At 43.8% G+C, this 141,316-nt stretch overlaps 6 protein-coding genes across 28 annotated transcripts; 4 read left to right on the forward strand and 2 right to left on the reverse strand.

Annotated features, from left to right (window-relative positions):
- The first annotated feature begins 17,720 nt into the window (after positions 1–17,720).
- On the forward strand, positions 17,721–54,838 carry TRIM67 (tripartite motif containing 67). 16 transcript variants are annotated; one of them, XM_051616185.1, is made up of 12 exons: positions 17,721–17,850; positions 17,926–18,620; positions 25,321–25,416; positions 29,339–29,461; positions 30,728–30,838; positions 33,101–33,254; positions 39,423–39,580; positions 42,530–42,863; positions 43,408–43,434; positions 43,739–44,042; positions 49,643–49,805; positions 51,267–54,838. In XM_051616185.1, exons 1-12 carry the CDS (start codon positions 17,721–17,723, stop codon positions 51,330–51,332), a joined length of 2,361 nt encoding a protein of 786 aa, XP_051472145.1. In that variant the 3' UTR covers positions 51,333–54,838. The 16 variants fall into 16 exon arrangements, with proteins under 16 accessions (XP_051472145.1, XP_051472155.1, XP_051472147.1 ...); XM_051616195.1 differs by lacking the exon at positions 43,408–43,434 and adding an exon at positions 43,686–43,706 and having other exon boundaries at positions 42,530–42,668; XM_051616187.1 differs by lacking the exon at positions 43,408–43,434 and having other exon boundaries at positions 42,530–42,845; positions 43,736–44,042.
- A 4,360-nt stretch (positions 54,839–59,198) lies between these two features.
- C3H1orf131 (chromosome 3 C1orf131 homolog) lies at positions 59,199–68,326 on the reverse strand. Its single transcript, XM_051616205.1, has 7 exons — positions 68,226–68,326; positions 67,755–68,083; positions 65,136–65,192; positions 64,056–64,151; positions 63,307–63,393; positions 62,260–62,309; positions 59,199–59,538 (listed from the first exon to the last, which is right to left on the reverse strand). The coding sequence occupies exons 1-7, from the start codon at positions 68,275–68,277 to the stop codon at positions 59,409–59,411; spliced, it is 801 nt and encodes a 266-aa protein (XP_051472165.1). The 5' UTR covers positions 68,278–68,326; the 3' UTR covers positions 59,199–59,408.
- Positions 68,326–92,205, forward strand: GNPAT (glyceronephosphate O-acyltransferase). Of its 2 annotated transcripts, none has more exons than XM_051616202.1 (16): positions 68,326–68,529; positions 71,912–72,103; positions 73,905–74,081; positions 74,909–75,038; positions 79,735–79,862; positions 80,307–80,382; positions 80,951–81,102; positions 81,193–81,323; positions 82,002–82,225; positions 84,596–84,841; positions 85,533–85,612; positions 88,977–89,117; positions 90,025–90,124; positions 90,219–90,312; positions 91,216–91,277; positions 91,591–92,205. In XM_051616202.1, the coding sequence occupies exons 1-16, from the start codon at positions 68,341–68,343 to the stop codon at positions 91,632–91,634; spliced, it is 2,166 nt and encodes a 721-aa protein (XP_051472162.1). In that variant the 5' UTR covers positions 68,326–68,340; the 3' UTR covers positions 91,635–92,205. The 2 variants fall into 2 exon arrangements, with proteins under 2 accessions (XP_051472162.1, XP_051472164.1); XM_051616204.1 differs by having other exon boundaries at positions 68,401–68,529; positions 71,915–72,103.
- Positions 92,206–92,476: 271 nt separating this feature from the next.
- On the forward strand, positions 92,477–97,972 carry PDCD2 (programmed cell death 2). Of its 2 annotated transcripts, none has more exons than XM_051616155.1 (6): positions 92,477–92,810; positions 92,890–93,126; positions 94,048–94,233; positions 95,298–95,413; positions 96,674–96,790; positions 97,561–97,972. In XM_051616155.1, exons 1-6 carry the CDS (start codon positions 92,510–92,512, stop codon positions 97,720–97,722), a joined length of 1,119 nt encoding a protein of 372 aa, XP_051472115.1. In that variant the 5' UTR covers positions 92,477–92,509; the 3' UTR covers positions 97,723–97,972. The 2 variants fall into 2 exon arrangements, with proteins under 2 accessions (XP_051472115.1, XP_051472116.1); XM_051616156.1 differs by having other exon boundaries at positions 94,096–94,233.
- A 1,887-nt stretch (positions 97,973–99,859) lies between these two features.
- On the reverse strand, positions 99,860–110,239 carry TBP (TATA-box binding protein). Of its 6 annotated transcripts, none has more exons than XM_051616162.1 (8): positions 109,923–110,239; positions 107,651–107,889; positions 106,658–106,989; positions 105,248–105,335; positions 103,179–103,270; positions 101,828–101,995; positions 101,428–101,522; positions 99,860–100,533 (listed from the first exon to the last, which is right to left on the reverse strand). In XM_051616162.1, the coding sequence occupies exons 2-8, from the start codon at positions 107,702–107,704 to the stop codon at positions 100,454–100,456; spliced, it is 909 nt and encodes a 302-aa protein (XP_051472122.1). In that variant the 5' UTR covers positions 107,705–107,889; positions 109,923–110,239; the 3' UTR covers positions 99,860–100,453. The 6 variants fall into 6 exon arrangements, with proteins under 6 accessions (XP_051472122.1, XP_051472120.1, XP_051472118.1 ...); XM_051616160.1 differs by lacking the exon at positions 109,923–110,239 and adding an exon at positions 109,498–109,583; XM_051616158.1 differs by lacking the exon at positions 109,923–110,239 and adding an exon at positions 108,801–109,147.
- Positions 110,240–110,576: 337 nt separating this feature from the next.
- PSMB1 (proteasome 20S subunit beta 1) lies at positions 110,577–116,238 on the forward strand. The gene is made up of 6 exons (XM_051616164.1): positions 110,577–110,734; positions 111,731–111,838; positions 112,875–112,956; positions 113,387–113,516; positions 115,101–115,207; positions 115,949–116,238. The coding sequence occupies exons 1-6, from the start codon at positions 110,634–110,636 to the stop codon at positions 116,132–116,134; spliced, it is 714 nt and encodes a 237-aa protein (XP_051472124.1). The 5' UTR covers positions 110,577–110,633; the 3' UTR covers positions 116,135–116,238.
- Positions 116,239–141,316: the final 25,078 nt, after the last annotated feature.

Raw genomic sequence — 141,316 nt, forward strand, 5'->3', positions numbered from 1 at the left:
TTAAAAAACTGTGGTAGGGTAAACCCAATGTAATTTATAGAAGGCCATAAGCTCCTACAGTGTGATAAATAAGATTTGGAGTGCAAAGTATACAGGCTTGGAGTTCAGCTTTCCATTTTGCACAGTTACTTTTCAGAGTGCAATTGCTTTTTAATTAATTATGAGTTTTCAGAACTTTTTTGAATATTGATGACCTGAAATGACTTTAAGTTATCTCACAATTCTTGTCAATTTTCCACTGTAAGCAAAAAACAAGAAGTTCTTTTATGTTTCAATGACTATGAAAATTTTTAGAAGCGAATCAACATAAATCTGTCAGTGCCCTGAAATCAGGTTACTTGCTTCCTCAGGCAGTTGCTCTTTTGATGAAGCCGTTTATGTTTACCAACTTTATTCTTGCCAAGTCATTCTTTGCTCTGATATTGCTTTGAGACAGAGAGAGAGGTAAGATGATAATTTTAGATCACTTGGTGAACTGTTATAGATCAGAAGATAAACAAGTAATGACTTGCTCATATAGCACTGAATCAGTGCAGTGGGGGTGTTGGGGGTTTCTTGTTCACCTCTGAAAGAAACAAGGGTAGATTGAGCTGGAAATTATTGGTCGCACAGGTCATTGTGACCAACCACTTCTCCCTGCTCTTAAAAAGCAATTGGATACCTGTAGTGTCTGAATGTTGAGTGTTTCAGAAAAGAGATGATGAACAAACTTGCTGCCACCCTTTATCTAGGGGAGCTAGGTCCTTAGAGCAGTGCTGACTTACCAAATAGAGCTAGGAGGTGCCTAATAGTCACGTAAACAAGGATCAAGAAAGACAGTGTTATTTAATACTAGCCTGTGGGAAAAGGACATTGTCAGATAGTTTTATCACAGAAAACAAAGGGAATTTGAAGAAGGATTTCATTAAACTAAATATAATAGATAGGAATGTTTTATCACATTTCACAAATATCCTTTTGTGTGTGTGTGTGTGTGATTTACAGATGCTGCTTCCCTTACTGGCAGTGATATGAGACAACCTGAAGGACTGCAGGTGACTGTGTCCTGGACTGTAGGCATCTGATAACATCACTGTTTCACTGCCAAGCTCCCAAGCTGTGCAGGTTAATGTGCCTTTTGTCTTGTCCTGATTGGTTTTCATCCAATTGCTCTTTCTTGCTGATACAGTCCAGTGTACTTCAGCCTTTCTCAGTTTTAACCTTCAGTGCTTCTCAAGTTTTCACTTCCCCTCTTTTTTTCCCCCCTTTTTTTTCTTTTTCTTATTTTTATTTTTCTCTACCCCTCCCATAACAATGTCTTTACCATTGCAGACTGAAAAACCCAGTTTAATTTAATAATTCCTTTTCCTCAAAACTTCTCCTGTAAGTGTTAAGTGCACTTCCACATCCATTTGAACAAACCTCAGCATGTATCAGGACTACAGCTCAACTGTAAGCTTGTATAATGCACTTCTCTAAATCAACTTGAGCAGATGGGAAGGAAAATAGCTTGAGCTCACAAAGTGCAGCTTCCCCTGGGCACTTCTCAGATGGCAGTGGAAGTGCAGCCTGGCAATGCCCTACTGTCTTAATTTTGTCCTCTCAGATGACAGAGGCAGCCTAGCCTGAACAAAGGATTATTCCCCTCTGGCTCTTCCTCTCCTCCCAGTTTACAGAACCATTCAACTACATACTTTTAAACGTTGCTCGTATGGTGATTTTTCCTCAATCATCGTGCATTGCTTCATTTCTACTGGTATTTAGGCAAAAATAAAATAATGCATAAATAACAAATTATACACTCAAGTGAAATACAGATAATCATGTAGGTTAGAAGATGGCTAGAAATAGTGGTATTTTGTTTGCTCACCAAGTAGACAGTCTGCAGCTATAAGAAGAAATCAGACCTTGCCAGTTTATTAAAAACTCATGATCACAACTGGTTAATTTATCAAAGACAGAAGGAAGGGAACACTAACAAGTGTGCCTAAATGCATGACTTAATCCAACTCCACTGAAATCACTGAAGTCATACTGGCATAAATTTGTGTATGGCTGGCATCATCTGTTCTCTGCTGTAGAAGCAAATGGTAATATACAAACAGTGGAAAAAATAAAGTTTAAGCTGAGTGTTACAATGGACCTTTGGAGAAAACAAGCTACATTTTAAGAGTTGAAACAGACTCCATCAGTTTTGAGCAAAAGCTTCTTAATGCAAAATTAATTGCATACATGAATGTCAGTGGGGGTGCCATGTGTTTTAAAGTCCCAAGTCAGCCAGTCAGTGAAGGAGGGACACATCCATGATCTGGCTTGAGATGCTGCTTGTTCAGGCTGCCTCATGCTAAAAGCAGGGAGAGCTCAAGTCTGTTTAGCACCCTTGCCCCAGAGCGAGCCATGGCTGTACTTAAGAACCATCCCGAAGGGCCCTGAGAACATCACACTTTTCTCCTGACCTTGTTCTAATAAAAGAGCAGCAGTGCCTGCCCTCTTTTTCTTCATGTGCTTCATCGAAAGATTCAGTTCATTTCCAACCTGCTTTCCTCGTATAATTTATTGATGTCACTGGTAGGGAAATTGCTAACTACTTTAAGCTTTTATGATTTTCAAAAAGACTACGGCCCTCTGTGCAAGGATATTCCCTTATGTATGTCCTCTGCAACTTAAATGATGCTAGACCTAGTTTAGGAGGTTGGTAATATGGGCCAAAGTACTGATAAAGCTACAGAAGGTTTAGGGTGTCAAATACTTTATAGTCTAGAGACAAACACTGACTATTAGAGAGCCTGGGGCAGCAGGGTGCTGAGACAGATTTAGACCTTTCTAAGCCAACTTGGTCCTGATTGCCTATTTATGCGACAATTGGATTAACTTTGAATTTCCAGGCTATAATACCTCCCCATCCCGTTTTTCCTGTGAAGTTTCCTAATGTTTTATACCACTCAGCTCTGTATCACTCTTGCATCTCAACCTGTGTATTTCCTTCACATTTCTGAAACTCCTTTAAATGAGTCATTCAGTAACATTTTGCTGCGCTTCCTTGTCTTGCAAAGGTTGAATATATTTATCCCTATATTTTTGAAGCTCCAGTGTAATGTGAAGCCCCAGGGGAGCCCTTCTGGCTTTTATTTTCTCTGCAGGAGTCCGTGCTGAGTTTATCGTCCCTGCAGGATGCCATGTGAACAGCAGAGTTCATGATTGACACGGGAGGCTCCAAAGGGCTATCGCTATCAGTGCAGGCAGGGCCGATGCATATTTCATCACTTTGGCAGGGGTTTCTACAGGTCTTGTGATCTTCGCAGGGATCCTTATGGGAAATTCAATGAGGAGAGGCTCAGGAGAGGTTGGAAGACAAGAAACACAGAGGCAGCTTTGAGGTGACTGTGTTGGTGGTGGAAAAGAGAGATAATGACATTGAAAAAGAAGCAGTGAAATAAGAAGGTAAGGAGAGAAGAAGAGCCTCTTGTGCTATTAAGTTTTCTGCAGGGAATAAGGAGACAGGTTCAAAGATCATTGAGGCTTTGGCTCATGGGGAGGAATAAGCAAATGTGAAGTGTGCATTTGAGGGATATCGCCCCAGCGTTAGGGCGAGGTGTTTAACCAGAGAGACAATAAAGAAAAAGATAGAAAGAAACGTGGCAAAGGGAAAGAAAAGTTTGTTGGAAACAGTGCTGAGAAAAATAACACCCTTAAAGCAGTTATTAAAATGGTCAGCAACACAGAAAGAAGAAGCCAAAGGAAGGGGGAAATGAGAAAACCAAGAACTGCTATGCTGAAATGCCTGAGGGGAGAGTGGGCTCCTATTCCCCCATTTCTTCTCAAATTTCTGTTAATGTACCTAGTGAAGAGTTCCTGTTTTTCCATTCCAGTCTCTCTGCACATTTTCATTTAACTTTCTTTTGCTTAACCATATATATGTGACTTACAGATGGAGTTACCCCATTTTGCATCACCCCTGAGAGTTTTCAGAGAAGGTACAACCTGAGCAGAACACAGCAGTCAAAACTACCTGATAGTTTGCAGTGTGAGCAATCTGATGGGCAATAACTGGTGGTTGTTTCTGACCCCCATTTCTTAAGAATTGCAGGAGTTTCTTGTTTACTTCTGAATATACTTCAAGGTTTGATTTTTGACTGCTAAAGAGTCAATTCCCACATTGGGTGCTTACAAGCCATGTGTCTAGGTCTAATGTGCCAGCTATGCAACATGCCCAGTGAGGACTCTGCTGTACCTAGTCTGGCAAGGACTGTGGAGTGGCTTTCAGGGAAAGGTTACAATTTCATTTTTTTCCCCAGGTCATTGTCTGCAGGAATATGGAAGGATTGGAAAGATGGGAGATGTGTTTATTTTGGGAAATACTGTCTCTTCTTCTGTGTCTGAGAGAGAACAATTTGTCAGTGTGTTATTGTTAAACTATATACGTGCTCTCTGGAGTCTTGTACACAACACACTATCTGTCTGTAAGGGGAGTACACAGGTACATGCTGGCACAAAGGCAGGATCTGTAACGAGCTCAGCTCTTCATTGACAAGGAAAGTGGAAGTGGCATTTGCACAGGACTTTGCAGCAGCTTCTCACACAATATTACACAGACTGAGAAAAAAAACCAACAAAACAGCCCCTGAAGAAAGAGAGAAGACGAGTTCCTCAGGGGTTACTGTGTGATGAGACTTCAGGAGCAGTGTGCTGCATCGGTAGCCAGCGTCCCGAGAGCAGTAACAGTCCTCTTCCTCAAGGCACTGCTGTCACAAACAGGCAGCCTGGCTCTGTAAAACTCAGGGGAGAGAGAGAGTTGAAGGCAAACCCTGACATTTGGAAATTAGTCAGCCACTCTGTCTCATTCCTGGTTGCCTGCCTGCCTGCCTGCCTGGCAGCGGAGCAAGCTAGTGAAAATGTTCTTCTGATCACAGAAGGTTTGGAAGCAAACTGGCAGATCAACAACCAGAGCATGTGTCAGCATTACCTTCAATCAAAATGCTTCACTAAAGGATTCACTTCAGTAGCACTAAAAATAAAGGTTTGGCTTAACATTTTGTCCCTTTTGTCCTTGTCTTGTTTCTTTCCCTGGAGGAACCTCACATACACCACAGTGACAAGAAGGCAGTTTCAAACAAGCTTCTCACAAATGAGCCACACTTCTCTCCTGTCTTCCCCCAGTTCAGTTGCATCCCACACTTCTCCAAGGCACCCAAATTATGTTTAGGATAAATCAATTCCAATCCCAAAATCTGTTTTATGTCCTTATATAGCCCAAACATGAACTTGAGGCTCTTTCTTCTCCAAGTCATTGCCCATCTCAATGGCAAATGCTGCCTTTGCAGAAATTCTCACTCCAGTTAATCACCTTTCTCTTCTCGCTCCCTGTCCCACCGTTTTCTCTCTGCTCTTCTACATGGGGCTCAGGCCCTTATCATCAACTCAGTCTCCTTCCTCCTTCCCCGTGGAGGTCACAAGTGCTCCGGGTGGAGGAAGTTGATGCTGTGAGATGAGGAAGGGTCGAGAAGCAAGGAACCCTTGCAAACGTGAGCTAGAGAAGGCTCCTCTCAGCTCTCTGCTTGCTCTCAGATGTGCTTCTTGTCAGTTTTGCAGCTCTTGGAAAAGCAGCCAGAAGGGTTTGGGTGTTTTTTCAATTTGTCAGGAACCAGACAGCCATGCAGGGCAGAGGGGTGTGAAGCTACAGATTAAGACAAAACTAAATATCTCAAGTCACTAGAAAAAAGTCGCACAAAGCCAGAGACTGTGCGAAACAGAGACTTCAGACAGCTTTGCTCTATGGTAGCCTTCACCATGTTGGAAAATAGGGGGGTTTGCCATTGTTGTAAAAGAAGTGTTGGGCTTTGACAAACACATCTTTCAACTGCTTGTTTCTTCTTCCTCTGACAGAGCTCTTTCAATAATTAAAATAAATTCTCCTTGGGACCTGAAATTCTGTACTGAAATAATTAAGATCTGAGATTATTCCCCTAAACTCTTAGACAGTGTGACATCAATGATGTCTGTCAGCAGGACTTACCTCTGCCATAGCAGCAGGAGCATTGGCTCAGTGGTGGCCTGCAAACACAGGAGAAGCAACACGGGTAGGGAGACAATACTTTTTATCAGACCAAATGATAGACCTGAATAAAGGCCTTTGTATCAAAAGTTACCCATTTTCTCCGTTTTCTGCTGGCCTAATAAAAGACAGGATTTCCTCCTGCTAGCCTTGTGTTGCTTACATTACCTGTGCTTTGATCAGGGTCTGCAGTTCACTTCAAACACTTCCCCAGGACATTTGCTTGTTTTAATCACCACTGGCTGTCTCTTTTGCTATCAAAGGAGCTCCCTTTGCTAGCTTTTGATATGGGGAATGCATCACCCTGTAATCAAAGTGATGTTTAACTCGTCCCTGAGCGTCTGGAAAGAAACCTTGAAGAGCAGTTACTGGCTAAATGTAAAATCCATATTTATTAACAGCTGTGCAGGCTGAGAGGGATGTGTGTGTGTGTATATACATATACATAGCTCAAATATACATATACATCGCTCAAATGTGAAGGCAGCTTCTTTTTTATATTGCAGATTCAAGGCGTACTAGCTTTACTTTTTAAATAGAGTTATAAAATTTAAAAAAAAAATGCACAGGAAAAATACTTTTAATTTCTTACTACATAATACCATTCAACTGAGTTTCTTAGAACATTATAAAACCACACTTAATTCTTACAGCAATCTTGTGATTATCATTGTAATTGCTAGGACTGGACAATTTGAAATTGTAAATATTAAAGTGGAAGAAGCAAGTGGAAGGTGAGTGTCTCTCTGGTCTCACTGGGGGCACTTCGGCAGCCTTGTCCAGAATTCCTGCAGACCTGACTCACCCCTGACTCCCATCCATATTCTCTGGGTTGTGATGGAGCTTCAGAAAAGCAGGCTGAAATCACTTGGAGCTGATCAACAGGTATGTCATGTATATATAATCACACAGAACAGGTTTACATGCATGAAAAAAAAAAATCTACTACTATTTTGAGACCTCTTTTGCCTCAAAGAATGACCTCACTGATGATGTCACTACATGTGGATAATAACATAGGCCATCCTGGGTATCACCCATGTTTTAGCTTAGAATGTTGTCCTGTCTTTTGCTTGAGCAGGTGATGTTTGTCGGTGGCAGTTGCACATTAGATTGAAATATTGGTATTTATGGCTTTTGCTGAATAAATGGTTGAACAAACCACTCTACTCAACAAGCTACAAAGGGAGCCATCTGGGATAAGCAAAATTTCTGAGCAGACAAGGAGGACCAGGGGAATGCACTTCTGCAGGCAGGAGGTAATAGCTGGGACCAGTGCCCCCCGGGCCAGGGCTGGACACTCTCCATGGGCTGCAAAGCCATGTGGCTCTTCCTGGACTCATGCCTGGGACCGGCACCACGGAGAGCCTACACTCTCATTAAACCCCTGGGCAAGATGATGAGGACAGGAGAGACGAAGGGCCCTCCAGACAAGGATGCTTGTCCTATTTCAGTGTATTTATAGTGTATCCTTTCTTTGTTCTGCTTCGTGTCCTTGAGGGATGAGGGTCAATTAAGTCTGAATGTCAGAGCTAGCATTGCTACCCACAGTCATTGTAAGCACCAGAACGGCTGTCAGCAAGGCCAGAAATAACCTGTCACCCAGAAGCAGGCAGGACAGGGAGTGGAGTGGGGATCTGCTGTACAAGCTGGTGTTTTGCCAAAAGAATGATGCCCCCTTCTCCTCTGGCATTTGTGTCTGTAGTACCTCTGCAGGCCCTTGCCAGGGGTGCTGCTCTCACTTCAGTGAAGTCCCCAAAAACAGCACTGGCCTCATCCAGCTGGACCTGGGCGAAGGGTAGGTGTCTGCTCTGACCTCACCAGGTGCCTGGAGTGGCACAGGCGGGTGGGAAGTGGCTGGTCCCTGTGGATGGAGGTGCTGTGGCGAGAGGAGCCACGCTCTCGGGGTGAAATAAATCCTGTTCTCCACCTCCTGCTTGCAGAGCTGCACTGTGTGCAGATCACAAATGGAGTTTTACCAAATCAGAAAAAAAAAAAAAGCAACAGCCTAGCAGTGTTCAAATTGGAGACTTTCAAATTATTAGGAACAAATACAAACCACCATGCTCTCTGCTCTCTTTTGTGGTGCAGCTAAATGAGTCACTGCAACCATTGTTGTGCTCCACTGATTTTTTGATACTCAGCGACTACTGTGGTGGTTCAGCAGCAAAGAGGCTAAACTATTTTTTCCTAGCTGAAAAACAATGAAAGAAAATTTAAAGATCAGGATTAGAAAGGGACCAATGACACTGGTGGCACAGGAGAGAAACAAGGAACACATGGAAGTCTGGCAGTCTAGAAAGGTTAGGCTGCAGACAGAAACCGTGAGAAGGGACCAAGGGGTCACCATCCTATTAGGAGATCAAGGGAAGGCAAGTTATGAAGCCAAGTGGAATGATTTAAAAAATAAGCTAGTGAGATGGAGAGATGAAGGCAGCACAGCATACTACCAAGGGAGAGTTGGCCTGGTTTGGCACAAAGGAGTTTGGTAGGACTGATATAATCTAAATCCTTCCATTAACTTAACAACCACAGAAGATGCCAGCACGTGTTTTGAAGATCAGCGATTTCTGCTTGTGATTAAAACTAGTTGAATCTTAGGGGCAGTATCTCAGGTTCAAAGAAATTAAAAATGAATGGTTGGCCAAATCCTTGCTGCTCTGCTTCTGCAGGCTGGACAGCTGATGTCCATCAGTGCCAGCAGGTAAGGGAGCACCCATGCACAGCCAAGAGCTCCAGTCCCTGCAGGCACCGCTCCTGCTTGGGGCTGCCCCTCAAGAAACCCACGTGCACTCACCCATGGGAGCACAGCCTCGCATGCGCTGATGCAGAGCATATACAGCTGCCTGCAAAACTAAGGGAATTATTTTAGTTCCTACAGCTGCCTTAAACTATTTTTCCTCTTCCTCAAATTCTCCTTAGCATTTTTGTCCCCCATCTGTTTTGTTGCACTCCTACTTTGTAGTCTCCCCTCATTACCCATTACTGGCTGCTGTCAAAGACAAAGTGGACCACGTTCATCATTAGGCTGGTATGATACGGCTTTTTTTTTTTTTTTATGTTCTTCCTTAGGTAATTGCTTGCTAAAAATTAAACCATTTAGTAAAAGGACAAATTAAATAATCAGCTGGGGTTCTTTTTTTCCTCAGGTAACATAAGAGCATGTATGTTACATTCCGTTTGAACTAAGGCTACTATCATACACACACTGCTGAAACTGTTACATTTCATAAAGTAGCCTTATTATTTTCTGCATATTTTTCTTTGTGTGTGGAGTTTTTTCTTTCTATTAAATTGCATATCCATGGAGGATTTGGGGGCACTCAGCCAGTCAATCCAATTTGGAGTTGGATGGTGGTTGTAGGGGACTAAGTCCCTTATCTGTCCCCTTCAGCTGTTTTACTTCTCTGTTATTGATGGAAACATAAAATTAAAAGTGGAATCAACTCAGAGGCAAGAGCCCAGCAAGAGACTTAGGAGAGAAAAGGTGAGGGGGGAGACTGACTAATCTCTCTGCAGCTGGGGTAATAGGCTGACAGATTCAGTTTTAAACATGCATGCAGTTGATTGGGTATTTCACAAACATTGCCATTTTGCTTATCTTTATGGGTATCAAAGCAAGTATAAGAAGAAAATTGAAATCAGATTGGTAATGGTTTGGGGTTTTTTTGGAGAAGCTGTATTTATGGAATTCTGGTTTCCCACGTGGTGTGTACTGGGCAATGACAAGGCTCAATGAATGAACAGGAGCCCTGAAAGTGGATTAGCCATTCCTACAGGACAACAGCAGAAGCATAAAGAGGAGCCAGCCAGTCAATATACTTGATTCCATGCATACTTCATGTTACATACATACTACAGTGAAAGCAGCTCATGTTATGGAAATCAGTGGCTATAACGGTGCAAAACTGATGTAACTAAGAATTTGAAGCTGATGGACCAGACTGTCTGGAGTGCTTTGTGGGATTCATAGTTGTCTTTGTACCTTCTGACTCTGGACCACAGAGGGCCTTGCATTTCTTCTAGGTTGGTACTTCCTAGTAGGCTAAATGGTGACAGCTTCCCATATCCCTCAATGACATAGATAGCTGGAGGTGCACTGAAGTCAGGTGATGCTGCTTTCCTCATGCAAACCTCCCTGCTGTGCCTCTGTGTGGGGGCTGGCCTTAGGCAATGCACACTGATGAATAACAGCTCTTATGTGAGGTGTTTTCCCTAGGGAGGATCCTCTGCCTCTTGTGTCACAGTGATGTGGAAAACAAAACCTTATGGTCAGCACTGTAGCCCATTAGCTGGCTGGTCCTTCCCTTGCAGAGAGAGCAGGAGAAGGGTGATCCTTTAGTACCTGAGGGATAGGCAGGCAAATTTTCCATCTCTTGAATGAAGGTTTCTTGCCACAGCCAATAGAGAGGACTGAAAGGATAAACCCCACCTCACAGTGTATGAACGATGTTCACCAGATCGCTTCCCTCTTGCCCGTAAGGGAGACAAAGGCACACTTGGGGCTGGGCTCAGTGTGAGGTGGGGAACAAGAAGAGGACTGGAAGGAGGAGGTGTCTGTCTGTGAGACCAGTGGTGGGAGAAGGGGCAGAAAGGTTGTGATGGGTGTCAGGAGGGAAGGGTGAAGGAGCAAGGGAGTTTCTCTGCAACAAGAAAGAAATAAAGTTAAGAACAGTGAGGGAAAATAACACAAGGAAGAGGGAGGCAGAATCTGTACTTATTTAAGAATATTAAGACACTATCATAGATGAAAGGAAAACATAGCAAAGGAAAATAAGGAACAAAGGCAGAAACAAGTTGTTTTTCAAATCAGAATGTGTAATGCTAAACAAAGCAATAAAATACATTGCTGGTGCAAGTGTGATTGATTCAGCTGACTTCTATTTCCTCCCTCCTACTGGGCAGCTGCTCAGTAGGATAGTAGAGAGGGATATAAAACTCAGGTAAGTGAGGTGGTGTGTTGATGAAAAAATGTATATAAAGCTTGACATCTTCTGGACTTGCCTCCCCACTTGATTGATGCTGATGTCTCAGGCCACAGATGTTGCTCTTTGGATCTGATATGAATTCTCAGTGGCACTGCAAGGGACTCCCCAGGCCTCTCCTTGGTTAGGCCTGTGCATCTCTGAATCTGCTGATGCTGAAAACTAACTGTCGAGGGCTGGATTCATTCTTCTGGCTGTGTGAAAGCTACCATGAGTTCAGGAGAGGCAATGAGAATGGGCACGTAGGGGTGGTGGCAGAAAGGACTTCCCTTTACACAGATTTATGCCAGATTACAGTGCTTGTCTCATTGACAACTGGCAGGACACGGGTCCCCACGCTCATAAGAGGCCTCTCCTGTCTTGATTGTCTGGTGTGTTATAATGTAGGAGTTCTTGTTTACTTAACAGTAACCAAGCTAAGAAGAGGAGGGGAAGCCCAAGGCAGCTTCTTTTTCTGCAGCCTGTCAATCCAGGCCTCACTCACAATTGTAATCTCCTACGTTTCTCTCCAGTAATCCTGCTTTCTCAGCTCCTACTCCTGGTTTATCCATCCAGCTTGCAAGTCTTCTCCTGATTTTCAATGCTCCTGGACAACAGTGTAATAAATAGAAGCGCCTTTGGTCAAACCCACTAGAATTCCATGTAAATTCTGCCCTGGCAGCTAGAGCCCAGGTGAGTTTCACAGGTATCCCAGTCTTCCTGGGATACAAATACATGTTCAGGGCACAGTTTCTGGAGACCTTGTGGGAAGTTCTAATCTTAAACTACTTGAAAAATAGAAAAGCAAAGCCCATCTCTTGGGCTATTTATAGATCCTTTATGGCTTGGGGAAATTTTCTCCCTAGCTGTCTTTTGCTAAAAAACAATAGCACTTTTTATCTTATGTATATTGAAGCTGTAGAAAAGCTACTTATGCCTCCCTTCTAGATAAAAGTCCTTTCTCAGTGAGTCAAAATGGATCAGCTCCTTAAACGAGGTCACAGAATACTGCCTGCCCTTTCAGGGACAAAATTTTCACTATCCCCTTTATGTATGTGTTTTATTTACACATGGAAAGATTGCCACATGGTGGCAATTTACCTGCAGTTTCCTGATGTGTATATACAAATGCCTAGCCCAGCCCAGCTTCTTCTCCAACTGTTTTCTTTCAGCCCATCCTGTGCTCTTAGGAAATGCTGGCACTTCAATGTTAAGATTATTCGTTCTTGTGTTTTTGTTGGGGGTGTCTGATACTTTTCTCTCTTCCTTCCCTCCCTCCAACACTTCAGATGCCATTCCTTATTCCTACGTCCTTCTAATTTTCTGGCCAAAAGAGAATATTGGGACAAGTCTGGATTTTATATAAAGCTTGGCTAGTTTCTTAAAAAGCAAAACAAGCTTATTTCCTTTATAGACACAAGTGGGTTGACCATGGGGACAGCTGGGGAGAGCAGGGAACCATGGCAGGATCGTACAGAGGACAAAGACGGGCTGGAAGTCTGTGCAGCTTCCTACGACCCTCTCCTCAAATGGGGACAGGGAGCAACATAAGGAGCCATAACCCAATCTCTGCCATAGTATCACTGAAACCAAATCAGCTCTGTGAGAAGTTTATACGCTTACTTTTAAAAAGGGCAGAAAACACAACAAGAGTTCTACAGTAATTGTACTTTGAAGATGCTGCCCATGATCCCATCACCAATGGTGTTCTGAAGTAAGCCCAAAGCAAGGCACAATTTCCTGTTCTCCTTTACATGCAGCTGCTCAGGGTCCATCACTTCTGTCCTCTTGCCTCTCAAAACAGCAAGCACCGTCTGAGGATGCTGCCTGCAGGCTGAACTGCAGCAGTGTAAGAAAGGCTCTCCCTCTATTGCAGGAACAGTGACAAAGAGAGAGCTTCTCACACAGCAGAAATGCAACAATGTCCCTGGAGTAATTCCAGAAGCTTGCAGGCCAAGGTATTTTTACAACATCACAGAAACATGAGATCTTGTTTTTCAAGAGTCCTGATTGTAGGTTAGTCCCTTTTGTGCATTCTTTGTACTTTCTTCTCAAAACAAATTTGTTAGGATGTGTTGAAAGCAACTTGTTACTGGAATTTGTCCTTGCCAGCCTACCACTTGTTATTGGCATATATGTTTAAAGCAGTATTTTCCTCTGTACCTAATTTCATTCATAGATTGCTGAAATAGATGTAGAGGTGTGAGTAGCTGCCAAGCAATGTTTACAATCAAGCATCATTTTTTGCCATTTAACCATCATAACAAGCAGATAGTCTGAATAAAATTCCATTGTATAGAATTGTCCTCTGTTGTGAATTATATTTTTAATGGCAGATTTACTGCTCTGACAGAGAAAATTCAATATGTAGCTGCACTTCTGTTACAGATACAGTCTTCTGCTAGCCAACAGATAAGCTTTTTATCAGCAGCCATGCTTCTGTGGCACTCCTCTGGGCTCCTGCCAAGCTCTGCCTTCAAGACCCTTTCATGAACAGATCAATGTGCAAACATTTGAAAAACCTAAATAACATAATAGATACTTGAATACATGCTCAAAAAAACTCAACCCATAGTGAAGCTGATTTCAAAACCATCCCTCCTACGTAATGTACCTAATGCAAATGTATGAAAGTAAGGAAAGAGGGGAAAGGGGTAGGACACAGCTACCATTTCCAAAGCTGCCTGGCCCCACAGACTGTATGCATCAGCTTTTCCTCTAAGCCACGGAGGAAGCCTCCCCTCCCGTGCCTCTTTGCCACATCACTCCTCAAACAGAACATGCAACATCAGCATCAGCTGCAGCTAGTAATGTTGTGAAGAAGGGTCTGGGTAAAGAACATGATGGAGAACAAGCAGAGAGGGGAGACTGCAGTGCAGTGTCTTGTTTCTTATCTGTAAGAGCAATGCCAAGGTGTGATGTAAGTGTATGTAGCAAACCACACAGCCACTGGCTAGTACTCCAACCTAAAATTCAGAGATGACCAGCCACTGCAGCTGTGCTGTCCGCAGCGGTTGTGGAGGGCATCCTCTGCTGATAATCATGCATTTATAACAAGGCACTGAGACTCTTCACCTTACGCTGCCACACAAGCTGCTGGCATTTGTCCAGGTGCATCTTGTGAACCCTCTGTCCTTCTTTTTGTAATGGAATAAGCACTGGTGGAGATAAGTTCCCCTTTTTTCTCTTACCCTTCAAACCACAGGATGTGTGCTTGGATTGATGCCAGCTAGCAGGAGCAATGCTGGAATACTGGAAAGAAAAGGTTCCCCATGGGGAAACAGCAGTGGTAAAAGAAGAAAAATGAAGAAAGTGAAGTGACCTTGGTGGACAGCTATTGAAGGAAAAAAATAGAAAATAAAAGGAGGGAAAACTATTTGGAAAGGCATTAATGTGTGAAGCCAATATAAAATGTAAAAGTACAGGAAAAGAAATGGGAAAACAATTTTTAAAAGGAGCAATAAACAGAAGGAAAAGGCATAAGCAATAGAACAAGAGAGGCAAAAAGATGAATCAAATCTCTCTCCTCACTGAGGGGCTGTTCTGCAACCTGCCTTATCTTTTTTTGATACAAATTTATAAATAAACTTCATTAGCTTTTTTCCTGTCAGGGGGATATAAAAGATGCTAATAAGTTTTTATAGAGGGTAAATAGTTTAAGGGGATGATGCTAGTGATACTGAATATTAAAATAAAGATCAAAGCCACGACTGCCAGAATAGGGTTTCTAGGTTATCCATACACCACCACAGCTCTAACAGATTAAAGACTCATTCAAACATAAAAAGAGGAAAAATCACAGGGATCACCTCCACTACAAAAATGGCTGGATTACAAAACATAGTAAAGGCCTGATTCTATCAGGCTCAGACTGAACAGTGCTTTCTGAATAGCTCCATGAAAAACAGTGAGATCAATCCATTCTTCAACAAGGGTAAGAGTGTCCAAAGTCAACCTGCTCAAGCTCGGTGGCATTTTTCAATGCTTAAATCAGTTTCTGTTTCCTCTGGAGCAGTAAGGATAACAGACGTGTTTTGACTGTTCACCTCTCTCATCTTCATTAGACTTACAGTTATATACATAAATATTTGTCATAAGGAGGAAAATCTGGGCTCTGCAACCTAAACCCATCAGAGAACGGAGTATTTTTACAGTAGGTGCTAGTTCCACCAGCAGTCTCCGGTGCCATGGGGATGAAGGTGTCTGTATTTAAACTCTACAATCCCTTGGAAACAAGAGCTGTTCTGGGATCAGCAGGAGATGTAAACAGGCACACTGGATCACAAAGCTCTCCCTGCTCTCAGAGCCATAGCTCTCCTGGGCATAAACATTTCAAACAAACTTCTAACATGGGTGAAAACAAGACCCTGAATGAAGTAAAATTCACACTGCAGTACAGAGAAGACCAGATCGACAGATCTGCATTTCAGATGTCACCTACTGTGGTGATACGCTTGAGGCCATATCAGGTTTGTGGGGAAGAGGAGTAAAGTCCAGTTTGAAAGAGAGTGGCTGTACATCAGAGATGGTTTTCTTGGCATGTTCCTGTGTAGTCAAGCACAAACAATTATCAGGATTTTACATAAACTCTAGAGTAGTGTTCAAAATGGAAATTCAGTTTATTAGGTCTCTAGAAGTTGTAAGCCATAGCTAAAAACCAGCTATCTAAAAGGGAGCTGGTCAGGTTTGGTGTTGGTACATTTGTATTTCCACCACTTCTTGTCTGGTATGTCCAAGTTCTGCTCAGATGTCTCAGACCTGATGCTACCTACCATTATACACATTGTGATTATTGGCACTTTACACACAGGACTAGTAAAGAAAGCAAGCAAAAGTCCAGGAAAAAGGTACCATGCTGTCCTAAGTATCTTCAGTATTATGGCTTCCGACATAAACTTGAAATTTGTGACTTGGATTCACCTATTGGTCTGCAGGAAATCTTTAGCACACATCCACTCCCACTGCTGACAGATGGCAGAGCAGAGAACACAGACTATGAAAATAATAGCATTTCACCCACAGCTTTTTCTTGTGATGTAGTAGCATAAGGTAGCTGTAAAAGCAGTGGTGTTTCAGAGCATTTCTTGCACTGCTGAGGTTTCTGGCTGGAGCCAGCCCAAACAGTGAGGCTAGAAATTCTCAATCTCAGCTCAGAGGTCACATGAAAGAAAAAGACATCCAGCCAGCAAACAGGCAGGTTTATGTGGGTCAGGGCTGTTTCTTTTATATGCCAGAGGACAAACTTGCCCCTTTCCACCTTGAACTGGGGAACCACAAAGCTTTAAAAGCCCTTGGGATTTTTTCCCCTTCAGCTTGACATGAGAATGGCTAGGCAAGATACATGAAGGAAAATGGCAGAGAGGTAAGACTGAAAAAACTGGAACCTTTAATATATTCCTGCTCTCTGCCCCCATTTCTCCTTTTCTATGCATCAAGAGTTTTAATAATCTGGCAAAAGGAAAACCTGAAACTAGAAAATCCTTTCCTGCCCAGTGTCACAACACGTTCATCATGTACTAAGGAACGTTATGTTAAGGGGCAATGCATTTAATATGTTCTCTCTTTTTTCATTTGACATTTAAAAATGCATTTTAAAAATAGCTGCTCTGAAACAACCAGCCCGCATTTTAAAACAAATCAAAAATCAGGATCTGCTTACGGAACTGAGGTTAATAGAGAAGTGGCTTTTAAACAAGATCGATTAAACCAACCAACAACCAACCAACCAAAAAACAACGAGAACAACCCCAACCCTAAAAGCATCGCTCCTACGTGTGATCTCTTCACTATGAAAATCAACCACTCTTACATCCACGTTAGGCATATGTAAACACAACAGATGGAGGGTTCCCCACTGCTGGTTTCTTTCTTCTAAGGATCGCTGTTTTCAGTTCATAAACTCCCAGCTGCCATCCCTGATGTACCGAGGCAGCCCGCCCGGGCCGGGGCTGCCGGGCGGCGCTGCACGTCGCGCCCCGCGCCCTGCTCTTCCCTCCCTTCCAGCCACAGCGCTGGTACCGGGGATGCGCGCTTCTCGTTTAACCCCTCCGTCATCCTCCCCTCTAGCAGCACAGTGCCTGACATTTTGAGCATCTGGGTTGCGTCCCGGCATGGTGAGATCTGTACGAAGGAGCGGCACACACTTAGTTTGTTGGCAAGCGTCCTCCTTTCTCCTTTCCTCGGGGAGGGATAACGAAACCCCGCCTGCCTTCAAGCCGCTACCCAAACGTTATTCAAACACATAAAGACACCGCTGCATACAGACCCTTTAAATAAAAAAAAAACACACCACGCTGTTTTCGCCGTCCCCAGCCGTAGAGAGAGCGATCACTTATTTGCTGGAAAGGGCTCTTCCCGCCCCTTCCTACTCCTGCCCTCCCTCCTCCCCCGCCCTCCCTTCCCCATATATTACTACTCTATGCCACCGACGCTCCAGCAGCCCCGCCGCGCCCCCGGCCCCCGCCACGGCCGGGAGGCAGCCTCGCCCTCGCCCCGCGCCGGGCGGCCCCCGCGGCCCCGCCGCACGGAGCTGTCTGCGCCCGCGGGTGCTGAACCGCCCGGCGCGGAGCCGCCCGGAGCCGGAGCCCTCCGGGCCTCACCCCGGCGCCCGCAGGCCAGGTAGGCGGCGGAGGGCGCGGCGGGGGATGGGGGGAACCGGCGGCGGTGACCCCGCGCCGCCCGCCTGAGCCCGCCCGCTCCCCGCACACAAAGCCGCCGCCGCGGCCATGGAAGAGGAGCTGAAGTGCCCGGTGTGCGGCTCGCTCTTCCGGGAGCCCATCATCCTGCCCTGTTCGCACAATGTCTGCCTGCCCTGCGCTCGCACCATCGCCGTCCAGACCCCGGAGAGCGAGCAGCACCTGCCGCCCTTGCTGCACCCGCGGGGCCCCGCAGCGCCCGCCGCCGCGCCGGGGCCGGGAGGGGCCGCCGGCTCGGACTCGGAGTGCGCGGCGGGCGGCGGCGGGGACCACGCGGACAAGCTGAGCCTGCACAGCGAGACCGACAGCGGCTACGGCTCCTACACCCCCAGCCTCAAGTCCCCCAACGGCGTGCGGGTGCTGCCGCTGGTGCCGGCGCCCCCGGGGGGAGCGGCGGCGGCTCCCCGGGGCGCCGGCCCCGCCAGCTCCTCCCTCACCTGCCCGCAGTGCCACCGGAGCGCCTCCCTGGACCAGCGCGGCCTCCGCGGCTTCCAGCGCAACCGGCTGCTGGAGGCCATCGTGCAGCGCTACCAGCAGGGCCGCGCCGCCGCCGCCGCCGCCAAGTGCCAGCTCTGCGACCGCAGCCCGCCCGAGCCGGCCGCCGTGCTGTGCGAGCAGTGCGAGGTGCTCTACTGCTCCGCCTGCCAACTCCGCTGCCACCCGGCCCGCGGGCCCTTCGCCAAGCACCGCCTGGCCCCGCCGCCCGGACACCCGGGCGCCCCCGGCGGCGGCGGCGGCGACGGCGGCGGCGGCGGCGGGAAGGGGGCGGGCGGCGGCCGCAAGCTGCCGACCTGCGCTGAGCACGACCTGGAGAACTACAGCATGTACTGCGTGAGCTGCCGCAGCCCCGTCTGCTACCAGTGCCTGGAGGAGGGCAGGCACGGCAAGCACGACGTGAAGGCCCTGGGCGCCATGTGGAAGCAGCACAAGGTGAGTCCCGTCAGCCGGCCTGGAGGAGCAGCCAGACGCGCTGCGCTCTGGCTGGTCTGTCCCGGCGCCCGGACAGCGGGTTGGAGTTTGTGGGACATAAGGCTGCTTCACATCCATCATCCTCCCAGACTTTTTTCCCCTTGGCATGCTGATCTTGGGGCTCCTGTCCTTCCTGACTGCCCTACTCAGGGCTAGAAAACCCACGGGCACCCTCCCCGCTCCTGCTGGCCTTGAGATGAAGCAAAGCCTTTGGCCAGGCCTCAGGCAGCCGCCTGGGTTTAGGGAGCCCATCTCACTAACTTGTTTGCTTCACACAGGGTCCTTGGCCATCTTCTCCTCTCACAGGCGCCAGCAGTGCCTTTGAGGAGACTGGATGGTCATTCCTTCCCTTCCTCACCTCCCTTTCACCTGAGACTCCATGAACACAACCATTTCCCGCACACGTCAATGCGGGAGAGCGGCCCAGATCATCCAAATGTTTTAGACAAGAAAGCATACTAAGGAGGATCATGGAATAGCGTGTTGTCTCCTGTGCCTCAAAGAGGTTTCCCATCCCACTCAGTTCCCAAAAAGGCCAGGAGAAATGTATAAGGAATGTGTAAGGAATGTTCATAAGGAATGTGCTTGAGGAATGGCTTGGAGGGGCCTTCATAACACAAAAATGAGTACAGGATTGTAGGATGGATGGGGTCTGGGGATGAGTAAAGTTTTTGTTACTCACATAATGTCATGACCTGATGCATGCTTCTCTGCAAGTGATGCTCCTTAGCCCTCCCTGGAGCCCCCATGGGAAGACATCAGAGCCAGCCGCTTTACCACACAAGGGGTTTGCCACAGTCTAGTGGAGCTGCTAGGTCACTTGGCCATGCTCTCCTTGTTACAAATAAGACTTCTCAGCCATTGAAATAAAGAGCAAGACATTACCTTCTAAGTTGAAAGAGTGTGGGATGTTACCTCTTTCTTGCAAAGAAGAGTGGACTTTGGAAAAATTATTAGTTAGTACATATGAACGTACAGAAGGGACTTTAATACCTGAGTGCTAAGAGCAGTCCTTTTGAGCTTCCCACTGTGCTGAGGGAAAGGACTTCCGGAGCAGCTGTTCAAAGAGCACTTGGCCAGCTCTGCTAGATGCAGAATTCCATTCTCACTTTCTGCTGCAGTTAGCAGTAACAGAAGCACAGAAAGAGCCTTTTAGACACTGCAAGACAGGACAAAACCAAGACTGGTCTCATCATCCTTCAGCAGTGGAGTGGTTTAGTGCAAGCTGAGCTAAGACATTTGGCAAGGCAAAAAATGTATTTTTTATTTTAAGATTAAAAAAACATGCCCCTTGGGATGATCTTTAGGGCTTGTCCGTCTGAGGAAAACTTCTTCAGTACGTGTTTCAGTTTGAATGCTCTGCCAGAGGCTCAGCCATCTCCTCCTTAACATGATGGGCATTTGGACAGAGGAGTTCTCTTGGCCCAGAAGGAGCAGGCTACAAATTTGCAGCTATTTCTACTTCTGCCAGTGGAAGAATCCACTTCTGAGCAGTATTATTTTAATTAGCAGGGACCAAGTTCACTGTTCAAGTGTAGTTGATGTTTTGGTGGGTGTGAGAGACCCACTTGTGCTGAATTACCTTGAGTTAAAACTGTTTGATGCATTTTTGAACAAAGTGACAAAGTCCGCTGTGCTCAAAGTTAAGAGACACTGATTTTTTCTCTTTCCTCCTGTCAGATATTGTCAAAAGAATGAACAGCACTCTGCTGGCTTGTATTTTTATTGTTTGTTTTTTTTCTGGGACTAAGGTATCACAGAATGAGATTTTTTTCTTGATTTACAGACTCAATCAATGTGAAAATTCTAGCAAAAAAAAAATGCTCAGTATTATCTAATTTGCCACTTCTAAAATTGTGCTCTTATCAGTATTGTTTTTCCCAGAACAATGCACTTGGCAGAAGATAAATATAATGGAACCATATAGCCAGACAGCCTAAATCATCAGTTCGCTTTCCTTCAGATAAATTGTTTTGGAATTAGATACTTCTGCTTAGAAATAGTTCTCAGAGACAGCAATTTCTACAAGTGTATTACTTGTAGTTACTTTGGCCAAACCATAAATCACTTACATTGAGTGGTATGCCAAACATAATTCAAGTTTTATGTGTTCTCTCCAGATGCTCCAGGCATCGCTGTAAGGGCTTGTCCGTAATGGTTCTTAGCCCAGTAAATCTGACAGACTGACAGTTGTTCATCATCAGCTGATAAGCACCTGCTTATCCCCTTGTAAGGCCCGTGGCTGGTGTTCTTCACCTAAGAGGGTTTGCCAGAAGCATTTCCTCACCTCTCAGGATACAGTTTCATCCCACAGCAGCAAACTTCAGACATTTTTTCTAGTGAGTGTAGAAGAGCTTTTCCAGAGGCCCTACCCACCTTCAGCTTCAGGATCCATTTCCTTTCCACTTTTTTATTAGCCTTTTGTTCAAACTGTTTGAGTTCTGCTTTGTCTGGGTCTTGTAGAGTAACCTAGTGGCAAGTAAGAGTGTATAACCTTGTCTGTTCAGTGCTGCAGACTGTGCAATGAAAGGTGCATTTACCCCCAGCTGTACCAGTGGTCTGAAAGCTGTACTAGGCTGGTTGGCCCCTGTTAATGGTGCAGGTTCCCATTCTGCTGCTGCATGTAACTTCTCCTAAGGAGAATTTAAAACTGCTGTGAAATAACCTCAGGGCCCCAGTGACGTAAATCTGTGGAAATACACTGACTTAGCTGGACTTCATTATGTTCACTTGTGTGAAAAGTGCATCTGGGCAGTTTAGAGTTAAGTAAAACTCTCTAAGTCTTTTGCGAAAGTTAAGTCCTTTAATGTCTTCATAGTAAGAACAGTGACCCTGTTGACAGGTTTAAGTTGGTAGCCCTTTGACCTGCCAATATGAGGAATGATGATGGTAGACACATTTCAGCGCCGCCCATTCTAAATGGTTAAATATATATATATATATATATTTATGTATATATACACTGAAACACTGGAAAAATCCACAGCTGGATAGCTCTGTGAAGGGCAGGCAGGCAGCTGAAGGCAAGTGTAGGAGTCCAAATGCCTGGTTTTATTTGCTGGCCTGAAAGAGTTGTGTTCCCAAAATCACATGGGCTAGTTCAGAATTCAGTGGCGGGGCAAGCTTATCTAATCAATAGTTAATCTGCTGCTAAAGAGAGATGGAGGGAAAACAAGTTAAATGAGCATGAACTGTTAGTTGAAAAAGGATGTGGGCATTATCTGGTTCATTTTCTAAAATCAAAGGAAGCATCAGTCTTCCATGCTCATCTGGGTTTAATTACTTACCCTTGTTATCTCTCTGTTTCTGTATGTGATAGAAGAGAAACTTGGTAGCCATCTCCAGCATCCACATGGTTGGTTGCAAGACCAGGTATTAAAGTAAAGGTAACACCAGGTAGTAAAACCATTTGTAAAGAGTTACTAACTGTTGCAGTCAATGGAGCTTGTAACGTTTCAGTTTAGCTTCCACTAAATATTTCTGCTGCAAGAAAGATTGCTCTGAGAGTACAGGGCATTTTTAATGCCTTGGTTGCTTTACTGAGGGCTTAGTCATAGAATCATACAATCATAGAATTATTCAGGTTGGAAAAGACCCTTGGGTTCACTGAGTCCAACCATCATCCCTACCCTGCAAAGTTCTCCCCTAAACCATATCCACCAACACCACATCCAAACGACCCTTAAACACATCCGGGGATGGTGACTCAACCACCTCCCTGGGCAGCCTATTCCAGTGTCTAACCACTCTTTCTGTGAAAAAATTTTCCTAATGTCCAGTCTAAACCTACCCTGTTGCAGTTTGAAGCCATTACCTCTTGTTTTGTCTTGTTCCCTCAGTTCCCTGTGAGAAGAGACCAGCACTAAACTCTCTACAATGACCTTTCAGGTAGTTGTAGAGACTGATGAGGTCTCCCCTCAGCCTCCTCTTCCTCAAACTAAACATTCCCAGCTCTTTCAAGCATTCTTCATAAGATTTATTCTCTAGCTTTGATGCCCTCCTGTGTACTCGCTCCAGCACCTCGATATCTCTCTTGAATTGAGGTGCCCAAAACTGGACGCAGTAGTCCGACTGTGTGGCCTCATCAGTGCTGAGTACAGGGGGACAATCACCTCTTTACTGCTGCTGGTCACACTATTTCCAATACAGGCCAGGATGCCATTGGCTTTCTTGGCCACCTGAGCACACTGCTGCCTATTTGATGTTAAGGGAAGTGCGTGACTAAAGTCCACTGCTTTGTAAGGTATCTTGTACCAATACTTGGAAAAGCAAGGCTTTTATCTCTAATTGGGTTACACAAATGGAGATCTGTTTTTCTCAACTTCATGCTGCAGTTGTGGTAATGCAACCACAGGTTCTAATGAACACAACAATTTGCTTACAAGCCCTTTGAGCAATGACATTGGTTTCTATTGCAGCTCTTTGTGACAGGGAGCGTGCTGGGAGCCCCAAGTGAGGGTGCTAATTGCCATTGGTACATAGGCTGGTTACAATTCCTCTGTGGTGATTCAGTTTTCTACGACTGCTGTGATGCCCACATACAGCTTTTGTCTCTTCTTATTTGGTGAAGTGCACTTTGAGGTAATTTGAGAGCTACGGCAGGTTTTGGAAAAGTGGAAGTTTTACTTTTGTTGGGACCGACTGTTGGGTTTGTTTTGAAAGAAAGGAGCCCTTGAGTCCCTGGGAAAATTTGTTTGGACCAGCCAATGGCAGAGCATACCATGCTTTTGCCGCCTCTTTCTTTCTTGCTTCCTCCCCAGACATTTCCACTGTGTCCTGTGTCACCTTGACAAATGAAAGGCTCAGATGTGCCTTGTGGATGCAGCAGAAAGTACAGTCAAAAAGGGTGGGCTTTAAGCTCTGTCAAGCATGATGAGCGTGCAAAGAGCTGATCTGAAGTCCTGATGGTCTGATCTGGCAAAAATAGGGACCCTTTTGGGCACCTAGAGCTTGCTGTTATGACCTCAGGTAGTGTTGATATCAAACATCATCACTTTAAATTTTTGTGCAATAAAAAGAGTTTGTGTAGGAGAACTGTAAATATTCAACTGTTGAGAAATATGCACAGTAATGTGTCTTCCCATTACATTTGTTACAAATAAGTTGAGGTAAAGTGTAATTTATCTTCAAATTTAGCACTAATGTAATATCTGCAACTGGGCTAAAAGTAAAATGTTTGTGTGAATACGAGTAAAAAAAATGTAGGTTTTCTTCTTTCTCTATAATTCTGTCCCAGCTCAGGAGGTTAGGCAGTGCCTCTGCCTACAGGAGGTTGCCTGCCTCAGAGTTGGACTGTGAAGTGCCCACAAGCTCATTACCACCCTGCATGAATGAGCAAACACAAGGGGAAGTTGAGAAGGAGACATTCAGGCAGGAGATAAGCTCAAAATTTTGGCAGCCTGAAGAAGGGAACTCCCTCCTTTAGGGGATGGAGTAATTTACTTCCATTCAGGAGCAAGAGAGAAGCAGATAGTGAGTGGTGACTTACTGATTTCAATTAGGTCTCCTTTTAGAGGCACCTAACTTTTGTGCCTTCATACGTACAAAGCCTCTAAAGGCACACTCTAGTCCTAATGAAACAAGAGACAGCAGCCTTTTCAAACCTTGACATTGGCAAAGATACTTCATCTTTCATTTCCTGATGTCAGTTGTCACATCTATTTTGTGAGGATAATTAACTGGGCATTAGTAATGTTGTAGTTGTGACTCCATCTGCCTGAGGGGTAGACCCATTAAGAGATTGTGTGACCTGCAGGACACTCATTGTGGGACCATTCTGGTCACTGTGCTTCATGTCTGCCAGGAGGGGTAATGCTGGAGGTGGGCTTGCCATGGGCTGACACACAGAGCAATATGGTTTCTGTAATCCTAGATGGGCTTCCAGGGAAACTGCACTGCTGCTGCTCCGGTCAGACCATGGTGGTTCTTGATCTGCTGGACGCAGAACTGCTGGTTTTTTCCCATCCTGGAAGTCCATCAAGAAGCTTCTGGTTCAGTTTAGACATCTCAGGAGACAGCTGAGAAAAAGGGAAGTTAGGTCTTCATTGTAGACTAACAAAAGATACATTCCATACATCTCACCAGTCAAAAGTCAGAGGAAGGGCTTTTCCCAGTTTTTCCAGAAATATTCACCCGTTTGTTTGGATGGAGCATGGGAAACTGGACCCCAAAGGGGTATTTCTATGAAGTCTGAAAATGCAGATTTGTCTTTGAAGTGTATCTCAGGTTTGGTAGGATCTATCACATTTGTGAGGAATTCAGGCTTTGATGAAAAAAAAAAAAGTGTCACTTTGGGGAAAGCACTTGTGGGTTTTTCAGCATAACAGATGCTACTGTGTAAGTGTAAGACTGTTACCTCCTTATATATGTGGGTAGCTGTCTTACAAGAAGATATTTTGACTTACCAAGTCACTGCAGTAAGTGGAATGTGCAGACACAATACTTTACTGCCCCCACATGCATATTTCACCTTTATTAAATCTTATTACAATTAAAATTTGAACTATTCTTTTCTCGCACAAACACTCTGTGCATGTAAGAATACATACAACAGAAAGTAAACCTTTTAGCACATTATTAATCATCAAAACCAATTATTAGTATGAAACATTTGCATTTTATAACTAATTTCTACTTCCCCCCCCTTTTTTTTTTCTTGCAGGCACAGCTATCTCAGGCTTTAAATGGCATTTCAGATAAAGCAAAGGAAGCTAAAGAATTTCTGGTTCAGCTGAAAAATTTGTTGCAGCAGATCCAGGTAACTGTAGAATATTAGCTGTTTTGATAATACAGTAATCAATAGAACTGAGTGAATAATTCATGTGATGACTTTATCCCCCGTGCTATTCTTAACTTTCCTGGAATCATCTAACCTTTCTTGAATGGATTTGCTAGGCAAAATTACTCATCAGATAATGCCTGAAAGCCCCTCTTAGCGTCTACATTGTTTGCTGTTTATTGCAAGAAGCTGATATTCAATACCAGACATCTGAGCTGTGTTGATTAGCATTGATTGGATCCCTTGGTCATGCTTCTGAGCTCCTTCCTGACTGCAGTTGCTTAAATTGGACATTTAGGATAAGTTCTCATTTTAACACATTCAAAATTTATTACTTGTTTTTCATCTTACATTTTCTAAAAATGTACTTGTTTCTGGACAAAATCCAGTCAACCTGTTTATTAGAGTATTTGCAGGAAATTAAAAAAAAAAAAAAAAAAAAAAGAGAAGGAGAAACAAACACAGCTGAATCAGTGTCATCATTTGAAGCAGAAGATACTTTCATGCTTAAAATTGCCCAGCTTTAATATTCAGAAATGGGCTCACAATGAGTGCAGTGATTGAGGGCACAAACCCCAAACATAACAGTTCCCCTTTTCAAGCAAATTTAGACTTGTCAGTGCTCGAGATCAAATGATCCTCAAGGTCCTTCTCACCCTGCAGAGTATGGCTGGAAATGTGCAGCTGTAGTTTGGGCTTCACAGCATGCAGGGGAGAACACTTGTTATCCACAGTAGAGGTACTCTGTGGCAGTGGGTTTTCTGTGGGATATACATTATCTGCTGTGCTGTTTGCTCATCTTTCATCAGCAAGCAAATGCTGTTCCTGTTACTAACATAAAGCCATAGCAGAAGTTAGAAAATCTGTATTTAGTTTAGAATTTAATCATGAAGATTCCACTTAATGCTCCAGATGATGAATTTGTACCCCAAATGCTGCTCCAGTTCTCAGACTGCCACAGGGCAGTGTAGCTACCCACCCCCACAGTCTTCCATTGCCACCTGATGAAGGGAACAAAAAAGACTGGGAAACTGGTAAAAATAAATGCATATCTAACTGAAAGAAACCAGTGTGAAGCCAGTGACTGGCACCTGTCACATGTTGTGTTTTATACACAGTGTGAGGTTTCTCTCTGCTGACTTACCTATTTAAAAGTTATGTAGCTCATCTAACCTAGTCCCTTAGTCTTGTATTGCCCAAGGAGGACGGGCAACTCTAGAGAGCAGTTCTTCCTATAGGTATGAAGAGCTGTTTTAGGATGGGCCAATCCATAATCAATCACCAATCTTTTCTTGAGTCATCTAGCTCCAGGAAAAATGTATTTTTCCTTCCTGAAACCTAAAGGTGGCCCATTACAACTATTTATGACTATGCTGAAAAACCTTTAATATGTTTCAATAAAATCACTACCAAATTGCTCTGCTTTAGGGAGCTGCTACAATTAGATCAAAAGACCAAGGCATTTCTTTGATGGTGCTCGTGGCTTAAAATGCTAGAGGAGAGCTCAAAAGAGGAAATTGTATCCAGCAGTCACTCTCTAACATTTAGGCATGTCTGGCCACAAAGCCGAATCTGAGCCTCGTATGTTGAGCCAGTTCCAGCATGAGTCTGAGGACATCAAATTTCAGTAACACAAAACAGCAGGACTAACCAGCTGCATATGTATTTCTAAATAAAACAGGGCTAGGCCTCAGCTCTCAGACAATCACCCACACAGATTAACCCTTAATGAGGTGTCTGGAATTATTTTCTCCTGTGACAAATTGCATTTTTCCAGGTGATGCTCAAGCAGCATTTGGAGGTAGCACATACCAGGGAATAGCCCTGGTAGGCAGGTTTGGTACAGCCACACCATTTGAGGGGAAAGGGCTCACCAGCTGATCTGTGCCTTTTGGCACCTGAATTAAAAAAAAACAGTTCTTGGACTTTTATTTGGGTGGGAACAGATGTAGCCTTCATGTGTAGATTTATACCCAGAACCATGTATCTCAGAACAGGTTATTTTTATTAAAAGCCTTATGATGGCTACCACTCGCACATACAGACATTTGCCCCTTAGCAAAAATGTCTTTAAAATGTACGTTTCCACAAAGGAGTGAGCAGTATGTACATTTCATTATCCTGTCTCAATGCACAACAGAGCAGTCACAACCATCTGCACTCTTTACCTCCTCTCTGAGTTTTGCCAGAGCTACCAGGAGCTGTGCTTTTTATCTTGCCTTGGGCACTCTGCAAATTCATAATCTACTTTTCTTTTCCCTGCTTTGCAGATCTCTAGTTTCCCCCTCTTTTTTTCCTTCCCTTCTCCTTTCTGAGGTCACTTTTAAATCTCTTGGTCTCTGCTTTTTATAAATTTTCTGTTCCTTCTTGCCTTGTTGCTTCCTTGTTGCTGTCATTAGCTGATTTTCACATTTTCCCATCTGCTGTAACAATTTAATCCTTTCTCACTTGGAAGAGGCATATCGCCAAACACCCCATTTGATGTGTGAACAGAAAATGAGGAGAGAAATTATGCACTACAGGCGTTGACTGATTCAGGCTCTTTACACAAGCCAGCACTTCAAGAGTAACCGGATGGAAACGGGCTTAATGGGGAGTGGGGTGTGATAGAAGCCGAGGAGGGAGAGATGCAAACAGGAGGAGTCCAAGACAAACCTGCAAACAGGAACTGAGCTGTCTGGTGTCTCTCCTCCCACCCATCTTGCTGGCAGGTCTAGGGCTGTGGCAGGGGTCTCTTGGAGAAAGGTGACCCCCTCATCTGGAGAATGGGATGCATGGGTCGCATGGGAGGGGAGGGAATACAGTGCTGAAAATTTTGCTCTCAAAATAATGGAGAGAAAGCAATTAACAGAAAATAAGAGAAAAGCACAACCAAAAGAGCTAAGAAATAATAATGAGTTAGGGGCATGTGAGGGCTTTCCATAGACATGCTTCTCCTTCAGCACATGTTTAAAAGCTCATAAATGTAATCTTCTTTTTGTCCTACTGGGTTTTTGGGAGGAAAGCTGGTAGCACAACTTTCTCCTTCTAGTCTCAGGAGCAGAGCAAGCAAAGGAGAGCCTTCTTCTGAACGGGTGCTACAGCATCACTTCCACAGCCAGAGAAAGCCATCCCCAGGAGGAGGGGCAGCTCAGGACCTTGTAATACCATCTGCTCAGATTTCTCCGGCTGCAGTGGAATTCTGCTGTTGCAGGGATTGTTCCCCATGGATAGGACAGGGATTTGTGATACCCAAGCCTTGTGCAGGGCGCAGTGGAGACAAGTATTTTATACGTCAGTTGCTGGCCTCTGCCTGGCAGAGACTTTTACCATGATGGGAATAAAAGACTGTCCTGGTTTTGGGTTTTTTTTGTTTGTCTGGGTTTTTTTAAGCTAATAAAGTGCATTTCTCCACTGCCAAGTGCTAGTTATTAAAAACAAAATAAATTACTTAAAGCAATACACAAAATCCCAGGGCTTTGTACTTGATTAATTTCCTTGTAATAAGCCTGTAGACCAGATTCTGGTCCATAATTCTCTTCTAATTGCCACGGTGTAGAGCCAGTGATTTCAAAGTCACTACAGTGGGATAATTAAAACAGAATGGGTCAGAATCCTCTTATGTATATATATGCATTGTGTACATTAGGTTTAGCTTTTACATTGCATTATACTACATCTATTGTCTAGAAAGTGCCAGTAAATCAAGGTTTTAAATAAACCCATTTGTGGTGTAGCATCTTACTGTTTCATTTTATAGCATGCAGCTATTACTGGTACAGCTATAATAAAATGAGAAGGGCAGCAGAAGTGCCAAGGTCTTGAAAGAAAATACTTTCTGAATGGAAAAACAGGTGAGAATGAGCAATAGTGTAACCTGTAAAATACACTTTCTTTTATGAGTATTGTTGCCATCTTCTAGGAGAATGGGTTGGATTATGAAGCCTGTCTTGTCGCTCAGTGTGATGCCTTGGTTGATGCATTAACGCGACAGAAAGCGAAACTGCTCACAAAGGTGACCAAAGAACGTGAGCACAAGCTGAAGGTGAGCACAACTCTCATCAGCTGAGCACAGCTGCTGATACCTGATGTTAATGTGCATTTTTAAGCCCCTAGCTCTTTACACCATGAAAATTCCTAGTGAACAAGTCCTAATGTCCTTCAGCAAGTTCCAGTTCAGCAGTTTGGTAGAACTGTGCTTGTATCCTTAAAATGAGACATATTCTTCAGCAGTTTGTTGAATCAGGCCATCAGTCTTTATTTATCTGATAGTCTGGGACTGTCTTTTGAGAGGTACTTATCAGTGAAATAGATCTATGTGTGGTTTGGATTCCAGGATCTTCTGTCCAAGTCAAATGTTGGGATTTTGGTGTCTCTTCAAACCTTCAAAATTCAGGCAAACCACCTCCAGACATCCATGTGCCATTCAAAAGATATTAAAGAAATACAGCAAAGAGGGGTGGGGAAGAGAAAGCTAGACATGGTGGAACAAAGTGGCAGTTGAGAAATGTTAGGCACATTTCTTGAAATGTTGAACTACAGGTGTGATTTTGGGGTATTATAGTGCAAGTAACATTAAGACAGAAGGAAAATTTGAAGTGAAATACCTAATATGGCAAACAATGAATAAAATCTACCTGAGATCAGCATTTAAAACTCCCCCTGCTTAACAAGAACCAACACTTAGGACTTAGTACTAACAGCACAGCTAATCGTGCAGTTTATTCCTGTTAGGCTGTTGTGCCTCAGGAGTTGTGGTATCACAGTGCTATTAGGCATTGCCTACAGCCATGTGGCAGCAGAATCAAGTCCAAAATCTGGAGAAATGAGATATGGTGCTTTTCTTTCTTAATCCTAGCAATGTGTTCTTAAGCAGAGTAGGCTCAATGTTGAATTGTGGAGAAAATGATAGAAACCTCTCCTGCAGTTTTCTTCTGTAATATTTGCCTTTTAAGGCAAGAATTTTTTTAAAATCTCAGATTTTAATGAAAGTGTGATTGTAAATGTGAGTACTGTAGATGCAGAAACATGTTCTGTGCTTTTTCTGCCCTTAGGAAGCCTGACCTTTGAGCAATTATCTGCTCTGGAAATTGAGATTCCCTGTGCACCACATTTTGCCAAGCTAATTATCGGTATTTACAATATAGAGCAAGTGAGTGTAGCTGATGGAGATATGGCAGTGGCCATATGGCAGCTAAATTAAACACAGCTTTAACACACTCTTCCATTTGTTGTCTCTTCTGAAATAGTCTTTTACAATTCACTGTAAGCTGAGGCAGTCATCAGAACTGAACTGATGCTTGTTTTCCAGGTTGTTTGGGACCAGATAAATCACTGTACACTGAAGCTACGCCAGTCAACAGGGCTTATGGAGTACTGCTTAGAAGTTATCAAAGAAAACGATCCCTCTGGATTTTTGCAGGTATTTTTATTTCTGATGTATGGGGTGGGGGAGAACCCAAGACATTAAAATTAAATTAAGTTAAAAATGGGTGGCTTTAATAATTAGCCTCTTCCATGTCTGAGGCAGGTTCACCTTGACTCCTGGTAGTACTTTCTAAAAGCTCAGATAGTCTGGTGTATGTCTGAGTGAAAGGTTGCTTTCAAACAGCTGCAGTCTGACTGAGGTTTGGAGTTAGTGGTCACACCACTTCCCTGGCTGCTGACGTCTTTGCCAGCCTTTTCTTCTGGGATGAAAGAGTGATGCTACACAGCTAATGATAACTTTCTGCAGAATATTATTTCATTCTCATGTGAGAAACCCATCACAGGACCTCACAGAGCTCTCTGATCAATTTGTAAAGGTCTGTCTCAGCAGAGTTGTACTTTTCCCCTTTTTGCTTCACTTCTTTGCTTTACTCATTCCCATGTGCAAGAGTTCTTTCAACATCTCACGTGGGAGGAACACCAGCTTTAAGGGCTTGCTTGTAGCTTCGCTGCACTGGGGTTGTTTCACCTCACAGGGCTATAAGATGGGTCTTGTAGCTGGAGGACCCAGGTACTCCTCTTTGCAAAATACAGCCTAGCCCACAATTGCCTTAATGTCCAGGATATTGTTTCTTATGTGCAAACAATTGAAAATGTCTATTGATGAGATAAAAAAGAACAGTTTTATTATCCAATTAATTATTTTGCCCAGCTCTATTATTTTCATTGTTTTTATTATTATTTTTATTGTTATTATTATTATTAATCATATTATTTTTATTATTTTTCATTCATTCTATGATTCTGTGATTATTTTATTTTGCCCTATTAGTTTTGTGGCCTTACTCATTGCCTAAGAAGAAAGGCACATCAAACAAAATGACCTGCACGTGTCTGTCAGCTGAACAGGGTACTCTGCACACATGAATGCCTGAGTGTGAGTGGGCTGTCACAGCATCCCTAAAAACCAGGATAAGAATTCACCAATTTACAAGTATTAGCATTCGAGATTGATTGTTACTATCATGTCTTGTCTCAAGCAAGAGTGAGGAATGTGTGGTGTGTATCAATCTCAAGGCTACACAGATTTTAGCAGGCAGTTGGTTGGATACTACTGGACAAATTAAGCCTTTAGGTGTTATCTACATGCTCATAGAGACATGCTTAATTTTAGCTTACTTGTCCTGTAAACTTTGTGGCTTCATTCTTTGCAGTCACCTTTTGTAAAAGTTGTGTTCTTACCTTCTCTTGTTTTATCTAATGATGTTTTCAAGGCAACCAGCAAACGCTGAGGTACCGCATTACTTAGATCAAGTACTCCTGCAGGCAGGACACTGAAACACAGCCAAGGGATCCAGCATCCCAGTAGGTGTCTTCAAGGTTGTTGGAAGGCTATGAGATGCTCCTCCACTTACTGCACAGACTGTTGGTGCAGGAGCTCAGACAGGAGTGTCTTCCAGTAGCAGTAATGAGGAAAGGTATTTGAACAACTACAATAAAGAGTTGACTCTTTCTGACCTATCTAGAAGAAAATTCTGCTCCCTGTAACTCGTGAGAAACTCACTGGGAGAGGCTCCAGATACTCAAATGACAGTTTCACAGAACTCAAGGACAGTTGAGTTAATTGATTTCTGCAGAGCCAGGATTTCACTTCCAGAAGAGTCTGCTACAGTCATCTCAGTCTGACTTTTGGCCTAACTGTGGGCTGAGCTGGAGCAAAGCTTTAAAAATTAAATTCCATTTTGATGTAATGATAGAAAATCCATCACATTCTTGGGAAATCTATTTGACAACTTAGCACTCTCACTGTGAGAAATATACATCTCCCTTCCCATTTCCTTTTTTTATTCCTTTCTGCTTTCATCCACTGAATCATCTCTGCTAATGGAGAGATCCTCTAACATTTAAGCCTCTCCTTGTGCAACTGCGTTTTAAACAGGAGAACAAAACTAGACTGTGCAGATCAGAAAACAGAGTGCAGAAGTGTATCTGGCATTCAGAAGCCTGATACCTAACATACTCTTAACGGACTTTCTAAGTGCAATTTTTACTTTCCTACTCTAAGATGAGATTTTTTTGTTGAAAAGGTGAGCCAAAAGGATGAAGTATAAATGGACCTCACCCCAAAGCAACCAGACCCCATCTCAGCTGTTGTGCTGTCCTATTCCTGCTTTCTTTGTGCTGTATCTCACAGGCATTCTGTTGTTTTAAATGTGTGCATCTGCCATTTCATCATAAGCCTGATATTCTCTTTCAGATTTCAGATGCTTTAATCAAGCGTGTTCAGGTATCTCAGGAGCAGTGGGTGAAAGGAGCCTTGGAGCCAAAAGTGTCTGCTGAGTTTGACTTGACTCTGGATAGTGAACCTCTACTGCAGTCAATTCATCAGCTGGATTTTATTCAGATGAAATGTAGGGGTGAGCTTTTATGATTTTCTTGTTTCTGGTTTTCATGCATGTGTTAAAACAGTGCTGGGAGGGACGGGGGCATGGAGAGAGGAAAGAGGAAAGTGTTGAAATTGCTGAATAGTTTTAAAAGGTTTTCAAGCAAATTTAGGTTGCTGGGTCTTTCCTGGACCTTACCTCACGTGCAGTGAGCTGGATGAGCTGAGACAGAGATATCAAGTGCTGTTAAAGACTTGAAGAGATTAATTCTTCAGAGTAGGGCTGTAGGGCTGACAGTTAAAAAGACATTAGCTGCATGAAACTTTATGCCATTTTACAGCATTCCTGGATTTGACATGGTTAATTCAAAATACCAGTTACCCCAATCTTGTCAGGAACAGCTGAAGTAGTAAATAAATATTCCTCCCTTCCCATATTTACTTGAACAAGGAGAAAAAAAACCCAACCCTTTGACTTATATCTGGACTGTGCTGTGAACAGTGGCCAGCTTAAAAATCATGAGACAGAGGTTCACAAGGGGGTGGTAGATCCGTGGCTATACCTTTCCTTGATTCCAAGTATCTGAATAATTCCAAGAGACACATTAAAGGGAAAAGTGGTTTTAAAAAGTGTTTAAAAATGGGAGCTGATGAACAATAGATGCTATTGGCAAAAAAAGAGAAAAAAAAAAAAGAAAAAAGAAAAAAAAAAAAAGAATTGACATCATGTACTTGTAATGAACTTGGTTTATATGGAGCAGGATGAGAACTGCATCAGAATTAGGTAGATCCATAGACCCACTGTACTTGCAGGCCATTGTAGTCCCTGGGAATGATGCCATTAACTTCCCTCCATGGTGATTCAAGCCTTAATTATACATATGGTTGCAGGGCAGAGGCTGCCAGAAGTCAGTGAATGAGTTAAGGATGATCATGCCTTGATGCCGGATGTGCTTTTTTTGACTCAAAGCAAGTCTAAAGATTTCAGTTCCATTTCTCTCTTCCCTCTGGGCCTAATTCTGAACCTAAGAGACCAAACATGAAGTAATTAGATTGGATAATTTGGCAGATAAAGATGTGGAGAAACAATGAATTAACAGTTAGAGGCTGAAACCTGCTCACCAGCAATGGTTTGCATCTTGGCATAAATAGGCTGTGTTAAATTTACTCAAAAACCACCTGTGAAATACTGACAGCCAGGAAAGTGGAGTCAAGAGAGAAAGAGTATCACTGATAAAACTTCTCTGAATACTGTCTGCACCTGTCTTTTAAAATCAATTTATATTTAATGTGGGCCATATGTATTGTGAAATATATTTAATACTAATCTTCCACCACTTTCTTTCCCAAACATATAAAGCATTTAGTTAAACTATCCACTTGGATTGCTAATTAACCACAGGTCACTTAAGGTGAAAGCAGCTTAGATATTTGGCTTTTGGACATTCATCTGGCTTTAAGCTTGAAGATTTATGAGACTTTGACTGAGCCAGATTCACTGGAGCTTTATGAAAGATTGGGCTGTTTGCTGTGCTCTCATTTATCCTACAGTGACAGGGGAGATCTGATTCTGAGCTAGTCACAGTCTGAGAAGCAGAGAAGAAGACAGGACTTTTTCTGCCCCAACCTGCGCAAAGTTTACAAACACTCTTGGGCTTTGCTGCCCAGAAGCACCTTACAGATAGCCCTGAGGAAAGACTTTTCCGTGAGCTGTCTTGGCCTTGGCCAGGGACTATCCATTGCACATCCCATCAGCTTGGTTAGCACAACTGGCATAACCATGTACTTTTTTTTTTTTTTTTTTTAATTTTACCTCTATGACCTCAACCAGCTCTGCATTATCTTCTCTTGCATACCAGTCTTGCATCTAGAAATGCAGGTACCACAGAGTAAGCAACTCAGCTTTTCAGTAGTGAGCACCTGGACTTACTGGGAACACCACTTTGCTGGGGAGAAGCTGGTGTTGCAGGACTATGTTTTGCTATTTATCACTGTCAGGACTTGTATATTTCAATGTGTTTCTTCACATCTGCTCCTCTTTCTCCAATCCTACCTATCCCAGCACACCAAGAAGTCATCAGTCTTTACCAAACGTTGTTGAGGCAAGTGTTATTAAGCCACTGTACTGCTTGATCTGACAAGAGCAAATGCATTAAAGACATTGGAGATGGTTTGTAAAGGGAGTTTTGGGGAAATCTAGGAGAACAGGACCAGCATGGCTTTTCCAACTGCAAGTTGTGTTGTTGTAAAAGCTTTGCAATGTAAAGTCTGTACTATTGTCATCAATGCTTAGTGCATGACTGAATTTTATTTTTTTTTCCAAACTCTGGCCTCATTCAACCTCAGTGAGCTTGCATGGGTCATTTAGAGTGAAAGCACGCTTGTAAGCAAACATTGATTCACTGTGGTAGACAAAGAAGAATGAAAATGGGAACAAATCACATTACATTTGCTTTGGTGACTTGTACATGTGCCTTACTGGTGGGCTCTCTATATCTAAAGCTCATCTCAATAAAGATCAGAGGGTGATTCTGCTTTTTACAGAGAGAAAAATCAATTTGGTGACAAATTAAATGTGCCGAAATGTGATAGATGTACAAGTAATGCTTAAGCAGTTATGTTGGCCAGAGGGTCTCACTGATAGCCCTTTAGCAAGTGTCCCATGCTCCCCAGGCTAGCTGACCTGCTGAGACACACACAGCTCTATTAATTGCTGGCATTTTGAGCTTTCCCAGATCCCTTTCCTCTGTCCGTGGTTTCTTCTCTGTATTGCTTTTTCTGAGTGCTCTGGCACAGAATTCCTGTCCTCTTTGAGAACTGGCTCCATGTGTACATCACATTTCCTCAGTTTGAGCTATGGGCACAGGCAAGTATGTGCTCCAGGTTTGTTTTGTTCAAATAGCTGGAACTGTCATGAAATCTTGGTTTGTTGTGAAATGCAGACTAGGTATAAAATAGGAAAAAATATGGCTACTCTCTACTTTTCTGTACCACCTCTGCATACTCACTTATATGCCCTTTCTCCTTTCAGGAGCAACTCCCTCCCTCTTCTGCAAACCAGTTTCCTGCCTCAGATCTTCTCTCCAGCCATAAGCTGCACAGCTCTGATAATGAAAGAGCAACTGTTTTATCCTAGACTTTATTCCTGGTTCTGTCTGCTGTGTGTCATGGACCCAGGTCTTTGCCTGTGGTCTTTCCTTCTCTCTCCGTAACATTGGTTCTAGGGCAGTTGCTGCTGTGGTGACTGTTTATTTTACAGGGCCACAGTGCAGTTTTGGAGGACATCAAAGTTGTCATGTTTCTGAAGGTCCCTTTCTTTCACTGTGTTTAGTCCTTTAAAAATTAATCCGGGAAGGTGGAGGGCATTGTTGCACAACTTGCTTGTCAAGAGGACAGATGACAGACAACATCTTAGAGCAGCTCTATTCTACTCTGAGACATCAGCTGTGAGACACATTGAAAAATGTGCTTTTGAAACTGCTGAGTTGCCATGAGACATAAGTATTATATATCTTAGCTAAGTGTGACTTGCATGAAGCACTTTTGAAATAGCAGGACATCATTCAAACTCATTAATAGGTCTTACTAGTGCAGTGTCATTTCTCCCTTTTTTATTTTTAATCTTTTCCTTCAAAAACTCTCCAGAGGACTTCAATTTGAACAAGAAGTGGGACAGTAATTTAATCTCAGAGACTCTTTTTTTTCTTGACACTTAGCCTATATTTTTCTTTTCTTAGTTCTGTCCTACTGCTCTTCACTATGAAGTACATCCCAGTGTCCCAATTATTCAACTCCTTTTGCACTTACTTACGACTTTTGCCACAAGTGTTCACCTTTTCTCCTCCCAGAGGGAATGTGAGATCAAGGCAAATCTCTGCCCATCCACGTCCAGGGGAGGACGCAGGAGTGCAGGTGCAGTGAGCATCATCCAGTAAAGCTGTCCAGATGCTTGGTGGGAGCTTCTTACCCCTCCTTCAGCTACTGCATTATGGGGACAGTCCCTCAAAGCCTCCCGTCAGTGTTCCTAGGAGATTTTTGCAGGGGGTTGGAGGGGTTAGTGCTTTATTGAGAGATGAGAGGGTGTTGTCTGTTTTGCACTCTTTAAATGTCAGGAATTAGGTTTTCATCCAGTTTGGCCAGGGGGAGTCTCAGAATTGGGGAGGACCCAGGGAATGTCTCCTGAGAGGGTTAAACATTTAGCTAAAATGGCAGGAGTGTGGACGGCCCTGTCTTCTCCAGGCTCATCTCGCTGGAAATACACAGGCTAACAAACAGAAAACCCTAGCTTAAAATGGTTCACTTAAAAAACCCCTATTACTTCTGAATTTCTTGTTTTCAGGTTTTTGACTCTTGTAATGTCACATTTCTGTTATTTCTCCAGACACCGTGTCTCCTGGAGAAAAGTCTGAACTTCCCATGTGAAAAAACAAGCGGGTTTTTATTTATGACACCCTTTGAATCATCCTTAAATATCAAGGAATAGGAAGAGGTTTTGGGTTTTTTTTTTTTGTCTTTTCATATAAAAATGTTCAAGAGCTAATTTATAAAGCTCTTTTGTTTCAGACCACAGTCATTCTGCTGGGCTACCAACCATCTGCATTCACTGTGATGATGGGTGGTGCTAGCAGAACGCCACGGTAGTTTCTGCACTGTTTATCACGAGTATGATGTTGACTTTTGTGTCACTTCCAAAGTGGGGGTGAAGCCTTAGCCCCATTGCACAATAGCATCAATTTTCCCACAGACTGCTTGGTACACAGCACGTGAACAGTCCTCTTTTATCTGGAGAGGTAAAATAGGACAAAAGGAACAGCTCAAGGGCTTAGCTCTCAGACAGAGAGAGGAAAATAAACTAGAGGCTCAAAGGAGAGTAGATAAAAGAAGAGCAGACTGACATTGTTAAGAACTAAGTCGATGAGCACTCAGAGCACTCAGCTCTTTGCAAGACATGGTCAAGTTCTGCAGAAATTATCCTGAATGGTGAAATTCAGCCTTGAGCAGAAGACCAGGCAGGGTCTATGCATCACTCATATCCCACTTAGCCTGTGCTGTTTCAGTGGTGCATAAGGCACATGTCAGGTGTCTCCAGAAGACCCAGTTTTCACTTTATAATTTCCAGCAAAGGGTGCATGGTGAGAGTTAGTTGTGTTTAGCAGAGACGGTGTGTGGAATCCTCTTTCCCTGAATGTTTTGCAGAATCATAGAATGGGTTGGATTGGAAGGGGCCTTTACTGGTCATCTAGTCCACCACCCTTCAGTGGGTGGGGACATCTTCAACTAAATTAGGTTGCTCAGAGTCCTATCCAGTCTGACCTTGAATGCTTCCTGGGATGTTTATTTCTATTTTTAAGATGCTGGTCTGGTCAACAGCGTCTTGGTGTTTCTCCTGGGCAAATCACTAAAAAGGCATGTTGGTAGATAACTTTGCACCCATGATTTCTGAGAGGAGAGGGCAACAAGCAATTTCCTGTGGTACAGAAGTTCCTTTTGCTACCCAAAACAAGGGATTTAGATGAAATTTGCAAATGGAACAGTTTTCTCCAACAGTTTATTTAAAGTGTGGCTTCCATAAAGATAACATATCCAAGGCAGTTTTGATGAAAAACTGGGGAGGTGGGTGGGGATGTGTGTGGCAGAGTAGATGAAAAAAACCCTAAACTGTTGTGAAGAATCGTTTTGCTGCTGTTGGTGGAGTTCAGGCTCTGTCTTGCCACCATACTGGGAGAAATGGCTGGTCTGCTAGCTAATAGCCCAACTCTTCTTTAATGAGCTGAGCTTCCTGGCAGCACTGTCTCTCCCATGTCACCCCGTGGCCTGAGATACCTGCTGTCACTACTGTTCCCTTTCTCCTCTTGGGGACAGTGGGGCCAAAGTGCTGTAGTATGAGAAAAAAACTCTTCCAGACACTGACCCATGGGAAGGAAACAGACATGAAGTCCCCAGACTCTAGTCCTCATGAGGCACCAGAAGCACATCCAGATATGGTTCTGTTAATGTATTTCAGCCAAATGATTTATCTAACTGAGTAATTATATTTTTTAATATAATTTTTCCTACCTTATGTTTCAAGGAAGGGAATGGGCCCTTTTCCTCATTAATACTGACTCCCCTGCGAGGGGTGGGAGGTGGGCAGGTGTCACACTGCCCAAGGCACAAACTAACGAGGTAGGACAGAGTTACACTAATCTGTACCCAGTTCCTGTTACAGTGCCACCCGTCCCATTACTGCAGCTGGAGAAGTGTTGCACCAGAAACAACAGTGTGACATTGGCCTGGAGGATGCCACCTTTGAGCCACAACCCAGTGGAGGGTTATATCTTGGAACTTGATGATGGAGATGGTGGCCAATTCCGAGTGAGAATTTCATTCAGCATTTATTTATGTTTCTTTGTATATGAGTTTCCTCAGGATATGGATTTGTGTCTGTCTGAGGGTGGGAAGAGGGGGTAGGGAAGATGTGAGTTGTCTAAACATCCCTGCTTCCATCACATGGATGTAGAAAGCCCCAGGTGCAGATGCTGACAGGACCCTCAGCTTGGGTAAGGAAGTTTGGTTGAGGTTATTCTCAGGCTCTGACAAAGAAGGCCTTGCCCAAATGAAATGTGGAACTTCATATCACTACTACATGTACTGTGTTGTCCCCCTGGAGCACACAACAGCAGAAAATCCCATACTAGCCTACAGGAGCTGGAAGTGGTTTATTCCACAAACCAGAGATTTCTTTGAAGCCCCTGGTCCCATCTGTCCATAGCACCCCACATCAACAGCTGAGATTCTTGATGCAGCAATGCAATTTTTTCTGGTTTTCTGAGTAAAAATGGGATCCTGTATAAAAATACGGGATTTCTAAATCTTTTCTCTGGGGGTGGATGAGTCCAGACTAGTGGAAGTTTTCCACAGACATGCTGCAATGGGATTGGTAAGTATTGGAAGACATCCTAAGTGCTGTTCTATCAGACCCTCAGAGTGAGACGCAACTGCTTGCTCCTGCCTGTAAGTGCAGGGTATTTATAGTCTTCTGTCCCTTATTGTCAAATCCTGATAAACCAACTACAGAAATATTCAATCAGCTTTCTGCCAGCCGTGTCCCGCTGGAAGCTGCGGCCCTTCCTCCTCAGGAAGGCTTCATGCTCCTGTTGCTCTGAGACCAGGCTGGCCCTGGGCATTCCCTAGGGACTAGTGCCTGGAAAGCATCTGGAGATCACTGTGGAGTACAGCTGCTGTCTTTGCAAATGGGAAATTTTGCCAAAAACATATGATGGCATTTCTTCAGGAGCTGCAGACTGGCTTCTCACTGGAAGGAAAACTTGAAGGTTTCTCAAGCTGAAAATAGTCTGGCATGGGTCCACCTGAGGAACTGCTTCCATCTGCCAAACTGCTGCAGCCAGAGCCAGCAGAGGCACCTGATCTGGATATCCCTCGTTAGAAGAGACCAGGATATTGGCAGGACATTTTGATGTGGGCACTGTGCTTCTTGGAGGTCTCCTCAGTTCGTTGGTCCAAGTATCATTTCATATGTTTGAAGAGGCTGGTCTCAACTGCTGAAAGTGTGAAGAGGTACATTTGTGAATGACTACTGGGAGTTAATATTTGTAGGTACGAGTGTTATCATCGCATGATGAACGAAAAGTTAGGAACAAGGTCTTAGGAATACCAGTGACTTGCATAAACCTTTTCAAGTGGTATTCATACCTAAACAAATACTTGTGAATATACAAGGTTTCCGGCAGGTGCATCTCCAAGCCTGTTTGTGTAGGGAGTTTTGTAACTGGCAAAGGTTTGAGGACTGCCAGCACTGTCACGTCAAGATTTTGGATTGAAAAAGATATGAAACCATCTCAGTCCTTAAAAATCTAGCATGACAACTTCTCAGAACACTTTGCTTGCTGTGGTAGAAACACCCTCTGTTTTATTCATTGAAAGGTAAACTGCTGGCTTCTCAGCAATGCCATTTCAGTAAGAGTTTGCTGACCCTTCTAATGAAGGTTTATATATCTGAAAGCAGTGACACTGACTGCACTTCATCAGTATTCACTGGTTGGATTTAAATAATAGGTTTTGTCACCCATTGTAGCAGAGAGCATCAATCTGAATAAACACAAGCAGTGAACAGTGGTAAAAATATGAAATGGTTTAGCAAAATGTGAGAGTTATCCTACAAATACAACATTTTGCACAGACAGTATATAACATGGAGATAAATTAAGCTATTCTTTTAAAACTCTTTTCTCTCCATGAAAGATCATTAGCTAATTCAGGACCCAAGAGATTTTTTTTTGTTTGTAGCAGCTGCCATGGTAGCAAAGTGGACAAACTCTTGGCTGCTGTAAACTTCAGTAATACTTTTCTTATTCATCACATACTTAATTCACTTCAGATTCCTGTCAAAGAGCCTTAATCAACAGGACTACACTTATGCATATATGTAAGTGTCTTAACAGAACTGTGCCTGAGTGGCCTTAAGCTCGTTAGGGTCTTTGTTACTATAAACTTATGGATTCCACAGAATCAGAGAAATCAGAGGTGGAAAGGAATTGTGGCTTTCAACCCTCTGCCAAGACAGGATTTTTTCCTTTTCTGTCATTTTCTCTTCAGTTTTCCAACAAACATGAGGTCTGTAGGCTTCTTTCAGTTCATCATAGACTGTGTAATCTGACTGATCTTCTTAATTAGTCTGCTTAGGTGCTCCTCCTCCTGAAATACTTCACATTGGACAAGTGCTTGCTGTTTAATAAATCTTTGCAGACTTTTAAGATGTCTCTGCTGTCTAGTTGCTGTTTCATCATGTGATGCATGTGATCCTAATCTTGAGGAGATCAGTTACTTCTGGCTCTTTCTTTGCAGTTTTCAAAATTATCTTTTAACGCTGCCATGATACAGTCTTTCCAACAGAATAAAACCGTGCTTGCTTGTTTTTTTTATTCTTCTATGCCCACCTTTTCTGGTCCTACATAAATAAAAGAATGGTCACAGTGGGTCAAACATTGGGACTACTGTACAAAATAGTGTTTTTGAGTAGATGTTTAGGAAAAAAGGATAAAAATTAAGATCTTTCTGTGTTACCCTTTATTGCTGTACCCTTCCAGTTTCATCTTCACCTTAGTGTCTCCACTGCTAACCATCCTTGATGTCTCCACTGCTGTGGCTTTCCATGTTATAACAGTGTAACTTCTACATTCTGGGAAACAATGAAAAGCTGTTCACTTGTGGCTTATATTTAGAAGTCTTAACAAGTGATCCCAATGCGAAGAGAAACAGTTAAACTGCGTCCCTTTTTCTGCCTTTTTTTCTTTGAATGTTTAGGAAGTATATGTTGGCAAGGAGACTCTCTGCACCATTGATGGTCTTCATTTCAACAGTACCTATAATGCAAGAGTCAAAGCTTTCAACTCATCGGGAGTTGGCCCTTACAGCAAGACAGTCATTTTACAGACATCAGATGGTGAGTTGAGTTTTTGCCAGTTTCTAAGTGAAAAATTGCAGGTCTCAGTGGCAGGACACTTGCATCCCTTTATACCAACTAATATCTTTGGCACTTACTGGCACGCAGATTTTGGATCATCTGAGCAGAGAGGCCAGACACTGAGCATGCACAGGGAGGGAGCTCTCCTCCTAGCACTTTTGTGGATTTTCCATTGTCAGTAATGCTTCAGGTTTGAAATAATGCAATTTTATTTGGCTGTAGAAGTCTGAGGTCTAACTGAGATTCTTGTTTGCTTTAGCATACAGAAGCAGTTATGCAACACGGGATGTTTTTGTGCCACTCTGTCTCCACTTCTCCATATCTCTTTGGAATTTGTCTTTTTCTTCACTGGTCCTTCAATTTCACAGCAAGGTTTGATAATGCAGTGATGAGAATTCATATTTGTTCCTCTGTAATTGTAGTTGACATCCATATGGGCATTAGAATAAGTTCATCTTCATTAATGACATTGTGATGAATCAGGAAGTGAATGCTATTATCACTTCTACTTTTATGCTGTGTTACCAAAATGGGCTGGTATAAAATATTTATACTTTAAGAGCTTTTTATGGTGTTTTGTTTTTTTTGTTGGTTTGGTTTGATTTTTTTTAACTTTTCTCCCCCTTGGATAAAGTAATGAAGTCAGTCCCAACCAGCACGGACACAGTGGAACTCCATTTCCATTAAAAGCCACCCTGAACCAATTCACCTGTGTGAGCAGTTTCCGTATCATGGAGCAGTCTTTGTCTCCTCAGTGACTTTCTTTTTACTGTGTGAGGACAGAAAGTCACTGCCCTTAGCGGCTTTCATTAAGAGGAACAAGCACAGATGATAGAAGGCACCTCTGATATGAAGAACAGCAGGGCACCAGCGCAAAGCAGTCTTGTGTAGCTGCCTGCGATAACGAGGAAATATTGTCTTTATTACCTGAAATTGCTGCAGGGTCTTTAGAAAGACAGAATCTCAATCTGCTAATTGAAGTAGAGCAGGTGACAGTTGAACGCAGCCTGTTGTGCCGTAATCCTGCTGTTCCTTTTCCCCTTCCACAGTGGCCTGGTTCACCTTTGACCCTTCCTCAGCTCACAGAGACATAGTGCTGTCGAATGACAACCAGACCGCCACGTGCAACAGCTACGATGACCGGGTTGTTCTTGGCACAGCAGCCTTCTCCAAGGGTGTGCACTACTGGGAACTGCACGTGGACCGGTATGACAACCACCCCGATCCAGCCTTTGGCATTGCCAGGATTAATGTTGTCAAGGACATGATGCTCGGCAAGGATGACAAGGCATGGGCCATGTATGTTGACAACAACCGCAGCTGGTTCATGCACTGCAATTCTCACACCAATAGGTAAGCACCTCCTGCTTTTCTCACTACTGATTATTTTTCTTTGCCTTGCATGAGAAGAAAGGCTCTCAGCAAGCTAGCCATCTAGTCCATCTCGTTGCTAAATGTAGTTATTTTATTGCCTCTTAAAAAACTTTAGTGACAGCGACTGCATCTTAGCAATCTGTGTTGGTGTTTGTTATCCTCACTGTTAGCAGATTTTTCCTGAGATCTGGCCTAAATCCCCCTGCTGTGATTTAAGTCCACTATTTTACATCCCACCCGTGGCATCAGTAGACAGAGTGCAGCACACTGGGATACAGGATTTCTCTCTCATTGCTGGAGGAGCACAAGGAGAAAAGTGGTTAATTTTTTTCCTTGGGTGGAATCTTTGCTGCAGGGTTGCACAATAATTAGCACTGTTGATCGCCTGTACAAAAGGCAGATATGTATTGCCAATCCTGAAAGCTGATTACAGGCAATGCTGCAGGGTCACACCTCATGTGATCTGGACAGAGGGGTCTGTTTGGCAGTGAGGGCTAAGTGACAGCTTCTGTCCACCTGAGCCATTGTACTAAAGAGCTTTGAAAAGTCTCAGTCTCTTTCTCCCACCACTCAGAGGCAGCAGAGTGGTGGGGTGACATCTCCTAACTGAAGCTGCCTCCAGGGATGGATCACACTGAGACAACATGTACCAGCATGGGTTCAGCATTGTGCTGACATGGTTACGTGGCTTTCAGTGCTCATGATAGTTACCTCTGCCTAGTGCTGGCTGTGCTTCCTTGATGTGATGCTGGACTGTGTAGGGGAGGCATGGTCAGCTTCACTTGAAGCTCCCTGGAATATCAGCAGAACAGAACTGACTCTCTCCGTGTCCCATGAGAGGGTCAGCACTACCAGGTCAGCTGCGTGTTAAGGGCACTGAGACCCTTGAGAAGATTCCCACTGAAGAGTGTGATTCAGGATCCTAAGTCCCTTGCTTATTTTGGAAAATGGTGTATTTGTACTTACTCTATCTCAATGGGAGATTGATGTATGAATGGAATAAAGTGACTGACCAAGGATACATAGCAGGTCTGTGGCAGAGGTGGAATCAATTTAGATTTAGTTTTCTACTGACTGTCCCAGCAGGTCTTCCCCAGTCATTAGCTTAGGTGTTGTTTCTGTTATACCAAATTGCCGGCGGTGAGGGAAGCAAGCAGTCCAGAATCAATGTGATTGATAAAGCAAGCTTTGATTTATTGAATACACAGTGTTACTTTTATACCCTTTTCCAAACCTACATGTAGTGAATTCATTGGATAGTAACCACGCATAGTGAATTCATTGGATAGTAACTACTTGTAGTGATTTCACTGGACGGCAACTACTTGCAGTGATTTTACTGGATAGTAACACACATCTGAGTTCCAGGGTTCTTCCTTGTTTTCTATCATTCTACTTGTCTACCTTGTCCTTGAGTTAGTTTAAGCTAACAGAGATTGTTTATACTTGTGTTAGGCTAAAAAAAGAGATTGCTTGTACAGCTGCTATTTGTGCTACACTCTCAAGGCCTCTCGAGGAGATAGCAGGGGCCCATGGCCCTGCTGCTCAAGCCATCCTGCAACACCAAATGATTAAAAGAAAGGCTTGCAGGGATTTTTAAAATGCTCAAAGGCAGGTATTTTGAAGAGGTAAGTTCAAGCCAGCATTCACTGTATCCTAAAGCTAGCTGTAATGTCTCCTGTTGAATAGTCATTTATATGCTAAAGTGTACTTGTATTTTAAGTAAATATACTGCAGTTGCTGTGAGTTTTTGTTTTAAGCATAGTTTGATTTTGCAGATCACTACAGACAGGTGGAAGAACCTACTTATGGGGGTCAAAAGCTATCTGAAGTCAATTGGAATATTTTCTGTGACTCCAAAGACCTTACCTAATGTCCTAAGACAATATAGTGTAAAATAACATCAGCCTAATAAACACCTCAAAAGGTTCTCTATGCCTTGGACATCTTGATTTGATTTAGGGCAGAAGTAGTGTTAAGCTGTATTAATTTTAATTAATAAAAAAAATAATTAAACCATACTGTGAAACAGTTTATGGTTTCTGGAAAAATGCTGGCAAGCATTCTGTGTGCTGTTGTCCCAGAAACCTATTTTATGGCTTTGTTCCTCAGCATGGATCAAATGGTCCATGGAATCACTTTGGATTTCAAATAAACCTGCTTAAACAGGAAATCAAAGTGCTTTCTGTTGAGGATATTTTCCCGGTTTTTACTAGGTAAAACACAGAGGCTTTGCAGGCACATCCAAGGCAGGAATGGACCCACGGAATGTCTGTTCAAGTGGAGTACACTCACCAAGGGCATGCAGCCTTATGAAATCATACGCGCTTCAATGAAATTAGGTCTAGGCATTATGTTTTTAACCGTGACAGTCAAGTAGGTCAAGTTTTTAACTCATTAGCTGTAACAGTCTTTTGGAAACATTTATTGCTGCCTAGTTGTTTTTCTCGGCCAGAGACAAGTGCATGACAGCAAAGTGCCCAGTCCGAAGGAAATTTATTGTCAGCTTTTAGCCTCTCATAAGTTACTGTGATGGAGGTTACATTTTAGTAATAATTTCATGCTTCCTGGCCTTCATGAGAATAAATTAGGTCAATAAATAAATTACTAACTTCAAGGATAAGATGAGGTGGAGCTTGAAAGACCTTGTTGTTCCTTAAAATAACCAGTTCACACCAGAGATGGTGTACACCCATTGCCAAGAGGCACTGGTGTTCATTGCAGTGGATCCATTCCTTGGCAAAGTTCCCAAGAGCAGGAGTACCTGGTGCCATAGGCCATGCTCTAGCCACTAAACAATTATATAAAGAAAGAGATGGAAATCTCACTTAAATGTTTTATACTGAAAGATGGTGGGAAGTAAAAATCTAGAGAATTTGAAGTGTAGCCTTAAAGCCTCCTGCAATGGGTCTCTTAACTGACTTCAGAGATCTCAAGACAAGGTTTTTATCACACAAAAATCTTATAATTGACTGAAAGGCAATAGACATGACAATAGACATGGTAAAGTTGTTAAGTTACTGTAAAGCTCATGACTAAAATACTGTTAATGAAGAGTTAAGCTTATTCTTCAGTTTATTCAAGTGTTTATAAATCATTAAGCTTTATTTTTCAATTATACTGAATCCTCTTTCTGTTCTTAATTCCTCAAGCAAATCCATGCAGTCCTATTTTGCACATTGTCCAAGCTGCTGCTGAAAGCATCTTAGAATAACAGCCTCCACTGCCACAGGCAATGGCTTTTTTCATGGTAGCCAAATTCCCTGTATCCGTGCTCCAACTTTCCCAGCCTCTGCACAGCACTGCCGCTCTCAGGACCTAGCACACAGAAATGAAAATGTTCAGGATGTGAGAAAACAGGTGTGAGAAGTGGGATTTACTTGAAGTAATGAGAGAGTGCTGCATATCTTCAAAATTGGATCATCATTTAATGAATGCTAAGTATTTGTTGAAGAAGTATTTTAACAAACAGTTGAATTTTCCTTTTTTGTGGCCTGCACATTACTAGAGGCCTATGGTATAACTGTTATTAAGTAGTTTAAAAAATACATTACAGTAAAGCAGGAGCTTTTTACATCCTGCTGCAGAAGTGACAGGAGGAAAGGAGAGGGTCCCTATCTCTCTGCTCTGCCCCTGTGTCTCCTGGAGGGGCCTCAGCTGGGTCCCACACTTGCTTTGGCAGGGCTCTGCAGGCAGCATCTCCTTCCTCTTCAGCTGGACTGTCCCCAGGGACTGCAGAGGAGTCACTCAGTGTCACTGTGCAGCACACAGCTAATTAGCCCACAAGAAGCAAGTTAGTTTATCATATAGCAAAGAACATCATCTTAAAAAGGCAAAGTTGCTGTTTCTATTTCCCTATAAGAATCAATGTAATTTAGAAGGATGTCATAAAATCTATTTTAAAACACCTCAGGATATAAAACATGGTGCCCTATAATCAAAGCTGCTTCCAAACAGAGGAAAAAATAATGCAATCTATTTGTAAATAGCTCTGGATCATAGTGCTGTTGCTTCTCATAATCTCATTGTGATTGAGTGCTTTTAGTAAAACAGTCTTGATACTGAGATACTGAGGATAGGCAAGCATCTTAACTTTTGTTGGAAAATAATTTGCTTTTTGTTTCTGGAGAATAGCTCAAAGAGAAACCTATCAATGCTTATAGGACCAGAAAGGAAATAAAAGGAACCAGAGAATGGTGAAGTTTGAAATCTAACATATCTCAGAGCCAATTAGTGATTCTCAGCTATATTATTGTTTAAAGAGCTTTGAATGGAGAAGTCAGAATGCATTCTACACTATTATACCACAGATAAAACTTCCTTTACCTTCAGAGGAAATGCCATGTGGCATATTTAGTCTAAAAGAAACCAGTTTATGACACCTAGTGGACGATGGGAATATCTTACCCTGCACTATACTCTTCCTGATCATATTTTGATGCCACTCACTCTCCTCCCCCCCCCGATTTATTTTTAAGTTTTGCCTATTTATTGTGATAAATTTTATGTTAAAATTTCATTAATCTTATGAATGCTGTGTGCCTGAGGGGGGACACAGCACGGGACAAAAGCTGCTTCCTTTCCTACTGCAAATTTTGTCAAATTTGATTTACCCTGAACGAACAGTGTCAGGCTGTAAATCCATCACAGAGCCCCCATGATGTTAGCAGAGTAGCAGTGCCTGTGGCCAAGCTGCATATCTAGTGGATATTTTTTTTTTGCTCAGTGCTCTTTAAAGTAATACTGGGTTTGACTAACCCCCAAATCAAAGTGCATTAATATCAAATCACTCAAGTGTATAATGGCTCGTTGAGTCAATCCTGGCAAGCTCTGATACCATGGCAGCTCTCAGCAGCTGCTCCTGACACAACCAATTATCACTGCTGTTAATAACCATGGCTGCACACTTGAAACAGCTCCCGGTCCTATAGCTGAGCACCTTATCAGTCAGTTATCCCTAACCAGCCCCCTCTCCCCTTCCTCCCCAAACCTGCTATCTCTTGTACCTATGCTGGCTCCCGGGTCTCTGGAAAGCTGGGTTGCCTTAGGGGATGCCAAGGTGAGTAATGTAACTGGAAGTCTGAGTCTGGAGCTGTTAGTAGGCATAATGATTAAAAATTAATGCCTAGGAAACCAGCTTTCTGCTCTTTCATTCCCTGCTGTGCATCACTTCACTACAGTAGGGTTGCTCTGAGGAGCTGTGTCTCCAGGACTCCTGTCCTACAGGCTCAGTACTGACCTAACCTGCTCACTTCCCCCTCTCTCATCAGCTGAGGGGACCTCTTAGTTCTGCACCCCATTTTCGGCTCTTAGATTGCAGCTGGAGGAGGCATGGGCCTAATTTCTCTTTAGGGTCCCCCCACAAAGCTCCCATGAATGCGGTACATATGCATGTGAATCAGCCTTTCATGTGGATCAGCTTTTCGTGTGGATCAACCTTTGCCAGATGCTATGGGGATAATCGTTTCATCGTGCTGCTCCACTCTCCCTTTGCTTAGGGAGACTGTCTTGACCTAGAGAGAGCACTGGTGATGTAGCACTCTGCCTTCATCAGCAAATGTGGTCCCTTCCTACCTTAGGACTGAAGGAGGAGTTTCTAAAGGTGCCACCGTTGGTGTTCTCCTGGATCTGAACAAGCACAACCTGACCTTTTACATCAATGGGCAGCAGCAAGGACCTCCAGCATTTGAAAACGTGGAAGGTGTCTTCATGCCTGCATTGAGTCTCAATCGAAATGTCCAGGTAAGTCTTCTGCAGTTCAGTCCCACTCATCCTGCTCATCTAAAGGAGGATGGAACCATTGCTCCTGGGACTAACATGATCTCTGTGTAGTCAGTATGGACAGGAACTCTTTCTTTCTTACACTGATACTTAGGTAGGTTTTTTTGTAAAAATGAATTTGACCTGCCTTGCCTCACAGATGTGAGGAGTAATGCTGTAAAAACAATTAGATGTACCTGCACACACTAATTCCTGTGCTTGTTTTATTGCAATGGTCCATCTGGAAAATGGTGGTAAGGCTTCCTCTGCCAGTTTGACTGAAAAACAGGAGTATCCTAATTCCTCTAAGATCTCCTCTTATTTTTTGGAGATTATTAACACTGGCAAGAGAGAGAAATGTGAGCACCACAGTGATAAGGAGAGCAAAGACGACGTAGGTCAGATAATTAGTGCTGCAGAGAAGACCCAGTCAGCACGTAATTCATGCTCTTTCAGAAGACTGGAGATTGCTCTCTCTTGCTCTCTGATTGCCTTTTGGAGGAACCTCTTCAAATGCATTTGTACTTCAAGACCACAAGACCACTTCATATGGCTAGAAACTGGATGTAGTGTAAGGGAGAAGCTAGGGGAACACTTGGGAGCCTCAGAACTGAAGGGAGTTGGCATGGGTCAGGCAGGACCAGTGCAGCCAGGGTGGAACACTCATAATTTAAACACCCAAACCAAAACCAGAAACCCCACATGGCCTTATTTAACATCAACTTTTAGCGTTTGTTACTGGTGGAATCTAATCTAATCTAATCTTTCAGTAAGGTTTCATAACTTGTTTGTATTTGCTGCAACAACATGGAGAACACAGGCACTTCTCTGAGCAACTCTGCTATGTTCAACACATTTTTAGTCACAACCTACATTCAGTTTTAGCTGTCTACTTCCTTTAAGTACCTGGCTTACATTTCTTATTAATTAAGGCAGTGTGCTGACAATGGGCAGGGGGAATCTTTGCTGTTGAATGCTGCTCTAGAACATCTGTGTGGGAACCCTGACCTTGTAGAGATCAGGGTCACAGAAGGAGCTCTGCCCTGCCAGGACAGCAAAGATAAAAGGATTTTCTAAGATTTAGTACATGGGCTCCATTGTGTGATGCCTGTCCTGAAGTACTCAGGGTCCCACAAACAAAGACACCATCCACCTTGTGTCCAGCAAACAGCACTGCTGGAGACAAGCAATGGGTGTCTGGATTTGGGAAGTGTTATGGAGGCCTGGATTCCAGACTTCCGGGTGTTCAGGAGGGAATGGGGAAGGAGGTTTGTTTATTTTAGGGGCTAGATAGCAATCATCTCCATTAATATTCTTGTCTTAAACCTGGGCTTGAAGTCCCACAGCCCTTCACCTGTCATTTACTTCCTCTTGGCCTTCATGAATGCTTTTGGCTGAGGATGTCCCAGTTTTGAATCTTCATGTTATTTCTTCTTTGTGCAGGTGACCCTGCACACAGGACTGGAGGTGCCACAATGTGTGAAACAGCCCAAGTTGCCCAACAATTAACGAAGCCCCTGCCTGACCCCATGCTGGATTCTGTAAGCTTTCTCAGTGTGATTTGGCACTTTTCAGTAAGTCAGTAAAAAAAGCATTCTTTTCCCTGACTTAAGACATTGTACAGCATGTTGCTCACAGAATATTCTGCTGGTTACAGCTAGCCACTCTATTTTTAATTCAACAGCCATAGCAAGCAAACCCACTGAACTGGCACTTGATTGCAGATGGGGACCTGAACATATATGGACACTGCATTGCATACATATGTACACATGTGCACACACATACACGTACATTTATAAAGCAAAATGTTAAATTAGTGCATTTTCTCTCACAGCTTGATTTGTGCCTGAAGGATATTAGGGATGATGGAAAAATGAGTAAGACCAAGACTGAGGGACAACAGCTGTTGAAACAATTTATCAGTAGGTGAACCGGATTCCCGTGTCACCTGAAGTCCTTAAATCCAGAAAGCATATGTTTTGACAGCTGAAGTGGAGGCTGTGTGCTCAAGAATTCCTGTTTGTCCATTACATTCAGGGTCTCAAGTGACCATTAATTATTCTTTCTAGCTCTAGACTGCAGTAAGATGTGGAATAACTTTTCCCTAGAATTCAGTGGCAAAATGTCACCATTTGATTCAGTTTGACAACAATGGTCTCGATCCCCTCTCCCTCCCACCCAGGTAGGGAAGGAGAGAGAGAATTAGGAGGGAGACGCTCTGGATAGAAAACTAAACCACACAGCTTTAATTAAACACTAATGATAAAAGAAAATATATACAATTATATACAAATGTGTTCAGATATGTGCAAAAGCCTCTCGCCTGCCCCCACCTCAGCAACTCCCACAGCATCTCCTTAGCTGCAAATAGTCCCAAAAAATTCCAGACTGCTGCTGGAGAAAGTACAGAGTGATGAGGGTCAGGAGAGCTTGAGCCTGGGGGTCAGTGGTGATGGATGGATGGAGTCCTCCCTGGATGCCAGCCATGGACAGAAGAGAAGGGAAGAAGAAGCAGGAAGGAAGTTGTCTTCTGTGATCTCTGACCTTCCTCTGAGCTTACGTAGATACATGGAATGGAATATCTCTGGCCAGTTTTGCTGTCTGTCTAACCCAGCCTCCTATGGGGGGGTCATAGATCTCCCCGTAGTGTCTGAGCCACCAGAGTGAAGGTGCAACCTTGAAGACCCAGCAGTTAGAAAAACATTCCAGCTGTTATCAGCCCAAGCTGGAACACTTTGCTACTAGTTAAAAGCAAGCTTACTGAAAGAAAAAAAAAGTCAGTAAAAGGAAAAATAGCTTCATCCTGGCTCAAAACAGGACACAGGACTTATCTCGTTGCCTTCAACGAGGTTGTGGTTATTAGCACAACTCTTGAAAAATGGTGCAGAGGAGATCCCTTTGAATTGATAAGAAATCTTTTAAAAATATGCCACATGCAAAATGTCCCATGTAGAGAAATGCTGCTTTCCAGCCTTGATTGTGATAATCCGTGGGCAGCTGTAGTTCCAATGTAGCTTTGAGATCAGAAGCCTTAATTTTCTACTAGATTAGTGTGAGCTAATTAATGTCTTGATCCTAATTAAGCACTTGAGGGAGACAGATTCATAGCATTAACGTGAAATCTGACCCTAGGAATTTTTCTGGATTGGGACATAAAACTTTTGCAAGACTTACCTGTGTCTGGCATCTCCCATGAAAATGCTTGTGGCAACTGGAGTCTGACTGACAGGGAGCTTTTCCTGCAGCTGTGGCACTCTCACCTGTGTGCTGTTGTTGGAGAACACATAGATTTGTGTGTGTGCTTCTTTCCTCTGAACCCAGTTCATGTATGCAAGTTTGTGTGCCTATAGTAGCAATGCTAAGGATGAGATGCAGCAGGCTGTGTGAGCCAGTGACATCTCAGACTCTGTCACTCAAATCCTACATAAGTGTGGTGCTATCAGACAGGAAAAGCATAAAATACTGTCAGTGTACTATTTGCTTTTTAAAAAATCCTGCTGCTTATACAAATGTGACTCTCCAAGCATACATATACGCACACGCATATTGTTATCAGACATGTAATTGTTAAACCTAAAAACAAATATGCTAAACAAAATCCAGCTTACTGCCTTGCATTAAACCACAGCCACAGGACAAACAGCCCAGGCCTGTTTTTGGACACCTGCCAGTTCCTAAGCATCTGCTGCAGGTCTGCTTCTGGTCTGTGGCCAGAGCACGTCACTCAGGTCCTGCTGAGCAGTGGCAAGAGCCGCCAGGATCCTCCCTGGGGTCATCCCACCTCGCAGCCCCTGTGGGGAAGGAGAGGCAGCCCAGAAGGACACAGTTCTGGGCTACTGCATGGACAAAAAGTAGTCTGCCGTCATGCTGCCTGTGACTGACCAAGCATCCTGTAGCCCACCTCTCCTGCAGAACAGCAGTGCACGTTCAGTGATGTCAGGACTGAATTAGGAAATAAAATCAATGGCGGAAATAAATAACATAAGCTTTTAAGTGGGAAAGCAAAGGTACTTCCTTCAAAGTCTGGAATGGATTGTGTTAGTAAAGTTGTAGACGTTGGAGTAACTGTGCTATGCTCTTCTTGGTTTCTTAAAAGTAGTGGAGACCAACTGTGTTACAGTTTTTGGTTTTGTTTAATACCATATGAACCTGTGCAGGATTTTCTAATTAGCGGGTCTGTTTTAACCTACCTCAGCTGGAATGCTACCAGACCCCGAACTTCTTCTTAAGTGTGCTCTTCTATGAACTTAACAGTTGTAATGATAGCATTGGCTTGGAGTATTGCTGGTCAGGGAAGTGTATGGAAATACTGTACATAAGTTGCACATAGTTTTTTATATTGGGAAGCATCCCGTGATAATTTTAATACAGAAGGCACTCCACTTTCACTTGTTGCATTAAAAACAGAAAGGCATTGTTTGTTTTGGGACTGAACCTTTGTCTTTTCTCCCAACTTCTGTGTAGGAAACTCAAATGAATTTACATCTTTCCAACCTTCAACCATTGTCAGATGTTTAAAATTAATTCTGAATGGGTTTTAGAAGTGTTTGCAGTACTTGTTTTTGGTTTTAATAGTTGCTTCAGTATTGGTTCCTGGTGTGTTATAACTTGGGGAGATCATGGTGAGTGATACAGGTTACTAATTTTAAATGGAAACACAAACAGTAGGTTGGGACCTGCTTCAGAGCTGTAGAGAAGCTTGTTTGTTATCCTCTACACATTCTAACACTCATTAGAGTATAGACTAGCTACCTTTAGAATCTGCCTTTAACCTAGCAGAAATGCAAATAGAATAAAAGGAATACAGTTAGAAGTAGGTAACCTGCATTAGTAAGACTAATTTAGCCTAGATCAAAAACTGAACAAAGTGGTCATGTGTGTTGGTTGTGTACACATTCAAGGACTTGGGTTTGGCATGGACCATAGCAATAAACCACTTATCCCAACAGTATTGGTGTATTCTCATGACTTCAGGGAGTTTTATTTCAGTAGTTTGATTAACAGAAATAATGCTTAAGTAGTTAGAGTTACACTAGGAAACTTATTACTTGGCACATTAATATTTATGCAGAGCATCCAGATGGCAATGGCCATCTGAACATAGGCAGAGCAGAATTTTCCCTTTGTAGAACAGCATCTGGTGGGGAGAAGTGGGGTGCTTCTATCTCTCTGCTCAGACTGGAGGTAGTTTGCTTCTCTGCAGGTAACTCCCCCGAGGTCCATCTCATTACAAACCCATCAGTTTGCATGTTCTTCATCTACAGCATCTCTTAGGCCAGTTTGCTTCTTCTAAATCCCTTCTTTAGGAAGGAGTCAGCCTTGAGTACTGTGGTCCTTGCAGAAACTCTGCTGCTGACTGTCCAGGGAGAATGCAAGGGGCTAAAGACTAGCATAAACACCCAAAGGGCCCACTTCAGATGCTATTGCTTTGTTTTGATTCCTTGGGGTATTTGTGCAGCTCTTTGGGTCTCCAAGTTCCCCTGGCACCTGGACCTGCACGGAGCTGCCTTTCATGGGACTATTCTTCTCCTCTCTAGGAGGAGCTAGGCTGCTCCTTTGTGGGCAGGAGAGCAGAGCCTTTGCACTGGGCTTAATTCCATCTACTATGGTACAGAGCCCGCACAAGGTAGATGTGAATTGACTTAATGTTTAAAAAAACCCTACAAAACAAACCACAAACCAACAACCCCTCCTCTGATAAGCATAACAAAGCTTAACTTCTGTATACACCAATTTTGAACCTCTGCACGACTGCTAAATAAACACAGCAGGCAAACTTTCCATCCTGCAGAGCAGCAAGGGACACTTAGTTTTCATCTACCCCTGTGAAACCCAACCTTAGCCTTTGTGAGCCTTCTTGCTGGCTCTTTCCTCTGGAAATTTCGTTTAGCAGGACCAAACAGAAGCAGCATGTCATCAGGAGCACTGCCAGACCTCCCAAGGCACGCAGTGCTACACAATTTCCACCTCTTTCTTTTCCCTTATCAACTCAAAAACAGCTCACAGGAAGTTCTCTTACTAAGACTTGATGTCAATATGAGCACAGGCCTACTTGACAATCCCTTACTACTTCTGCTGTGGAATAGTACATGCTATAAAAGGTCAGTGAGGACAGTACCATACTGTCATGTATCATGAATTTGGAAAGCAATTTGGCTTCTAAAACATAGAAAAGATAGGCAAACAGCACCACCACCTCTTGTACTTGCCTATTCAGTTAAGATACATAAAGGAAAATACATTGGGCTGAACCAAAAAAGAAAATATTTTAAAAGCATGAGCTTACATATAGCAGAGTTTAAGAGGAAAAGTATTACATGTAATTAATTGTATGCATAATGTTCCATTCTGTTGTAAATAATGCCATGATAGTGTATTGCCGTAGTTTGTTCTTGGCTGGTGATAGAATTCTGTTGTGGTACTGTGTAAGCTTTTATTTTTTGTGGCTTGTTTTTTTTTTTTTCGAAGTGTAGTTAGTAACGATGGCAGAGAGCACCCAACACTCTGGTTTCCGAGTTGTTCTAGAGCAAGAAGAAATGCAAGATGTAGCTTTTTTTCTTTCTTTCTTACACAATATTTCTTAAACAAGGCAAGAGAGAGATGAGTCGAGGCTAAGCTGCCACTACCGCTGTATAAAAAGCATCGTGTTTGCAACTGCCAACAAGAGGTGGTGAATTCTTAGACCACAATTCAGATTAGCTGTTCCTGTGAGAAGGGATGCAGAGCACCAACAACCTGGTAACAGTAGCTTTCTGCTGCCACCTTGTACGTCATTGCTCACAAATGGAAAGATGAGGAAAGAGAATTGTTAGACCTAATCTCAGGCCTTACCAGCTTTGCAGCATTCTGCTTAAGTAGCAAAGTCAAGAATTCAACGTGGAACCAGGCAAGATAAGATGAGGACCCCCAGCATCTTGGCTAGATCAACTTGGGAAGGGAGGTTACCGTTTCAAGTCCTTCAACAGGTTATGGTGACAAATCAACCCCATTGCAAATGTAAAGGGCACTTGGCACTGAAAATTACCAAACAGAGGTGGAGAGTCTTTTTAAAATTTATCTTATTTTTCTTTTAGAAGTGAACTGCTTCTAGTTTTTACTGACAACATTTCTGGCAATTCCTCTGCCCAGCACTACTGAATGCTGCACACACACAGCTGGCTGGAGCGTCAGCCTGAAGCACAAGTCCATTATGACTAGGACACACTTGGTCTTCTTACACACAGAAGCCCCTGTGCAAGCCACAGAGACTAGATGTGTGGGGCTTCTGCATCTTTGCACAATACAGGAGATAGATGTGTGCTTTATTGACAGAGGCACTCAGCAGCATTTCCCCCTTCTGTTAAGTGACCTTTTTGTTACATTTGTTATTGCAAACAGATCCAAGCAGAATTAATTACGTAATTTTTTTTAATGCTAATTGGAGGATACCTAACATTGTCTTGTGAAGCAGTAGATAAAAATATTTCCTGGATCCCAACTGCATTCCTTCATCCTCCACCTCCCTTAAATGTTGTCAATAAAAACACTAACCTTTCTAGGAAGCATGGTGAGGAGATGTGATGAATATGAAAAATTAATGCATGAGGTAAACCTGTTGTTTCTGATTGTTATATGAAGCATGAATAACACTAATTTAAATGTTGGCAACCAAAAAAGTGCAAAGGAATAAGATAACTGTTACTTCTGGTTAAATGAAAGACAAGAAGTTGTTCCAGTGTTTTCTTCTTTACCATGACTTTTTTTTCCTTTATCATCATTTCCCATAGCATATATGAATTTGGAGCTGGTGAAATATACATCTCTGCTGTATGTGTCTGTCACCAGATCAAGAGGAAAATACAAACTTTTTATAATTTTGTACCTTTAGCAAACGTTTGTATTTTTTGAATTGGAAACAAACTGCTTTTTGTCCTTTGGTCCAACTAAAACTTTGTTTATTATTATTATTATCCTTTTGGAAAACCTAACATACGAATTTATGCTGTTTTACAGTTTCTAAATAAATTCTTAAAACATTGCCAACAACTCAGCATCAGTACCCTATTTATTATAAAAAAAGTATATGTTATGTCATAATGTAGATGAGACACTCACACAGGATGCACACCCAACTCTAACTGCTGATACCTGCTTTGTTATGACAGTCAGGATTAATCTGGTAGCTGGAGAAAGCCAAGAGTCCTCCATTGGAGCAACCATCTGTGCCTCAACTTCAGACACACCCCGGATTCAGTGGCACAAAACACCTCCCTTTCTCAGCACCTCTCCGTTAGCTCTGGCTCATGTTGGTTATGAAGTACCTGGTGATGTGTTACTTCGCTTCAACCCCTCTTACACAATTTGGGTGATTTCCCAGTCTCCAGAAGTTTCTGACACTGGAGTAAGCAGAGCTTGGAAAGAACTGTGACACAAGTAGGATCCAATTGGAAATGTCTTTTGGCGAGCATAGATGTCAAGACCGGGCAGAAAGCTTGTCAGGGCAGGAAAGACAGAACTTTGTGAGATGGTTTAAAATGATGTGTCTTGGAGCTGCACACCTCTATCAAGCAGATACCTTGTGAGGGCCTGGGCAATGCTACAGAGGCAGCATGCCCAGCCCCTGCAAAAAGGCACCCATCAGAGCGGTGCAGCCTTCCTAAATGCCTGTTAGCAGAGCAGAATAAAGCACTTTGACACACTGACAGCAGCACTAGGGTAAGAAACACAAACCCAGCCAAAACAATCAGGACTAAGTACAGACAAGAGCATAGTGATACCATCCATCATGGCCTTTTTTTTTTTTGGGTGTCAGCTCCTTCATGGCAAAGGGTTTGACTGGAAGGGAAGATAATCACAATGGTTTTAGCATATGGGAAAGCTGAAATAAAACTGAACAAAACTTTATCTAGAAGTACGCAGTGAAAAATCAAGCTCAGGGATTAACCAGGACTTTCAAAATACAGGTTATCCCACAACATTCAAAGCCCATCTGTTGCCTCAACAAGTTTTGATGCTCTGTACTCAATTCTGCTTAGTGATTACACCTTCATGTACAATTGTGATAGTACATTTCTCTAAGTCTGTAACCAGATAAGATTGTCAAGTTTGGTTTGAATCTGCAATCAGTACTGAATAAGAAATCAAATTACATAATTATGCAATGTGATAACAATATTTAGCAACTCAACACTGCACACCCTTCCTCTTCCCACATGGCTCAAGAAACACTCCCTTCTGCTTTTTACCCTTCCAGATGAAAACAAAGAGCTATGTACTTTGAATCCATTAATTAATGGATTAAATTAGTATTTTACTTACAACAAATAAACTGATTCTAGAAAGTGAAAGGCTTTCTTCAGAATGTGTTGACTAGCAAAAATAGACTGCATAACATTCTTAATAAAAAGCCTTATTTTTATTTTTAAAATGGTAAATTCTCATACTCTTCCCAAGGCAGAACAGAATACAGAAAATCCTGCAACAAGAAATAAGGTAAAAAAAAAATATATAATGGTGGGAAGGTGAGAAGCTCCATAAGTTTGTGTTGGTAGCACCATGAATTCCATCTTACGTGTATTGTCCATTTGACTCTGTATCAGAAGTTCATTTGATAACTTTAGATGATTTAATTTTCTTTATGTCATAGCGTTGCAGAATCAAAGTCCCATCTCTGAATTTTCCAACTTGTCCTGCAGGCCAAATGCTAGGCACTGATTTCTTCCTTTTGGCCTTCCTGAAATAGGAAGAGGGGAAAAAAAAAAGGTTAAGTGAAAAACAGAAACTCAGGAAAATGCTTAAGAGGGTGAAAAATGTCACCTATTTATAAGCCCTCAGTGTTTGGTATTATGGAATATCAAATCATAGCAGGTAATGACACCAGAACATTTATTACCTGCATAGCTAATCAAAATTTGCAGCATGTTACAGAATTACTTACATTTTAAAAAGCTTAGAAACACAAAGACTTCTGGATAGAGAAGTAAGAGAGTACCTTTCAGTGAACCTGCTACACTGGGATTAAGAATGCCACTTCACCTTTCAAGCCTCTGCATACTGTAGAATCATAGAATCCTAGGGGTTGGAAGGGACCTCGAAAGATCATCTAGTCCAACCCCCCTGCCAGAGCAGGGTCACCTAGAGCACATCACACAGGAAGGTGTCCAGGCGGGTCTTGAATGTCTCCAGAGAAGGAGACTCCACAACCTCTCTGGGCAGCCTGTTCCAGTGCTCTGTCACTCTCACAGTAAAAAAAATTTTTCTGATATTCACCTTAAACCTCCTATGCTCCAATTTGTATCCATTACTCCTTGTCCTATCACTGGTCATCACTGAAAAAAGCTTAGCTCCATCTTCTTGACACTCACCCTTCACGTATTTGTAAACATTGATGAGGTCACCCCTCAGTCTCCTTTTCTCCAAACTAAAGAGACCCAGCTCCCTCAGCCTTTCCTCAGAAGGGAGATGTTCCACTCCCTTAATCATCTTTGTGGCTCTGCGCTGGACTCTTTCCAGCAGTTCCCTGTCCTTCCTGAACTGAGGGGCCCAGAACTGGACACAATACTCCAGATGCGGCCTCACCAATGCAGAATAGAGGGGGAGGAGAACCTCTCTTGACCGACTAACCACACCCTTTCTAATGCACCCCAGGATGCCACTGGCCTTCTTAGCCACAAGGGCACACTGCTGGCTCATGGTCATCCTCCTGTCTACTAGAACCCCCAGGTCCCTTTCACCTACACTCCTCTCCAGCAGTTCAGCCCCCAACCTGTACTGGTACATGGCATTTTTCTTCCCCAAATGCAAAACTCTACACTTGCCCTTGTTGAACTTCATCAGGTTTTTCCCCGCCCAAGTCTCCAGCCTGTCTAGGTCTCTCTGAATGGCAGCACAGCCTTCTGGTGTGTCAGCCACTCCTCCCAGCTTGGTGTCATCAGCAAACTTGCTGAGGGTACATTCTGTACCCTCATCCAGGTCGTTGATGAAGATGTTGAACAACACCGGTCCCAGTACTGACCCCTGAGGGACTCCACTAGTCACAGGCCTCCAACTAGATTCTGCCCCATTAACTACAACTCTCTGACTTCTACCTTTCAACCAGTTCTTGATCCACCTCACTGCCTGATCATCAAACCCATACTTGATCAACTTATCTACAAGGATGCTGTGGGAGACGGTGTCAAATGCTTTACTGAAATCAAGATAGACCACATCCACTGCTCTACCATCATCTATCCACCTAGTAATTTCCTCATAGAAGGCTATAAGGTTAGTCAAACATGACTTACCCTTGGTAAAACCATGTTGACTGCTCTTGATGACCCCCATCTCCTTGATATGCCCAGAGATAGTGCCAAGGACAAGTTGTTCCATCACCTTTCCAGGGATGGAGGTGAGGCTGACCGGTCTATAGTTACCCGAGTCCTCCTTCTTGCCCTTCCTGTAGACTGGTGTGACATTTGCTATCCTCCAGTCCTCAGGCACCTCTCCTGTTACCCATGACTTACCGAAGATGATGGAGAGTGGACTAGCAATGACCTCCGCCAGCTCCCTCAGCACCCTTGGATGCATTTCATCTGGACCCATCGATTTATGTATGTCCAGATTACTCAACTGATCCCTAACCCAATCCTCATCTACCTGGGCAAACTCCTCCTTTATCTTGACTTCTACTGGGGCTATATGAGACTGGGGCTCATGGGGAAAGCCTGCAGGAGTAAAGACAGAGGCAAAGAAGGCATTCAGCACCTCTGCCTTCTTTATATCCTCTGTCACCAGGGCACCCACCTCATTCAGCAGTGGGCCTATATTGCCTCTGGTATTAGTTTTGTTGGCTATGTATTTGAAAAAGCCCTTTCTATTGTCCTTAACCCGACTTGCAAGGTTAAGTTCCAAGGAGGCCTTAGCTTTCCTAGTTGCCTCCCTACATTCTCTGACAACAGTCCTATATTCCTCCCAAGTAACCAGCCCCTCCTTCCATGATCTATAGATTTTCCTTTTCCACTTGAGTTTGCCCAGCAGTTCCTTTTTTAACCACGCTGGTCTCCTGGCTCCCTTACTAGATTCTCTACCCATTGGGACACACTGATCCTGTGCTTGCAAGAAGTGGTCCTGTAGCTTATGCTTTGCAGAAATTATTTCTTAGGGCAAATGCTTTGAGTAAGTGGTATATCCTGCAACCACACACAGGTTTTTCCACCCATCTTCAGCTTCAGCTGAAGTCTTAGACCTAAGTCAGGGCAGAACTGACATATTTTCAGTTAAGCTGTGTAACAAAGGTCTCTGAAACTGCTGAGACACAGAGCAGCATCACCATTTTGTGACTGAGTTGTTCTGCAGTTGGAGAAGTTCCTTCCACTGTGATCTGCATGACTTCTGGTACAAGTTGCATAGGGGAAATACACTGGAGACGTTATACAAAAGCGAATTAATTTTAACCACATTAAAACCAGCTCACCTGTCCTTCTGTTCTTTCTTCTTCTTCTTAAGAGAATCACCTTTATGTTCCTGTTTTTAAAGATACGTATTTTAATGGAAGAGAGCATCTTGGCTAAACAAGCATCTGCACACAAAACGTGGGGTAGCCTTTGCTTCACAGAGGACCAGGTGTTTAAAGCAGGTTGGGAGACCTGAGAGGGCAAGTGATGCAACACACTGCTAGGAGTACCCAGAGCCCTTCCTGTCACCTCATGTAAAGTACAGCCCTCTCGTGACCCACATGCTGCCCCTGCCATGTGAGGAGGCACAAATCCAGCTGTATGAGAAAAGAGGCTTGCTTCTTGGGCATGTGATGGATCCTTGGATTAAATATGGACTTGCTACCAGGCAGGTGTGCCCAGTTGACTGAGTGTACCTGTCAAATAACAGGGTTCAAACATGTATGGTCATGCACTGGATGAACTTTGAGCCACATGACAGAGGAGGTGAAGTAGGTCCTCTGGGAAAGAGAGTGGCAGGAAACAGGCGGATAGAACAATTACCCACCCTGCAGCCTGCTCCCACCTACATGAGGACTCCATGCCAAGGCAGGGAGTAGGCCTGGAGCCAGATGGGCTGTGCCAGAGGATGGATGCAACAGAAACCTCACCCTTGGTTTAAATAATCAGCAAGATCCTAGATGGCATTGTGCTGATATAAAACCAGATGAAGATCTGGCTCTCTGTGGTTAGACAGCATACAACAGACTTTAATTGAAGGCGATTTTTTTTCCCTTAAGAAGCAAGAAAAAAAAAAACACAAACAAAACTGCTGATTTTGTGTCATTGGTCTATCAGCCTCAAAGGATGAGGCAGTGAAACCCACCACAGCAGAAGCCTAACTTCACTTCACTTGTGCATACCAGCACACAACCAATTACAGGAGTCTTGCTGGAGCCAGGAACCCACTCCATGGGGAGCAGCAGGTGTCAAGCTAGGGCACTCCTCCTGCCCCTGAGGCGTTGTCTGTCAGGCTCTTGGGCTAGCTCTTACATGCTGTCTTTATGGAAAGAAAGTTTCACACAAACCTTTCCCTTATCGTCATCCTTCGCCATTTTTTTCTCTTTCATTTTCTCTTGGTAAGTCCTGTAGTTTACATGTTCCTTTTTGGGGGGCTGCAAAAAGATTGGGAGGGGTACCAGTGATAAAATTTTCAAATAGATTTTAAAAAGTGATCACACACTTGCATAGACAGTTTATTTCCTTTTGGATGAAAGAAAGGGACTTAAGGGATGAAAGGCAGACACAGAGACCCAGTCTTTCTTGGTGGAGACAGCAGAGAGGGATGTTTATGCTCTGTATGAATCCTAAGAGGTTTCTGCATACAAACTAAGCTAGATAGAAAACCCGTACTCCTCCCCACTCCCTCAAAATTATCTACATTTTTTTTTTCTTTTACACTACTGATGATAAATAAAACTATAAAGTTTTCTTTAACTCACTGGCAGAATGAAGCTTTAAAAAGCAAGCCCCTCCCTCTAACCATTTAGTTTTGAAAGGCCTGATTAAAAATTAATAAATGCTGTTTTCCACCCCGATCAGTCATATTCATCTATACAACATCCCTGATAATACACACATAGTAATTTCCCAAATGTCTACAGAAAACAGACAAGACAGAATAAAATATGTAAAAGTAAGGATGAAGTGGGAGAGGGGTCAGGGCAGGTGATCTTTTGTTTTAACGAAGTAGTGCCAAATCTCCACAGTGTTTTTTACCACCTTCCTGCACTGTAACAGCTGGGTGACCACCCACCACAAACCAAGTGACAACTACCTTAGCTCCCAGCATGATCGCACGCTCCTGTTCCCACATACGTTGTTCCTGCTTCTTGTAGCCAGTGATGCCAAACTTGTGCACTTCCAGACGAGCCTAGAACATTACAGAAAATTGCCAACATTTGGTCATTTGTCCAGCTTTCTGTAAAGTAACACTTGACAGGCTACAGTGAAGTCATACTGGCAAAGAAATGCTGGCTAACAGTCAAAATCAGGGGTTTTGATTCTCCTCATTTCACAGGAAACAATGTGTGGAATGTATGTCGTCTGTATAAAAGTCAATCCTGCCATGCTGCACAAAACAAAATGTGCTACCAATGTCACCCAGCGTTTACAGAGTGTCTTCATTTCTTGGCTGCAGAGCACTTCAACAGTGAGAAACATAGATGGACAGATGGTGGTTTGAATACACACATACATATAGTTGACGCTACATATTAATATCCTGGCAAAACCAGTGGTGAACTTACAATATTTTTAAAGACACTGGTTAAATCCCCACTGTTCTCATCAGTATGGAGCTCCATGAAGAATCTCCAGTGAGAGACTTCACTGGATCACACCATGTTCCTGAGCAGAGATCGGGCATATAAAACAGCCTGCACAGATCTGGAAACCAATCAGTATCTAAGAAGGCCAATGCTACTTATGCTCATAAAAGAACAGATGAGAACAAAAAGACAAATGGAAAAAAGTCATGTGCTGTTTCCAAAACAGATGCCAATATGCTTTTTCTTCTCTCCCACGTGAGATCAGAAATGGCCCTGAAAGAGCTATGCTACACATGAGGGCTACTTGTAGAGCTTTACACAACTAACATAGTAAACTTCCTCAGATTCTCACTGAAAGATGAGAAAGGCAGGGCACAGAGTTGTAACACAGAGCAGTTGATAACAGCCAGTAGCTCCTCCTTTGGCATGGCATGGAGCCAAAGTTACCTATTAAGAAATTCCCAGCTACGAGAGAGAACCTTTTCTGGAAGTGTTTCTCATGGGTCCCCATGGTAGCTTTACCCAAGATAAAAATACACACACCTGAACACTGAAATAGTGAAATTAAATAGGTCCTGCTGACTTACTTTTTCAAAGTTAAATTCTTGCTTGTTCCCATTTTTCTCTTCATCCACTATTTTGGTCTATAAACAAAACAAAACATTTAAAATTAGGATAACAAATAACATGTTTAAATGCTGATTGCAATAGTTTTTTGGAAAGCAGTGAAAAGTGAAATGAATTGCAGGGAAGAATACATAGCTTTCCAGCAGTATATTTTTCTAGCTTAATTACCTAGATTTATTAAAAGAGACAGTCTCAATGACATTGTTAATATGCAGATACTATAGGGTCTTACTGGAACAACCGTGCACAATTTATAGGGTATCATTATAGCTCAGTGTCAGATGTCCTGCATTTTCTCTCTTGATATCTGCTTACAAAGAGCTTCATAATTCAGAAATACATTAGTAACTACAATTAATCTTTATACCTTCAAATATAAATTACATTTTGTAAGAGAAAAACTGCCACATGTGAACTACGTGTCACGCATATTTCCACTTCCAAATCCATACAAACTTCTAATGCAGGACAAGACTTGAACTTTAAATAACTTCTAGACAGAGAGTGCAGTGATAATAGTGAATGAGTGGCAACACACAGAACAAACTTAATTTGAAATTGCATGGACATATATTAGTGCACACATTCACCTTAACTGATCCAAGAGAAACAACTCCAAAAAAAGCACTGCCAGCAAATGGCAGGCCCCACTTAATGCTGTTTAAAGAAACTACTTGCTCAAAATGAGATCAGCAAAAACGACATCTTTTCTACTCCACAATTTACACAAAGACCTTCTATCTGCAGTTCTCAGTCTGGAAGAGAACACTCTAGGGGGGACAGATTGTAGCGTAGGAAGAAAAAGAAGCAAAAGAAGCACAAAATCCTCAGGGAGAGCTCCACACCTGCTTGCTACAGGGGTGTCCCACATGGGACACTTCAGAGCAGTAATAAATCTCCCAGGGTTATTTTATTATGTGTCTGACTCCTGATTTCAGGGAGGATATTGTGAACCACCTCTCTGAGCAGATGCTCTGACTGCTCCCAAACATGCTGGTACAGGCAGGCAGCACTGGCAGGAAAACTGCAGTCTGTACAAGAGTAGCATCCTCTTATCTTTCCCTGTTTACTCTTGAGGGCACTCTGTCCTGTCTGAGGAAGCAGGAGTAACACGTGTGTATTTAAATTGAACCTGAATGCTTTGAACACATTTCTTTTTTGCAACTCCAGGATGTTAAGTCACATTGAGTCTCAGGGTCAGGTCCCAGGGTTATATCGGGTCTTCCGTCGGCACCCATCAGAGCCAAACCCAAACTTCTCTCAACTCATCAAAAGCTTCTATATAAAAATTGCCCATTTCAACAAGAAGAAACAAAAACACACACCCCCCCCCCGGTTATTTTCTGAGTACTTTAGTAACAAAGCTTAACACCAGTTTTTTAGGGCAGAAAACCTTTAGTTGCAAAACCCATGAGAAAATAAAAATCTACCGCTATCTTTAGAGTAAAACATGCCAGGAAAAGCACAGTAATTCACGGATTCAACCAACTCCTTGGTTAGCCTTTGAACTTCCCAACTCCAGGCACTTGAACCCCAGATACCAGTAAGCCCGCCTGAATTCAAGACAGTCTTGTGCTGGGCCATCAGAGCTTATTTTAGAATTGGGTTTCTGATGTTATGGCCATAAACACAACTGAAAGAAAACAACCAGAGAACCTGTAAGATCTGGAGACCAACCAGCAAGCAAGGAACCCCTCTGCTTGGTGTGGAAGGCAGCTCTGCTTCCAATCTGGACTAATCTGGACTGTTTAAGTAACTCAGCTACAGTTTTTTGGTAGCACAAGGGAATGCAGGACCCAGGAACCAAACTAGAAGACAGAGATGTAATGCTGTCATGCCTTTCCCCCCATTGACCACCCACGACCTGTCCTCCAAGAAAAATGTTACTTGTGAACAGTCAAATGCTGCCATGATGCCAGAGAAGAGGAGGATGATTTGGTACTTCACATCCACACCTATTCCAAAGATTCAAGCAGCACACAAAACGTTTGGGCAGAGAAGTAACCAAAAAACTTTGCTTTCCATTTCATTCGCTGCTTGCTGTATCAGAGGTCCTATCTGCAGCCCAATTTAGGATAGGATACACCTATTTAAAATACGGGGTATTTATCCAGAGATCTTCTGAAACTGAAGAGTCTTCAAGCCCTGCTTCAGCCGGCCCCTGCCAGCAAGAATCAGCAGGGCTGGAGGCCACCAAGCCGAGCACGCAGACCGCAGAAGGATCCTGGATTTACAGGAAGCTGTTATCAGCAAGAGGAAAGAAACTGCTAGGCACGGGAAGGGGAGAACAACGGAGGGTACCTCACGCTTTACGCTGGCAGGCCGTGGAGACAGCAAAACCAGCCCCAAACACGCAGAAGGTCTGGGCTGGTTTTAACTGTCAGCAGGAACAGGCATCCCGGCCCGACGCCTGCTCAGCGTAAACCCGCTGGGACGGCCTTACAAAACGCCGCCACCCGCGATGCGTGCACCCGAGCCGAGCCCGGCAGCGCCGGCGCCGAGCCCCGCCGCCAGCGGGCGGCTGCGGGGGCCGGCAGCGCGAGACCCCCGGCCGCCCCGCACCCGCCGCCCGGCCCTACCTGCGCACCGCCGGCGGGCGCTGCCGCGGGGCCGGGCCGCCCTGTCCTCTTCCTCCCGCGGAACACAACCACCTCCACGGCCGGCGGGGCGGCGGGGCCCGGCGGGGCGGCCTCGGCAGCGCCCAGCTCGGCCCGCAGCTCCCCGAAGAAGTCGCGGGCTCCGCGCCGCCCGCCCGCTGCCCCGCCAGCGCTGCCCGCCGCCGCCTGCGCTGCCCGCCGCTCCTGCTCCTGCCGCTCCTGCCGCTCCTGCTCCTGCTGCTGCTGGTGCTCCTGCTCCGCCGCCGCCGCCCCGCTGCTCCCGGCGGCTCCCCGCGCCCCGGGCTCCTCACCTGCGTGCCCAACACAGGCCGCGCTCAGCTCCAGAATGAACGCCCCGGCCCCCTTCCCTTCCCGGCCCGCAAGGGAGGCCGCGGCTCTGCCAGCCCCGGCGCAGCGCCCGGCCCGGCCCCGCAGCCCGGCCCCGTCCCGCACCCAGGTCGTAGAGGGCCTCCAGCACCGCCTCCAGCCGCCGCCGCGACCCCATGGCTGCCGCGCGGCCGGCGGGCGGGAGGACGTTTGGCCCGCAGCGGCTCCCGTCGCCCGCGGGATGGCCCCGCCCCGCGCCCGGCCCCCGCGCCCTGCCCCGCAGCGCCGCGAGCAGCCGGGCCGGGGCGGCGCGCGCCCACGGGCGGGCGCGAGGCCCCCGCGGCGGGGCAGGGCGGGCGCGCGGGGCGGCGCGCGCAGGAGCATGGCGGCGGCGGGCGGGCGGGCGCGGCGCGCGGCGCCCGCGTTCTCGGTAGGTGGCGGGGGGGGGGGGAAAGGGGGTCCCGCCTCAGCCCCGCACCGCCCCGCACCGCCGCCGTGCCGCTCGCTGGGGAGCGGGGGGACGGCGCGGGGCGCTCCCGGGGCCTCCGCCGGGCGCGGGAGTGTCGCGCACAGCTGCCCCGCTCCCGCCGCCTTCCCCGGGCGGCGCGGCGCTCCGCGGGCCTGGGCGCGGCCTCTCCGCAGCCACGCGTCGCGGCCGAGCGGGAGCGGGCGCCTCCCCGCACAGCTGGCCCTCGGCAGCCGCCGCTGGCCCGGCGCGGCTGCCCCTGCCCCTGCCGGCTTCCCGGGTGCCTGTCGCGGCAGCCGCGGCAGCCACAGCTCCTGCTCCGCAGCGCCGCTTCCCTCTCTCCGCAGGCGCGGCGTGGGGAGGGCGGGAAGGGGCTCCCGCTTCCCGCCAGGGGGGTTTCCTGGCAGGGAGCCTGGCTGGGGCGGCAGGTGCCGGAGCACGGCGCGCTTGGCGAGGCCGCCCCGCAGCTGTCTGCGGGACAGAAACCCGCCAGCAGCAACCGGCTCAGCGCTGGAAAACTCCGTCATGAAGCAGCTGAAATGGGCTTTCCCGTGTTATGTGGTGGAAATGGCTTCATTTTCTGTGTTTTTTTTCGGGCAGCTTCTATTCCACCCACCTCAGACAGAGATTTGGGGGTGGGTGGCCAAACCTTGCTTTCTGCCGGGAATTAGGGGTGGGGACTGGGGAAGAGAGGGAAATAGTGCCTGGTTTTGGCAGAGGTTCACAAACTTCTGTCTGTCCTTGGCTGTGTGCTGGCATCCCAAGGGCATCATGAGCCCCCCGTTTCATTGCTTCAGAGGTTATGTGGCAGCAGAGGAATTCCAGGTCCCACTGTTTCACTTTTGTACTCCAGTAACCATGCACATACCTGAATTGTCTGATGTCAAGGTGTCCGACAGCATATTTTATAAATGTGTTCTCTACCGGTCAGCAACCGAAGCTGTAGCAACAGCTTGGCTATAACGTGTAAAAGCAGCGTTTCTCTACGTTAGCAGTTGGTAAGGTGTGTGTGTGTTTTGGTACCCTCAGTGCTACTTGGGGACAGGGCGTGAAAACGCCTATTGCTGTGGAGAGAAATCACTTGCACTTCCAATCTGGAAATGTGAAATGAGGGGCAGTGGCAGAGAGGTGGCTTTTCATTTGGCTGCAGCCTTTGCACAGCTCTGCTCACCAGAGCCGTGCTGGGGAATGGCTGTAGCAGTGCAGGGACTGCTGAGGTGGCTGATGATACCCGAGCTGAGTGCTGGGTTTCTTTGTCTGCATTTCCTGCAGCAGTTGCATGCTGCTTTAGACTTCAGTAATCGGAATAGAACTTGCTCAGATTTTTGAGCAATGACTTGTCATGTACTGATCTAAGCAGGTTTACACTTAGAGCCACCTAATATTTCCTGAGGATATTCTGAGCTATCTTTTGCTCCTAACAGGGTATAAGGTTGTTTTTTTTTCCTGTTTTCGGTCAAGGGGATTGATAAAAGGTGTCAATGGCAACAAATGGCTAATGCAAACTATTACCAGCCGCCTCAACAGATCTTAGCTTACTTGGCTCTTGCAAAACACCCAACTAGTTGAATGCTGTGGAGGGGGAAAGATTGAAAGCTGTAATGCTTAAAAATGCAGGAAAAAAATCCCACTGGAAACTTTAAATTAATACGGGCCTGGGTTTAATACTTTGTATAGGACTGTTTTGAAAGTCCCTGGAGAGTCTTTCCTTCACTTACTGAGCGACAATTATCTAAACTACAAAAGTGAAAAGTTAGGTGATCTCCCAAATGCTGCTGTAGTAGGATGATATTCAAATGTGACTATGCCATGTGGGGAGAAGAATGAGGAAGTCAAATGTTATAGTAGGGTTTGTGTTCTCTGGCGAAATTAAATTGGCTTTCAGTACGGTTATGGCTTTGAAGGCCTTTTTGTTGTTCTTCTTAAGTGGAGATATTCCTCATTTGGGTTTTTTCGTTTTGCCAAATTATCTGTTGTTGATGAATAGACAGAAGCTAAATACTTGCTCTCTACTTACTTTAAATGTCAAATGCTTTTGGTAGTGTTGCTGATGTGGCTGTGATCAGCTGGCAGTGAAACATGACTCCCTCTCCCAATGTTGAAAGCTCAGCTGCCTTTGCTGGGCATTTTGTTTATCTGTTCCTGGTGTTCTCCTGTGTGTTTGCTGGCTAGATGTTCCTCTCAACACCAGAAAAGGTCACTGTAAGAGCCCATGAAACAACATGTTTTGTCCTTCATTGTCAGAATAGTTCTGCACCGGCTGCATACAGGGAGAGGCAGCAGAATGAATGAAAGGGTTTCCTGTGGATCCCCTTCCCCTTGACGTGGTGCTATGAGGGGAGACACAAATGTTTTTTATTTATCATCTTCTTTTAATGAATATTTTTGATCATAACAAATACTTTATATTTGTGTTTCACAGAGGCTTGCTTCAGTTGCCTTGCTTGTCTGGTGGCTCTTGCTGCTCTTTTGAAGTTTAGTAAAATAGAATTTTGGCTTTGAAAGGACAGTCATACAAACTGTGGTGTTAGAGCAGATAGTAGGAGACCTCTCCAGCACAGGGGATGCCTGCTGACTCATGGGGGAGAGTTTTGTCAGTGAGATTTCTGCAGTGGTATGGATCCACAGTTAGTTCTTGATGTACCATTTGTTTTCCTGCTTAGCAGTGATGGTGCTTACTCAGAGGCTCTGCTCTCTTTTTTATCTACGTGTGCACCATATTACATTTTGATCTTCACATGGCTGATAATGGCTTTTTTGTTTGTTCCTGCCTGACTGTGGTTTATGTACTCTGTGTCCAAACTTGACATAAGCCAGCAAAAATCACCAAGGTTCCAGATGCTACTTAAGGTAGTGGGGATTTTTATTTTTTTTGTGTGTTGATGATTGTGTTTTTATAATGTCATCCAAGGCATTGTCTTCATGCAACTGTGAGAGAGGAAATCAAAGGTGTTCTAGGTAATACCTATTAATCACAGAGAGGCTGGAGGGGAGGCACTTCAGCTTTTAAAGCTAAAGTGTTCTCTCAGCATCTTCCAGTCAGGCAGAACGAAGTAATGTGGTATAGAGTGATTTGGGCATCTTTGCAGTTAGAAAGGGTTGAAGGGTTTTTTTTTTGAGGGGGCTTTTGTTGGTTGGTTTTCTTTGTTTTCTTTCCATTTGCAGCATTGTTCCAAGCAGGTGGCATTTGTTCACGCACTCAGAATGTGGAATGCAGACACTGCGGAAAGCTAAAAAAGCCCCCAGACATTGCAAAAATATTACACGCTGTTCTTTTGATACTGTAGCCAAGCAGACCACTGAATGGCTTGAGACAGTGTCTCATTCTTTATTTGCATGTTCCTAGCAGAAAGAGCTCACGTCAAAGAAAAGAGATGAGTTTGAAGATATCTTGGAGGAAAGACGATTGTCCAGCGACTTGAGATACGCGATGAAATGTTACACACCTGTCATCTACAAGGGACTTTCACCTTGCAAGCCAAACGCTATTAAAAGTGCTGTTCTCCAGTCAGAGCAAGTTCAGTATGTTATCAAGCAGGTGAGGTGGGACATGGAGCTGTAAGACCAGGTAGATTGAACACAGCCAAACTTTGTGTAGCAGCAGGGAAAAAAGTTACTGCTGACACAATAGCTGTAGCTTGAAAGATGGTCCAGTAAATTGGCAACTTGAGACCTGTTTTGGCAGGAAAAACAAATACTGATTTACCACGGAGTTGCCACTAAAGCTGTTAGATAGCTCTTTCATTAAATAATGTTTAGATTTTGCATATGAGACACTTCACTACCTAAATTATCCAATGTGCTTGACTTTTCTCCTCCTCTACTCTTCTCACCACAGAGCAGCATTGTGAAAGACATAAGCACTCCTTCTTAGTAGATTTTTTTGTACTTTCGGGATGTCTTGTAGGAATTTTATAGGCTAGTGATATTTATGAATCAGTCATAAATGCTACATTCCCTAAAATGAGAGTTATATTTCACAGAAAATTATTTTAAATAGAAACTCTCTCTAAGATGTAACCATATTTTTTGTTTTAAGAGGAAGAGCAGCTACTACTTTGTAATGAATTTATGCCTCCTGTCTTGATGGAGTTTGCACAGCTTTACACAGACATACTAGAATTTGTTCTTGTGACAGGTTGCTCGGGTTACTAATGTTCAGTATGTGAAATTAGGTGCATTTGTTTCTACTTGCTGTATGTGACTGGTCTGGTTTTTGATTCCTGATTTTGGGGAATAAGTGCTAAGTTCTGTCATGGTTCACAGACGATCAACTGTGTGCTAAGCCTTTTACTGGTGAATGAGAACAGTATCACTTCCTCTAGAGAAAAATTAGAGTTATTTTTTGGCTTTTTATGACAGATTGATTTTCTGAGGCTTAAGTGGAAACAGTTTTTGGCTTATTTAAACGGTTAAAATAATCAGTTACAGCTACATATGAAAATATGCAGGATGAAGGATAGTGCATTTATTAAAACACAAGTAGGGTGAGATAGATTGGAGGAGATGGATTTTCTCATATCTTACAAAATAGAAATAATAGGTAAGCAGTGCTGGCCTCTAAATAGAGCCATGCTTTTTTTGAGGCTTTCTTGCCTGCCATTCCTCCTCATTCCTCCTCCATGTTCGGTAAAAGGCATGTTCCTCATTCCATACCAGTAAAAGACTAGCTTTTCAATTGAATATTTCTAGATTCAAAGTATCAAATAGGGGAGACAACCCTTATTTAAATCTGTTTTAAGAAACTTCAAAAGGGAATGTGCATCATAACAGAAAAAAGATCATTGATATGCAAAGTTGGTAGAGAGTGTTTTGCATGCATTTCTGCTACATTGCCAAAATAATACATTCTAAGGAAATTGAAGTGTGATAGGGCGGAGGTTCTTCAGCCAAGTCTTAAAATCTAACACAAATGAACTTCAAAGATTTAAGTTGTGAATATCTCTGCAAACATATCTTTTATTTTACCAGCCAAAGAACACTGTACACAGCCTTCTTCAGACCAACAATATAGGAAATGTCCTTTGAAATTAAATCTTCTCTGAAGATGCCATGGGTTAAAACATTCAGATGGTGTGTTAAGGGGGGGAAATTGTTGCATATCACCTCCCTGCCATCGACATCTAAGCTTACTCTTCATATTGAACGGATTTAACTTGGCTTTCTCTTGTTTGTTGATCCCAGATTCTGTGTGATTAGATGCATGCCTATCACATAAAAATAAAACCTTGCTTAACACTGTAGTAGTTCTGCCATAATTGTTGTGGCACATTGTGTGCATGGGCAAGGAGAATGGAACAACATCTGGCTACTATTTTCTTTATGATGTTTCTCTTTAGTTAGCAAAAGAGATGGGAGAATCACCTGATATTGTTCAAGAAGAAGCCACAGAAATCCTGGATGAGATGGGCCACAGTATGCAATTAGGAGCTGTCAGATTTTTTGCCTTTACTCTCAGCAAGATATTTAAACGGCTTTTCCAGAGAGTTTGTGTGAACGAAGAAGGAATGCAGAGAGTAAGTACTAGTGGGGAAAAAAAAAAGGTGTAATATTTTCATACCAGTCACTTGAACAGAGTCTCGTCTTTGCTCCAAGTAAAAAATTTGAAAAATACTCTTAAAAAAAGAGACTGCACTGGTGTTTATTACTGCATGTTTTAATAAGGGGGAAAAAAGACAGGTGGTATGTAAGTATTTTAGAGGCAAACAGTCAGCAGGACTTTTTGTACATTTTCCAAATGCCTCCCATATTGCAGTCATATGTGAGTGATTCTGTTAGTTCAGCCATTGGGAGAGTGTTTCAATCTGATATTATAAATTTAATAATGCATTTAACTGAATTGGGGGTGGAAACTTGGTGTTATGTGTCTGAGTGGGCTGGCTGTTCTACAAAATCTTCTTAGAGTTGAAAGTGGTGAAACCTCTGAGGCCAGAGGTACTTTTAAGCTTGCCCCAGTTTCATGGGGATCTGTTGTCCCCCTGTTTCATTGCAGGGTGCTGCTGTTCTAGAGGGTGCAGTGCATTCCCTAGAAGACAGCAATGTCAGCCCTGGCAACCCCTGTTGGGTTTCCCATCCTCATCAAAAGGGATTTGAATTAGACTGTAACATAATGAGGTGGCCCTGGCTTTTGAGTCCTGCCATGCTTGTGAACAACAGGTTGCTAGTCTGGAAACTTGCTCAAAATTTTCTATGGCTCCATGCTGAAAAAGGTACAGTGAGTGGACAAAGCACCCTCAAACAAACCAGCTTCTGTTTGTCTTAAGCCCTTCTGCAAACTGCAGCAGGCACTCCCTAAATATTTGAACAATATTGTTTGTTCTGTTGTTTTTTTTTATTTTTTCAGTTGCAACATGCCATTCAAGAGCATCCAGTTGTGCTGCTGCCCAGTCACCGAAGCTATGTAGACTTTTTGATGCTGTCTTATTTGCTATATACGTATGACTTGGCTTTGCCTGTCATTGCTGCAGGAATAGGCAAGTATGGTTTTTTAACAGTGTTTTCAGGATTCAGAGAATTGATAGCAAGCGAGCTGGCAGCTGCTTCTGTAGGTAGTTTTAACTTCTGTTCCAAGTATATCATGTGAAAACCTTCTTGAGTGAGATGCTTAAAACATCTGAAAGCCTCTCATCTGTGCTGAGACCAATCAAATGTGATTTTTCTCATAACAAGTTTGCTTAGAAGTACCTGATCTGTAAACCCAGGTCTTCTGAGCAGGCAGACAGAAACCTCAGATCTGCTGCAGCACTGTATGCACACAGGCAAGCTAGTAAAGATCTGGGAACCTACTGCTGTCCTATAGTTTACTTTTCCAATTGAGAGGTTAGGAAGACCAGTAGAAAATCAGCAAAATTGTAGGAATTGATAGGGAAGAAAAGATTCTGCTGTTCTGTGTAAGTGGTATCCTCTTTAATTGTGATGACCTCATTCTGCATCCCCTCCCAGCTCATGTGGCTGGTATCCATGGAACAGCTGGTTCCACTGCTAAAGCCTGAGGCAAAGTAGGTGTTGAGCACCTCAGCCTTTTCCTCATCCTTTGTTACTAAGATTCCCTCTGCATCCAATAAAGGATAGAGATTTTTCCTGATCCTCCTTTTGTTGTTAATGAATTTACGGAGACATTTTTTATTATCCCTAACAGCTGTAGCTAGTTTGAGCTTCAGCTGTGCTTTGGCTCTCCTAATTTTCACCCTGCACAGGTTCACTTCATCTTTATAGACTTCATGAGTGACCTGTCCCCTCTTCCAAAGGTCATAGACTCTCTTTTTGTTCCTAAGGTCCAGCCAAAGGTCCCTATTTAGCCAGGCTGGTCTCCTACCCAGCTTACTGGTTTTTCAGCACACAGGGACAGCAGCTCCTGTGCCTTTAAAACTTCTTTCTTGAAGTATGTCCAGCCTTCCTGGACTCCTTTATCCTTCAAGGCAGCCTCCCAAGGGACTTTGTCAGTCAATCTTCTGAGCAGTTCAAAGTTTGCCCTCTGGAAGTCTAAGGTTGCAGTTTTACTAGCCTCTCTCCTTGTTTCTTCAAGGATCAATAGCTCAATCATCTCATGATCACTCTGCCCTAGAGCGCCTCCAACTTTTACTTCCCCTGTTCACCAGAAGCAGGTCCAGGAGGGCACCCTCCCTGGTCAGCTCACTTACCAGCTGTGTGAGGAGGTTATCTTCCGCACATTCCAGGAACCTCTTGGAGTGTTCCCTCTCTGCTGTGTTGTATTCCCAGCAGATGTCTGGGAAGTTAAAGTCCCCCACAAGAACAACAGCAAGTGACTGGGAGATTTCTCCCAACTGCTTATAAAAAGCTTCATCCACCTCACTGCTCTAGACCTCCCAACCAAAGCAGACTCCCACAGTGATATCAGCTTTATTGGCCCTTAACCTAATCCAAACACTCTCAACCTCATCATGACTAGACTTGATTTCCAAGCTCTCACAGCATTCTCTAACATACAGGGCCACTCCACCCCCTCTCCTTCCCCTCCTGAAGAGCTTGTAGCCATCGATTGTGGTACTCCAGCTGTGTGATGCATCTCACCACGTTTCTGTGATAGCCACTATGTCATAGTTTTCTTGGTGTATCATGGCTTCAAGCTCCCCCTGTTTGTTGCTCATACTGTGTGCATTGGTATAGATGCACTTCAGATGAGCTAATGATTCCAACACCTTTTTTCCACTGTGGGCTCCGTTTCCTACCAGACCCTTCTCAGGTGCTTCCATGATTTCTAAACATCTATCCTTTCTCTCAAATGAAACAGCAGAGTGAGAATCCTCCCTAGTCCACCATCCTTCAAGCCCTGGCATATTTCTCTTGGACTTGTCCTATTTATCTCCCCTTCCCCCTTCATATCTAGTTTAAAGCCCTGTCAGTGACCCCTGCTAACTCCTGCCCCAAAAGCCCATTGCTCCTGTGGGACAGGTGCATCCCACCTGCTACCAGCAGGCCAAGTGTCTCATATAGCAACCCGTGATCAAAAAACCCAAAGCCCTGCCTATGGCACCAGTTGTGTAGCCATGCATTGATCTGCAGACTCCTCCTGTTTATCTCTTCATCCTTTCTTGCAACAGGAATGGAGGCGAACACTATTTTTACTCCAGACCCCCTAACCAGCCATCCCAGCACCCTGAAGTCTCTCTTCATTGCCCTTGGACAATGGCATCACTGCCAATTTAATCACTGCCAACCTGAAAAACTAGCAGTAGATAGTAGTCAGAGGGCTGCACCAGATCCGTTTCCTTTTAACATCTCTAATCCGAGCCCCAGGGAGGCAGCAGACTTCCCTGTGGGATGGGTCTGGTCAACAAATGGGCCCTTTTGTTCCGCTCAGAAGGCAGTCACCCACCACAGTTACTCTCCTTTTCTTCTTAGTTGAGTAAGTCCTAAGGCATGGGGTGAGTGACAAGCCCTAGGTGATTCACTAGATGGATCTACCTCTCCATCTTCATTTGCCTGGCCCTGAAGTTCCAGAGCCTCCTACCTATTTTTCAAGGGCAACTGGGAGGGTGGAGGGGGGCTGTGAGGGTTTTCATTTGCCATTCCAAGGAGCAGGAACCTCCCTCCATTCCTCCCTGTCCTGTGAGTTCCCTCCTGTCTGATGACAGGAGGGGAGGGGATCCATCATCACTTGTTCAAGAACTTCTTCCATCTGCCCTTGCCTTAGGGTGTGGTTCCACCAATCTATTTCGCTTTTGCATTCTGGTGCTTCTTTACCTTTCTACCTCCTCCCTCAGTTCAACCACCGGCCTGAGCAGATCATTTACTTGCTCACATCGCACACACGCGGTGTCACGGGCTCCCTCGGGTACCAGCGCCAGGCTCAGGCACTCGCTGCAGCCCCAGACCTGCAAGGCCACCTGTCTGCATGAAAGCTCAGTCTGAGTTCCCACATTCTGTCTCACTGCGGCTTTTGGTCGTGTTGTGGCCACGAGCGTCTGTCTAGCTCAAAGAAAGCAACCGCTGCTTGCTGCTCCTCGCGTGCCCCGCGCACACCCGCACCAAATGGCTTGTGCTGACCCGCTCCTGCTGGCTCGCGCTGCTCTCTGCGATGGCCGGTGCTGCAGCTGCCTGCTCTGAGGGAGCTGCCAAGAGGCCGCTTTTACATTTTGCTGCGGTTCCCAGACACACCCCTGGCACCTCAGCCCTCCGGTTCCTTGCAGGATTCCCACTCAGTCTTGGGTCTCCCCGCTCTGCCCCCGGTTTCACCATCTCCAGGAAGCCCGGCCCCGTCTCAAAACTCTCTCAGTAATGAAAAGGAACAGCTCTCACCGCTGCTGTGGAGCGGATAGTGTTTGGGTATTTTGGGGTCAAAGTTCTTCAGAACTAGGGGCTTGCTGCTTGATTATGCTACTGTATGTGTTTATTACTTTAAATTCCTCTGGAGAAGTTCTCTGTAGTTGTATTTACTACATATTGTGCTAGAGGTTCACAAGACGTGATGTACAAACTGGCTCTCAAAAGTGGTGCTTGTGCTGAGTGGAGAGACTCTCCTAATACAGGTTGTAAACGCTTCTGCTTTGTTAGTTATCTCTTGGCTTCGGGCAGCATATGGATAGATCCATGGGGATTAGCTGAGGGGAAGTTAACAGTAGCCATAGTACAGGCTCTGTGCATTAGGGTGAATCTGGCTGGTGCTGGGATTGTGTTTCTGTCTCAGGTCTTGGGAGTAAGTCAGATGAGCGGCTCAAAGCTGGTGAGGTGGTGTGGCCTTGAGGTACATGAAAGAATTCATTTGAGTCCCAGTTTGGGTGGTGGATAGAGGCACTGGACATGCAGCTGGCATCTTGATTGGGAGGTTGAGTGTGTAGGAGGAGGATGGAAGTACAGGAGGAGATAGAGTATGTGTTGTGCTGAGAGAGGGAGGGTAGTAGGAGGGTAAGGGGAAAAGATAGACCTCTGCACATGGGGAGCTTTGACAGCTGCTATTGCTGCCCAGGGTCCTGGAGCCGATATCCTTTTATCTATCTTGTATTTATATATATCTCCCACATATGTATGTCTGTGTGACATATTCTATGACATCTTCAAGGCAGTTGTTCTCAGCATGTGAAATGTGAATTTATTTTACTGAGTGAATCTCTGCTCTCAAGTGTCTCATGGATGGAGGTGGCAAGGAGGCCAGTTGCTGTGTAGACTTGTTTTAAATGCCTCCCTAAGACATTTCTTAAGATTTGTTTCCTGGTTTTGACAACTGAAGTGTTGACCATGATTACTTAAAACTAGAAAACAAAAAAATATTTTAGCTGGTTTAGTCTACCCCTACTGACGTGATGGGTCAGGATCTCAAATGGTATAATTTACTGCAGCTGGTGAGTTAATTTCCATGTCTTGTAGGCTCCATTCAGAAGTAACTGATCTTTCTGAAGATGAGAGAGATGGTGTACTTAAAAAAACTATGGTCTTTATTATGGCTGAAATCTGACCATCTAAAGAAAATAAATGGCTCTAACTGAAGGCTGTTTACCAAAAAAAATTAAATAATATTAGAAAATGCCATTAATGTCTACAGAAGTCTTACTAGATGATTGGAAAGCAAATAAAGTAATCGCAACAACAGAATCCTTGAAAGAGATCTCCTTTATTCTGGTAATTGAGTCAAAGTATTAGAGAAAGTGGTTGATTCTGCTGGCTGATACTAACAAGTTTTATGTGTGTGGGTTTTGTTTGATTGTTTTTCAGATTTCCTAGGAATGAAGATAGTTGGTGAGCTGCTACGAAGGGCTGGTGCCTTCTTTATGCGACGTTCCTTTAGTGGGAACAGACTCTACTGGGCAGTGTTTGCTGAATATGTAAAAACGATGTTAAGGGTAAATAAATTACTGAACTCTCAAAACATTTGCTTAAGAAATACTTGGTTGAAATGATGCAGTGAAATGTGCTCAATGGTATATTGATGAGATTGAAAGTCTTCACTGTGATTTCATTAAATGTGTTTTACCTCAGAATTGCTGTAGGTGAAGAGCATACATGCACTCTCTTTTCATTATAGCTCAGCAGTAGGTGGTAAACAAATTGCTGCTCATCAGTTGCTTTGGATCATGTGCCCATATCTCATGACAGACAATCTTTTAATTAGTTTAACTATATGATGCGGCAATTACAAGGAATGAATATAGGCTTAGAGATGACTGAAATAAGACGTGCCTGGCTTCCATTCAAAAAACTTACTCAAGTACTTAAACGTATTTGTGGGCAGTAGAGAATAAATGTTTTTCTTTTTCTGACCAGCTTGTTTTGTTTTACTTTTGAAGAGTGGCTATGCCCCAATTGAGTTTTTTCTTGAAGGGACCAGAAGCCGCACCGCCAAGACTCTGACTCCAAAGTTTGGTAGGTTTGTTGAAAACTTGGAACTTCTAATAACTGTTAGTGTTTTGATTAGTGGCTATATGCTTTGTAAGTTCTTCAGACAGGAAGGGATGTTAAAGTGGTGGGAAATTGGTGAGGTCTGTCAGAGTAGTGGAAAAACACTATGGTTAGAGTTCCAAGGCCGTACCAAGAACAGCAGCACACGTCTCTTGCACTCTACTGCCTTCTCTCACTTTGCCCCATTGTGTGTGCTTAATAGCATAACTCTTCACCCTTTTCTTTCAAGAAAATAGGTGTCCCCTGGCCAGCAGAGAAATACTGTAAGCTAACTGTAAAAGTAATGGGGTTAATCTTTAGAAGGAAGACACAGTGTGGGCACGGAGCAGTACTACTGAAAGAGCACAAATAGCTGTCCAAATAGGCAGTGTCTTGTGCTTCTACTTGTTTGGAGAACAGGCATAGTGCACACCTATTAGCAGTTTCTAAAATTTGTAGATAACCTTTTGAAGTTCAATTCCAGCTTTTCCCTTATTGAAAAAGACAAGTGATTAACTTTTTTTTCACTTTTTTTTTTTCTTCCAATTTGCAGGTCTTCTCAGCATTGTGATGGAACCATTTTTTAAACGTGAAATCTTCGACACGTACCTTGTTCCTATCAGCATCAGCTATGAGAGGATATTAGAAGAATCTCTCTATGCATATGAACTCCTAGGAGTCCCAAAGCCCAAAGAATCTACATCCGTATGTAAATTCCTTAAGAACAGAACATAGGTGGATGTATGCACACCCTGTAGCACCAAAATTTTAGTTTTGCCCTTTTTGTTTTGTTAGGGGTTGTTAAAAGCCAGAAGAATTCTCAGTGACAATTTTGGTACCATACACATCTACGTTGGCCAGCCAGTATCACTTAGAACCTTGGCATCTGGGAGAATCAATCGGTGCCCATACAATTTGGTCCCCAGGTACTACATCTTTCCATGGTTTAAGCACAGGAAAAACATTTGTTTAGTCCTCACCTATGTAAAATAAGATGTTTTCTTGCACTTTTTTCTCAACTTCTCTCACCTCCCCTCCATCTCACTACTTATACCACTGAACCTGTTCTGTCTGAGCAGAGGCTTACTGTGTTTGGGATTGGGTGTTCCTGAAACATGCTACTTGCATGGCTTTGTACTGTGTTGAGAAGATGCCATTTTAGAAGTTAATCGCACGTGAGTCAGGCAAAGCTCTATTTTTGGAGAATTCAGTGGTTTTACCACTTCAAAATTCCACCTTTCTGCCCCTTCTTGCTTTATTACTACAAACTGTTATGTGACCATATGCTAGTGACCTGCAACTATGACTAGATGGAATGGCTTTTGCAATTTGTTGCACAAAACATAATACATATGAACTACGATTATTTTAAAAGATAACAAGTGTACAGCATCAATGGGAGAGTTCTGTGTTTCAAATACTGTTGTGAAGCTACTGGTATTGTACTCTACTTCTGTTCTACACAGCACATAGAATCACCCTCTAGGTGTTAGGTGCTGTGAAGTAATTATGGATCTGGGAACAATACAGGAGAAATAAGGAAGGGTGTGATTTATATTCCAGGTTCTGGAGCTCTTTACCTTGAACTGCATTGTTCTTTTCAGGCATCTTCCCCAAAAGCCGTCTGAGGATATCCAAGAATTTGTCAGTGATGTAGCTTATAAAATGGAGCTCCTGCAAATAGAAAACATGGTTTTGAGCCCATGGGTGCTGGTTGCTTCTGTCCTGCTCCAGAATTTGCCAGCCATGGATTTTGAACTTCTAATAGAAAAGACCCTGTGGCTTAAAGGCTTAACACAGACTTTTGGAGGATTCATTGAATGGCCTGGTATGCAGAGAAAGTGGTATTTCTATTTCCTTTGTTGCTTATGAAGGATAAATTGTATTTCTGTGGAAGCAGTGCATGGTGACAGCTCTACAGAATGTTTTCCTCATGTTGTATATCGATTTTAGGATATGCTAAAAATGCTGCTAAAACCTGGTAGATTTTGGCTTAGGCTGTAGAAGATACTACTTTGAAGAACAGTTAGGTGGAGGCAGAACAGATATTTTGCTGTTACTGAAGTGTGGAATGAGGGGGGAAGAAATTAGAAGGTGCTTGTATTAGAGTACTGGGATTTGCCTAGAGTCTGTCTTTCTGACCACTACTTAAGTCACAGGCAATTACCTGGTCTGCAACAATTAAACTTGGTGTGATGCCATGTTTGTTGCTTGATATTGACTATAGTAAAGTTGTTACTGTGGCAAAGAACTAGCAGAAACAAAGCTGTTATTTCTCTTATTTATTTTTTAATTTCACTTTACACCCAGAAACAGCAATGACTTTTGAGGAGGAGGCTTCTTTGCTGTTTATATTTATTTATATGTATATACACACACATATACACACACACACACACACACATGTGCGCACACTTATATATATATGTATAAAAAGTGTGTGTATATCTTGGCTGCTGAAAGGTTGATTCTCCTTCCAAACTTCCTGAACAATTGTTTTAAACTTCTCTCTGTGAGCCAAGGTGGCACAGGTGGTTAATTTTAGAGCCATGTGTATAATCAGGGTTCCCTCTCAGCACTGCAGTAAAGAAATACAAACAGGCCACAGTTGTAACAGGAATCTGTCATTTTTGGGAGAAAACCACATATTTCAGGGATCTGCACTGCAGGTAATGCAGACGAGGTTTGCTGCTGCCAGACTGGTAAAAGGAAGAATTTCATGGCACTATTTAAACTTTGTTTAAACTCTTACTGTACAGTAAACTGAAGAACTTAGCACATTTGGGTTTGCTTTTTAGTTTTGTTTATATTCTTAGCAGCAATGAATAAGCTTTTGCATTAGTAGAGTTGTGGAAAAAATAGGCATGGCAGAGGAATGACAGCAACTGAGCAGATTTTGTTGGAGTGTGCTGGCCCTGCTCAAGGCATCAGTTGCATAGAAACAGGGCTTGTTGTTTTGCTTTGGATTGTCAGTAATTTGAAAGAAGAACTGTATTTTAAAGGCTAATTTGATAGTGTTGCCAAGTCAGCAACTCTATTTACCCTGTCCATTCTTCTGTCTTCAGTTAGTTGTTTCTCCCTTTCATACACTGGTTGGTTATTGCAGGCAGATCATTTGTCTGAGTTTTAGAATTTTATATTAAAAACAAGAACTGCAAAGTTACTTGCTCACACTTCTGCTTATTGCATTGAGAAATATGAGAGCTTTAGCAAAAGGGAACAGAGTAGGCTGAAGGAGCAAATAAGATGCAAGGACATTCTGTGAAGTCTATGTTAAGGGAAAATATTTTTATAACAAAATAATATTCTTAAATAAGAGGAATTTTAGGGTGTTTTTTTTTCTGTCAGAGGCTATATTGATATGATTATGGTGCTGTGAACATGTAAAGTATATTCTAGGGTTCAAGTAAGAAGTTTTTATTGCTTCTTTCCTTGCTTGACAAACAGTTCGTATTTTAAGCAGGGGATGTTCTGGTAGTGTTTAACGTGTAGGGTATTCTAAAAAGGTGAGGATACTTTCAAGACTTGAGGTGCTGCTCTGTCTGAGTAGGATTTGTGGTGTGTTACATTAACAAAAAACTTGACCACAAGTTTGTGAAACTCATGCCTGCCTTCAAAGAACTTTGTGGTTTCAAAACAAAACAAAACAAAACAAAACCAAAACCACACGCTTCCTAGCCTTAGGCATTTTATAAGGATTGTCTTACGAAACAAAAATAAATTTGAGTTTAAGTACAATCTGGTTTCTCTTTGAGCAGGTCTGTTATGTAGCAATACTTAGATTAGGATGAGGCCCTTCCATGTATACGAGATTTGTGCATCGGATTCAAAACTTGAAGTGTCAAAAATGCCCAAGCAAAAGTATGATCTGCATTTCCTTACTGATGAGTGTATCCATCAAACAGATCCATCCCATTTTATTTGGAGGTTCAGAATACTTGTTCCAGAGACTAAGGGAATGTTTGTCATTGTTAGCAAGTGGAACATTTTGAAGTGCTTTAATTACAAACATGTCTGAAATTTGTTCTCTCCATCTCGTACTATGTCTAGGCTGCCAGTTCCTGGTATGGATTGTTTTAGGACTTCCCTCTAACTGAAAGTTTGGTGTAATAATGGGGTTTCAGTTATAAAACTTAATGGAATACTGGTGCATTACGTTCCCTTTTGCATTTTCCTGAGTGTTGCATTTTCCTGCTAGATAACCTGTGTGCCAAAAAAGCAGTGATGTCTGGCCTCAGCCTGCATTCCAACATTGCTTGCCTTGTTGATGGCCACGTGGTCCTAAATGACAAAGGAGTGGAAGATGGAGCCATAGAGGAAGTTGTCTTTAAGCGTGCTCTGGCTATCCTCATGTGTGCTACCTACAGAAACCAGCTGCTGAACGTGTTTGTGCGTCCATCTCTGGTGGCAGTTGCCCTGCAGATGACACACAGCTTCAGAAAAGGTACGTTTGGGTAGTTCTGAGGGTCTGCTGGCTTTGCTTCTTGTCCTGTCAGCTGTGAGAAGAGCATAAGGTTCCTGTGACTGCTAGTGGGAGCTAGCTGAGGGTGTTCTACTCTGGCTAAGGTCCAATAGCATAACGCAGATGTGTTGGGAGGGGACAGTGGTATTTTGCTTGCCATTTTTGTTTGTTTACCCTTTGATACTTTTGGAAGTAGGTATATTCTGCTGAGAGAGCAGGGTTAACATGAGCTGATCCCAGTTCTTAGGTGTCTTACTTTGTTGATGTTTAGAAGATGGTTTTTAGGTTATACACAGCTCACACTTGCATACAGTGCAGCCAGCTCTCAGTCTTTCTTCTCTTCCTGCTACTGTTTCTGAAGTATTGAAGTGTTTTCCAATACTTAGCTCTTAAAGAAACTTTTCAGCATACATTCTGTAGTTTTGTGCAGCATCTGATGATTGGTGCATGTTCTGGGAAGCTATAAGCTCCTGCTCTTTCTTTTTAGAAACAATTGAATCAAGTGCTTTGAGTACTTGATGTTCTGTTGTGGTGGTTTCTGCTGTATATTTAATGTCAAGCCCAATTTTTTTGAAAGAAGGTACTCTCTAAACTAAGGAGTACATGGCTTTTCACTTGCATGTTTTAAATTATGTTTTTAAACAACAGTACTGGTACAATATTTTTTTTTCAGAGGAAGTCTATAGCTGCTTCAGCTTCTTGCGAGATGTTTTTTCTGATGAGTTCATCTTTTTCCCTGGCGTTTCACTGAAGGTAAACCCATCTTTTTTACAAAAAATACTGGTAGTGAGTAACACAGCCAACTAAAATAGCATCTGATTTCAGGGTTCTGCTAAGAAAATGCTTTGTGATAAATACCTACAGTGTTATCAACTGGATCTGTAAGTGGGAGGGAGAACTTAAAAAGAGGTCAGAGTGAAGGTAGTAATTTGATTAGTTGCAAAACATTATCTGAATCCACAAGATTGCATATGCAATCTTGTTTTTGTTTTGGTTTTCTTCTGCTCTGGTAAAAAACTAAAAATCCTGAAATTGTCCAATTCTGAACAGTTGAAACGAACTGTAAAGTTTGGCTTTTTTGCATAAACCTACTAGTCTCCCAGTGTGGATACAAAAATACATGTAAAGCAGTCCTTTAAATGAAGTGTAAATAGTGTCTTCAGGCTCTGCAGTTGTGAAAGAGGGCTTAGGCTGTGAAGAAAAACAATTAATGTAGATTTAATTGAATTCTATCACAGAGTGGGTATATTCTGTCAGTGCAGAAAGAAAACAGGAATTCTTATTGAGGGTACACTAGGATAATTTTCTATAAAAGCTGTTGCAGACATAACAGCAGAGAGACACTGCTGCTCTTTCAGGAAGTTAAACTATAGGTATTATACCAGTTAATGCCCAACCATTGTGTGCCCTTATTATGTTTCACAAAGAGAGTACACAAATCTAGATTTAAGCAACTATTGTCCGCTGGTTTATTATGCTCCTCTCAGTGCAGCTGTGACTAGTTGCTATGTATAGCTCCATGTGTGTGGCCTGTGATGGCAGGACTACCAGAGGAGTGTGCCAACACCCAGCGCCTCACCTCTTAAAGTACGCCTCTGTACCCACCTCTCCTTGGCTGCACAGAATGGTGGTATCTATTCCGTAGTGTTCATACAGTGGCTACTGTTCTTCTTATGCCTTGAACTCTGAAGTTTTTGATGTTCCTGTGCATTAATAGACTTTAAAAAGTATTTTAATCATTTATGATTGAACCCATTTAGCTTTTTCCTGCTGGTCTTTATCTCATGTAGATTCATACAGCACTGTGGGGGAAGTGCTTATAGTGAAGCCTGAGTCAAACTTCTGTAGCCAAAATCTGCAGAGTTGAGGCGATGCAGCCTGTAAAGGTTTTGGAAGTGAGAACTTTCCTAAACAGTGTGCCTAGTAGAGTTTTACAGAAGCTTTAGTTGCATCCTATTTGCTTGAAAGAGCTTCCTTCTTGTTTCACCTCCTGCCCCACACAACCATTACTCAGACAAAGCCAGTGTTGTTGGTGCATGCTGCCTTATTGTGGGGCTGGGATTTCTGCCTGCTCTCCTAACACAGCTGGACACAAGCAAGCTGTGAAAACCAACTTGCAGTGTCGCTTGGTGCACATCCTGCTGGGTCCAACCCGCTTGAAATGCAGGTGAGCACGATTTTGTTAGTAAAAACCCTGGTTCAGCACCATACCAAATATAAACTGGTAAGTCCATTTGTAGTTTTTATTTTGATTAAAAAATGATTAAATGTAATTTTCATCACTGTTAAGGTCAAATACCTGACGGTGGTATTTGTGATCTTTCCTTCACTAAAAAAAGAGATAAGTAAAATTTTCATTAAAATATTCAAGACCTGTAACTACATTAAAATCTCATAGATTTTTATATAGAAGAGAATTGAGCGTTTTTTAAGGTCTGATTGGCACCGTTATGTTTACTTTTCATTGTCAGTAATTGTTGCCTCTTGCAACTTTTAACTACCAAAACCAAGCAGGCAAGAGGAAGATGACTGGCTATGACTTACTTTGCTGGAGTCAAATTAAATACTTGATATAATGTTAAGGGATCTCTTAGGCCTGTGACTAGTGGAGTCCCTCAGGGGTTGGTACTGGGACCGGTGTTGTTCAACATCTTCATCAACGACCTGGATGAGGGTACAGAATGTACCCTCAGCAAGTTTGCTGATGACACCAAGCTGGGAGGAGTGGCTGACACACCAGAAGGCTGTGCTGCCATTCAGAGAGACCTAGACAGGCTGGAGACTTGGGCGGGGAAAAACCTGATGAAGTTCAACAAGGGCAAGTGTAGAGTTTTGCATTTGGGGAAGAAAAATGCCATGTACCAGTACAGGTTGGGGGCTGACCTGCTGGAGAGCAGTGTAGGTGAAAGGGATCTGGGGGTCCTGGTAGACAGGAGGATGACCATGAGCCAGCAGTGTGCCCTTGTGGCTAAGAAGGCCAGTGGCATCCTGGGGTGCATTAGAAAGGGTGTGGTTAGTAGGTCAAGAGAGGTTCTCCTCCCCCTCTATTCTGCATTGGTGAGGCCGCATCTGGAGTATTGTGTCCAGTTCTGGGCCCCTCAGTTCAGGAAGGACAGGGAACTGCTGGAAAGAGTCCAGCGCAGAGCCACTAAGATGATTAAGGGAGTGGAACATCTCCCTTATGAGGAAAGGCTGAGGGAGCTGGGTCTCTTTAGTTTGGAGAAAAGGAGACTGAGGGGTGACCTCATCAATGTTTACAAATACGTAAAGGGTGAGTGTCAAGAAGATGGAGCTAAGCTTTTTTCAGTGATGACCAGTGATAGGACAAGGAGTAATGGATACAAATTGGAGCATAGGAGGTTTAAGGTGAATATCAGAAAAAATTTTTTTACTGTGAGAGTGACAGAGCACTGGAACAGGCTGCCCAGAGAGGTTGTGGAGTCTTCTTCACTGGAGACATTCAAAACCCGCCTGGACGCCTTCCTGTGTGATGTGCTCTAGGTGACCCTGCTCTGGCAGGGGGGTTGAACTAGATGATCTTTTGAGGTCCCTTCCAACCCCTATGTTTCTATGATTCTATGATTCTTAGCAACCCACCCCTCTAGTTATCCACGTGCTTGTCATGTCTGTGTCCCATCCCCTCATGTCCTCTCTGTGTATGTGTCCTGGGTCCCCTCTCTCCGTGCTGATATTGGTAGTTACATGGTTTTGCCACTGACATTTCCATAGTTTGCAACTTTTGGCCTTTGTGCTGTTTCTTTTGTAGAGGGAAGGTCAGTGAACTATGTTATTATTTATCATAAACAGTGCAAGTGAGATAAAAGCAAACCCTGACTTAATGAACAAACAAACCCATAGGAAAAAAAACAACTAAAAAAAAAGAATGTGACCCTATTCTGACAGAATACTGAGGGAGCTGTGATATTATTGTATTTAAGAGCATGTTCCCACCACCTTTTTAAGGGTATTTCTGGTATATAGGAAAAATGTGGTTTGAGTCTTTTGAGGACTGAGTCTAGAAATGGAAGTGGTGTCCTGCTGCGTCGTTCATTTTGCAGGAAAAGGTAGCGGCACTTAATGTAGCTGTTAAAATGTCAGTCATGCTTCTTTCTCCCAGGACTTTGAGGAAGGATGTTTTCTACTCACAAAATGTGATGCCATTCAAACAACTCAACAGGAAATCTACCCTACCGAAAAAGGAAGTGTTACAGTATCTTTCTTGTCAGTTATGTTCAGACCTTTTCTGGAAGGTTATCAGGTATGTTCTTCAGAAAATTCCCTTTTTTCCTGTGCTTTATAGGGAAATTAGGAGAGCTGTGATACTTCTGCAGTATGAATAGTGACTTGCATTCATGGCTGGGGAGTGCAGCAGTTGAGAAAGAGCAGCAGCAAATAACTTAAACATCACCCTCCACCCACGATCCTGGTTTCAGCTTTTGGCTCAGACTTTTCCAGTTGACTAAAGCAGTAACTACCTTATAATGTTATGGCCTGTTGTGGGTTTATAAGCTTCACAGGGAGTGTGCTGCTACCAGCTTCATTGCTCACTTTTTGAGTAGCTCTTGCTTCATTCATTTAGTGTGGGCTGTCCTGCCAGGTGCGGAAATGAGTTTGCATCTCATATCTGATACCTTTTTGGGGAGTCATTAATTACATCCCTATCTTTTAAATACTTTGGGTATCCAAGGTCTTAATAAGACTAAACACAATTCTGTAATAAACAATGTATACAAAAGCAAGAGGCAAAAATCTCAGGTATGGCAGCATAATGTTGGTGGGAATGTAGATGTTTGAATGTAGTGGAATCATTTAATGATCTGGTGTATGACTTGGACTGAACTGTACTGATTTGCCCAGTTTTTCTCATCTGTAAAACAGGTATTGCTTAAAGAAAATGATACCATTTCCGATTGTGAGAACAGTAATGTTAAAGTAATGTCTAAGGTAACTATTATAGTAGTACTGAATAATATTTTAATATTCTGATACCTGTTAAACAGCAATAAAAATTTCAGATGCTCTATGTAATGATACCTTTTGTGTTCCTCGCCTACACTTTTCAAAGTGTAGCAGTATTACTTACTTAGGAGGTCACTTCCATTTGTGATTCATTAGAAGCTGACAATCAAAATGAAAGAAACGCTAATTATTTTTTTTTGTGTTAGTTAATTTTCAGATACCTCTCAAAGGAAACAAAAGAAGCCTTTACGGAGAAGCAGTTTATACCTGGAGTCCGCAACTTCGTTTTTCAACTTCTTGAGAAGGGTGTGTAACAGCCATTGTGCAATAGGACTTTACAAGTGCAGCATGTTGGTGGACAGCAATCAAACTTTGGGTTGTGTTTCTGCTTTCCCTGTAGGGAACACACAGTGTTATGAAGCGCTGTCTTCTGACATGCAGAAAAATGCCTTAGCAGCTCTCGTGCAACTGGGTGCAGTGAAGAAGAAGAAAACGTGAGTAATGTTGTTTTGATGTGTAGAAGTCAGTGTGTGAAATTACTGGCAGTTCTCAGCTACTGAACTTAGTGTTAAGCAGAATAGCAGAACGTGGACTGCCTGAACACCAGTCAACTGGTTGATTGGCTTTACCTGAGTCATGGTGAAGACCCAGGTAGTTCTTTTCAGTACACCTTGTAGGAGCCGAGTGGCACTCCCTCATAGTGAAAACACTCCTGTGTGACCCAGCAACAAAATTCATTAACCCACTAGTAGGCTGCTTCTGAGTCCTTTTTACCTTTTGGTTTTCAAAGTTTCTCCCAAGGCTTTGGTAAGCAAATAGAACAGTCCTGCTTGATTTTAACAAGTCCCTGCATTGTCTTGACTGTTTCACAGAATGTAGCTGGCAGCTGATGACCCCGGGTTTTTCCTTAAGTCTCTTCGAGAATGAATTGGTTAAGGTTTGTAGTTGCAACAAGTACTCATGTTACCTCTGCTGCCACGTCACTGTGCTGAATAGATAGATGTCTGTAGGTAAATTCCCCTTTCAAGTCAATGAAATAAATCACTTGAGTGTGACAGAATGTGACATCAGCTGAAGATTCGGTTCAGTTTCAGAGAGACAGTCTTGAAAATTATACAATTGAAAAAACCCCAAACATTCTTCTACAGTTGTCCCCAGTAAAAATCAGGGGAAGAGAGAGACAAGGGAACAAGAGGAGGGATAAAGAAACCATAATTGTCCTTGAGTTCAAGCTGTTTAGAAGTCTGCCAGGTCCTTAATATGTATGCTGGTAGGATAAAAAAGTAAAATAATTACGAAAATGGTTAATTCAGATTATTTGTATGGAAATGACTGGGAAAAGAAATAATCATTGAAGAAACAAGTTTTTGTTTTTTTTTTTCTTCTTTTAACTATAGGTCAAATGGATTCACTTACAGTGTAAATCAAGAGGCTGTTAATAAAATCCTGGACATGTTTGGTAAGTGTTCTCAGATTCGTTTGAAGGGAGCTTCTCAAATTATGAATCACTTTGGACAATGCACGTACATTAGATGTAGTGTTTTTCCGTAGTAGTTTCTTAGATTTATCTGTATAAAAATCCTAATGGTATTTTTATACAAGACTTTTTTCTGCTGTCATTGAGTGCAGCAATGAATCTCCCTTCTTCACTTGAAATAACGTGCAGCCCGATGACCCAAGGAGAGTAAAGCAAAAAAGCGGTTTACAGGAGTGGCATTTACAGCGTTTTGATGAGAGCCATTTTGCTTTCTTTATTTTTTTCCACCCCTTAGATGCCAGGATACCTGTACAGAAACCCGTGGCTGCACGGCTCTAGGTGGTTCCCGATGCTCTGACTGGATCTCGGCGCCTGCCGAGGACACGGCCCGGCACCCTGGGGAGGGAGCAGGGCAGGATTCCCTCCTGCCAGCGTGGGAGGAGAGGTGTCCGAACCGCTTGGGAGCCGCTGCCGCCCAGGGCTGGGGTTCTCTTGGTATCCTCAATGCGTTTTGGTTTTTAGAACAGATTCAACGTTGTCTTTTTTTTTTTTTTTTCCCTTTCGGATACGTATTTAAAGAGATGCGCACAGTAATGGCTAATTAAATGCGTTTTTCTAGACTTGTAACAAGGAATGTGATTGATTTAAAATATTTCATGGCTGTGACAAATGTAACAGGGAATTAAGGACTTACCACTCCTGTTGAGAGAAGTCCATCGCTGGCTGGCTACACGTAGGCCCAGGCCCTCAGGAGCGAGGAGCACAAGGAGCGTCTTGGGCAATGACTGGAAATGCTCATCCTGTTGGGTTCTGCTTGGGTTTGTTTGGGTTTTTTTTTTGGGCGACTGGCGTTATTTTAATTACTTAATGAATGTTATATTTAAAAATCGAATTAAATCTGCGATGTTCATGTGGCCGTTATTCCTCCGCGCGGCCGGTGGGGGGCGGGGTTGCGGGGCGGGGTTGCGGGGCGGGGTTGCGGGGCGGGGTTGCGGGGCGGGGTTGCGGGGCGGGGTTGCGGGGCGGGGTTGCGGGGCGGGGAGGCCGTCGGGGGGCGGGGTTGCGGGGAGGCCGTCGGGGGGCGGGGTTGCGGGGAGGCCGTCGGGGGGCGGGGTTGCGGGGAGGCCGTCGGGGGGCGGGGTTGCGGGGAGGCCGTCGGGGGGCGGGGCGGGGTTGCGGGGCGGGGCGCATGCCCTCGCCCTTCCGTTGGCAGCATGGCGGCCGGCGCGGAGCTGGGCTTCGCGGCCCCGGCGGCGGGCCCGGGCGGCGCCTGGCGGCTGCGCAGCCCCTACTTCCCCAGCAAGGTCGGCGGGCGGCCGGCGTGGCTGGGTGAGGCCGGGCTGCCGGGCCCGGCCGCCCTGCGCTGCGCCCGCTGCCAGCAGCCCTGCGCCTTGCTGCTCCAGCTGTACGCGCCGCTGCCCGGCCGCCCCGACGCCTTCCACCGCACGCTCTTCGTCTTCGCCTGCCGCGGCGCCTCTTGCTACCGCCTGCCGGGCCCGCGGGGGCCGCTGTGCGGTGAGGCGGGGGGCGGCCGGCGCGGTTGGGGCGAGGGCCGCCGGCCGCCGCCCCGCTCACCGCCGCCTCTCGCCCGCAGTGTTCCGGAACCAGCTGCCGCGGCGGAACGACACCTACTCCGAGGAGCCGCCCCCCGAGGAGCCGCCGCCGGGCCCCGCCGGGCCGCCCCGCCGGCTGCGCAGCGGCGCTGCGCTCTGCCGCGTCTGCGGCTGCCTGGGGCCCCGCCGCTGCGGGCGGTGCCGCCGCGCTGCCTACTGCGGGCGCCAGCACCAGGCGCTGGACTGGCGGGGGCACCGGCGGGACTGCGGCGCCGCAGGTGGGTCCCGGCGGGGCGGGCGCGCTGAGCGCGGGCTGCGCTGCCGGGCTGGGGCAGCGGAGCTCTGATCCCTCGGCGTGCGCCGAGACAGGTGCTCGTTGCGCGGACCTTTCAGCCTGCAGAGCTCGCTTGTGAGCGGGGCAAGGGTGTGCAGAGGAGGAAAAAAAAGGGAGCTCGTGTCTTCTGCGTTGTCCTACGGCTTGTAAGGGACCTATCAGTAACTTTTTTAAGGTACTCTTCTACCCGTTACATACTTGGTGACATCGCTCACTATCCCCCTGTGCCTCGGCACTTGTCAGATCACACCTGCAATACTGTGTTCAGTTCTGGTCCCCGCTGTATGAAAAGATGTGGACGGGCTGGAGAGGGTGCAGAGAAGGGCCACGAAGATGATGGAAGGACTGGGCAGCCCGCTGGGGGAGGAAAGGCTGAAGGAACTGGGTTTGTTCAGCCTGGAGAAAAAAGGGCTCAGGGGACATCTCATCACCATGTTCCAGTGACTGAAGGGTGGCTACAAAGAAAATGGAGACTCTTTTTACAAGGAGTCACATAGATGAGATGAGGGATAATGGGTACAAGGTAGTCTTGGGGAGATTTTGATTTGAGATAAGGAATTTTTTTCACAATGAGAACAATATTCCATTGGAAAAGTCTCCCCAGGTAAGTGGTGGATTCACTGCTGGTCTGTCTTTGCCTCTAATAGATTTACGAAGATTCAAAGCAATGCATCACCTATCGTAGTTTTCTACACCCCTTAATATAAAACCTTTCTTATGTTTAAATCAGACCTAGCAGTGATGTAACTTGCTCACACAGTGCTTGTACTGTGTTTATGCTGTGTGGTTTACTGTGTAGCTTTTGGGGAGAAGGACACGTAACATGCAATGACGCTGTGGTAATTATCTGTTTTCTGTTTTGTAGATGAGTCGGGGGATACAATTCCAGAGCATAACGAATTCCTTTTTCCAGAATTTGAAATTTTGATAGAGCCTGAGGAACCGGAATTTCCTGCTGACAGCAGTGCAGATCTTGGTAATGAACAAGGAGCTGTAGATACATCAAAGGACTCGAAAGAACCAGGGGAACTGAGAGCTACAGTCAGTGCAGGTAAGACACTGCCTGTTCTTCTTAATAAAGCCTGTATTACATCTCTAAAATATAAAATACTGTGGTTTTTAAGCGTTCATTGTTAACTGCTGGTGATAAAAGGCTAAATCAACAGTCATTTGTGATGCATGTTTTTTGTATGCATCCCGTAATAGAAGTTGCTTTTAGGGGAGAGATGTTCTAAGCCCCAGCCCTGTGCACTGTTGAAGTGGCTGTTGCTGCAGTGAAGCTGCAGGTGGCTGGGAGTTACACTGTGTCCCTGTGTGCTTCCCGCAGGTAAGGAACAATGCCAGTGAGAAGAACAGGGCTCTGAGCATCTATCTGCTGCTAGACACTGTTGGAATCAGGAGACTGAGTCAGAGGGTCTCGGCCAGACTTGGTTCAATTTGTCTTAGTTTATGGAAAATACTTAACAAATTTCCTTGTCTATGCTTGAAGAAAACTTTGGAGGCTACAGTAATTGACTTGGAATTAAGCAGTTGAAGTGCAGGCTGCTTCCTTTTCCTCCCCCTCTCCAAATTCACGATGTGTTTGCAGCTCCCCACACCAGCTTTGCACACACGCGGGGTGGAGAGTTGATGGTACGCAAAAGGCTGCTGGGGTTCCCAGCTGGCCCTTACTGTGGTCTGAAGCTGCCTTTAGACTTATTAGTGTCCCATATTGATGTGAACAGGGGAGCATAACAGGCTTAACACTTCAGTGCTAGGAACTGACATCTGGCACATGCATGGCATGGGTGGTCTTTTCCAGATCTCATATTCTGAAGACTCAGCAGTCTCAGTGATCCCTGCTGGGACCCATAAGCTTTGGTAGATTAACCCCTTTCCAGCCTTCCAATACTGACATCTGTGTTTAAACTGCTACTAAAACTAGAAAACAAATCTTGTGTGTGACTGAATCTTAATATATAAAAAAGGAGAAAAAAAAAAAGTTATAGTGATTTATACTGAGAATGATTCTTGGAAGCAAAATGCACTTCTAGGTACAATATTTATTCTAATTTTTGGCTGTCTTGCATTAGCCTGTAACCTTTGGTTTTCTGGTTGGGTTCTTTTCTTGCTTAGGTGAAGCACTTCAGTCCTTAGATGAAGAGACATTGGAAGCAATGGCAAAACATGAGACTGAAGAAGACAAGATCTTCCAGATGTTCAAAGAGCGAGTAGCTGCTGAACCAGAGCAGGTCAGAAGATGGAACAGCCTTTGAACTTGCAGGTTCTGGCACAGCATCCTGCTGCACCTGCAAAATGTTTCACTGCCTTTTGTACCTACAGTTAGAAATGGTAATGGGGATGCCTGCTCATCTTCCACACACCTTAACCAACATAGCCTAACCTTTCTTACGTTGAAAGAACTTGAGTCATGCTGAAGTAAAAATTTAGCACCTGCCCATCTCTCTGAAAAGGAATAGGCCAGGATGAGAAGGCACAAGGATGCTGAAGCCAGTATGAGTGTAGGACCTGCCATCCTGTGAAGTGGTTCTGACCAAAGGAGATGGTGAACTATGGCTCTCTTCCCCAGCTTTTGGCCCTTGTTGGCTTTCCTTCTCAGCAGAACCAAAACTTCAGTGAGTTCTGTCAGTCACCAGCTGCATGAAGAAAGTTGGTTTGGCTTTTTTAAAGGTTGAAGAAATTAGTGATGCCTTTAGTTGAAATTTTTCAACCATTTAAAACAGAAATATTGGCCAATGATGCTTCTTGCTCACACAAGAGGCCAAAAAAACCCACGTTGTTAAACAAACATAGCTCCTGGTTCCATTCAGAGGAAACACAGGCCCAAATCCATGAAAGTGGAGGAAGAAGAAATTCTTTCCATGTTTTACCTGCTAGCTGAGGGGTGAGAGTGAACATCCATAAACCCTCAGACTTGTGAGTCTGATCCCTCCTCTGCTTGGGATAGGTGCATCACCTCCCCCTCTGACCATCCCCAGACTGACTGATCTGTATAAACATCCTCTTGTTGATAATGCCTGATTTGGTACATAAATATTTAGATAGTAACAGAACAAGAAATTATATGAATTAATTTAAAGGACTGTCCATTTTCATTTAGATGCAGAACTACAAATGGAAGAGCTGAGTTGTATTCCTGACTTTTCTGTATAGGTCTTTATGTTAATTATCAATCTGCTTTTCCTCCAGCTCAAGACTATAAAATACCTGACCTAGCACTTCTGGGTCCCTTAACTAGAGAAATACAAATGCAGTTTATCCCTCGATCATTGAAAAACTGCTGTATGAATACTTTCATGATTCTAACCGCTAAGAAAACTGACGTAAAGAACCTGTCTATTGCAACTGATAGACTTTGCCATGGGTAATACTTAAAAAAGAACTGACTTTTTTTCTGTGCCATCTTACTGCTTTGCCTATTTCAGTAAATACCAATTATATACCAGGATGAAAAGACAGTCCTGATAACTTAAACTTCTTCACTATTTCAGATTATTAGATACTGCAGAGGAGGTGAAGGACCAATCTGGGTATCAGGTGAAAATATTCCTGAAGAAAAAGATATCCCAAATTGTTTATGTGGAGCCAAAAGGATTTTTGAATTCCAGGTATGTAAATTTATTTAAATATAATACAGGTAATGTAGTTCAGATTAACAGGCTCTATTTGTATAGCTGTTGGCTTGTAATTAGAATCATAGCATGGTTTGGGTTGGAAGGGACTGTAAATATCATCTAGTTCCAGCACGTCCCACTAGACCACATTTCTCAAAGCCCCATCCAACCTGGCCTAGAACACTTCCAGGGAAATGTTAGAGCGAGGAAGTTGCTACAAACTAACTATGGTGCATTGTACAGAGTCCTTATTTACTGTGTTAACTGCTGGTTTTTGTACAACTTTGACATGTGGTAATTGGCAAAGTTCAGAAAATAGTGCACTTGTGAATATGGAACCACCTCTTAAATAAAAGGAGTCTGGTGGTTGTGTATATTATAAAAACACCTTCACAATGTGAATTTGAAATATGACTGGCTGGAAGTATTCAGCTGCAGACTTTTCAATGCTAGAAGCACAGGTATAGTGAATGCTCTGATTATCATGCAAAAGCAAAACAACATTGTGAAGGCAATTTCTAATAGAAGGCAGCTTACACATTAGGCAATGCTTAGTTAAGTAAAAGTTCTGTAGATTCCCAGTACATCTACTATACTGTTTTAGGAATTCCAAGTGTATTTTATTTGAGCTCCTGTGTTAGTAGTTTTCATTAGGATTTTGGTGTGAGAGAACATAAATGAAGACATGACCCTTACTGGGGAAGAGACTCAGAGCGAGGGCAGAGAGCTGTGGCCTGGCTCTAAACCTTTGTTCTTCCTTGAAGATTATGCCGCAGCTCCTGAACCACCTTCAGGTTGACAGCCTTGGAGAGAGCATTGACTGGGGAACGCTGGTGGTGTACACTTGTGCTGACAACTGCGGTGAGGGGAGTGAATATCTGGAAGAGTTCATATGGAAACAAGACTTCTCTGCAGGCTCTATTTAACTTCCATTAAGTTACTAAGGCGAATCATCTAAATAGATCGCTTGCCTTATTTCTGTGCATCGGCACTTGGCAAACAGGTCACTGAACTGGTCACTGACACCTGTAGACCCTGACAGCCTCTCTTGTGCTCCATGAGAGCTTTCACTTCAACCTGATCATGAAGCCAGATGCAGTTGTTCAATCAATTGCACTTCAAATCTAAATTCTGAAAGGTTTAAAATAAAGATTAAATATTTTTTGATTGGTGAAAGTATCTTTTTTTTTGGCTACTGAACTTCAAGAACATCGATTGTTGGCTGACAGGATTTTCTTTGTGCTAGTCAAAAATTACCATTCATTCACAGAGAAAAGCTGACTGCTGTAATGTCACTCAAGTGCTTTTGCTCAGTAGGTGTACGGAAGTCACAGTTAAGACAAAGCTGCTTAGCCTTCCCCTTTGGAACTTAAATCTACTTCCCTTTCTCCAAAGGTACACTGAATATAACTTTGTAGTTGTTACATGTTCTGATCAACTGTCTATTAAAAATAAAATGCAAAAAAATTGTTTTATCTGATTTAAAACTTATTAACTGAGTGGTACTTCTGCATGGAACTGTCTGGTGTAGAAGTAGTTAAACAAAGGCAGCCATACCAGAACATGTTTGTCATATTACTTGCTGCCTGTAGCAGCAGATTTTCAAGCTGAACTGTACCTTAAGTCTGCCATATTTGGTGAAGTTTAAAAATAAGTGCCCTTACCTAAATTACTAGGAAAAAACCCAACAGTGGGCCTAGGGCTTTCATAAAGTCAACTTCAGAATCACTGGCAATCAGATATGATTTTGGTAACCATCCTATGATATTACTTGTTTGAGCAGCATGAATCAACTAAGCAGGAGTAGTAAACAAATACTACAGTAAATTCAGCTTTATAATTGAATTTTTCTCTTGCTTCAGCTATATGGCAGTCAAATATCAGATTTATTTTTCTTTAATTTAGATGGTGGAAATACTTAAATGATGAGGCAGGAGTGCTTTTAAGTATAAACTGTTTGGTCATCACAGAACTTAATTTCTGGAAAGGTAGTTTTACGCCTTAGTAAATGTCATGGAACTGCAAACAGCATCTTAAATCACTATAGTGCAGCTTGGCTGATTTTATTGAAAACCATTCCACAGTTATTTAAGGCTCCAAGTTTTCCTCGAGAGTTGAGTTTGGCAGATAAGTTGGTAGTAGTTCAGGGTTCTGCAAAAGCACAGGCAGTCACAGCACAGTTATGTTTAAGAGTGCTCAGAAACCTTCTCTAGCTCACAGCACAGAGTGGTGAGGCACTGAAGGTGATTCAGTGGGTGAGGATCCTGAACCTACCCAGGCAAAGCCACATTATTTAATAGCAGCTTTCCGGTAAGACCCAATTATTAGAACACCTGGAGAAGCACCAGTGTACACTGCTATGGGGGGTGAAAACGGATGATCAAGGTCAGTCAGATTTTGCAAAGGGAGCAGTAGCAAAGCCAGCCAAAACTGCACTTTGTCTGGGGTGAAATACCAACTTAGTAAATAGATTATGGATACATTTGGCTTAGTTTTAGATAAAAGCTGTTTGAATGTGTAAGTCATAGAAAGGAGGTTATTATTACTAGAAATTTACTGGAGAAAAAGAAAAGTTTATTTTTAATTCTCAGCCTGTTAAGCTTCAAGCACAGTTCAGAGGGAAGATTATGTACATACTGACTCTAGTTGGAAGGGCTTTGACATTTTACAGAACAGTAATCTAGTGAGACTGTGATAGTTTGTAAAATACAAAAGCAGTAATTTAAAAAGTCTTAGAAGCTAAGTAGGGATCTTTTGTTCCAATTTAGTCTAGTGTAGCTATTTAAGACTTGCAGAAATCCCATCTGTTGAGTATGAGGCAACAGAAACTTCTTTAAACAGTCATCTCTTTTGCCTTACCATGCTAGAAATATTCAAGGTAGATACTGCCAAGGATATGACTGCTGGTAAGCAAGCCAGAGCAGCATTAGGATTTTCTCAGAATAACAGGTGACTTACAGTAGTGCATGTGCTATTGAAAAATCCAATTAAATTAAAAAGCTTTCAATGTATTTCACTCTAGCAGCTGGGTAATTTTAAAATTGATTAAGACAGTTCCCATAATTGTATAAACAGGGTTTATTGTACATGTGGAGCTGAAGGAGGAAGAAGAAGGAAGGTATATATTATATATATATGTACAGTGAGCCATTTTCATTAATAATTTTATTCTGTCTTGCTTAATACTGGAAAGAGGGAATGTGTCTGGCACCAAAGAAATTTAAAATTGAAAAAAATTAAAAGCTTAAGTTCTGAAAATTATAAAAACCATGGTCTTATGGAAGGAAGTTAAAACATATATATACATGGCAATTTAAGTGGTTTATACACTGAGTGACACTGTTGCATTTGTCTTTTAAACCAACTTAGGAGTTTTCTATTAATAGAACTGGCATTAAAACTATTTAAAAGCTAGCATATAAATAAAACTTGGGAGAGACTGCTCCAGGAACAGCCCAGTAAAGCAACTCACAGTAACTCAGTAGACATAACCAATAACACAGATCCCCTTGAGCATCAGGGAAGTAGGCACTAACTGGGAAATAGTCCAAGTCCTGGTGTTGCAGCTTCACTGATAGTCCATCTCCTGTTACTGCTGTGCCATACACAAAACCTTTTAAAATGTACCCCTGATTTCTCCAAAAGATGTAGAAACTGTTACGTTGTCTTTCTGAATCCCTTTAAAATAGGATAGATATTTTCAAATGCTTCATAGATTTCTGCTCGTACTTTAGCACCTAGGAAAAAAGAGGTATTAAGTTAAACTTTTTGCCAAATACTTTATTTTAGCTTTTAGAGCATTTATTTGAACATGACTCTATATACAAATCTATTCATGATCATTAATCCCCATTTTTATTATTTTTCTAATACACACTGCAAATAGAGCATACATTACCAACCTTCTCTCAATTTATTCTGGTACATGGTAAAACTTTCTTTAGCATCTTTGTGCTTATGTTGTACATGTGAATGGGATTTTTCCATACATAATTTCCACAGGAGACCCCAGTTAAATAGCATAGCCCTACAAGGTGTTTCTGCAGAAAGGCCTAACTGGTGGAGCTTTTTTTTTGGAGTGTGTGAACATCTGGGGCAGCAAGGTGTGGCCATGGAGACCGTTGCAGTGGCTCACCCCTGGCCATCCTGCAGAGACATGCTTATTTTCTCCATAAGACTCAGTGTGAGGGGAAAAGGAAGGGTGCAGGTGGAGTGCCTGAGGAGGCCCTCAAGCTCAGCCATCTCCCCTTCTCTGGCTGCTGTATCACAAAGGAGAATGGCAGCAGGCTCCAGCCAAGCTGTCAGAGAACAATTCATTCAGTCACACGCACTCCAGCACTCAAGAGAAACTTTCTGATTTTGCCAGAAACATGACCTGGACCCTTACAGCTTTTTCAGCTTCATGATCACTGAGGACTCGTGATCATCACTTATATGGATCCAGGCAAGCAGAGGGTTTGCTCTGTGCAACCTCATGCACAGAATACTGACTGTACCATCTGCTCTTTCTCAGTACTGTCTTAGCTCTAAGGGGAAGCAACCAGCAAGTGACATACTTCAAGTACCACTGTGTGTTCTCTGTAACACAGTCTAAATGTAACCTGTTGGAGTAAGATACTGTCTTCACTTACCAGTTAAAACCACTTTACCAGAAACAAAAATAAGCAGAACAATTCTTGGCTTGATCATTCTGTAGATTAAGCCAGGAAACAATTCTGGCTCATAGCTGTAAGGGAAGAGAGTGACAGTGTTTAAGCACGCTTACAGACACATCTAACAGCCTTCCACAACCTGCAGGACTGCAGCAATGGGCAGAGCAGATGCAGAGCTCACTGAAACGTGGAGAGAGTGGCAGGGAAGATAATTTTGATGGGTTCATACAGGACAACCTCAATTCCACCCGAGGCAGAGCTGTGATGGGAACAAATATGCAGGTCTCCTTCTGGTGCAAGGGAATAATCTAAACAGATGTCACTCTCTAAGGTAGTCAATATGCAGCAAAAATGAAACATTAATCAAGCCTTTTTTTACCTGCTGAACTGCTGGTGTGTGAGTACCAATCCTTCTAATCTGATAGGAAATTTCACATCACAGCTGCCCACCATGTTCTGAATTTTAAAATCCAAAAATTTTGCAGGAAAACCCAGTTTCTGAACAACTCTTGCATACTTCCTTGCTGCCAGTCTCGACTGCTCTTCACTAAAGTGAAAAAAGGATATCCATTTTATTTCCTCAGTTAAGTGTTACTTGAGGCAAACAGCATTAAACCATAAATACGCAGCTGGGAAAACATGTCTCTGTTGGGGCAGATAAAGTCACATGCAAAATTCTTACATCCAAAATTAAAAAATAGTACTGGTTTGCCTTCTAACTTTGGTACTAGGATCTTCAACACCATTAATCTTGTACTTGCTGTTCATGAGGCAGAAAACAGTAAATTATAAATCCACATACTTCACACTCTTAAAATACTGACCAGAATCACTCTAATGGGACATGAAAACCATTTACTTTAGTTTTCTGTGTAGAACAACTTTGAACTATTACTACTGCTGCTAGAAAATGCATATTTCTATCAAAAATTTGTAAACTGCCAAAATCCTCTGCTTGATTCAGCCCAGACATTCAAACCTTGATTTAACACAACTGCACAGCCTCACACACTGTTGCAGAACTCTGTCTGCTTCAGTTTTGTAAACAGCTGAGGACCTGGTTGTTCCTAAAGCAAGACAACTTCAGCTTTAAGCATCAGCAGGCAGAGAAAGCTTTTCCTGTACAGCTTTATTAATTCATTGCTGCTCATTAGCTTATTCCTTCTGGATTCCTACCAGACTCCTTCAGATCAGGATTTCTCTCCTGCCCACTGAAGTTAAGCTTATGCTTAATTTTCAATTCTTATGCTTCAACGATTCTGTTAGGAAAAGATCAGACTACAGGGACCAGAGACTTGGAGCTCTTGGCCTGTGATGAATTAAAACTATTCAAATACAAAAATCACTCTTCCTCTTCTGCTGCCCTTACAGTTTAAGTAGTTCCAGTGCATAGTCATTGACACTTTTAAATCATTAGGAAAACAAAAAGGTAACTGCAAAACAAATGTGAATGTAAAAATATCCCCAAACCAGTTTATCAGACTGTATCAAAGAGCTTCAGAAATAAAACTACCATTTCCCCTTTTGTAGGGAAGTTCTTTCCATCATCAAAAGACAATTTGCATAGAAATGTGTATTAGTTTACTTGAAATAACTGGGAAGCAAGCTTATGTGTGCATATACGATTTTGTTTTAAATATACAAATACTGTATACAAATAAACTTCTAAAGCAACAGGGTGTGAGAGAAAAGACAGCCTGAATCAGTGGGCTTGTAATGCCTAAATGTACCTTTTTGCTCCTGTGCACACCATTTTTCCAGAGCTGAATATAAGTGCAGTGGTACGTGGTTCTCTTATTCTCATAATGACAGCAGCAAAACGCTGAAATGTGAGCATTGAGACCATTAGTGATATATTGCTATAATCATTACACTAAACCCAAATTTGCATAATCTAAGTAGCTAGTACACTCTATTATATAGAGTATGTACATATATATATTTATATATATATACAATAGTACACTATTGCGAAGAACTACTAAGTTCAAACATACTTATGGATCACTCAAGATTTACTTGAAATGCTTAAATTGTAAGTAGCTTCACACACTGAGAGGTAGAGTCAGACAGGAAAGAGATTTGCCATCACATTCCTGTTTCTCTCATCACTGTATATGCAATGTAAAAATAATGCTCACATTTGCAACACAGCAAGAGACAATCTTTAAACAAATGAATACATTTCCTCCACCTGTCTTGAAAACTTAATCTGTTATAAGCAGGATGGAAGACTATCTGCAAATATTTTATGATCGAGTTTGCTTCAGAATCTTAAAAAAATTGGACAGTGTTGGAATATCAGCAAACAGAACAGCTGGAGTTCAAAGTTCTGTGTAAACAGAAGTCACCTCAGCTGCCAGAACACAGCAGACCAGTTAGCTCTAACTTTTCATCCTAAGTACATCTCTGCCTGCATTTCCAAATTTTTGAAGCAAGAGATACTGGGATTTGATGTGGGCACACACACACAAACCCCCTGTTTGCCAGTTATATTTAACTTGGACCAGCTCACCATGCAGTCCCATAAGCTGTTCTGCTGACATAACCAAGGCGGTAGCGTGGGTTACCCAACAGAACGTTTGTCAAACTATGGCTTAAATAACAGAGCCAAGCAACATCTTCCCTTGATATTTGGATGTACTGACTAAAAGTCAGGAGTCTATTATGTAACCCTTCTTTCTCTCCACGGTGGAAAACAGCACTTTGTATTGATTGTTTCTAGCCTACAAGTTTTACACAGCCACCTACCCCTACCTTAAGAGTTACCATGGCATGCTCAAATTTTTGCTGCAATAGTATCTTACTCACATGCAATTATGTAACAGCATCATTGACATACACTGACAGTAACAGTTATTTATCCCATATGCCTGCAGGCACACTTTAATCTTTGAGAGCAGAGTTCAGATAAACTATAGCAAAATCCCAAATATTAGAACAACCACAAAAAATCAAAAAAAAAAAACACCCCAGGAAAACGGAAGCCTTCCCAAGCTAAGCAAATTCCGCTACACACCATGTAAACTTTTATTAGAAACAGTGTCCAACTACTGTGGTTGCAAAGGTAACATTTCCAAGAGGAGCCACCCCACTGAAAAACAATGTATTTGATTCAAGGCTCCAGGTCCTCTGCTGTTGTTTAGTTTCTCATGCTAAAAAGATCCCGCAATAACGGGCACACCTCGTAATTGTTGCTGTTCCACCAAACCTAGTCAGCGAGATCAAGGAGATGGTGGGAGTACCAGGGCACAACATGAAGCAATAGAGCTCAGAGAAAAATCAAGACTGTAAAAAAGGAGTGACTCTGCTGCAACCACAAGAATTCCAGGGTAGTAGCCAGGCGGAGGAAGCCATGGCATATACAGAACAACCAAGGCTCTGGCAGAAGCCCAGGACTTGAATTCTTCCTTCCCTTCTTGTTGGGAGGTAGGGAACAAGACTTCATCATCAGACATATCACAGTTATATGAGAAAAGAACTTTCTGAGCACTGGAGACAAACACACCCATATGAACAGCAGTGGAGGCCAGCTCTGCCACAACAGACTTTGCCACTGCTGATCAGATTCTTCCTAAATATGCTGTGTTCTTTCTAAAGCTACCAAATTATAAGCTGGTGTACGACACAGCTGCATCAGTAGAAAAAATATTTTTAGTAGCTTGACACAATGTTCAAAGTTTATTAAATACTTCTTTATAAAACTACATCTACAGAAGAAAGGTTTTCCAATCTACTACAGCAAACTACACCCACAAACATATCTGTTACAGGATGAACGCTAACATATTTCTCTTACCTTGGGATTATATTCAGCATTTCGGGCACGAAGCGCAATCGTTTTTAGGTCAAGTTTGCAACCAAGATTCACCGTGGACACAATATTCCTGAAGACAGTTCAGAGAAATGCATTAAAAAGACAATAAAGAATTCACTTGTTTTCCTCATTTTTAACCATACTTGATTAATTTGGGTTTTTTTTGTGTTCTTCTAAAAGTGCTTCTCCAAGTAACATCTTTCCGTCTGACAGGAGCACCGAGCCGTGTTTTGGCTCAGGAAACTCCTTTTGTAGGGCAGGAGCTCCAAAGGCACAACTGCTGACTCTGCCTTATCTGCCAGCTATTATGAAAAGTGTCTCATGAGAAGAATCTCTATTTCAGTCTGGCAGGAAAAATTCTTGATGCTGAGAGCCCCCACCACAATCAGGGAAGTTGCTGGAAACAGGAAAAAATGAGGTAGTAACAGTACCACCTAAAATTTTCATTGGTATGCCCTTCAAGGACCATTTGCCAGGCAATAGAAAAGCAGGTCTCTAGAAAGTTTAAGAGAAGTTCCTAGGTGCAGAATTTCCCTGGAAACTTGTTTTCTGGGAAAACCCTGAATTCTCAAGGTCCTCAATGGAAGGGGGTGTGGGGGAGAAACAAAATATAAGGAACTATTATTTCAGTGCAAAATTCACATTATCAACACTTTTTCTTTGGGCCTTCTGTAAATTGCTGTAGAAGTGTCTTTAATAACAACTAAAATTCAGTGAAAATACTTTCATACTTAGACCTGGTTATAGGGTTTTTTTTTTCACTTCTCACAAACTCAGCTGTAGCCACCAGCTAGAAAAGGGAACATGAAATACTAAGAACAACTCAGCTCTAGCTCCTAGACTAGCAACTAGTTTCTTCCCCTCTAGTCTTCTAATTCCCTTTCAGCTGTGATAGTTCCTGTGTTCTGCTTTAATACCTCACTACTAAAATTCTGTGCACAGTAAAGTGGAGCCATTTGTTTTTCTGTGAACAGGTCACAAGTATCCAGTAAATCGCACATGAGAGTATGTTTCCAGGTATACATTATTTTGAAATACCAGATTATCAACCAACAACCTTATGGCTAAAGCATGATGAACTCCTAGAGCACATGGAGTTAAACTTAAAATAGTGTTCAGTGAGGACATACATAACATCCTCCACCACTATGCTTAAGAGATATAAGGTTAACAGACTGCTAAGAAATTGATTATATTACTAAGTGGTTTAGTAACAAAGATAAGCTATAAATAAAAGCACAAACTATTAATATTGCTAAACAAGACCCATAAATTCCCAGGACCTCTGTTCCCACCAAAACGAAGTACCCAACTCCTGATGTAACTTTGGTCCTAAGCCTTTAAAGGGCTATCTGAGAAAGGACATGCTGCACTAACACATGGGACACTCACTGTAGCTGTGGCACTATCCCAGAGCTCTCAGATGCTGGTGTTGCAGGAGTTATTGGAGTCATGGGAGTCATTGGGGAGGGGTACAGAGGTGTGGTTCCTGGTAAAGGGGCTGTGGTAAGAGTCTGTGAGTGGAAGAGCTGGGGAGTTTGACCAGATGTTCCCTGTGTGGCTTGCTGTGATGTAGACTGCTGTGCTGCTTGTTGCTGCTGCTGTTGCCGCTGCTGTTCCTCTAGGATGGACAGACTGTTGGTGCTCTGGACAGGCTGTGGTGTCAGTCCTGTGCCATATGGCATCATTGGGCTAAAAATTGGAATTCCTGGAGTCATTGCACCCTACAGAAAAAAGCATGAAACAGAAACCACAGATCCTGTTGACTCAATTTTAGTTTTAAGAGAAAGTTTTCAGGAGTCTAAAAATAAATCAAGTTAATCACATAAAACTGTCAATAGCTCAAAACAGGACACAAGCCTGAGGCATACAGCAGTAGCTTGGTAAAAACAGAAAGCCCTTGGAAATGCAGTTCTTCTACAGAATAAAATATTGCCTCTAGGGACCTGTCAGTTCTAGCATTGCTCATCTCCAGCCACTGATGCCAACAGGCTTCTCACACTGCCTTGCAAGAATGCCTTAGCTTTGACCCACAATTTAAGTTGCAATTGTTTGATCAAAGACTGTGCTCACTGTACCAAATGCATTCACAGCACAGCAACAGTCCATCCTGTGTAAGTCACTTTAATGGGCAACCACCAAAATTAATATTTCCAGCTTGTCGGTCATGTTTCAACTTACAGGACCCATATATCTGCATGTTTCTTACAGCTCTGGGTATAAAACCAGATGCTCTTAAACTTTGGCTTTATACTGATACTGTTCTATACCAAGCAGAATTTTTCAGATTTGCTAAGGAAAAACCTGAAGTTATGTTCAAGAAACATAAAACACTTTGACAAAGAAATTCAGATTACAGTTGCAGATTAAATTATTTGTTTTTACCTGAGGGGAGGCTAAGCCTTGAGCATAGGGCGGCAAGCTGTTGTTCTGATCCATGATTCCAGTTATTTCTTCAGCGAAGCCAGAAGTATTTGTTCTAATTAAAATAACTTCAAATCCTAAAGGGCTTTTAACCCTTTAAAACATCCCCACAAAACAGCTTTTTGAGCCAAGCTGAAAGTGTTAGGAAAACATCAGCTCCAGAGAAATATGTGTTATGAGTCTAAAGCACAAATCAAAGCCTGAAAAGAGAAAATAGTGTCTTGAGAATAATATCTAAACACAAACCCAAACTTATCAGCTGCTGAGTTAGGCGAGAGGCATCCATGTACAAATACATACAGGAACATTCACACCTGTGCACACACACAAAGACACAATCCATAAAAAATATCTTTTTCAGGCACGCTCTATAGCACCTTTGCAATGTGTTTCTGCTGAAGACCCTGGCAGGGGACCTGATGCACATGAGCAAGCTTCTGTCTAACCAAACCCTCCTGTACAAACAACTCAAGCTGTTAATGCTCCAAGCTTTGCTTTAGCTGAAGAAGCACCAATTTATTTATTTTTTTAATAGAATTTAATTCCACTGACTACTAGCTGACAGTCTCACTGACATATTGCTTCTCAGTTTCTTCCTTCCAGTTTTAAGGTTTGGGCTTCCAGTAATACTACTTTCCTATGGAAAAAGCATTGCTGGTAAAATCAGACCTACGAAACCGTCTTCCATTCACTTCCATAAAACGAAGCACTGACACATTTCAAACAACAATTACATGCACTTTATGAGAAAAATATAAGTACATGAAAGCCAATTTCAGCTACTGTGATGTGTTCAAGATTTATCTTTTTTTCTTTTAAACTATAGCTCATGCTATGTTACAGAAATAAAGAACACAAGTGGAGAATTTAAACATTACACCTTGATATAAAGTATTTTCCATTAATTTATAGCTTTCTGAATTATATACCTATTGCCCAGAAAAACTGAAGGTTATTTTGAGGCCAGAGACAGACCACCTCAAAACGTGAAGAAAGCCTATTCAGTTGGTTTTTCAGCTCAGAATTAGATAGTTATACTGCAGCTGAAAAAGCATACTTTTTTTTTTTTCCTCCTCAATACCATAAAATACAATATCGTGTTTACCCTCACCGAAGGCATCAGAGAATCCAGGTTTTACGACTTGGAGATGGGGGTAAATGAGAAGCCTAAACACTTCCCCAGAAGAAACAAAGCCAACTCCTCGACAGCCCAGCTGCTTAGTCGAGATACCAGGCACGCCAGAACCTGCAGTTCGGACGCCACCTACGCAGAGGTCCATCACGCCAACCATCTAACCACGACTTGCTCGCATCTGCAACCGCTGGGGAACGTTTTTGCCGAGGCAGCAGCGTCCAGAGACCCCCCGGAGAAGGCCCCAAGGCCTCTTTCAGGATCTCTTCCCTAAGACGCAGCAGCGCTCGGAAGCAGCCCGCTTCGGCACCAGGCGACCCCCCCACACACACACACCGCGCCCCCCGCCCCCGGGAGCCGCGCCCCCCTTCCCGCCCGCCCCCGCCCGGGAAGCTGCCGGCCGCCCTGCCCGCCTCCAGAGGCCGCCGCTCGCCCCCGAGACGAGCCGGAGGCCAGCGAAGGGCTGGCGGCCGCTACCGCCCCGTCCCGGGAGCCCCTTCCCGCCCCCCGCGCCGCGGCTCGGGCCGGCCCCGCGCCCTGCCCGCCCTCCAGGCCCGGCTCGGCCCGCGCCGCAGCGGCCCCGCTGGCGCCGCCGCCCCTCCGCGGGAAGCAGGGCAGGCGGCGGCCGCCGGGAGGCGGGGAGAGGGGCGGGGGGACAGGCAGGCGCGGACAGTACCTGCCGCCGCCGCCGCCTCACGGCGCCCGCGGGAGCACAGTGCGCCCCGCGCCGCCGGCGCGCCTCCGGTGCGTCACTTCCGCCGCGCTCCCGCCCCGCCCTTCGCGGGGGCGCGCAGAGGGGGGCGCGGCGGGGCCGGGCGGGGCCGGTGTCCCCGGCAGCGCTGAGCGCGGGCACGCCTGGCTGCGGGGCTGGCTGCGGGGCTGGCTCCCGCGGCGCAGGAGCTGCCCGAGCACACCCGGCGGGGCCTGCAGCCACCGCAGCTCGTCCCGGGCAGAAGGACACGCTTCTTTTCCTGGGGACCGCACGCGTCCCCTGCACCCGCGTGCTCCTCCGCCACCGGCACCTCTTCGTGCCCCTCGCCCAGGCCGTCCCGTCTGCCTCCCCTCGTGGGGCGGTACCGGGCACCGCGCCCCCGCACCCACCTTCGGGGGCCGGGCGTGTGCCCTGGCCCTGGCCCTGGCTCTGCGCAGCGCTGCCCACGGCGCTGCCCCCTCTCCCGCAGCGGCAGCCGCCCCGCTCCCCGCCCCCCCACGGAGGGGGCCCTGCTCGCCTCGCCACCGCTGCCGGCCGCCTCCTGCCGCCGCCACCGGGGCCGGCAGCGCTGGGGCGGGCCGGGAGCCGCCGCTGGTGCTGCCCGCCGTGCCCAGAGGGCCCCTCCGAGCCCCGGCTGGGAGAGGCCCTGTGGGGACAGGCAGAGCCCGCGGGCGGGGACAGGCGGGTAGCGCCGGGAACCGGCAGCCGCCCGGGACAGCGCGCGCTCCGCCCAACGGCCGCGGGCGCCTGAGCGGCCTCCCCGGCAGCGCCCCCTCCCGGCAGCGCCCCCTCCTCCCGGCAGCGCCCCCCCCGGCAGCGCCCCCTCCCGGCAGCGCCCCCTCCCGGCAGCGCCCCCTCCTCCCGGCAGCGCCCCCCCCGGCAGCGCCCCCACCGGCAGCGCCCCCCCCCGGCAGCGCCCCCCCGGCAGGGCCCCCTCCCGGCAGCGCCCCCTCCTCCCGGCAGCGCCCCCGCCCGCCGCCCGCACGTCCTCCAGAGCAGGCGAGACGAGTCCGCCGCCGCTCTCCTAGAGCGGTAGGTCGCCGCTTCCGGCGGCAGTGGTGCCATTTTGCCGTGAGACAGCAGCGCGCTGCGCCGCGGGGATGCTGTCGGCTGCTGGTTGTGCGGACTCCAGGCCTCCGATGGCCCGCGAGCTCGGCGAGCCCGTCCAGTACCGCTTCTCGCCCTACACCTTTAACGGAGGGTGAGGAGTCGCGGGCGGCGCGGGGCGGGCGGAGGCACCCGCTGCCCGGGGTGGGCGAGGGGGGCTGGGGAGGGTGGCGGCAGGGCTGGGTCTTTCCCGTCTTCCTCTTGCTTCTGTCCCCGGCACCCCGTGAGGGTTTGTCTCCCCTTGCGAGCACCGCTTCGCAGAGAGAGGGGCAGCCCTGGGCTGAGCGTCCCGCGCGTCCTTTCAGCTCCTCGCGGCGTCCTGGCGGTTCGAGGTGGCTCTTGGCACGCTCGGGCTCCCTGAACTTCTGGAGTCTACAGAAGGGCCTTCCTTTCCCCTCAGGGGTGTTTATGGTGGCTGAGAAAAGCCATGTAATTGTCATATTGCCAGCTTTTAAAACTGGGTTGAAAACTACCTTGTCATAACTGTCCAAGGTAGGTGGTATTTTGCAGACGCTTGCTGTGAGTTAGTGACAGGACCCGGTCAGAAGACTGTTATTTAAGTATATATTTCTTTAACAATGCCTAACTCTTTGTTGCTTAATGGTAGCACACATCTGGCAATCACAGAACTAGCTATTTGGAAGTACGTTACACAGGCTAACATTGGATTAAAGAAGTAATGATAATTTAAGTATAATGATACTGATGCTTTGTACTTGGCTGGAGTGTTTTTGCTTGGAGAGCTAAACTGTTTCAGAAGGGTGAATCTTTCATTAGCAGGCAACTAAAATTGCTACACCATTGAGCCTTGTTCTTGTGCTGAATAGAAGCTCAGTTTTACCAAGTTTTCATACATTTTTTTAGTCAAAATACAGAATAATGTGCATACATTCTCTTCAGGGTGTCTAGTATCTTCTTCCTCCAGTCTTGAGCCACATGTAGGGATGTGCCTAGTGGGAAACACAGCGAGGAATATAAGATACTTGGTGAAGCACGAGCCTGCATATAGAACTGCTGTCTAGTTTTTTTCTCTATAGCCTAAGAAAGTATTTGTCTAAAAGTGATGATTGTATGAATACTCTTTTCTAAGGACTGTGTTGGCAATTGCTGGAGAAGACTTCTGTATTGTTGCCTCTGACACACGACTGAGCGAAGGTTACGCGATTCACTGCCGGGACAGTCCAAAATGCTACCGGCTGTAAGTCCAGATCTTGTGAGAAGATGAAAAATCTGTTACACTGATGAGTTTGTCACCTGCCTGGAATGATCTCTCTCTTTAAGCAGAATTCTCAGGAAAAAAGGGTAGTAACAAAGCTGATTCTGGAGTCATGGTGTAATGCAGGATGTGAGGTTGTAAATACAGCCAGATTTCTTGCTGCATGCTCATGAAGTTAGCTGGTAACAGAACGGTTTTAGCATGGTTCAAGGCTTAATATAAGCTAGATGTTTGTGTTTTTTTTAGCTGGATGATCAGAAGACCTTTTGTCTTAACTGTGGCAAAACTTAAGCTTCTGGTAATTTGTTCTCCTTCGTCAGGACACCTGGTGTTAGTAACAAGTGTGCCCACCACTGCCAGTTGTACTGTGTCTGTAGCCAACCATCTGGCACTTCAAAGAGGTGCTTATTTTAGGAGAGGGAAACTTGTCAGTGGTTCTATTATTGAACTTTTTATGGTCATTGTATGCTTATCTTGACTCACCTAGATAGCATCCCCTTGGTTTAAAAATACATATGTCTATGTTCTTTTGACTGCAGCAGGTGTTTACCTAGTAGGCTGCCATCAGCTATGTAAACAATTATTTTTTAATGTTGGTTTGTTTTTTCATTTTTTTAATTGATGACACAAGGTCATATGAACTTATGTGTCTCCTGTGAGTGATATGGTGTAACAGGCTCCCCATTCAAAACAGGTCCTCTGGCAGGACTGAATGGTAATAGCTAGAGCTAAGGGTGCATGGAGGAATTCAGAATTTCTTTTTGTCAGTCTTGCTGTGGAAGTCAGTGGATTGAAGACAGACATCTGTGTGGTCCTGCACTTAGTGAGTCCTCTGCAAGATAGAGGTTGCAATTACCTTTTCTACACAAAATACCTGTTACTGCATTTTAGACAACTGTTTCTGATAGCATTGGAGAAACTGAAAATACATTTGGTGTTTTCATAATAATCTAGTGTGTAAGAAAGTGCTGTAGTTCATACTAAATGTAAAATCACAACAAAATTTTACATTTTGCAGAACAGAAAAAACGGTCATTGGATGCACTGGTTTCCATGGTGACTGCCTTACCCTTACTAAGATTATTGAAGCAAGATTAAAGGTAGCTAACTGTTTTACTATATTTAGAAACTTATCCTCTCATCATATTTAAGACCAATTACATGATGTTTTAAATATAATTTTTGCTTCTTCAGGGTTTGTATGTAACTGTATTTCTTGTGAAAGCTCAGGCAGGGTAAATTGGCACTGTGTTTTTGCTAAGGGTAACATCACAAATTTAAAGAATGGAGGAGCTGAAGAGAAAAAAGTTATTGAGGCAACACCTGTCCTTTACAATACTTTGGAGAAATGTTAATTTTTGCCTTTAAGAGGGCTCTACTTTTAGACCAGTGTGTTTTCAGTAATCATGCTAGTTAATGATCTTGTTTGGCATCAGTTTCTTCTGTATTGACGTTACAGAAAATGTAGTTCTGATTCAGTGTAAAATTTAGTGTTTGGCTTTCTTCTTGGACGTGCTGTTCCACTTGCAGATGTACAAGCATTCGAATAACAAGACCATGACTACTGGGGCCATTGCTGCAATGCTCTCTACAATTCTGTATTCCCGGCGTTTCTTTCCTTACTATGTTTATAACATAATTGGTGGACTTGATGAAGAAGGTAAGATGAAAAAGAAAAAAGAGAGGCTAAATCCCTATGGGTGAATGGCTGTCCTTTTGCATCTCAGAGGTACTGATGGAATAACGAAGTTTGTGTTCGTGTTCCTAATGCCTTTAGGCATGATGGTACTTACATGGGTCACATGCATGTTATGCATCTGACTTGTTTCCTAGTTTCCACTGCTAACTTTATCTTCCATTTATTAAGGTCAGAAAGTCTAAGAACTATGTTATAATTATTTGATTACAAGTGAAATCTGCTAAAATTGCATACCTCTCTTACTTTAGACTGGAACACTTTATAACCTGTTTGCTGGATTTCTTAATTGTGTCTTTAAAAGAGATGTTAGCAATAAAATTGTACACATTTTACTCAGGCCCGTGAGTGTGGTAGAGATTATTGTGTGATGTACTCCAGAAATGTTTTTCTACAAGGAGATTTTTAAATGTTAAGTAACCACTAACGAAAATCATTGACTTCTGCATGGCAGCTGCAGTTTAACATACAGCCCTTCCAGGATGTAGTGGGCTCTTGTCCAGTGGTTTGGTTGAGTTGCATTCTCTGACTCTGGGCAGGAGTTTAGCGGTCGTCCTGTTTGGATAATTTCAGCCGTTCCCCACAGTTGCTACCATTAGGTTATACTGCTTCCCAGTCTCACTGAGACATGTCTACAATATGTGGAGTCTGGAAAGGGATTAGTCTGCCCTGTGTAATCTCAGATTATGAGGGTGCTGTAGGAGTTGGTAAGAATCAGACTGCAGGTTTGTGTGCATAGGCTTAATTTGGGTGCAGCAAGATTGATTTGGTCTGGTTTAGTGTCCCGGTTCTCTGCTAGCTTTCTTGGGGCTGCTCAGCTGCTACTGTGCTGGGCTGTGCTGCCAAGTGTAGTGGCCATTTCAGCTTGTCTGAAGGGAGAGGGTGAGCTTGGCCAGGGGCTGCATTTTGACCAGCACGTCCTCATCAAATCCTGATGCTTCAGAGCTGCGGTCTGTCTGCGTCTCTGGTGTCAGCACAAGCTAGTAAGCTTTGCACAGCCTGGACTCACTCCAGAGGGAAGTGCGTAAAAGGCCAGAGCATCGTCCAGGAAGGCAATGCAGAGGCATCCAAGCACGCTCTCTGGAGGCAGTTCAGGAACTGTATCAGTCAAAAGACATCATTCAAGAACAATGGCTAAACTGTGTCTATGTGCCAGCTTTCAAACCAGCAGAGCTCTTTGTGCAGCACTGCACTCTAGCTTGTTCTCCTGCTTTGATTATTCTGCATGAGTACTTTTTCTGTGCTAAATACTGTAGAAAACATCCTTAAGAGAATGCTTATAGCTTAAGCATTGAAGATAACCTTGCATATAGTAGCAGGCCATAACCATAGTGAACCTACTGTAGAAAGCACTGTCTGAATATTCTGTGATATAATTAGGTAAAGGTATTTGTGGTACTCCAGAGGGAGAGAGAGTGCCTTACGGAGAGATCTAATTTCTGATGTAAATTCATATCAGTAATGAGAATCTTTCTGATTGTGATTACATACTTTTTTTCCTTTTTTTTTTGTGCTTTTCTGTTTTGTTTTGTTTTTTTTTTTATTAAGGGAAGGGAGCAGTGTATAGCTTTGATCCAGTAGGCTCATACCAGAGAGATTCCTTCAAAGCAGCTGGATCAGCCAGTGCCATGCTGCAGCCCTTGCTAGATAACCAGGTAAGAGAGTTATTTCTCTGTTTGTGTGTGGGGGTGTTCTGTATTTTGGTTTGTTTTTTTAAACATTTGTGACATCCAAATTAATGTAGCTTTACTTTTGGGGGGTATTACTTTAAATGTATTACAGATAGGACTGCTAATCCATACATTTACAAATTGTGGGGCTCTGCTTTCTCAGGAGAAATCAGAATGTTTTGGTTTAGAATCTGTTTGGGTTTTTAATCTTGTACAAAACAGTGGACTGCCTGTTTACAATACAGTGAAATGTTTTAATTGGGAAATTGTGTTTACCACAGAAGCTGGTTTTCCCCTGATTGATAATATAAATATGTCTGTTACTTAACATGAAATAATACTAGATTAAGAAGATAGGATTAGTAGGTGTATATGTAATACATTTTACCAGTTAACATGCAGTTTTATAACATTCTTAAGTTTTGTGCAAGTCATCTGGGTGTTCATTGTGATCTTGTATATGCTGAATGAGTGGGAGGACTGGTGCTTGCTTTAACTGGATCTGCTTCTAGTTACTTTTATAAGTGGATCAGTATTGGCAGAGTTCTGATCATGGAGCTGTAAGCTGTGTGCAGAAATACTTTTGCCAGCTTTGGGTTTCTAAGTCAGAGAATCATTTTGTCTTTCTAAGTTGTCTAAATGTGCTCATCCTAGTGCAGAGTCAGAAACAGCTTTCATGCTAAGTGGAACATACTTCCTTTGAAATGCATTTTCATTTTTCCTTAGATTGGCTTGAAGAACATGCAAAATGTGGAAGATGTGCCTCTGACCATGGAGAAGGCTTTGCAGCTGGTTAAAGATGTCTTTATTTCTGCTGCTGAGAGAGACGTGTACACTGGGGATGCAGTTAAGATTTGCATTGTCACAAAAGAGGGAATTCGAGAGGAAACTATCCAATTGCGGAAAGACTAAGACTGAACTGAGTGAACTCAGTTCACTTATAAACATGTAACCTATGATGTACAATTTACCTGTGTTAAGAAGACATTTGTCTTATTAAATTTTTTCAAGAAGTATCACTGCTGTAGCACTGAATATTTTCTATCTTTATTGGAAGTGTTAGTATTTCTTAGAACTTTATTTACCAGAGCAGTATATGGTAAGAATGAAGCTCAGTGTTAAGAATCAGTTTGGTTCATCTCATCTTCATCTATTGATCAGTCCAATTCCAACGTCAATCCCCTTCTTACAATCCCTTATACTAAAACATGGAGGAGTGTAAACATGCTAAATTAGGTTGACATAATCTTCTGATAGTACTTTCAGTTCAGCCTTGGTTTAGTGAGAAAGGTATTTGGTGTGTTAGTGCTGCCTCTCTGCACTTCATAGCTTACTTTTCCAATCTTTATCTTTCTGACATGCTGTCTTGGCATTTGACCTCTCTGTACTTATTTACAGAGACTATATAAATATGATCCACCTGAAATGAGTTTCTCTGTAAGAGGGAAGAATGTTAAATGCTATCTTCCAGAGTTTAGTCCTGGACTTTGTATCAGGGCACACCTCTGCATGTTTCTGTTCCGTTAACATGCAAAATCTGAAGCATTATTTTTTTTTCTATACTGAAGGAAAATAACTTGGTATGGATATTTGTGGATCCTTGTTAATGTCTGGTGGGTTTGTTAGCTGTACTGCTGCTTTGGATCAGCTATAGATGGTTTGTCTGATGTGCTCCATCACACTTCTGGAAATTGACTTGGGTACTAGGACCTTCAGAAAGCAAAGGGCCAAAATAATCTCTTGCCCAGGAATCCTTTCACAGTCTGTAGCTATTTAGAAAAGGACATACAGAATCATAGAATCATTTAGGTTGGAAAAGACTTTTAAGACCAAGTCTGACCATGAACCTGGCGTTGCCAAGTCCACCAGTAAACCATGTCCCTAAGCACTGCGTCTACATGTCTTTGAACGCCTCCAGAGATGGTGATTCCAACCCCTTCCCTGGGCAGCCTGTTTGAATGCCTGACAACCCTTTCAGTAAAGAAATTTTTCCTAATATCCAATCTAAACCTCCCCTGGCACAACTTGAGGTAATTTCCTCCTGTCCTGTTACTTGGGAGAAGAGACTGACCCTCACCTTGCTGCAACCTCCTTTCAGATAGTTGAAGAGAGTGATAAGGTCTCCCTCCGCTCAGCCTTTTCTCCAGGCTGAACAGCCCCAGTTCCCTCAGCCACTCCTCACAGGACTTGTGCTCTAGACCCTTTACCAGCTTTGCTGCTCTTCTTTGGACATGCTTCTGCACCTCGATATGAATGATATAAAATGTCAAGTTGCTTGGGGTGGCATACTTAGTTTTTGTAAGAACAATTTTGCTGATGTGTTTGGCCTGCAGTACCCTTGTCTCCTGTGTGAGGAGGACTGCCTGCCTTCTGTGCAGCGTTTTAGGTGCCATGCATTTTCCCTAGCCTCACCAGCCATGGTAGTCTCTGGCATTCCAGGCAGTGTAAGTAGTGGCTAATTTCTGGAACCTCAATAGCCAAAGAGCGAGTGCCTTTAAGCTGACTCACTGTTTTTAGAAAATCCAACGTGTGGGGAAACTTGAAGAGCAGCGCTTTCCCGAAGTGTTGATGAGAACAGTTTGACCACTGGGCGCCACTGTTGGGCAGTGTAAAGAGGGGACACCTGGTCCCTGAGTAGTTCGGCAGTAAGGAGCACAGCATCCCAGTTTGAGTAACGCTGGCACTGAAGTCATTTGGTCACACAAGTCAGAACTTGAAGGCCCCTTACATAACTTAATGGGATCTTTAACATTATTTGCAAAAGTCATCTTAAATGACTTAAACACGGTTACCTGTAGGAATGACTGTGTGGATACATGCTGTTCCGTGCTGGGCAAACTGAATGCAATGCAGCAATTCCAAGGAAGCCTGTGTCTATTTCAAGTACAAATCAGCAATACCAAATTAAATACATGCTCTGTCACGTCTGTAAAATTCAATTCTAGCTCTTAAAGCTTAGCTATCTTTGATACCAGATTTATGTTGAATTGCTCAAGTGTTTCACAACAGATTGTTACAGCTTTACGCAAAGCTGGTGAACTCTAGTGAAATGGAATGGTATTTAAGTTGCAGTGAAAAGCAACTGAAGGTAGCAAGCTGACATGCTTGCCTTTGGGACAGCTCTGTTTGCCATATGCAAGATCTAAACAGTGAAGGGAAGGGGAACTATCTAAGTTGTACTGGAGTGAATGCCATGTTCTTACAGGATGCCAAATGTGTAGGAGAGTTGGACTGATTAAATTTTTAAAAAAATTTTATGTGAAATTTGGATGTTTTTATATTTAAGGGTAAACTTTACATTCAACAAATTTTAGGAATTACTTGTTTTAGCTTGATATGTCCAGACGTGTCTTAGTAAGTTCTTTCAGGAGAAGTAAGAGGTGAGGAGGGTGTTCAGCTCTGGCTTGCAACCTCAGAAGATATTCAATAGTATGGACTGGGGTTACAAGTTTTCCTACCACTGTGCATCAGTGCCATCCTGTTGGAGCACTTGTGCAGATGAGATGGCCATTTTGTATCCTTTCCAGTTTTCCATTTCCTTGCAGAGTACATCCGGCTGAAGAACCAGTGTGGGTTGGAAACTTCTTCAGAGGCCCATTGGACTGAAAATACTAAATTTCTTTTACAGAAGAAGGTAGCACTGCATTCACTCCTTTGTGGGTGGGTTTGGATCAGTGATGTGGGAAGGTTGGTTTCCCAATTTGTTTTTAACTTCTTGGTTGTGCCCTGTCCTGATGTCATCAATGCTCATGCTTAGTGTCAGGAGTTACAGGAGTGACAGAAGATGTGTAAATAGAAACATGTTCATGGGCTGCTCAGCTAGGAGTTAGTTCCTTGCTCATTAGTATTAAAACACATTCAAAATGTACAGATGTCAGATGTCTTTTACAGATAGAAGGTACCCAGAGGGGTTTTTTTAATCCAAGTTACTTAGCTTTGTTTGCGAAGGTCATCGTCACCCAGGGCTGGACAGTGGGGATGCCATTGCTGTCTGCAACGCTCTTTGGTTCTGTGTCTGTGCTTCCGATGTACGAATCAGGTCAGTAGTCATCTTGAGCCACCACGTCTCCTATGTAAATTAATAGTTTATGAAACGCTTTGAGCACTATCTAATTACAGAACTCTCTTGGCAGGTAGGCTGTAGAGGTACAGCTGAGCAAAAAAAAATGCAACAATACCACTTAGGGTTGCTGGAAGCAGAGGTCTGGGTTTAGCAGATCTACTTGGCCAGGAATTAGATGTCTTTAATACAATTTTATGTAAGAGGAAGGAGAGAGAGGGAAAAATACTGATCTTGCAATACTTTCTCTTACTATTGAACATTTTATGCTTGTCTTTCAGAAAAGGGCAGGATTTTACTAATCTTGGAGGAAGCACTTCTAACCACCTCGTTTAAGAACTTGCAAGTGACAGGGTAGATAACAAGAGCAGCACGCGGGAGCAGCAGCAGCTAACTCGGCTTCATCTGCAGCGATACAAAGGGCCACCTTAAGATGGCAATAGTTAGTTGCTATCACAGGCTTCAACACAATTGCAAACGGTGTGGGTAAAAATAGTCATACATCCTTTACCAATTTCCCACTATAATGTGCTTTGCAGTACTGTTTATTGAGGACATGGGAGGCTTTATTTTGATCTCAGCCAAATAGCAGCGCAGTGTTGATTGTACAGGGCACTGCACAGGGTACAGCTTCAGAATCAGCCTTAAAAACTAGGTTTGTAATAAAGTAGATCTTGCTTTGGTTTTGGTCATGTTTTCAGCAACACTGTTTGGGCAGCAGGTCCATTTTGTGTACAGGGAAGGAAGCTTGTTACTATGGAATGTGCAAGTGCCTGACAGGACATATATATTGCATATATGCTTCTAAAAGTTTTGTTCACTGTATCATTCCCTGTAGCAGTCAAGAATAAGTTTAATTTTCCTTTAACTAAAACCAAGGCTTTCTTAAGGATGAATCATGAAATGTTCATTTATAAACCAAACACTGAGCTTTCTCACTCTAGAATGACATTTTCCTATTGCAGATATGCCTGTAACACTACCTATGCCTCAGTGTGATGGAAGTCAGGAGCAGGCTGCTTCTATTTTATTGCCTAGAGAAAACCATTCAAATGGAAATGATAAAACACTATTTGTTATAGCAGTTTGAAGTGGTCCCAGTGCAACTTACTCCATTACATTATTTATTTACTTGAGGGACAAAGTTGTAATTTCCCACACTTGAAAAACTTTTTTTGACACACCAGAATCCTCTCTCCTGGAAAGCAAGAGAAAGCTGCCTGGGCGAGTGATCTCAATTAAGCAATTCAAGATTTTACAAACAGAAGCTTGGGCAAAAGTGGCAGGAGCAAGCAGGGAACAATTAAAGCAGCATTCTGTGAATCTGAGCAAAATAAAGTAGTCTATTTCTCCCAGTGTAGTAGAAGGTAGTTTTAGAAGCATGAAGTAATTGCTGCCTTGTTCAGGGTTTCTGATCCAAAGTCAGGAACCAAATTTTGAGTAGGAGGGATTTGGAAATGACAGCTTTCCATTTCCTGCTTCTCCTTCTTTCAGCCATTGCTTTTGCTTGAAATGAATGTCCTTTGCTTTTAAGCCATTTAGGCAGTCGTAAACCAGACAGTATGACACATGGGCCTGAAGTTAACGAAGATTTGTCTCCAGACCTGCCTTTGCAAGCCAAACTCCTTTTGAGAAGGGGTTTTGTCTGTACGAGTGCAACCGAGTGAGACCAGCCTAATATTCTCTCAATTCTAAGATGTAGTTAGTTTATTTGTATGAACCATTTAATGTGCACTTCCTTTTCTAAGCAATTCCAACAAAGTATTAATAATTACAAAAACATGGTTTAGCAGAAAAACAAACAAAAAATCCTCAGTATCTTTCCTGTTAGGCTGTTCTTGGCCCTTTTCCTAACAGTTGCTGGCAAAGTTCAACTTCACTGTTCATTTCAGAGGTTCAAGCAGGGGTAGGGATGGACTTCACTACAATAATTAATATTCTTTGGCTTAAGACACATGTCAAAGGGGTGCTGGCAAGAGACTAATCTTGGTACCAAAAAATCAAACCAGTCCTTTGCACTTTAGATCAAAGAACCATGAAAGAAATGTCTGAAACCAGGATTCTCATTTTTTGCTGAGGAAAAGGAATAAGATGCGAAAGATCACAGATTGTACTGGAGTGTGATAAATACTTGATGGGTGGGGTAAAGTGCTTTTGGCTTACCTGAGACCTGGCTTATCAGAAATATTTCCATCGCTTGGCTTTCTGCAGCCACACAAATTATGGTTCTACAAGAAGACACTGATGTCCTGCTTTACCTAGGTGCCCATCCAGGAATGGGTATGTGACATCTGCAGAGCCTGCCCTACTAAGGGTGCTTAGCTGAACAGGATTACAGCCCCACTGGACCAATGCTCTGTGTAACCAGGCTTTGTGAAAACTGGCTGTAATCAGCTTGGCAGTCAGGTCTGGTGGATGATCAAGCTGTTTATTGGTCTTTCAACACTATACTCTCATACTGGAGAGCCTGGGTGGCTCATCTGAGTGCCTGCTCACTTCTCCACAGCCAACCTGGGCTGCTGCACCCAGCTGGGTATACCTGGGAGGTAAGAGATGCTGTAGAGTGCCTCAGGAGTCTGTCCCCCACCGGGAGACCGTCCTCAAATACACCAGTGGAAAAATGTATTTCTATTTGTATCTATCTTCCTTATGTACCCTTTGCAGAGAACCTTGTGCACTGAGCTAGCAGAAAGTTAAGAGGCCTGATGGGGGGGGGGCTTGTGGGGAAGGGAAGAAAAAAGAGAAGGGGGAGGCTTTTTCTCACATTTTATATAAGTGACCATTTTGCGGAAAGCTGCATTCCAGTGTCACTACCTTATGCTCAATCTGAACTTTTCTTGACATGTACCCTTGAATGCAGAACAGTTAACACAATCTCCATTAAGTCCCACGGCAAACAAACGTTTTGGTGCGGCTGGTATTTGTTTGCTAGTTGCAGACAAGTCGATCTCATTAGAACTGCATTTACAACTTTTGCCAAGCATTTTGAAACTGGTTGACACGCGCAACAGCTGCCTGAGCCGGAATGGCATTCCATTCCCCGCCTCCATCTTATTAGCACAGGGGATGGCCTGATTAATGACAATTAGATGGGATTTTTTAAAAAAATGAAAGATAATTTGTCTTTGGAAGAGCCGTGCAATGTGTTTTCATTCTCTGATTTAAAATAAGCCACAAAGTCTGGGATTTTACGGCTTTTCACTAAAGCCAAGAGAAGTGCTCACCCTGAGCTAACCCACAAAATCTGAAGTAAAAACATTTTAAAGGATGATGCAAAGTGTTTTCAGCTGGTACTTAGTGAGGCTTTTACATTCAACTGCTCTTGAAAAAATAACACAACCTAGCAAGAAGATTGTAGTGGTGTTGCTTAGATTTTTCTCATATGACCCCAGCATGGGATCACCATGTGAGGTAGGCAAAGGAAAACTTTACTGTCCACAGCTTATTGCATGTTAAGTGATACTGAACAGAATTCACACAAGCTCATGTGAAGACCAGCGTGATACATAGCTCAGCCCGGGTTACACATTTGTTAGGCTGATGCATAACAAAGTTTATCAACACTCCTTAGCTGTCTATAAATGTCACCTGGGTGGCCAGTGCCTCCTGGCTAGCTATCCTGTTTCAGCCAGAGCATGTACTTGGTCACAGCATTTCTGCAGGAACACTATTGCCCCTCATTTCTCCAGGCCCTCAGTGCAGAGCTGTTGAGCTTACAGCCTTGAGCAGGCAAGCTCTTGATTCAGTGCAGGCTATTGCATGTAAATAATCCAAAGTATCTTGATTGGCTCTACAGCCTTTAAAGTCAGGGGCTGCACTGCCCTATTAAAGGGACACTCTCTATCAAACTCAGTGAAGCACCACACAGCCAAGAGGCTCTTCTCTGAGCATCTGGGGAGGCACAGAGGCCAAAGCAGCATCTAAATGCAGGCATTGACATGCCTAATTTAACCCATAAAACTCCTGCACAACCGTTTCAGAGTGGTTTCTGGCAGTTTAAACCTCATGTTTAGTTTAAGCCTGGTGTTGACAGGAAAGGTGCCCCCATTTTCACTCTGTGCCCAGAAAAAAAAGGGCAGTGAATCAGGTTCCTGAAATAAATTAGGTCCTTTTGCCTAGATAGCTCAGATTTAAAAAAAAAAAAAGAGAGAAAAAAAAAAAAGAAAGAGAAAAGGAAGGGGGCTTCCCATAAGAGAATGTAGTTGTAGTGGTTTAGCTAATACTTTGACCTGAACGGGTAGAGGTTTTTTTCATAAACTGTTTCTATTCAAGGCCAAAATGCATTTTGGAGCTACTCCAATAATTTAGTTGCTGTTAGAGACTACACAAATCTGCCATTTTCTTGCACAGTCTCCTCACACTCTCACTAACAAAAAGAAACACCTATTCAGTGAGTGGATGGTCCTTGAGAGCCCAGTCTGAAGTCCCAGTCTGGACTCCAAACTGGAGACAAAAAGCCACCTATTTGTTGATTTTAAGTGAATTGCTCCAGTTAGTCTCATTGCAGTGTAGCGTCAGAGGTGGACTGATACATCCAAGCCTCATTTTAGAAGCTGTGGGATGAGTTCACAGAGACGCAGGTTCCTGGCAACCTCTGCATCCACATCCCAACCCACATGCAGGCACTTGGTCAGCCAGTGTGGCTCTAGCTACAGTGTTGGGCTACAGGACTGCTGCCTTGTAAGCCTGTAAGTTTTAATGAGACAACCCAATTAGATGGCTTGACAGACCATCACAACAGTGACGCAACTGCTCTCAAACCCCATTACAGAAGCAGCAGAATTTCAAAGAACTGCTTTAAAGGAAAAGTCACAGAATAGCTCGTGCACAGCCCTGCAAACAACAACATCACCCACAGGCTGTGCAGAGCAAGAGGAAGGGCTGGGAGAGTAAAGGCAGAAACAAGACAAGTCAAAGGAATCAATCCAAATACTGATTTTCCATTTCTAACACTCAGCATGGGTACAACCTGGGTTTCAGGTACCACCTATGGAATATATCTGCTTTACATAGCTCCCACCATACCGATCTAACAGTGCCTACAGAGAGGTATAACATGGCCTTTGCAAAAAATACACATGTACAAAATCACTCGTGCCAGGCTGTGCATTATGTTGTCCTACAGGTAGTGACGGATTCACAGGGCTGTGTTCGCTGATCCTCCCACACCCACAAGGCATTTCCTACCTGAAAGCTAGAGGAAGTTTTTATCACTCCTCACCCCTCGACTTCAGAGGATCAATGGATCTGGATTTTGGAGTTTTCTCTCTTCTTCATCCTCCAGTTGGGAATTGTTCATACCTCACCCACTGTCCTTCCTGGCTTGAACTGGGAGTCTGGCTGTCTCCACAACCTGCTATAGGCAAGATCAGTGAATGCCTAGCCACTTTTTTTTAGCAGGTTGAGCTCAACATGCCACTAAGCTACAAGCCAGCAAAGAGTGACACTGCCTGGACAAAACTCCCATTACAGAGTGTGCATTGAGTGATTCTCAGCAGTTACAGCCCTTTCGTGTTGACCTGAAGAGAGACCAAGTACAAGGTCCAGCAGACTCTGCAAGGCCCCACCTGTTAAACCAGAGACCATTTTACAAAGCTCTTCTCCTTTCCTTATGAACCCCTTTTGCTCATTTTTGCTTATGTGTCAAGGAGAATCCAAGACTAACAGAGGGTAATGAAGTTGCTGGCTACTGGTACTGCTGTGGCTTGTAAATGTTATTTTTATAAATTACAGACCCATACACACAAGCTGCTTGAACTGTGTGACACATGCATCAGAGAAGGAAATCTCAAGACCTGAGCTGATGCTGAGAGGAGCAGCTGTTTTTCTTACCCACAAGAGTGAAGGAGACCCTTATGTTGCTGCCAAAGTACACTGAGAGAGATGCTGGCAGTGGCTGCATGGAACACCTGCTCTGTCCTTAGAGATGCCATCCAAGTCTCTCCTCCCATGCTAAGACACCATGCAAAGAAATATTACACAGAGACATCTCCTTTGCCATCAGCTCTGACTGAGCCTGTCCTGTTGGTGGGAAGTACCCACTGAGGACTGTGAGGCACTGTGCTGCCATTTCAGTCTCAGATCCAGTAACCACAATGCAGCTGGAGCTGCAACACAGGCCACCACAGGCTGCAAGCACAGTTTCCCTCCCTCCTTGCTTCTCATGTTAGTATAAATCACTTGACACCATATGAAGTATCACTGCCAGCTCTGACAGCCTCTCGGGAAGATCCAACATGTCAGTGGGAGTTTTGCCTTAACAAGTGCAAACCAAGATACCCCAACCCTTGCATGCAAAGAGCAACACTTCAGGAGGAGAACAGGTGAACTCTGTAGCACTACAAACATATCTGTATTTGTTTCTGTGGGGTAAAATATCCTGTCAAGCAACAGGTCATTAACACATAGGTAGCTAGATTCAATAAACTGGTGCCCAGCTACTGTAGTATTAAATGACAAACCAATGCCTAATAGCATCAGTGCAATCAAAGGACATCCCTCTCCTATCTACCATGCAGTCACAACTCTGGAGACTCTGACATGCACAATGACACATGATATGCTTTAGGGAGAGGGACGATAAGGCAGGGCAATGTGATACAGAGCAGAAAAGCTGGTCTCCAGACAGTGAGCTCACTGTTGGTGCAAGGCATGTAACAGGTAGGTAGAGTGGGAGATGTGCACCCTGGAGCTCTCCTTATAGCCCTTATCCCAGCCCCAGAGAACGAGATGCACCTTGAGAGCATATGTGCTCTTCATGTGCATTAGAGACACCAGTGAAGAGCTGCCACCACAGGGATGCAATGGGCAGCACCTGCAGTGACTACTTTCTAGGGGCACAGGCTGGTGGAGGGGAGATGGCTGAGCACAGCAAAACAGCCCCCTGGTTTTCCACACTCCATCCAGAGCCAGCAGCTGGCCAGCCCTCTGCAGACCTATGCCAGGGGGCAGATAAAAGCCAAGCTGCTGCCAGCAGTGAAGTGAGCCTACGGCTGTATGCTGAAATGTGGTTGCAGGTCTGCAGTGCGTCTCCTTCGCAGAGCACCCCGATGCCTTTCTGCTGACAGAGTCCTTGTGCCACTACTCAGGAGGCAGAAAATCAAGCCAAAACAAAACAAAGCAGGATGGAACAAAAGCATTACAAGTGGCTTACAAGGCTGTTAATTGTAAGATGAAAGCCTCCGATGCTGTGACTGTGTAGCTTGTCCAGTCAGTGAAACTGGGAGCAGCGGGCAGCAGTGCCATGGAGGAGGAGCAGGGCAATAGCAGGGACTGAGGTTTACATGGCTCTCCTTGGCAACAGCTTTGATCCCTGTGTCCATCAGTCAAGTGACCAAAATACGAATTTGAGATAACACACAGGCACAGTGCAAGACCCTGAGGCCTTTCTGCCCGCAGCCTCCTCCTTCCCGTTTACTTGGGCACCCGCTCGGCAGCGTGTCACAAGATGCCAAAACGCAGCACGACGGCTCGGTGCCTTACCACCCACCTCCCCTGCACCCCCCAAAACCTGGCCGAATGTGTCACAACAGCTCCAGAGGGAGCCAGGTCAGCTCTCCTCTGCCGGCCCCCTCACAATGGAGGATCACCCTATTTGTGTGCAAAGGAGAGGGCCTGCTGCCCGGGCGGCAGCCCTCGCATCTGTAGGGGCTGGAGACAAGCCGCACAGATAGGCAGGAATCAATAAGCTGGCGGATCAGAGGGCCCGGCGGAGGAGCCGCTCCCTGCACACGCACAGGGGCCGAACATCTGTCAGGCAAACAAAAAGCAACCCAAGCGGAACAAAAGAGAGGATTATTTTCACTCAAGTTCTTCTTCAGTCTCAGCAGGCAACGTTCAAGCCGTCCTCGTATTCAGACATTGAGGCCTTATGGAGTACGGGCTGTCCGGGAAATGCCAAACGCTGTTACCAGAAGACAAAAGAGGGGGGAAAGAAAAAAAAAAAAAAAGTAGATATGGAAAATTCAGACTGTCTTGTTGACTGCGATTGAGCAGGGGGAAGGTGGAGGGGGTACCCATAAGGGGTTGGAGGGAAAGCAGGGGAGGACAGTATGACAACATGACGAAGAAGTTGGTGACAGATCTCCCCAGCAGTACTTGAAAACAAAGCTGATCTTATCAGATGTATCACATAACAATGAAATACTGATGCTTAGCTATGGATTCACAAGTGCCGAGGCTGTGCCCTCGGCTCCTTCCCTGGCACAGAGGGGCAGAGTAGGTGCAGACCCAGGAGTTGGGAAAGCTGGCCCAGCTCCCCGATGCTCTCCTCCCCTGAAGGGGGCCCAGCTTCACCCACAAGCCCCTGGCACTTCTGAGGGAGGGAAGGATTTTGGAAAAGCTCAGAAACAAGCTGCCACACCTCTCCCTTGTGCTTGGTGTTAGGCAGTGGACACGATCACTTTGCAGCTTGGTTTCTCCAGCACAGCCGCCTCTTCTAATTGGCATGTCATTAACATGCTAGAAATAGGTGCAAAAAAGTAAATTAGTGATGGAACAGATTAAGTAAAATCAGATGTGGGCTTAAAATATAAGAAACCTTCCTCCTTTCTGAAAGAAAATACAATTGACCTCCAAATAATATTGCAGTTGACAACTCCCAGTCACGTGCTGCTGGTCTATGCACTTTATGCCATTGTTTCTTTGGTACATTTTTCAAACAAAACCCTCTAGGCTTTGGGTTGCCTTCAACAGTTTCACAGTACATAAGCTGCCTCCTGAAAGCAGGGTCTGTTCTAGATAAAGGTGAACTTGTCTAGTTGGAAGATTTGCACTCTGACTTTGCAGCTCCTACCCATTGATGCATGTACCCATCAAATCCTAGCCCACAGCATCCTGCAAAATAGATATCTGTCTCAGCATTGAAAGTGACTTGCTGTAGAAGACACAGGATCTTCATGGCATTTTAGAGCATATTATAGGTACTTTGAGCCAGCTTAATTTTATTACATTGTGTTTGGGGTGGGGGAGGAATGTGAACTGAAAGAGGTTTTGACTTAGGGAAAACAGGTCCCCATGTTAAAAAAATCCCAAAGTAACAACTGAAAAAAAACCCCAAACCAACCCAAAACCACATACTTAGCTGCTGCCTTATCTTAGAAGCACCTAAATTTCCTTTGCTTAATTTACAGTGCCAGACACAACTGGGTTGGCTGCCTCAGTGAGATCTCCAGAATGCCCCATTTAAGGAGTGAGCCCTGTTTTTTATTTTGCTTGGGAGAATGAAGAAGAGGGAAGGATTGCTTTCTTCATCCCTGGGAAGGATCGGGGCTCTCAGTCCGAGCTGGCCACGGGCAGCTTCCTGGACCTCTTGAATGTAGCCTCTACACATCAGGGAGGCATAAATAAGGGACTTATGACACTTTGCTCACATTTACCACCACCTGAGAGGAACCAGAGGCAGGAGATGAGGGGACTCTGTCAGCAGCCAGGGACAGGCACAGCAGCCTGGTGCTAGAAGCATGTTACTGGCAAACAAGGGCATCTTCCATAGACACAACACTTTTTTTTTTTTTTCCCAGGAGCTTTGCTCACATAGACCGTGAACATTTCATAGCTTGTAAAGCAGGACAGCAACCTCCACCAGTCACTGTAGATGCTGCAAACCCAGTTACCTTCACCACACATACCCTTGGAGCCTCCTCAGCTTTTGTGGAGAAGACAAACAGGAGTTCAAGCAGCAAAAGACATAGCCTGCATACTACACCACAGATCTGTGCACAGAGAGCATATCCAGCTCCCTGCACATAACCTGCACAGATCTCACACACATACCTTAAAGGTCTCACTCAATACTGAAAGGGGTCACGAGGCCAGAAAGATCCAACTCTTTGTAAAATACGGTAACTCCTTATAAAACACGGTGTGTCCTTATACAAACTTCACCAGTCACCTTCTCTGCAGGGCTACAGGGAGTCTTGCCCATCTTCCCCCTGGGAAGAGACCCCAAACCCAGGAGCAGGGTGGCTTCCCACTGCTTCTGTTGACCTGCTTGGGTTGCTGCTGACTTTTCCTTGTCAGCAGTTACTCAGCTCAACCTGCAGCCTTTCCTAGATGTCTCTGCTCTGTCTGGGCTGCAGTATCTTGTGAGAAGTATTTCTAACCAACTGCTTGGTCACGTCTAAGGAATTTCAGAGGACTCCTATTTAACTTTTGCAAGCAGTTCTCATATAGACCATTAATAACAAACCAATACCTTCTTATCTCACAGTTAGGATATTACTAATATTTGTCCATAGTGTTTTTCCTTAAAGCCAAAGCCCTTGAGTTTCTTTTGTTCTTTTTTGGTTATTTTTAGTAAGCCTTGCACCACATGCAAGGACTGTCCTAAGTCATACAAGCAAACACTTCTATAAAGCTGGGCTTTAGGAGGAGGGTGTTAGAACAAGGGGTTGAATAATATGTTGATAAATAATAATAATAAAAACCCATACAAAGCTGATAATTTACAGGACAGAAAACTGTTTCATGTGAGGAACAGTATCCTCATAAAAAGTTTTATGGTAAGGGAATAATATATGTACATTGTGCAATAAAACAGGGAAGATTTTGTCCTTTATTTCCTCCCACAGAAATCTGCTCTTGATTCTCCCTGTGCGATAGCTGTTCCAAAAGATGGATATGGACCAAAGAAAGAGTCAAGAAGGGAAGGTTAGTAGAAGTAGTAAAAACAATGGATATATGTATATCTTTTGAGCAATATTTTGCAACTTTGCCTTTGGAAACTAAGCATGTTTTATTTTGTCCTTGTCTACTAGCAGTGGAAGATAAGCCATCTCATCAGTAGGATCTTTTGTGGAGGGGATTGGTTTTGTAGCAATCTGGCTGTGAGGGGCTCTTGTATTAGGAGATTTTGGAGGGGTCTTTTTTGTACACACAGTCTTACATGGCTGGTTGCTTAGAAAAGCAGGTTTTGGAGTTGATTTGATGCCTGTGAGGCTGCTCCACAGCTGAAGAATACATCTGGAGGACACAAGCCAGGGTCAGGGAGCCTCGCCAGCAGAAGGCACTGGTCACCTGGAAGTGGAGACTGGAAGAGAGGATGCTCTGAGAGCAAACCTGACCTGTCAGTCTGATGACCTCTGTTTGCTCTGGAGCCACGGAGCACCCTAGTATTTCCTGCAGCCTGTTGCAATTCTTCTGAAAGTGCTTTCAGCTGAAACAGAGAGAAAATGCCAATGTGCAATATTAGTAAAGCTTTCCAAACGACTTGACATGGTCCATTAGACTGCAGCCTGGGAACTCCTGCTCTAAGTGCCTAAAAGAGAGACAGGACTAACCAGCAACTCTCAGACAAGGAGCTGGGACATGTGCCATCACAGTAAATTCATGGTGGCCACAGATATGACAGTTTAAGTCAAAACAGAACTGAACAATCAGAGCAAGTTTTGGTCTTGCAGCTGCAATGAATTCCCTGGTGGCTCTTGCAGCCACTAATATTGTCTTTGAGAGTCACTGCCCTAAGAGATTAATTCTCTAACAAGTGAACAAATAACTCCATTAGAAATTAAGAGTACATTCCTGAGAGGAGCTCAGCAGCCTCTTCTCCCATTAGCCACAGCAGGAGTTGCCATGCTCTGCACCTCGCCGAGCAATAACTATTCTCCCTCCCCTCAGCGGATGACTCTGCTGTAACTGATGCTTCACAGTGTCATCCCACTTGGCCTCTTCTGTGTAACATTTGCTGATATGTGGGGATGCGCTGAGTTTTGGCTAAGTTTCAAACTAGTAAAAAAAACACACACAATAAAAACAATTACACCAAACAAAATGGAAAAGGCAGGGAAGAGGACTCCAGACTGATGAGTTGATGAGTGAACTTTTTGCTGGAAAGCAAACACTGAGTACTCACTTTGTGGATGAGCTTGTCCTGTCAAGCAGAGAGGATCAATCATCTTAGGATCTGAAAACAGTCAAGAAATCAAACTCAGGCCCTTTGAGGATGATATGTTGGCCAATCTGAATTATGTGAAGAGTGCAGATATAATAACTTTCCTCCCAGGTAGGAAAGAGAGACAAAATTATTTTTACTAAATGTATTCAACGGGCATGGGAAGCCTCCTGCAAGGAAGAAAGTGTCCTTTAAGTCTATGTCATGGTAGTGTGGTACTGAGAAACAGAAGGGGTGAAGGAATTGTGAACAGCTGGTAAGTGGCAGCCCTTTGCCAAAAGCATGAAGTGCAGAGGAGGAAAGAAAGCAATTAAAACCAACCAAACCCAGCAACAACAACAACAACAAAAAGTTAAAACCCTAACTCCAACAGTAAAAGAAAAACCCAAACAGAAAAACAAAACAGAAGCACTGGGAGTGTACTGTCTAACACCAGCTTCCCATGGACTGTAAGATTGCCCTTTGTTGGGGATGGGAATCATAAAAAATATCAAGCTGGGCTGGGAACATAACTGCTGTGTGCTCTCACTCACATTTCTCAACTAAACCCAACACAACCCCCTGCCTCTATTGAATATGAGGAATGCTCAACAGAGGATGAGTGCATGTCTGCCTAGCTGGGGAGATGATCTGCGAACACTCACTTTCCTTAAAAAAATCACTACAGTTAGAACTGTATAATCAATCCATCATGCTCTTGGGTGAGGAATAAAAAATGGTCCCATTGGAGGATGGTGGGTATGCAGGACAGGGACCTGCAGCCAACCAAACCATGCAGGCTGCTGGCTGCAGCCAGCTCCAGGAGGTGTTTGGGCTGGGGCTGTTGCAGGTGGCAGCGCGCCCCGCTGCCGAGCTCACAGCTGGCACAGGGCTCTGATCCAGGGCTCTTGTCCTCTCACAGCTGTGCTCCTACTAGGAGGAAGAGAGAGGTTTGTGGTCAGCCTCAGGTGGGTCATGTGGACTTTCCTGGTGGGATGGCCCCACGGCACACCATTATACAAGGTTTGTTCATGCCTGCCTATCCCTGGCATATCAATGTTTTGGAGGTTTGGAACCTTCTGCAGCAGGGGCTGGAGGAGCTGCCTACTCCTCTCCAGGACCTGGGGACGTGCCCAAGGCCAAGGGAAGCTCAGATCAGCACAGGGAGATGACTTTTGAGGAAGGAGAGATCAAGAATATTGCAGTCATCATCCCGCTCTACTCAGTGCTTTTCAGACCACATTTGGAGTATTGTGTTCAGTTCTGGTCCCCACTCTACAAAAAGGATGTGGACAGGCTGGAGAGGGTCCAAAGACTGGCCACAACTATGATCAGGGTACTGGAGGACCTGCCTCATGAGGAGAGGCTGAGAAAACTGCACCTGAGAAAAGAAGGCTTCAGGGAGACCTTATTACAATGTTCCAGTACTTAAAGGGTGGCTACCAAGATGATGGAGACTCCCTATTTACCAGGAATCACATGGAAAAGACAGAGGGTAATGGGCACAATTTGCTCCTGGGGAGATTCTGGTTGGACACAAGAGGTAAATTTTTCACCACGAGGACAATCAAACATTGAAATAGTCTCCCTGGGGATGTGGTAGATTTCCCCACATTGGACAGTTTTAAGTCTCAGGTTGACAGGGTGCTGAGCCATCTCATATAATCTATAGAAGTACCTAGAAAGGTTGGACCAGATGATCCTTGAGGACCTTCCAACCTGGCATTCTATGAAGTATCTAATAGAACAACAGTGATTGGTGACATTATGATGGATACAGAGAGGCAGCAAGGGAACAGTTATTCATGATTTCTCACAATACAAATATTAACAGGCTTCACCTGAAATGATTGGACAACAAGTTCAAAACAAACAGGGGAAACACCTCTTCCTATGAAGTCTCAATTATGAAACTTTTGATTGACAGCAACAACAAAAAACAAGCCACTAAACAAAACAAAAAAACCAAACAAAGACAAATCTATTTAGAATAGTCCATAAATATGATTCAAGACAAAGGCATGGCTACATCCTCAACTCAAAAGATCTTAAATCACAGGCTACCAGCTGTCAGAAGGATACACAAAAAGAATTGTCTCTCTTTGCTAGCCTGTTCTTACACACCACTATTGACTGCTGTTAGAGGCTGGAAAGATTTTCACTGCACCCCTAAACATGTTTTGTTTTCTTGTATTTTTCACCTGTCCTTTGAAACTTGGCACACTTGGTGATTAAAAATGAACACCATTTTGAAGAGAATTTATCCAAACCACAGGTGTCCAAAATGCTGTGTTAACCTGACCACCACATGTTTTGACATTCAGACTATTTGAAACTTGTAAAAAGGATTCTGCTCATGGATGGACTCATAATTTTCAGGGCATGATTGACAGGAGTGTATTTAAAAATACTTCCCATCAGGAAAAAAGAAAAGAAAACTACCTTAATGGTGAAGCAGGGAATGACAGCAGCAGACAAAAGGCCATTGCCTCTTTGTTCTTCAAATCTGAAGAAAATACACAGAACTCCATTGTATGACTTTTCCATGCACAACATTGTCTCCCTTGACCCCATGCACATCTGCAGCCTGAAGTCCTCCGTTATCTCTGGATAACAGCTGTTCCATCACTGATTATTCATCAGCTCCACTTTAGCGTGCTTAAGGTGCTGTGAAAAGCCCCCAGGTTGCTGAGTTTGCTAACATAAATTCAAGCTAAAGCCTAAAATTGCTGTAAAAAATAGGATAACCAATGGATAACTCTTGCTGGACATTTTGTTTGGTTATCTGTATACTTCACAGTATTGGAATTGCAGGATCTTAAAAAAAAAAAACAACACAAAAAAACCAACTCATAAAATCCTGTAGTTCTCTTATGTCACTTCTTTATACTTTTTATTTGGCTTTGGACAGTAAAATGCAAGGGCAAGGAGCACGTGTCATCAGCACTGGAGAAACAAGAAAGTCCTTCAGATACATGATGTGCAGGAGCAGAATTTGCTGAGCAATGAATTAGTGAGGATTTCCAGTTAGAAGAAAGTGACTGAAGAGATATGTGCAAAACCCAGCCCCTTTGAATGCAAATACTCCTTGATCTTTATTTGGGGCAGAGGAAGTAATTTCGCTTCTGTTTTCTCACGCTTGCTATGGAGCCCACAATTCAGTGACTACCTCCTCCCCAGGTAATTTATCTTCTGGGCTCTTCCACTCTCCCCAATCATTTTCCACCCCTGCCACTCCCCAGTTACCAATGCTCATATTCCCACATGGGTGCTAAATCCCATCAGTCTCTCTGTCAGAAGGATAAGGATGGAAGGGGATTTCTTTGATCTCCAAGACTCTTTCATGGGTCGTTTGAGAGGTGAAGATGGAAGAAGGTGAAGATTTCCAGTTTATCAGCAAGGTGTTGATGGCCACCAGATTGCTGGGAACATAATAGAAGACATTCCTAGGGGGGGAAAAAAAAAGAAGAAAAAAAAGGGAAAAAAATAAAAAAAGGCTTTGCAGCCCAGCACTAAGTTGTTAATGAGCTCCTGGTGTCAATTCATCGGGTGAAGGGACTGCACCTAAGCAGGTGGCTCTGCAGTGACAAGCAGCTCCCAGTTATCTACTTACAAGTAAGTTGTGCAGCTCCTGTCCCTGAAATAACCTGCATGTTTAATATGTGAGTTTAGATTAGTGTTACAGAGTCCACAGCATGCTAGGCATGGTTCCAGAAATATGGATCCACCTTACACACTGTGAAACAGAGAAAGCTGTTTCTGTAAGAGCCCCAGAGGAGGCACAGACTGTTTCATGGGCTCACCCCGAGTCCTGGTACTGGTGGCTCATTTGCCTTGCAGCCATCTGTAAAACAGGCTGCTCAGAAGTCACCCCTCTTTGATCTCTCCAAATGTGAAGGTGCTACATGTGCACAAACATTGCAGGTAGCTGCAGTTAACAGTGCTTGGGCTCAGGCACAGGGCTCCGACACCTAAGTCTGCTGAAATGATACAGAGGGACAAAGGTAGATATTTAACCTTGCTTCCAAGTTTCTCAATTTGATTGCCAACCTGACTTTTTGGTATTTGTTTTTTTGTTTGTTTGTTTGTTTTTTTCTTCATGTTCCCAACTTGCCTTTTGTCTCTTCTAGGCCATCTACATCACATCCCTTGCAACTACATCACACTTTCTTTGTCCGTATGCCAAGAATTTTCCCAGGACTTGCAAAATCCTCATTCTCAATTGTTTACCTGTTTTGTACAGCATCTCTGACTTTCTTAAGAAAGCAATTCTGCTATAGCCTCCTTCTGTTAGACAAAATAATGCAAATTGCATAGCTTAAATTGCTGTATAATGGTTGATCAGCTTTTCCTTATTGTTTGCCATTGGTTACACAGGATTTGCGTGCATTTAAGAGTTTTATGTGTTTAATAGTTATTTAAGAGGCTTAGCATAGCTAATACCTTCAAGCAGTTCTGTCCCTGAAGACTATAGAGAAGTAAAGGCTACTTCTGTCATCACTGGGTTTGACTCTGGGAGTATTAAAGACTGTTTTAAAAGCCTGAGTGGTAAAGGAGCTAGGGAGAAGATGGAGCAACTGCTGACCTTGCTGTGAGAGTGTGCTGCTGTTACCAAAACAGCTCTCGTCCCTCTGCCGATTGAAGGAGCTACAAAGCAGACCCAGCTCCCATTGGTGGCATGGGGCCCAAAGGATGCTGGTCTCCAAATTCCATGTTGTTCAATTACAGCCTGTTTCTACTTGTGTACATGCAAAAAAGCTTGGATTCACTTTTGCATGAGCATAGGCTCCTATTCCAGCTCAAGGCTTGTTGCAAGCAAACACACAGGCATTTCCTCTCCCTTGCCAGATCCTGTTCTCATTAACATGTTGCCAAAGCATTAATCATATCTCAAATCCCGTGTGCCCTTGAGCAGACTTTCCCTCCCAGCTGCCTCATCCCCATTCCTTGATAGACAGACTTTCATCTTTCTCCCACTCCTTACACATCCTTGATATTTTCCAAGAGCTGCAGCCCCTCCAGAGCAAGCAGGCCAGGAACAATGAGCAGTTTGCTGCCATCAAGCTGCCTTTTCTGCTCCCTCGTTGGCTGTGGAGCTGAGGCCACTCCAGTGCACTCAGCAAAACACACAGAATCCAGGCAATACCTACAGCTTTTCTGTAAGCAATTAACTGAAGAAGTCAGGTTCAGTTTTCTTAAACAAATTAGCCTTTTAGTATTGAGTTATACACATCGTTGAGAAAACAGAGAGTAAAGTAAATACGTTCTTGAAAAGCAACCCTTCTCCCATGCAGCCCCAGAGAGTAGTACTCACACATTTGCCCACTGCAAACAGATGGGCCATTTTCTTGTGTCTCTATTAGGTAATAGGCTCAAGCTGTGAACAAATAAAGCAGAAAACACCCAATATGCCAATGTGTTAATTTTGTCTTCCTGTAGGTGTCCCTGTCGATTGCAAAAATGATTCAGATCAAATTTTTTGCTTCTTATTTTTCACTAACAGAGAAAAAGTCAACCTATAACCTTTTTACTGTGCAAAATAAACTCTGACCATTTTTCACAGTAGTACATACATATATAAAAGTTGTTAATTAAGCCACATGTGAGAAACAACGGAACTAGCTCTAACAGTTTGATAGGCTGTTTGTATATGTGTTATCTTTTTAGGTAGCAGGATTCTCCTTTAAAACATTCAGCTCTATACATGTTCCTTACCAACCCTAAGTTTTAATTATATGCCCAGAAGAAGTCTTCCTAATGTGCATATGAATACACATAGTGTATATCATTATTTGTCATCTGCATGGCCTTTCTTGCATATGGTGCTTGGGGTACTTCTCATATAGCTCAGGACAGAATCTGGCTCAGGCTGCAGAGACCTCATAAACTAGTAACATGTGAGAATGGTCTGTCATAGCTTTTATACATAGGAATGTTTTCATGCTTGCATTGGAACTGCTAGGAGGTTTCCATAGGGAACAGAATGGAAGATACTAGCCACTAAAGAGGTCTAGATATTAACTAAACCCAATAAAGATTCAACATATTTTTCCAAGGTACTCGATCCAAATCTTCAGTTTTACTTATTTTGCCTAGAAAGCCTTCGCCCTTGTAGGGCTGGATTCTTCAGCCCAAGGAGGAGCAAGTGCTGAGTGCCACAGGGATTTGTGTACTTCCCAACACAAATCCAGCAGTTCTTAATGCACTCAGGCCCATGCCCGTATAAAGGTGCTTCTCTTTCTTTAAAGTCTGACCTGATTACAGTCACTCCTATAGCCCTCAATTTACTGCTATCGAACTACCTTTCCTATTGTTACAACCCTTCTTTCTTTCATGAAGGCTCCTTGGAAGCTTTTCACATACTTGTTAAATGCTCTTGGTCACAAAGCCTGCTCAAAGTTCCCTTGATCATGTCATTGCTATGGTGTAAAATGGAATTAGTTTTACAATGCGTGCTGTACCCTGGCAAAGTGAAGCCTTTTCCCACAATTAACAGAGGTGGAAGGCCTCAAAAATAAATTCATAAAGGAGGACCAAAAAAAAGTGAATTTTCATTAAAAGGAGAAAAAAAAAAAATTTCTTGAAGTGCAGGAAGACAACCTAAAGTATGTGTCAGCCAGTAACAACATCTCACTGTTTCAAGAGGAAAAGATTGATTTGCTGAGGAGAGGTTAATAACAGAGATAGATAAAGCACTTGCAGTTTGCTCAGATTTCTTTTGTGGTCATTATAGACCAAGTCTAGTCTCCCACAAATAATCAAGAACACGAACAGCTTTTTCATTGCTGAAAATGTGTGTGTGATGTCATAGGGTTGCAGATCACAAAGTTAATTCTCATCCTTATTTGTATCCTTCTTATAGGGTTGGACATCAAATGTGTGAGGTTATCCAAACCTAAAATAAATATTAAAACCAGACAAGCATACTCAGAACATACTCATCCTATCCCCAAAAGAAACCCTCCCATGTACCCCTTCCTGGAAAATAAGCCAGGCTTCGTTATTCCTGTTGCATCACCCAAGTAAAGAACTTTAATTAGCCCTGCTTTTTCCAGGTCCTCATCGCATACTTGTAACACAGTTAAATAACAAGATTGCACAGGCCACCCATTGCTTCATGCTGGAGACAGCAGAATGCCTCTTGGAAACCTAAGCCTCTCCTCTGGAGAGGCATGAAAGTCATGCAACAAAGCACATGGACACATCTAGCAGCTTGCTTGAGTTCAGCATGGTCTTCCAGTGACCCTGTTGACTATTTTACCTGGTGTCAAAAACACAGGCTAATTTTCTTTCCTCCTCAGTTTCTGGTGCATGACTTATTAATTGCTATTATACTTGTCTGTGAAGCTCCTGCTCTGTGCTGTCACAGCTGTAGTGGCTTCTTTCCGCTTCAGGTCTTCATGTACTTGACAGCACATTCAGTCCTCAAGCCAGTGTGTCAGGACCAGCAGGACCTCATGGCCTAGGGGAGTGCAGCAGTCATCCCCAAGGTCCTAGCTGGAGAGGGTCTAGACGCACCCATTCTTGTCTTTGGTAACTCAGGCCCAGTCTCAAGTGCCCACAAGGTCCTAGTTCAGTTCAAGACAGTTCTGAGTTGTTTCAGTCCTGCCTCTTCTGTACAAGGGGCTGTGCTGCCATGTTACTGGGTAGTCACCTTCCACTGGTAGTTACACTCACAGGTTCTGATAAAACCATGCTTTCATGGTGAGAGCTTGTGTCCTGCCTGGCAGGGTGTTTTCATTGTATTGTTACCATGAAAGTTGATTGTGGGGAGCTGCTTCCATACTGGCAGCACTGCCTTGCCCTAAGAGGTGGGCAGAGCATCTCTGGGGATATGTGACCTCTCTGTTGCTCAAAGAGATTCCCAGTTAACTAAGCAGCAAAAAGAATAATGGGAGCAGCAACCTTTTGACTTGCATGGTTTTAATCTTTCTTTTGCTTCCCTTGGATTTTCTGAAGCAGGCTGTGAATACTGAAGTGTCACCACTTGCACTTAAAGACTTTGCAGGTGATAGTGTGATGCTTGTTCACACCAATATGAGAGGAACCCCACAGCAGGAAGTCAACTCATTCAGACCTCTTTAGAAATGTGTGATTATCTTATAGTGCATCAACACTTTCTCCCTCCCCTCTCTCCCAGACTCTAATTTCTTTTAAAGAAGACCATGTTAGTCTCCACGTTTTGGTGCTCCTGCTGACATAGCTCTCCTTTCTCTACATTTGTCCTGTTTCACACCTCACTATCCCATATCGTTGCACTATTCAGTGCTTTGGGAAGGGGTTTAGGTATTCAGTCTACACCTTTCCTGCTGTGTTGCACTCTTCGTGATGCTTTTTCCACATGTTTTGGAAAAGGCACATTTGGTGATAGATATGCAGGCCTTTTTTGTATTCTCTTTTTTCTTCTCTACTCCACCTCATGCCTTGCCTTCTCTATACGAGTTGGCCCATATTTAAATTTTGCACTTTTGCATCACATTCCTCTTGTTCTTACTATGTGCTAAGCCAGTCAGATTTAGGTTTTTGTTTGTTTGTTTTTTTTAAACACAACACTCCAATTCTGAACAGTTGCCAGGAAAGGAAAGCCCTCATGGTCAAGTCCATCTATGAAATGGGTTAATGGCAATTTGAATGTGAATCCACATCCCCTACGAGCACAGTCACCACCAAAATCATTTCTGTTATATGTATTTGTTTCAATTACTAATCCAGCAAACAACCTTGGAAAGATTGTTTTATCTTGATGTGCAATAACGTCGAAGGATCTTAGAAGAGTTTCCTGCCTAGCTCTATTTATATCACTGTAGTAGACAAGTGTCTCTCAGAAGTTAATTAATTTGCTCATGCCATTGTGCAAACAAGACAGCAACACATCAACTTGGATTTAGAGTTGAGCAATAAAGACACAGAGGACAGGTTAATCAACTTTCCCAAGATCATACTCAAAATAGGAATGTGCTCCCCCTGCCAAGACTCCCTCTCATGTCAGACTAATACTTTATCAACAAGCTCCTAATTTTCGGTGAAGTACCTAGCAATATTTGTGCCATCACCTGATACCAGAGCACTGAGACTTACTGAGCGTTTCATTAAAGCTGTGTACAAACTAAATTATGACTGTGTTCATCTGCAGGAACAGTCACTGTATTGTCTCCTCTGCAGGCTGTGATGGGACATATGGGAAGGATGACATGACAAAACTGTGTTGAGAATCAGCACGGAAAGTCCTGTCATTGTCCCTGTCCTCCTACATGCACATACTGGCTTCCCTGTAAAGGGCACGAGGTTCCCAGGCTACTTTCCATTTGATTTGCTTTCATTGGATGCTAATACTTTTGCGACCTTATTAATCCTGGTGGAGATCACCATTTCCTTCTTAGTGCAACCGAGGTGTGTTAAAACCCACCAGCATTTACGCACCACATGTGGGCCTCTCTTAAGAAGCTCAGCTGTAAAAATACTTCTCATCACACATTGCAAAGTTGAAGGTGGTGTTAAACACAGTGGACATTTGGTGGAGTGTACTCCTGGACAGGACCAAGTAGCTGTTATGCACACTAGGAAACTGTTCTTTCATTCAAACAGGGGCCACCAAAATGGTTTTTGAATAAGAACTCACTGGGTTTTCTTCGCCCTTTCATCTTGTCAGGAAATCTCTGTGAACTTCCCTCCTCTCCATTTGCTTTCCTTCCCCTTTCTTGGCTGTCATTTACCAGCTGGGTTGTTTTCTTCAAAGTACCCTCTAAACATCACAACCACCAAGCAACCACAGCTAATATTGGAAATGCCCTAGTAACCCTTCCCAAAGCACTTATATGCTAACTCTGAATAATATTTCAAGGTAGTGGCAGAGGAAAGGGAACGTTTTAAAGATTTTGTTCCCTTTTCTCTTGGTTCTCTTTTGATGTAAGAAAGCTCTGCAAACATGAAATAGAAAAACCCTGCAGCCCAAATCAGGTGCCCCTCAGAAGGAGTATGCCAGCTAATGTAGAATGAGCAACATTCACATTTTGAGTGCTGTTGCACATGCTTCACTGTGTCCCCTTGATTATAAGAAAATTATAATGCCTCAGGGACCTCTACATCAAATAATCTGTAACAATTAAGGACTTGGGTACAGTGAAGGTGTGCATATGTTTATCTTTAAACACTGGTTTTCACCTGG

This window comes from Apus apus, chromosome 3, assembly GCF_020740795.1.
Source record: "Apus apus isolate bApuApu2 chromosome 3, bApuApu2.pri.cur, whole genome shotgun sequence".
NCBI classification, from domain to species: Eukaryota; Metazoa; Chordata; class Aves; order Apodiformes; family Apodidae; genus Apus; species Apus apus.

Coding starts and splice junctions, on each gene's coding strand:
- TRIM67 (XM_051616185.1), top strand. CDS start 17,721: ATGGAAGAGGAGCTGAAGTGCCCGGTGTGCGGCTCGCTCTTCCGGGAG. Junction 25,417..29,338: donor ATTTGTTGCAGCAGATCCAG/GTAACTGTAGAA, acceptor GCCATCTTCTAG/GAGAATGGGTTGGATTATGA. Junction 30,839..33,100: donor ATCCCTCTGGATTTTTGCAG/GTATTTTTATTT, acceptor ATTCTCTTTCAG/ATTTCAGATGCTTTAATCAA.
- C3H1orf131 (XM_051616205.1), bottom strand. CDS start 68,277: ATGGGGTCGCGGCGGCGGCTGGAGGCGGTGCTGGAGGCCCTCTACGAC. Junction 68,084..68,225: donor GGAGGCCCTCTACGACCTGG/GTGCGGGACGGG, acceptor TTGGGCACGCAG/GTGAGGAGCCCGGGGCGCGG. Junction 63,394..64,055: donor CGATCATGCTGGGAGCTAAG/GTAGTTGTCACT, acceptor ATCTTTTTGCAG/CCCCCCAAAAAGGAACATGT.
- GNPAT (XM_051616202.1), top strand. CDS start 68,341: ATGGCCCCGCCCCGCGCCCGGCCCCCGCGCCCTGCCCCGCAGCGCCGC. Junction 81,103..81,192: donor AGCCCAAAGAATCTACATCC/GTATGTAAATTC, acceptor TTGTTTTGTTAG/GGGTTGTTAAAAGCCAGAAG. Junction 90,125..90,218: donor TTTTCAACTTCTTGAGAAGG/GTGTGTAACAGC, acceptor CTTTCCCTGTAG/GGAACACACAGTGTTATGAA.
- PDCD2 (XM_051616155.1), top strand. CDS start 92,510: ATGGCGGCCGGCGCGGAGCTGGGCTTCGCGGCCCCGGCGGCGGGCCCG. Junction 95,414..96,673: donor TAGCTGCTGAACCAGAGCAG/GTCAGAAGATGG, acceptor TCACTATTTCAG/ATTATTAGATACTGCAGAGG. Junction 96,791..97,560: donor AAAGGATTTTTGAATTCCAG/GTATGTAAATTT, acceptor TCTTCCTTGAAG/ATTATGCCGCAGCTCCTGAA.
- TBP (XM_051616162.1), bottom strand. CDS start 107,704: ATGGATCAGAACAACAGCTTGCCGCCCTATGCTCAAGGCTTAGCCTCC. Junction 103,271..105,247: donor ATGCTGAATATAATCCCAAG/GTAAGAGAAATA, acceptor CTCACATTTCAG/CGTTTTGCTGCTGTCATTAT. Junction 100,534..101,427: donor TGGTAAAGTGGTTTTAACTG/GTAAGTGAAGAC, acceptor CTTTTTTCCTAG/GTGCTAAAGTACGAGCAGAA.
- PSMB1 (XM_051616164.1), top strand. CDS start 110,634: ATGCTGTCGGCTGCTGGTTGTGCGGACTCCAGGCCTCCGATGGCCCGC. Junction 112,957..113,386: donor TTATTGAAGCAAGATTAAAG/GTAGCTAACTGT, acceptor TTCCACTTGCAG/ATGTACAAGCATTCGAATAA. Junction 115,208..115,948: donor AGCCCTTGCTAGATAACCAG/GTAAGAGAGTTA, acceptor ATTTTTCCTTAG/ATTGGCTTGAAGAACATGCA.